The 140,569-nt window shown below is 54.5% G+C and overlaps 3 protein-coding genes across 7 annotated transcripts; 1 reads left to right on the plus strand and 2 right to left on the minus strand.

Annotated features, from left to right (window-relative positions):
• Nucleotides 1-10,043: 10,043 nt before the first annotated feature.
• Nucleotides 10,044-79,148, minus strand: GBA2 (glucosylceramidase beta 2). Its single transcript, XM_037901891.2, has 17 exons — nucleotides 78,892-79,148; nucleotides 63,318-63,409; nucleotides 61,141-61,256; nucleotides 59,288-59,506; nucleotides 54,268-54,507; nucleotides 53,485-53,587; nucleotides 31,407-31,560; nucleotides 30,117-30,242; nucleotides 29,050-29,234; nucleotides 28,560-28,664; nucleotides 27,099-27,206; nucleotides 23,899-24,050; nucleotides 23,655-23,761; nucleotides 21,242-21,384; nucleotides 20,903-21,018; nucleotides 11,571-11,762; nucleotides 10,044-11,489 (listed from the first exon to the last, which is right to left on the minus strand). The coding sequence occupies exons 1-17, from the start codon at nucleotides 79,065-79,067 to the stop codon at nucleotides 11,253-11,255; spliced, it is 2,571 nt and encodes an 856-aa protein (XP_037757819.1). The 5' UTR covers nucleotides 79,068-79,148; the 3' UTR covers nucleotides 10,044-11,252.
• A 227-nt stretch (nucleotides 79,149-79,375) lies between these two features.
• On the plus strand, nucleotides 79,376-95,313 carry RGP1 (RGP1 homolog, RAB6A GEF complex partner 1). 5 transcript variants are annotated; one of them, XR_006290917.1, is made up of 10 exons: nucleotides 79,376-80,142; nucleotides 80,981-81,119; nucleotides 89,834-89,970; nucleotides 90,420-90,503; nucleotides 91,457-91,606; nucleotides 91,699-91,845; nucleotides 92,313-92,440; nucleotides 92,733-92,910; nucleotides 93,976-94,257; nucleotides 94,307-95,313. XR_006290917.1 is itself a non-coding variant. In XM_037901892.2 (9 exons), exons 2-9 carry the CDS (start codon nucleotides 81,004-81,006, stop codon nucleotides 94,197-94,199), a joined length of 1,164 nt encoding a protein of 387 aa, XP_037757820.1. In that variant the 5' UTR covers nucleotides 79,649-80,142; nucleotides 80,981-81,003; the 3' UTR covers nucleotides 94,200-95,313. The 5 variants fall into 5 exon arrangements, 4 of the variants coding, with proteins under 4 accessions (XP_037757820.1, XP_043402631.1, XP_043402632.1 ...); XM_037901892.2 differs by having other exon boundaries at nucleotides 79,649-80,142; nucleotides 93,976-95,313; XM_043546696.1 differs by having other exon boundaries at nucleotides 80,045-80,146; nucleotides 93,976-95,313.
• Nucleotides 95,314-97,019: 1,706 nt separating this feature from the next.
• LOC102932691 (microseminoprotein, prostate associated) lies at nucleotides 97,020-99,125 on the minus strand. Its single transcript, XM_007069178.2, has 3 exons — nucleotides 99,014-99,125; nucleotides 97,907-98,015; nucleotides 97,020-97,209 (listed from the first exon to the last, which is right to left on the minus strand). The coding sequence occupies exons 1-3, from the start codon at nucleotides 99,123-99,125 to the stop codon at nucleotides 97,020-97,022; spliced, it is 411 nt and encodes a 136-aa protein (XP_007069240.2).
• Between the last annotated feature and the right edge of the window lie 41,444 nt (nucleotides 99,126-140,569).

Consider the following 140,569-nt stretch of genomic DNA (forward strand, 5'->3'; position numbering starts at 1 on the left):
CAAATGCTGTAGTTGCTTTTGGTAACTCTCAGTGGGATCAGAGGGTGATGGCTTGTAGAAAGTGGTGTTGGAGAGCTGCCGAGCAGCCTCTTGTTCATATTCCGACCTATTCATGATGACAACAGCTCCTCCTTTGTCAGCCTTTTTGATTATGATGTCAGAGTTGTTTCTGAGGCTGTGGATGGCATTGTGTTCTGCACGGCTGAGGTTGTGGGGCAAGTGATGCTGCTTTTCCACAATTTCAGCCCGTGCATGTCGGCGGAAGCACTCTATGTAGAAGTCCAGTCTGCTGTTTTGACTATCAGGAGGAGTCCACACAGAACCCTTCTTTTTGTAGTGTTGGTAGGAAGGTCTCTGTGGGTTAGTGTGCTGTTCAGTGGTGTTGGAAATATTCCTTGAGTCAGAGACGTCGATAGTAAGATTCCAGGTCACTGCAGAACTGTATCATGTTTATGGGGCCAGTGGAGCAGAAGGAGCGGCCCCGAGGTAGGACAGACTCTTCTGCCAGGCAAGAGCATAGCTGGACAGATTAACAATATTGTTGGGTGAGTTAAGGGAACCACTGTTGTGGCCCCTTGAAGCATGTAGAAGTTTAGACAGTTGAGTGTCCTTTTTCCTCTGTAGAGAAGTAAGGTGTGTGTTGTAAATGGCTCGTCTAGTTTTTGTCAAGTCGAGCCACAAGGAAGTTTGTGTGGAAGGTTGGTTTTTTATGAGAGTATCCAGTTTTGAGCGCTCATTCTTGATCTTCTCCGGTTGCTGTATAGGATGTTGATCAGGTGGTTCCAGAGTTTCTTTGAGAGCGTGTGGCACAATCTCTCACCATAGTCTGATTGCTGAGAAAGACGTTCCCTGAACTCCTCTGTGGGAAAGCTCACGGAGCTAGAATCCCGGCTGCCATGCACTGCAGTGAATATTGCTGCCTGTTATTAACCCAGCCCTCATGCACCAGCCCTCGGCAGGCAGCTAGCACCTCCCCATTTGAATCATAGAATCATAGAATATCAGGGTTGGAAGGGACCTCAGGAGGTCATCTAGTCCAACCCCCTGCCCAGAGCAGGACCAATCCCCAACTAAATAGTCCCAGCCAGGGCTTTGTCAAGCCGAGCCTTAAAAACTTCTCCACCTCCCTAGGTAACTCATTCCAGTGCTTCACCACCCTCCTAGTGAAAAAGTTTTTCCTAATATCCAACCTAAACCTCTCCCACTGCAACTTGAGACCATTACTCCTCGTTCTGTCATCTGCTACCACTGAGAATAGTCTAGAACCATCCTCTTTGGAACCCCCTTTCAGGTAGTTGAAAGCAGCTATCAAATCCCCCCTCATTCTTCTCTTCCGTAGACTAAACAATCCCAGCTCCCTCAGCCTCTCCTCAGAAGTCATGTGTTCCAGAGAAGATAACGGAGCACTTACACAAGGTCACGCCAGGAGAGGCTGGGAACCCCACTAAGGAACGGGCCCAGTTAAATACTATGTGCTAGCCAGTACAACCACTTGTCCCCACTGTTCAGAGCCAGGAGTAAGAACCCAGGAATCCTGCTCCCCAGCACTCCTGCTCTATCTTACAAATGGTTGTGTGACCCACTGGCTAAGCACATGCTGTCTCCCCTCGTCACCCGGCTAACCAGCATAGAGAAGAACAGCGAGCTGGCTCCAGTGGAGGAAGTTCATGCTTTGAATGTGAAGACCTTGGTCACCGTTTTGGGGGTGGGAAAAATACATCATCAGATGTTTGAAGGCAGGAAATTCAGATCAACAGCACAGGCCTTATCATTAGATAAATAACCTCCGGCAGTCCTGAGGGCCCTGGCGTACTCACTGGAACATTGCCGAACACTGCGTGCAGGAGGGAGTTTGCAGGCTGTGTTAATATTCAGTTTATTGCCTCATTTTGGTATTTGCATTTGATTTAAAAGAAGTGGCCCCTTTAAGAACAGGGTGGGAGCTCACGTCAGAGGAGGAGCAGAGAAAAGCATTTGGGTTCCCAGCTGGCAAGTGCCGCCTCAGTTACGGGTAGCTCGCAGCTCTTGTGCAAACTGGGGATTTTGAAATCTGTTGTTCCAGCCCCAGGTCAGGCCCTTTGGATACTGAATTTACCAGAACCAGCCGCACTGGGAAAAGGCCCCATTGGAGGGAACCGATGTCCTTTCCAGCCAGTGCTGCAAACAGTTCGGTACCATGTGCTGTGGGTGACCCAGCGGCCAGAGACCCAGGGAACTCGAGGAGCGAACTCTCCTCCACAGGAGTCTGGGCAGCTTCATCTGGCAGGATTTTCCCATCCTTTCATTGCCTGCCTGGCAGTGCCACCGAGGGCAGCCCTGCGTTGCATGGCATTGGGCAGAGGGGTCTGGGCTGGAGGTAGCTGGCTCCGGCGAGCCCTCGTTAACAGAGAGCGCGAGTCCCCTTTCCTCTAGTGGCAGATGGCCCTTCTCTGTGCCGGTGGGATTTCAGACCCCGGCGTCTCTGCCCTGTGGCCTGTAGCATTGCCCCTCCCTAGTCAAGCCAGCAGCCGTCCCCTGGGGCAGGCGAGCCAGCGCGGACGCCCCGCACGGGACACGGTTAAATTCCTGCGCGGGGAGCGACACTCTACTCGCCCATCACTATGGAGCTGCAAGCAGCATGTCCCTAGTGAGATGTGGGGGGACATTCAGCTCTGCCCCCAGGCGGCCTCTGAAATCTCCTAGGGCTGGAAACCCCATTGTCCCAGGACAGGAGCGCTTGTCCCCCTCAAGGAACCAGGGAACGAGACTGGACAGGTGCTAGAGAGCAACTGTCACCACCTCCCAGGTGTCCCTGTCACGGACTTCAGCCCCATCACGTCCTGGGAGGGGGAGCCCAGAGCTACGGGCGCCCGGGGGCCACAGACCCGGCGGCGGCAGGAGGACGAGGTGTCTCTCGCTAGGAGCCGTCTGGCTGTGCCCATGGCTGTCAGTGAGGCCAAGGCCATCGTGCTGTGGCGAAGGGAGCGGGGCTGCTTCTCCAGGACAAACGCCACAGGAACCGAGTCAAGTGACACCAAACCTTCGCCCCCTTGGCCCTGCAGTGGAAAGGGTGTTTCTTAGGCCCCTCCAGCTGCAGGCAGAGAGAGACGGGCACTGTCCAGACCCCCTCCCAGGTTGGAGCCCATTGGGCTGGGCTGTTACTGCTCAGGGCACGTGGGTCCTGGCTCCCTGCACAGATCGCCCCGGCCCGCCCGGACATTTCATCTTCCTGCACTGCCAGCCACACAGGACTCGAGTCAGCCCTGGGTTTTATTAATGGCTAGTCCCAGCCCTCCCAATTAGTGCCCCGAAGCCAGTCCTAGGGCGGGACAAGCTCCCCCTGGCAGGCCCTGAGAGGCAGCGTGGACAGATCGCTCCTTTCCAGCCGCCTTTGCCAACACTCCAGCCACCTTTCCGCATTCCCGACTGTCCTCAGGTTATCGGGGGGGCGGGGGAAACCCGTGGTGGTGGCAAGAGCCCAAAGCAAACAGCTCTTCCCCCCACCAACGCTTCTTCCATTGTCGCTGCGGAGGGGCAGCGCAAGTGCCAAGAGGAAGTGACCCCAGCTAGCAGGGATGGGACGCTGTCCCGTGGAGTAACAGCTGGCTGCAGAACTGGCCCCAAGGGTCACTCCAACAGCAAGGCGCGGAGCTGGAGGGGTGCCAGGCTCAGCACTGCCCCCCTCCTATTTAACACCATCCTGCCCATGGATGAAGTTAAACCCGGGGCGCTCTGCGAGATCGGCTCAGACCATGCTGTGGTGGCCAGGGCCATGGTGCACTCCGTACGCGCGCACAGGCCCCTTCCAATACTCAGCTACCAGCTCTCGCTTCAGGGTTGCGAAGGGGCCGTGCCTAGCGAGTGGCCCTAATGCTTCTAGCCTCTGGAGCAGCCAGAGCAGACTGACCAGGGCGGGTCAGGCTGGGAGAACCAGCGCCAGAGACCCTCAGGGCACGTTTACACTCTGAGGACAATAGTGATGTGGCCACAGCGCCCTGTCGTGTAGACACAGCCTGCGCCCTAGGAAGGGGGTTTTCTGCTCGGCAGGGCCGAGGCTGACGGAAGCACCCGTCTGTCGCCCTGGCTGCCTCTGCACCGGGGTGAGGTCGGCGTAGCTACAGCACTTAGCGATGTGGATCCTTCACACCCCTGCGCTGTAGCCCAGGCCTGAGACCCAGCGGCGGCCCTGGGCTGGCTGGGAGGACGTGGGCTGACTCAAGCTTTGGTCCAGTAGCTGAAGAAGAAAGTCCGTCTACCTGAGCTCATCTGAAGCATAAGATTAGATGAAACTAAATCTGCACATTGGCTTGTTTTAAACTCCCTTTTTCGGTAGCATTTTGTTCCAATGACTCAATGAACACGCTGGTCGCAGCTTCCTGAAGGGAAGAAACGCAGGCCCTGAAGCCCAGTCAGACCAAGAGCAGGGTGCCCAGGCCCTGGACTAGCAGTGGGAGAATCGTGCGAGCCCGCCCGGATTGCCAACCTCGAGAGATCAAAAACCATGAGTCAGACTCCGAAAAATCACAAGATTGGCCCCAACATCCTGAGATCTTAAAAAAGACAAAACCAGTCATGTTTTTTCAGTCTGTCTACTGACTTTTGAACTCCCTCCACCCCTCTGCCAACCTGCGCAGGAGAATTTCAGGTTGAAAAGTCAACCTTTAATTCACACAAACATGGCTGCCTTGCACGGGCTGCTCAGACGAAGACGCTGGCACTGCCCCCCCTCCCCTCACTCCTGCGACAGGGGAACTGCCACTCGGGCCCTGCTGCTGTCTCCGAGTTTCACACCCCCCCCCACCCGTATGGGGGCTGGAGAATAAACAACGAACAGCCCAGTGACACAAAACACCCCCCATGGAGCCAGGTTTCCCGTTACATGTCAATATTTGTGTGAGCTGCAAAGATCACGGCCACGTGACCAGCCACCTTGCTAAATGCCGGAAAACTCTCACCCGGGCAGGGCTCTCTGTAGCTTGGTGCAGTGACTATATTTATAGCCCTACAGAGTATTGTAAGTAATCAATGCTCTGCCCCTGAAAGCCTTTCAAAAACAATTCTGAATCACTCAACGTCCTTCACATAACTACGCTCAGCTACAGAAATACAGAAATTATCCAATCGTTACAAGGATTGGGCTTTTTAAAAGAAACAATTAATTGTCCAAACAGCTAAAACGATTTATTTCTTTTGATTCTCCCCCCGCGCTGCTCAGGGCCCCCGCGCTCTGCGACTGCAGGAGCCCCAGGGCAGAGGGAGGCCGGGGAGCGGAGCTGGAGACAAGCTGCTGCCGTTCCCAGGGCAGTGGTGCAGCAGCAGGTGGGGAATTTCTGCTGCTGGGTGCAGGCCCCCAGACTCAGCAGCAGCTTTTCCCCAGCTCCTCCCTTCTCTGCTTCCCGCTGCCCCAGGAGCCTCCTCGCGGCTGCTGTTGGGATGGGGCCAGTCCATCCGTGCAGGCCAGGCTCTGTGGCAGGCAGGGCTGTGTCCACAGGCCCAGCCCTGAAAACCGTTCTTGTCTCATTGCAATAGCTCTCCCGCCAGGCGCCGGGCGCCTCTCTCCTGAACTCACTGCTGCACCCGCAAGACGGGTCAGGGAAGAGGCTCTTGGCGAGCGCGGCATGGGAGCAGAGCCGCAGCTAGCCCTGGGAGTGCGACGGGGGCTAAACCAGGAGGGGCAGGATGTGTTGGGGGGGTCAGGCTGAGGGCACATCCCAGCTTCACTCGCTGGGAGGCCTTTGCACGGTCTGTACTCGTCACGCTGCATTTGAGGGGCTGGTGCACAGACGGATGACGAGGTGAATCCTCCTTCTGGTTGCAGCAGGCAGCAGGTCCAGGCCGGGATGCCACGCTGAGACCAATGCATGTTCCCCATGTTTCTAGGGTGAGGTGTGGCCTGACTGCTCAGGCTCCCGCCGGAGTTTCACAGGGTCCAATGGCACTGCTCAGGGGACACGAGTCTTGGCTCGAGGCTCTTGCAGGACTTTGCTGATGCTCGCACCGAAGGGGGTCTCTGTGTCTGTGCATCAGGCTAATTAACCTCACGGGAGAGTCTGGATTGGAGCAGGGTGGATGAACCCTGGGAGGAGAATGTCCTGGACGCCCTCAGATGGCTACTGTTAATCATAGTCATATTCCAGTAGAGTCCAAGGCCCCTGTATTTCAGCCTCACACTAGATTGTAGACTATCAGGGTGGGAAGGGACCTCAGGAGGTCATCCAGTCCAACCCCCTGCTCAAAGCAGGACCAATCCCCAATTAAATCATCCCAGCCAGGGCTTTGTCAAGCCGGGCCTTAAAAACTTCTAAGGATGGAGATTCCACCACCTCCCTAGGTAACGCATTCCCGTGCTTCACCACCCTCCTAGTGAAAAAGTTTTTCCTAATATACAACCTAGACCTCCTCCACTGCAATTTGAGACCATTACTCCTTGTTCTGTCGTCTGCCACCACTGAGAACAGTCTAGATCCATCCTCTTTGGAACCCCCTTTCAGGTAGTTGAAAGCAGCTATCAAATCCCCCCTCATTCTTCTCTTCTGCAGACTAAACAATCCCAGATCCCTCAGCCTCTCCTCATAAGTCATGTGTTCCAGTCCCCTAATCATTTTTGTTGCCTGCCACTGGACGTTTTCCAATTTTTCCACATCTTTCTTGTAGTGTGGGGCGCAAAACTGGACACGGTACTCCAGATGAGGCCTCACCAATGTCGAAAAGAGGGGAACAATCACGTCCCTCGATCTGCTGGCAATGCCCCTACGTATACATCCCCAAATGCCGTTAGCCTTCTTGGCAACAAGGGCATACTGTTGACTCATATTCAGCTTCTTGTCCACTGTCACCCCTAGGTCCCTTTCCGCAGAACTGCTGCCGAGCCATTCGGTCCCTAGTCTGTAGCGGTGTATGGGATTCTTCCGTCCTAAGTGCAGGACTCTGCGCTTGTCCTTGTTGAACCTCATCAGATTTCTTTTGGCCCAATCCTCTAATTTGTTTAGGGCCCTCTGTATCCTATCCCTACCCTCCAGCGTATCTACCACTCCTCCCAGTTTAGTGTCATCTGCAAACTTGCTGAGGGTGCAATCCACACCATCCTCCAGATCATTAATGAAGATATTGAGCAAAACCAGCCCCAGGACCGACCCCTGGGGCACTCCACTTGATACTGGCTGCCAACTAGACATGCAGCCATTGATCACTACCCACAAGGCAGATGACAAGGCTGCATCACAAGGCTGAACGACAGGCCGTGCTCCAGCAGCTCCCCGCACGGCCAGATATTCAAACTCACTTCAGGACTGGGGGCTCCATTTGGAGCCCAAGGACGAGGAGCCTTTTGTGTTCCAGCTACTTAGAGCAAGAGCTCGTTTTCTCACAATTGGGACTTGGTAATATGGCAACTTAGGAGTGGAAATACCAGGGTGCCCAGATGCCATGGTGAGGGATGCTGCATAAACCGACCTAGGGCTAGCTGCCGGCTCACGCCAAGGCCCTTAGTCTCTCAGAGGAACACTGACCGATACCCAGCTGGAAACCAGTCTGGGTCACCTGTGTGTTCGTGTTGTTAAAACAGATGTGAAGTTGATAAGAATGTTTAGTGCTTAGACTTGATGAAATGCTTGTAGGATACTGCACGTAGTGATCTCACGGACAACGTCCGTACCCCATGTTATACTGAGGGTTTGCCTGTAAAGCTCTGTAACTGTGTGACTCATCCAACAGGAAAGAAGCATTAATTAGTGTAAAGTGCTGGCTTCCTACACTGGTAGCTCTGCCCACCAAGAAGGCCGATTGAAACCAATGAGCCACTGTGAAACATCCAAGAACTAAGACTTTGCTAATTGCTCCCCCACTCCCATGAAGAGGAGACATGCAGGTGGACTCATCCCACCAGCCTGAACTCTGGGGATAATCCCTGACGAGAAAGAATTGTGTCTTTGATGTGTTTGGACTCTGGGGGGCCAGGATCACCAAGCATAAGCAAAAGATCCCCAGTGCTTGGCCTGGGCTAGCCCCACAGGACACAGAGCTTGCTCATTACAGCAGCTTCTTTCATTTTTTGGAACCTAGAGATTGTAACTCGTGTGTCTTTGTTTACCTGCTTTAACCTTGCAAATAACTCTATTTCTCTTTCTGAGTTACTAGCTCTTTAGTTCATTTAGTATAGGGTTGGCTACAAGCATCTTTGGAGTAAGATCTAGGGTGCAATTGACCTGGGGTGCCTGGTCCTTTGAGATTGGGAGTAACCTGAATATTGTTGAGTTTTGGCGTAAGGGACCATCTATCACAAAGACAGGCTCTCCTGGGTGGCAAGGCAGACCCGAGTGCTGCAGAGGGCTGTCTGTGACTCCATGCTTAGGCTGACGTAGTGCCTGAGGAGTTCACACTTGCTACTTGGTTGGTGAAGTCTATAGAAGTCACAGCCAGTTTAGGGTTTGTGCCCGTTTCTTCAGTCTGCCCTGTGGTTGGTACCCACACTCTGAGCCACTGCAGCTCCCCAAGCTGGGACAGCTCCTGTCCGGTGCCACACTAGACCCGGAGCAGCTGGTTTTCTGAAGGAGCTAACGAGGCTCAGGGAAGAGAGCGCCCACTGTCAGCAAGGCTGCCGGGCACTCAGGGCAGGAGGGAGGAGCACAGAGTAGGGAAGAGACCAGCCAGTCAGGCTGTTGTGAAGGCCAAGACTATAACAGGGTTCAAAAAAGAACGAGTTAGATTCTATGGAGGACAGGCCCATCAATGGCTGTTCGCCAGGGTGGGCAGGGACGGTGTCGCTGGGAACGGGCGACAGGGGCTGGGTCACTGGGTGATTCCCTGTTCTGTGCATTCCCTCTGGGGCACCTGGCACTGGCCGCTGTCGGGAGACAGGAGACTGGGCTCGATGGACCTTGGGTCTGACCCGGTGTGGCAGTGTTTATGTTCTTATAAAAATCCAGGCTCCCATGTGCCATCGAAAACCAGCTCCCTGGAACAAACTCATCTACCCTCCTGCCCCCAAACGTGTAAGTTACGAGTTCACAGATTCACAGACTCTAAGGCCGCAAGGGACCCCTGTGATCCAGTCTGTCCCCCTGCACAGCGCACACGACTGCCCTGAATTAATTCCCGCCTGAGCTAGCGCTGAGCTTCCAGACACACATCTCAGCTGACAGAGAACCCCCCGCATCCCTTGGCAACCGGTTCCAGGGCCGGCCACCCTCCTGGCGAACATTCAGGCCTTGTCGCCAGTCTGAATTGGTCTGGCTGCAACCTCCAGCCGCGGGACCTCGTGAGCCTCGTCGACGTGCTGAGTAGGAAGCTGCCACACCTGGCCCAGCACGGAGCCTCTGGTACTGGTGCCGCGTGCCGGCAGCACCCAGGGATTTTGGGGGTCTGTGGGTGCTCAGCCCCCTTGGAAGCCAGCTGTGAGCATATGAGGAGCACGTGCAAACCCAGCAGGGGAAGGTGGGACAATCCCAGCCGTGAGAGGGGCTGGGGCACTAGCCTGGGACAGAGCTTCGCATCAGCCTGCGGCTGCAGGGCACTGAAGGCTGGGGAGCACACGCCAAGCTGGTTTCCCCCAGGGCAACTCCAGGGCTGTGGCTGGGATGTAATACAGCCGAGTACTCTGCCGGCACAGGCCTCTCCAGCTGGGTGCTCCGGGGGGGGACGCCCGCTGCCAAGGAGCTCACCCTAGATCCCATGCCGATTCCCTGGCAGCGTGGATACCCGCAGACTGCTACAGCTCAGGCCCAAGCCCCGTGCGCTGGCTGGGGCAGCCTGCAGGGCAGGGCGGGGAACGTCTCCAGGTGGAGACTGGGAGGTCGTGGCCGTTTGAGCCACGGTGGGTGTTGCGGTGATAGACACAGACAGAATCAGCAGTCGACGCAACACAGGAACGACTGGCTCCCAGGGCGCAGACAGGCCTGGAGGCCACTGCAGCTGCTGGCCAGAGGAGCGGGAAGAGTTTCTGGGAGCACGGGTGGAACGCAGCAGCCCTGCAGGAGCCAGGGTCACTGGGCTCATGGGCTAAGCTCTACTGCTGGAGGGACGGGTCCCCGGGCGGGGCCGGAAGAGGCTACAGCCGCAGGCAGAGGGACAGGCCCACAGGCAGATGATATTTTATTATGATGATTTTAAATTAAAATTATTCAGCATTTAAAAACAGCTCCCTTGAGCCCCATGGTCCAGTGCCAGCTGTGATCGTGTGCAGTGGCCATGCAGGGGTGGGGTGCTGCAGTGCCGGGGACAGACACCGCCCGTCCAAGAAGAGTTCATTTGGGATGAGGATTGTCGGAGGCCAGGCAGCGGTCCCCAGGCCTGGGGTGGATCATGCTGGGGAACTGCTCTTGCCACAGGTTACCAATGGCCCCTGCCTGGACTAGGCACCCTGAAGGGACCCAGCCCGGCTGGGCAGCCCCTCGGGCCAGGGAAGGGCAATGGTGCCCTCCCTCACAGCAGTGCCCACGTCTTCAACTCTCCCTGCGCCTCTCCCATGGGCCGTGCTGCTGAAAGGGGGGGGGGAGCTGGGGGGGGCGGGGGGAGCATAACTGCTGCCAAGCTTCCCAGGGGCTTCTCCCTGCAGCGAGGGCTCAGCAGGTACCAGGCCCTCGCCCACGGATGGTCTGTGCCCTGCAGTGGATGCTGCTCTGCCACGCCCCACATGCAGTTGCAGCGATTACAGACGGCGACAAAATGCACCGTGTAAGGTGACAGCTCAGCCAGCAAGGGCAGGTGAAATCTGCACCCAAGCAGCCGGGGCACACGCCCTCCGCGGCAGTGCCAGCCAAGTGCCGGCACGGTGCGCACCACGCCCACGTGCTCCTCCCTCCACGCCTTCTGCCGGGCGGTTCTGGGTGGGGCCGCAGGCAGGACAGGCGCTGAGGGAGGCAGTGAGACCTGCCGGCCATAGGGATTCCCCACCTCCCGAGGGGACTTGCCCTGTGCATGGCAGAGCCCCGGAGCCACGCGGGAGAGGAAGGATCCTGGGCACAGCCCCCCCCAGACGCTCCTTCCTCCTCATTCTCTCGGGGCTGCTCTCCCCGCTCAGGCATCTGGGCCCGGGGAACTGTCTCTCTTGTGGCTAGGAGGGCCCCGGGGATGAGGGACACAGCTAGGGCATGAAGCATGGGGCCCTGCTGCTCTGAGGGGGCAGGGGCACGTCTGTGTGCACTGGGGAGAGAGAAGGCTAGGGAGAGAGGAGGGAAGATACAGCAATTAAAATCACGTTTTAAAAAGGGGCAAGCGGCCTCCACACAGTCCCTGGCCTGCAGAGGGGCCCAGCGCATGCTCCCCGGTTCCTTCCCTCACGGCTCGGGGGAGGTCTCCGGCACTGGGTGCAGCTCCGTGGCGGCAGGCGCCTGGCGGGCTCTGCTCTCCAGGGCCAGCTGCATGCTCCAGATGCTGAGGGGGCGCATGTAGGCCAGAGAGCGGAAGAGCTTCCTTTGGCAATAGGCCTCTGGCGTCTGGAAGGCCATGCCCAGCCGCTCCCACACGGTCCGGTAGCAGCCCTCCGCTGTGTGGAAGCCCTCCTGCACCAGGCCCTGCAGCAGAGGGAGGAGAGAGTCAGGCCCGTCACCTGGCACCGGCTGCTCGTGCCAAGGGGTGCCGTGCACCACACTCACCTCCTGGATCATGGTGGCTGCCAGAGCGTACACAACCCCAACCCAGGCCTCGCTGGACTGCAGGCTGGATGTGTCCAGGCTCCCATCGGGCCTCATGCCGTTCACGGCGCCCATCGTCCCATTGGCAAAGCTCATGACGTTCAGCTCAAAGATCGTCTTCAGCGCGCTGACAATATGGCTCCTGGGGAAAACCTGCGGAGAGACACGCCATCAGGCCTCTCGGCCACACAGGGCCGCACCCTGAACCCTGGGCCCGGCCTGCACCGTCCCAGGGGCTGGGCCTCGGAGACAGCATAGGCAGATAGGGCCAGTACCTCATCTGCCTTCTGCACAGCACAGGCCATTGACTAGCACCCAGATGCCCCGGGGCTGAGCCCTTGTGGAGAGGCGGCAGGCTGGATGTGACGACAGCGAGGTGGCGACCCACCACTGCCCTTGCAGGTCTGTTCCAATGGCTCGGCAACGTTCCCGAGTCAGCGGCACACAAGGGAGCGAGGTGGCCGGCCCCACGTCTGCCTGCCTCTGGGTGCCCTAGCCTGAGGGGTCAGGTTCCCATTCTGCAGCTGGCTGAACTGGAGGGGCGAGACTCACCCCTGACCGGCAGCCTTACCCACTCAGCCACCCCCTCGTTAATCCGCCTCGCTGCTCAAACTCTCTGGCTTCTTGTCCTGCCTGTCCCTCCTGGATTACAGAGCCCAGCAGTCCCCGGGATCGTGCCCCCAGGCTGACCTTGTACACCATGGCAAGTCACCGCTCCGTTTTCTCTTTGGTAAACTGACCAGACAGCGCGCGTTCAGTCTCTCACCCTCACACCATCGGGGTGGCTTTTCCCCCACCCTCTCCCGTTGTTCAAGGCCTTTTTAAAACGAGTGCCTGCGGCACCCAGGGTCGGCTGCACCAGTGCTGTGCGCAGTGGTAAAAGCAGCTCCCTGCTCCTGCCCGTGGCTGCCCCGTGTACACATCACAGGAGCCTTGTGTGCGACAGCAGGGCACGCGCAGCTCAGCGCGTCCTAGGACTGGCAGGGACCTCGGGGAGTCTCCAGTCCAGGCCCCTGCACTCACGGCAGGACGAAGTATTATCTAGACCAGGGGTCTCCAACCTTTTCACGCCCAAGGTCACTTTCTGAATTTAAGTGCAACCCAGGATTTCCCCTTCCCCAAGCCCGCCCCTTCCCCGAAGCCCCTCCCCCCACCCCCATTGCTTGCTCTCCCCCACCCCACTTTCACTGGGCTGGGGCAGAGTGTTGGAGTGCAGGAGGGGGTACAGGGTGCTGGCTCTGGCAGGGGAGTCAGGGGTGGGGCTTGGGGTGCAGGAGGAGGTTTGGGGTTCAGGCTCTGGGAGGGGAGTCAGGGCTGGGGAACAGTGTTGGGGTGCAGGAGGGGGTGGGGGTGGGCTTGGGGTGCAGGAGAGGGTTTGGGGTGCTGGCTCTGGGGAGGGTCAGGGGTGGAGCTTGGGGTGCAGGAGGGGGTTTGGGGTACTAGCTCCAGAAGGGGGCTCAGGGCTGGGGGTTGGAATGCGGCCTCCCGCCGGGCAGCACCTACCTCCGGTGGCTCCCGGTCGGCAGCACAGCGTGGCTGCTGCTAAGGCCAGCTCCCTGCCTACCCCAGCCCCACACCACTCCCAGAAGGGGCCAATGCAGCCCTGCGGGGGGCGGGCAGCATGTGGCTTCGCACGCTGCCCCTCTCTGCAAGCAAAGCCCCCGCAGCTCCCATTGGCCACAGCTCCCCATTCCCGGCCATCGGGAGCTGCAGGAGCAGTGCACGGAGGGAGACCCCTGCCGCCCCGCCCTGCCCTGGGGCTGCGCTGGCCACTTCTGGGAGTGGTGTGGGGCTGGGGCAGGCAGGGAGCCGGTCTTAGCAGCAGCCCCGCTGCGCCGCCAAAGATCGCGATCGACTGGGAGATCCTCGAGGATCGACCGGTTGGTGACCACTGATCTAGACCATCCCTGACAGGTGTTTGTCTAAACTGCTCTTCGAAATCTCCGACGATGGAGATTCCACCACCTCCCTGGGCAATTTATTCCAGGGCTTCACCACCCTGACAGTGAGGCAGTTTTTCCTAACGTCCAACCTAATCCGCCCTTGCTGCAATTTAAGCCCATTGCTTCTTGTCCTGTCCTCAGAGGTTAAGAAGAACACTTTCTCTCCCTCCTCCTTGTAACAGCCTTTTATGTGCTTGAAAACTGTTATCATGTCCCCTCTCAGTCTTCTCTTCTCCAGACTGAACAAACCCAAGTTTTTCAATCTTCCCTCATGGGTCACGTTTTCTACACATTTAATCATTTTTGTTGCTCTTCTCTGGATTCTCTCCAATTTGTCCACATCTTTCCTGAAATGTGGTGCCCAGAACTGGACACAAGACTCCAGTTGAGACCTAATCAGCACAGAGTAAAGCAGAAGAATAACTTCTCGTGTCTTGCTTACAACACTCCTGCTAAGACGTCCCAGAATGAGGTTTGCTTTTCTTGCAACAGTCTTACACTGTTGACTCATATTTAGCTTGTGGTCCACTCTGACCCCCAGATCCCTTTCCGCAGTACTCCTTCCTAGGCAGTCATTTCCCATTCTGTGTGTGTGCAACTGAGCGTTCCTTCCTAAATGGAGTACTTTGCATTTGTCCTTATTGAATTTCATCCTATTTACTTCAGACCATTTCTCCAGTTTGTCCAGATCATTTTGAATTTTAATCCTATCCTCCAAAGCACTTGCAACCCCTCCCAGCTGGGTATTGTCTGCAGACTTTATAAGTGTACTCTGTATGCCATTATCTAAATCACTGATGACGATATTGAACAGAACTGGACCCAGAACTGATCACTGCGGGACCCCACTCCTTATGTCCTTTCAGCATGACTGTGAATCACTGATAACTACTTTCTCGGAATGGTTTTCCAACCAATTTTGCACCAACCAAATTATTTTCAACCAATTATAGCAGCTCCATCTAGGTTGCATTTCCTTAGTTTGTTTATGAGAAGGTCATGCGAGACAGTATCAAAAGCTTTAGTAAAGTCAAGATATACCACGTCTACCGCTTCCCCACGTCCACAAGGCTTGTTACCCTGTCAAAGAAAGCTCTCGGGTTGGTTTGACACGATTTGTTCTTGAGAAATTCATGCTGACTGTTACTTATCACCTTATTATCTTCTAGATGTTTGCGAATTGATTACCCAGAAAGATAATGGAGCAAATAATTAAGCATAGAAGTTAAGCTGATTGGTCTGTAATTCCCTGAGTTGTCCTTATTTCCCTTTTTAGAGATGGGCACTATATTTGCCCTTTTCCAGTTTTCTGGAATCTCTCCCGTCTTCCATGACTTCTCAAAGGGAATTGCTAATGGCTCAGATATCTCCTCAGTCAGTTCCTTGAGTATTCTAGGATGCATTTCATCAGGCCCTGGTGACTTGAAGACAGACCCTGTCTACCGACAGTGGCCAATGCCAGGAGCCCCAGAGGGAGCGAACCAGCAGATCGAGGGACGTGATCGCTCCCTTCTATTCCACATTGGTGAGGCCTCATCTGGAGTACTGTGTCCAGTTTTGGACCCCACACTACAAGAAAGATGTGGAAAAACTGGAAAGCGTCCAGCGGAGGGCAACAAAAATGATTAGGGGGCTGGAACACATGACTTATGAGGAGAGGCTGAGGGAACTGGGATTGTTTAGTCTGCGGAAGAGAAGAATGAGGGGGGATTTCATAGCTGCTTTCAACTCCCTGAAAGGAGGTTCCAAAGAGGATGGATCTAGACTGTTCTCAGTGGTGGCAGATGACAGAACAAGGAGTAATGGTCTCAAGTTGCAGTGGGGGAGGTTTAGGTTGGATATTAGGAAAAACTTTTTCACTAGGAGGGTGGTGAAGCACTGGAACGGGTTCCCTAGGGAGGTGGTCAAATCTCCTTCCTTAAAAAGGAGTACATGTGGCACCTTAGAGACTAACCAATTTATTTGAGCATAAGCTTTCGTGATGCATCCGATGAAGTGAGCTGTAGCTCACGAAAGCTTATGCTCAAATAAATTGGTTAGTCTCTAAGGTGCCACAAGTCCTCCTTTTCTTTTTGCGAATACAGACTAACACGGCTGTTACTCTGAAACCTCTCCTTCCTGAGAGGTTTTTAAGGCCCGGCTTGACAAAGCCTTGACTGGGATGATTTAGTAGGGAATTGGTCCTGATTTGAGCAGGGGGTTGGACTAGATGACCTCCTGAGGTCCCTTCCAACCCTGATATTCTATGATTCTATACAAAGGGTTGGAATAAATGGTCAATTTTCGGAATGCAGAGAGGCAAATAGCAGTGTCTCCCAGAGGTCTGTTCTGGGATCAGTCCTATTCAACATATTCATAAATGATCTGGAAAAAGGGGTAAACAATGAGGTGGCAAAATTTTCAGATGATACAAAATTATTCAAGATAGTTAAGTCCCAGTGTGACGAAGTGGGACTGTTCTTAATATTTTCTCTGAATATTGTGGAGGAGCCTCAGTTTCCCCTATGTAGTTCTTAAGTATCTAGGTGGTGGGATCATTGCAGAGCCCTGGAGGGCAGGTGTGTGCAGGGGTCTGGACACAGAGAATGGCCGACACCCTGTTTCCTGGCCACTGATGGCCTGGGCCCTTCCCCCCTGCAAGGTGAGAGCTAAAGGGTTGGAGAACAAAGGAATCCGGTGCCCTCCTGACCCGGGAAAGGAACAATGCCCAGAGGAGGAGGGGCTGGGGGCAGTTTCAGTTTGGGGCTGGCTGGAGACATGCAGTGAAGTGCAGATGGGGTTGTCTGGCTCACTGCCCCCCAAAATGGACTCGGCTGAGGGGTCCTGTTCTCTGTACTTACAAGCTTTGTTTTAGACCATGTTCCTGTCGTCTAATAAACCTTCTGTTTTACTGGCTGGCTGAGAGTCCCGTCTGACTGCGGAGTTGTGGGGCAGGACCCTCTGGCTTCCCCAGGAGCCCTGCCTGAGCGGACTCGCTGTGGGAAGCGCACGGAGGGGCAGAGGATGCTGAATGCTCCAAGGTCAGACCCAGGAAGGTGGAAGCTGTGTGAGTTGTGTGTCCTGCAGACAGGCTGCTCCCAGAGAGGAGACTTCCCCAAAGTCCTGCCTGGCTTCGTGGGGAGCAGTTCCAGAGCATCGCTCGGGGACTCCGTGACACCCAGGCAGACTGCGAAGAGCTACAAAAGGATCTCTCAAAACTGGGTGACTGGGAAACAAAATGGCAGATGAAATGCACATTGGAAAATATAATCCCAACTATACATACAAAATGATGGGGTCTAAATGAGCTGTTACCACTCAGGAAAGATCTTGGAGTCATTGTGGATAGTTCTCTGCAAACATCCACTCAGTGTGCAGCGGCCATCAAAACAGCGAACAGGATGTTAGGAATCATTAAAAAAGGGATGGAGAATAAGACGGAGAATATCTTATTGCCCTTATGTAAATCCATGGTACATCCACATCTTGAATACTGCGTACAGATGTGGTGTGGACTCATCTCAAAAAAGATATACTGGCATTAGAAAAGGTTCAGAGAAGGGCAACTAAAATGATGAGGGGTTTGGAATTGGTCCTATATGAGGAGAGATTAAAGAGGCTAGGACTTTTCAGCTTGGAAAAGAGGAGACTCAGGGGGATAGGATAGAGGTCTATAAAATCATGAGTGGTGTGGAGAAAGTGAATAAGGAAAAGTTATTTACTTGTTCCCATAATATAAGAACTAGGGGCCACCAAATGAAATTAATGGGCAGCAGGTTTAAAACAAATAAAAGGAAGTTCTTCTTCACACAGCGCACAGTCAACCTGTGGAACGCCTTGCCTGAGGAGGTTGTGAAGGCTAGGACTATAACAGGGTTTAAAAGAGAACTGGATAAATTCATGGAGGCTGAGTCCATTAATGACAGGTTTCAGAGTAGCAGCCGTGTTAGTCTGTATCCGCAAAAAGAACAGGAGTAGATGTGGAACCTTAGAGACTAACAAATTTATTAGAGCATAAGCTTTCGTGGGCTATAGCCCACTTCATTGGATGCATAGAATGGAACATATAGTAAGAAGAGATATATACATACAGAGAATGAGGAAGTTGCCATACAAACTGTAAGAGGCTAATTAGTTAAGATGAGTTTTATCAGCAGGAGAAAAAAAAAACTTTGTTGTGATAATCAAGATGGTCCATTTAGACAGTTGACAAGAAGGTGTGAGGATACTTAACTTTAAGGAAATAGATTCAATATGTGTAATGATCCAGCCACTCCCAGTCTCTATTCAAACCCAGGTTCATGGTATCTAGTTTGCATATTAATTCAAGCTCAGCAGTTTCTCCTTGGAGTCTGTTTTTGAAGCTTTTCTGTTGCAAAATTGCCACCCTTAAGTCTTTTACTGAGGGGCCAGAGAGGTTGAAGTGTTCTCCTACCGGTTTTTGAATGTTCTGATTCCTGAAGTCAGATTTGTGTCCATTTATTTGTTTGTGTAGAGACTGTCCGGTTTGGCCAATGTACATGGCAGAGGGGCATTGCTGGCACAGGATGGCATACATCACATTGGTAGATGTGCAGGTGAACGAGCCCCTGATGGCATGGCTGTTGTGATTAGGTCCTATGATGGTGTCACTTGAATAAATATGTGGACAGAATTGGCATCAGGCTTTGTTGCAAGGATAGCTTCCTGGGTTAGTGTTTTTGTTGTGTGGTGTGTGATTTTCAGAGTAACAGCCGTGTTAGTCTGTATCCACAAAAAGAACAGGAGTACTGAAGCAAATACTCTCGAGCAACCACACACTACAGGATGGCAGGAGAGAGATCACAGAATCATAGAATATCGGGGTTGGAAGGGAACTCAGGAGGTCATCTACTCCAACCCCCTGCTCAAAGCAGGATCAACCCCAACTAAATCATCTCAGCCAGAGCTTTGTCAAGCCTGACCTTAAAAACTTCTAAGGAAGGAGATTCCACCACCTCCCTAGGGAACCCATTCCAGTGCTTCACCACCCTCCTAGTGAAAAAGTTTTTCCTAATATCCAACCTAAACCTCCCCCACTGCAACTTGAGACCATTACTCCTCGTTCTGTCATCTGCCACCACTGAGAACAGTCTAGATCCATCCTCTTTGGAACCCCCTTTCAGGGAGTTGAAAGCAGCTATCAAATCCCCCCTCATTCTTCTCTTCTGCAGACTAAACAATCCCAGTTCCCTCAGCCTCTCCCCATAAGTCACGTGTTCCAGTCCCCTAATAATTTTTGTTACCCTCAGCTGGACGCTTTCCAGTTTTTCCACATCCTTCTTGTAGTGTGGGGCCCAAAACTGGACACAGTACTCCAGATGAGGCCTCACCAATGTTGAATAGAGGGGAATGATCATGTTCCTCAACCTGCTGGTTCACTCCCTCTGGGGCACCTGGCATTGGCCACTGTCGGTAGACAGGATACTGGGCTAGATGGACCTTTGGTCTGACCCAGTACGGCCGTTCTTATGTTCTTCTGTCTTCAAGTCACCAGGGCCTGATGAAATGCATCCTAGAATACTCAAGGAACTGACTGAGGAGATATCTGAGCCATTAGCAATTATCTTTGAGAAGTCATAGAAGACGGGAGAGATTCCAGAAGACTGGAAAAGGGCAAATATAGTGCCCATCTCTAAAAAGGGAAATAAGGACAATCCAGGGAATTACAGACCAATCAGCTTAACTTCTATACCCAGAAAGATAAATGGAGCAAATAATTAAGCAATCAATTCGCAAACATCTAGAAGATAATAAGGTGATAAGTAACAGTCAGCATGAATTTCTCAAGAACAAATCGTGTCAAACCAACCCGAGAGCTTTCTTTGACAGGGTAACAAGCCTTGTGGATGTGGGGAAGCGGTACACGTGGTATATCTTGACTTTACTAAAGCTTTTGATACTGTCTCGCATGACCTTCTCATAAACAAACTAAGGAAATGCAACCTAGATGGAGCTGCTATAAGGTGGGTGCAAAATTGGTTGGAAAACCATTCCCAGAGTGTAGTTATCAGTGGTTCACAGTCATGCTGAAAGGACATAACGAGTGGGGTCCCGCAGTGATCAGTTCTGGGTCCAGTTCTGTTCAATATCGTCATTAGTGCTTTAGATAATGGCATACAGAGTACACTTATAAAGTCTGCAGACAATACCCAGCTGGGAGGGGTTGCAAGTGCTTTGGAGGATAGGATTAAAATTCAAAATGATCTGGACAAACTGGAGAAACGGTCTGAAGTAAATAGGATGAAATGCAATAAGGACAAATGCAAAGTATGCCACTTAGGAAGAAACACTCAGTTGCACACACACAGAATGGGAAATGACTGCCTAGGAAGGAGTATTGCGGAAAGGGATCTGGGGGTCAGAGTGGACCACAAGCTAAATATGAGTCAACAGTGTAAGACTGTTGCAAGAAAAGCAAACCTCATTCTGGGACGTCTTAGCAGGAGTGTTGTAAGCAAGACACGAGAAGTTATTCTTCTGCTTTACTCTGTGCTGATTAGGTCTCAACTGGAGTCTTGTGTCCAGTTCTGGGCACCACATTTCAGGAAAGATGTGGACAAACTGGAGAGAATCCAGAGAAGAGCAACAAAAATGATTAAATGTGTAGAAAACGTGACCCATGAGGGAAGATTGAAAAACTTGGGTTTGTTTAGTCTGGAGAAGAGAAGACTGAGAGGGGACATGATAACAGTTTTCAAGCACATAAAAGGCTGTTACAAGGAGGAGGGAGAGAAAGTGTTCTTCTTAACCTCTGAGGACAGGACAAGAAGCAATGGGCTTAAATTGCAGCAAGGGCGGTTTAGGTTGGACATTAGCAAAAACTTTCTAACAGTGAGAGTGGTTAAGCTTTGGAATAAATTGCCCAGGGAGGTGGTGGCATCTCCGTCATTGGGGATTTTTAAGAGCAGGCTGGACACACACCTGTCAGGGATGGTCTAGACAATACTTAGTCCTGCCATGAGTGCAGGGGACTGGACTAGAGATCTCTCAAAGTCCCTGTGGTTCTATGTCTCCTTGATTTGGCTTCAGGGCCTCAGGGCTTTGCACTTGTTTCTTGGCTGGTGAAATCTAAGGACAGTGCTCACAGCCAGTCTGAGGTTTTATGCCCTATTTCTGGCACTCTGCCCTGAGTAAGGTGCCCACGCTCCTAAGTCCCCCAGACAGCATGACAGTTCGACTTTGCATTTGTCCCATTGTGTTTGAATGGGCCCAGCTTCCCGCGCCATCCAGACTGCTCTGTATGGCTGCCCCGTCCTCATCACTTGCCACTCCCCTAATCCTTGTGCCATCTGTAGATTTGCCTTCCCAACCTACCACCCCCACCCTGGGTGGCGACAAACCTCCTCTCACCTGGAACTCGCCGTGGTCCAGGCCGCTGGCCCGGAGGAACCACTGCCCGGCACACTGGTCGGACATGACGGTGCTGGAGAAGGGGCCCCCGCTGCTGTCGTAGTTATAGTATTTCCCTGCAGTGGGGACGAGCGAGTCAGCGAGACAGTCACACCCCCGCCCCTGACACCGGCAGCTCCTCCTCTCACACCGCACGGCGCCCCACGGGCGGGAGTCGCTCGCTGCCCGAGGCAGACAGCCAGTGTCCCGGAGCAGGAGCCTGCACCCCGGGCTGAGGGTGGGTCAGCGCAGCACCCCTCGTGGGGCCAGCTGGAGCCCAGGCAGCCTGCCCATACGCACCGTTCCACAGCAGCCGCTCAAACGCCTCTGCGCCCTTCTGTCGGATGGCGCTGTATTTCTGCAGGACCTCGTCGTCACCCACGATCCCCGCCACCTTGCACATCACGCAGACGGCGGCCAGCCACAGGCTGCCGCAGTACGCGCTGCAAAGCAAAGGAGACGGGTTTGGGCACGAGCCGCTGCCGCCATGCCGGCCTCACAGCCCCGGCGCCACCATGACGGGCACATTCCAGGGCCCTAGACAGAGACGGGGGCTGCACTTCCCATCCACCCTGCCGTCCCCGAGCCTCACAGCCCTCGCCCCCATCCCGCACTGGGGGTGTGCTCCCTCGCCGGCCTCTGAGACTCACAGCCCTCGGCCCCACCCCTACCTGGGGGGGCGGTGCAGCCCCGAGAGTGCAGCCCCCTGACCTGTCCTTTCAGCCCCATGGGAGCTGGAGCAGCAGCAGCCCCGTGCTGCCAGGCACAGAGACCCCAGCGGGCACCCCCGCCACACCCCCGGAAACGCCGGGGCTTGCGCTCCGCACTGAGCACCGCGCCGGGCAGGTAGCCGGCTAACCCTGGTCACCCAGTGAGCAAAGGCGGGAGGGGACGCAAGCCAGGGCTGCCTCAGCTGGCAAAGCGGGGCTCTGGAGCGGCCACCGACCAGCGACACCCCCAGCCGGCATGGCCAGAAGAGAGACTCGCAGAGAGGCCGGGCTGTCAGCAGGGGGGCAGAGTCGCTGCACTCGCTGTCTTCCAGTCACCAGCCAGCTCTTGCTGGCCGTATTTTCACGGGTTCGTTGCGAAGTCAGCAGCAGCCACTCGGCACAAACGCCCCGGGCCCCGATCGGCCGCTCCGGGCAGTACCGGCCATGACTCCCCTGGCGCTGAGTGACACCACGTGCCCTGGGGTAGGCACCTGCCCGGGCACACCCAGGCTGTCCTGGGCCGTGGTTCGGGCAAAGTGCTGCCCTCGGGGCCCCGGGGAGCCTGGCACGGCGGGTGCAGATGGAGCCAGCCCCCGAAGGGAGCCGCTCGCCCTGGTGCAGCTCTCCAGGAGCCGTCACGTGCTCCAACAGTGCTGAAAACGCCGGGCGACCCCAGCCCAGCCCCGCGCTGCATCAGAACTCAGCAGCCACCAACTCCCCGGCCCTGCCCCTGCCCCCTCGCCTCTGCCACTCTCCCACTCCTGGCCCCGAGCTGCCCCCTGCCCCCACCCTGCCCCCCCTCACCTCCACCACTCTCCCACTCCTGGCCCCGAGCTGCCCCCTGCCCCCCCTCACCTCCACCACTCTCCCCCTCCTGGCCCCGAGCCGCCCCCTGCCCCCCCTCACCTCCACCACTCTCCCACTCCTGGCCCCGAGCTGCCCCCCGCCCCTGCCCCCCCTCACCTCCACCACTCTCCCCCTCCTGGCCCCGAGCCGCCCCCCGCCCCCCCTCACCTCCACCACTCTCCCCCTCCTGGCCCCGAGCCGCCCCCCGCCCCCCCCTCACCTCCACCACTCTCCCCCTCCTGGCCCCGAGCCGCCCCCCGCCCCCCCTCACCTCCACCACTCTCCCCCTCCTGGCCCCGAGCCGCCCCCTGCCCCCCCCTCACCTCCACCACTCTCCCACTCCTGGCCCCGAGCCGCCCCCTGCCCCCCCTCACCTCCACCACTCTCCCCCTCCTGGCCCCAAGCCGCCCCCTGCCCCCCCTCACCTCCACCACTCTCCCCCTCCTGGCCCCGAGCTGCCCCCTGCCCCCCCTCACCTCCACCACTCTCCCCCTCCTGGCCCCGAGCCGCCCCCCGCCCCCCCCTCACCTCCACCACTCTCCCACTCCTGGCCCCGAGCTGCCCCCCGCCCCTGCCCCTCTCCCCCTCTTGGCCCCGAGCCGCCCCCCGCCCCCCCTCACCTCCACCACTCTCCCCCTCCTGGCCCCGAGCCGCCCCCCGCCCCCCCTCACCTCCACCACTCTCCCCCTCCTGGCCCCGAGCCGCCCCCCGCCCCCCCCTCACCTCCACCACTCTCCCCCTCCTGGCCCGAGCCGCCCCCCGCCCCCCCTCACCTCCACCACTCTCCCCCTCCTGGCCCCGAGCCGCCCCCCCCCCCCCCCTCACCTCCACCACTCTCCCCCTCCTGGCCCCGAGCCGCCCCCCGCCCCCCCTCACCTCCACCACTCTCCCCCTCCGGGCCCCGAGCCGCCCCCCGCCCCCCCCTCACCTCCACCACTCTCCCCCTCCTGGCCCCGAGCCGCCCTCTGCCCCCCCTCACCTCCACCACTCTCCCCCTCCTGGCCCCGAGCTGCCCCCCCTCACCTCCACCACTCTCCCCCTCCTGGCCCCGAGCTGCCCCCCCTCACCCCCACCACTCTCCCCCTCCTGGCCCCGAGCCGCCCCCCGCCCCTGCCCCTCTCCCCCTCTTGGCCCCGAGCCGCCCCCCGCCCCCTCACCTGGCCCCAGTCGCCACCCAGGCGTCATAGGTCTGGTCAGCAAAGCCCGAGTTTTCTATCAGCCCGTCGTTGTCCGTGTCGAATTTCAGCTCCGCGTCCATCACAGCCTGTGGGAGAGAGACCGAGACCGTGGCCCCGCTGCCCCCAGGACACAGCCCTGTGCCGGGCGCTGCTCCCCTCTCCCCGGCCGCAGGGCCCCGCGCTCTCCCCCCGCCGCAGCCCCAGCGGGAAGCTCTGGCTGTACCTGGCAGACGGGCCACATGTCCCGCAGGTAGGCAGCGTCCTGGGTCAGGGAGAAGTCGCGGTAGACCTGCAGCACGAACTTCAGGTTCAGGTCCTTCCAGCCGGCCGTGTCGTGGATCAGGTAGGCGTTGACCCGCTGCCACGGCTCGTCCTCTGAGCAGGGAGAGACCGGCTCTCAGCAGCCCCGCCCGGGGGGCAGCCCCGCCCCCCCGTAACGGCACTGCGAACCCCACGCCCGCAGTGAGCCCGCCTGTAACGGCACTGCGCCCCCCCACACCCGCAGTGAGCCCGCCTGTAACGGCACTGCGAACCCCACGCCCGCAGTGAGCCCTCCCGTACCTGCACTGCGCCCCCCCCACGCCCGCAGTGAGCCCTCCCGTACCTGCACTGCGCCTCCCCCACGCCCGCAGTGAGCCCTCCCGTAACGGCACTGCGCCCCCCCACGCCCGCAGTGAGCCCGCCTGTAACGGCACTGCGCCCCCCCACACCCGCAGTGAGCCCGCCTGTAACGGCACTGCGCCCCCCCACACCCGCAGTGAGCCCGCCTGTAATGGCACTGCGCCCCCCCACACCCGCAGTGAGCCCGCCTGTAACGGCACTGCGAACCCCACGCCCGCAGTGAGCCCGCCTGTAACGGCACTGCGAACCCCATGCCCGCAGTGAGCCCGCCTGTAACGGCACTGCGCCCCCCACGCCCGCAGTGAGCCCGCCTGTAACGGCTCTGCGCCCCCCACGCTGGCAGTGAGCCCACCTGTAACGGCACTGCGCCCCCCCCCACGCCCGCAGTGAGCCCTCCCGTACCTGCACTGCACCCCCCCCACGCCCGCAGTGAGCCCTCCCGTACCTGCACTGCACCCCCCCACACACGCAGTGAGCCCTCCCGTACCTGCACTGCGCCTCCCCCACGCCCGCAGTGAGCCCTCCCGTAACTGCACTGAGCCCCCCACACACCCGCAGTGAGCCCTCCCGTAACTTCACTGCGCCCCCCCCCACACCCGCAGTGAGCCCGCCTGTAACGGCTCTGCGCCCCCCCACACACCCGCAGTGAGCCCGCCTGTAACGGCTCTGCGCCCCCCCACACACCCGCAGTGAGCCCGCCTGTAACGGCTCTGCGCCCCCCACACACCCGCAGTGAGCCCGTCTGTAACGGCTCTGCGCCCCCCACACACCCGCAGTGAGCCCGCCTGTAACGGCACTGCGCCCCCCACACACCCGCAGTGAGCCCTCCTGTAACGGCTCTGCGCCCCCCACACACCCGCAGTGAGCCCGCCTGTAACGGCACTGCGCCCCCCACACACCCGCAGTGAGCCCTCCCGTACCTGCACTGCGCCCTCCATGCCAGCAGTGAGCCCTCCTGTAACTGCACTGTGCCCCCCACACCCGCAGTGAGCCCTCCTGTAACTGCACTGAGCCCCCCACACACCCGCAGTGAGTCCGTCTGTAACGGCTCTGCGCCCCCCACACACCCGCAGTGAGCCCTCCTGTAACTGCACTGAGCCCCCCACACACCCGCAGTGAGCCCGCCTGTAACGGCTCTGCGCCCCCCACACACCCGCAGTGAGCCCGCCTGTAACGGCTCTGCGCCCCCCACACACCCGCAGTGAGCCCGCCTGTAACGGCACTACGCCCCCCCCACACCCGCAGTGAGCCCGCCTGTAACGGCACTGCGCCCCCCACACACCCGCAGTGAGCCCGCCTGTAACGGCACTACGCCCCCCACACACCCGCAGTGAGCCCGCCTGTAACGGCTCTGCGCCCCCCACACACCCGCAGTGAGCCCGCCTGTAACGGCTCTGCGCCCCCCACGCCGGCAGTGAGCCCTCCCGTACCTGCACTGCGCCCTCCATGCCAGCAGTGAGCCCTCCTGTAACTGCACTGCGCCCCCCCCCACACCCGCAGTGAGCCCTCCTGTAACTTCACTGCGCCCCCCCCACACCCGCAGTGAGCCCGCCTGTAACGGCTCTGCGCCCCCCCCACACCCCCGCAGTGAGCCCGCCTGTAACGGCTCTGCGCCCCCCCACACACCCGCAGTGAGCCCGCCTGTAACGGCTCTGCGCCCCCCCCACACCCGCAGTGAGCCCTCCTGTAACTGCACTGCGCCCCCCCCACACCCGCAGTGAGCCCTCCTGTAACTTCACTGCGCCCCCCCCACACCCGCAGTGAGCCCGCCTGTAACGGCTCTGCGCCCCCCACACACCCGCAGTGAGCCCGCCTGTAACGGCACTACGCCCCCCACACACCCGCAGTGAGCCCGCCTGTAACGGCACTGCGCCCCCCACACACCCGCAGTGAGCCCGTCTGTAACGGCTCTGCGCCCCCCCCACACCCGCAGTGAGCCCGCCTGTAACGGCTCTGCGCCCCCCACACACCCGCAGTGAGCCCGCCTGTAACGGCACTACGCCCCCCACACACCCGCAGTGAGCCCGCCTGTAACGGCTCTGCGCCCCCCACACACCCGCAGTGAGCCCTCCCGTACCTGCACTGCGCCCTCCATGCCAGCAGTGAGCCCTCCTGTAACTGCACTGCGCCCCCCACGCCGGCAGTGAGCCCTCCTGTAACTGCACTGCGCCCCCCCCACGCCGGCAGTGAGCCCTCCTGTAACTGCACTGCGCCCTCCATGCCAGCAGTGACCCCTCCTGTAACTGCACTGCGCCCCCCCCACGCCGGCAGTGAGCCCTCCTGTAACTGCACTGCGCCCCCCCCCACGCCGGCAGTGAGCCCTCCTGTAACTGCACTGCGCCCCCCCCACGCCGGCAGTGAGCCCTCCTGTAACTGCACTGCGCCCCCCCCACGCCGGCAGTGAGCCCTCCCGTACCTGCACTGCGCCCTCCATGCCAGCAGTGACCCCTCCTGTAACTGCACTGTGCCTCTTCCCTGCCACCAGTGAGCCCTCCTGGGAATGTGTCCCCATCTCTGTAACTGCACTGCACACCCACCTCCACAGCATTTCCCCCCAACCTAGCGGCAATGGGGGGGCGCTCCTGGTGGTGGCCTCCCTGCCCCACCCCCTCCCGCCCCTCCTCCCCCCGGGCACACCAAGGGACAGTTTGGCTGCATCTGAGGACACGTTCCCAATGGGGCTGTGCCCGGCTAGGGAGCTGGATGAATTCAGTGTGTGGGGCATTTATAACTGAGCTGGAGAATGGGCTGCCCGGCACAGCCCAGCCCTGGCCCCAGCCACATGCCAGGGCGAGACCTTACCAGGCTCCCCGATGTCGTGGGGCACCACGTTCCTCAGCTTCACCTGGGCCGTCTGCCCATTCATCAGGTACAGCCTGGGCTGCGTGTCCTCGTTCAGCACAGCGGCAGCTGGGGGACACAGACCCTCAGGAAGCTGGCAGGCCCCAGCCATGCCAAGGTCTCCCCGGCCAGTGGGGTGAGCACCCGTTACCCCTGCAGAGACCACTCGCCCTGGTGCCAGGTGTGGGGTGCTTGTGCCTGGAAAACCACCCGGCTGTTCCCAGTCTCGGGTCAGAATGGGTGACGGCCCCCGGCCTGGGCAGGAGCAGTGAGCTCAGACGGCCGCTGCTGAGGGCCCCGGGGCCACACTTGATCCCTGCCCTGCTCGGGTGCAGCAAAGAGGCGGAAACCACCCCCAGTGCCCAGACAGGATTCCCCGGCCGGAGCAGCACGGTCACAGACGGCTCCCTCCCTGCCTTGGGGGGGCGGGGTGTGTGCCAGTTTGCTGGTGCCCTGGGCCAGATGGGGGGTGGGGCAGGGGGCTGGTGAACCCACTGAGGGGCTGGGGTGGGGGGCTATTGAGCCCGATGAGGGGCCCGGGCGGGGCGAGGGCTGGGCACAGCCTATCAAGGGGCCTGGGTGTGGCGGGGAGCCAGGATAGGGATCGGTGAGCCCAAACAAGGGGCCCGGGCGGGGCAGTGGGCTTAGCCAGGGGCCCATGAACTGTGATGAAGCGGGACTGTTCTTAATGCTTCTTCTGAATACTGTAGGGGTGCCTCAGTTTCCCCTATGCATTTCTTAAGTCTCTAGGGGGTGGGATAAGGGGGTGTAATTGTTGCAGAGCAAAGGGCCAGGTGTATATAAATGGCTGACACTCTGTCTCCTGGCACCTGATGGCCTGGGCCCTTCCCCCCTGCAAGGTGAGAGCTAAAGGGTTGGAGAACAAAGGAATCCGGTGCCCTCCTGACCCGGGAAAGGGACAAAGCCCAGAGGAGGAGGGGCTGGAGGGAGTTTCAGTTTGGGGCTGGCTGGAGACATGCAGTGAAGTGCAGACGTGGTTGTCTGGCTCACTGCCCCCAAAATGGACCCGGCTGAAAGGTCCTGTTCTCTGCACCTTCAAGCTCTGTGTTAGACCATGTTCCTGTCGTCTAATAAACCTTCTGTTTTACTGGCTGGCTGAGAGTCACGTCTGACTGCGGAGTTGGGGGCAGGACCCTCTGGCCCCCCCAGGACCCCGCCTGGGCGGACTCGCTGTGGGAAGCGCACGGAGGGGCAGAGGAGGCTGAATGCTCCGAGGTCAGACCCAGGAAGGTGGAAGCCGGGTGAGCTGTGTGTCCTGCAGACAGGCTGCTCCCAGAGAGGAGACTTCCCCAGAGTCCTGCCTGGCTTCGTGGGGAGTAGCTCCAGAGCATTTGGCTGGGGGCCTGTGAACCCACTGAGGGGGCCGGGCTGGGCAGGGGGCCGGGCCCGCTGCGTGCTCACCGATGTCGTACTGCAGGCTGATCTCCAGCTTGGGCCACAGCATGGCGAGGGCGAAGGAGGCGTAGAAGTGAACGTCGTAGGTGTTGTACATCCGGTACTCCTGACCTGGAAGCCCAGCACAGACAGTGAGGGGGGCAGATCCTGCCGGGGGGCCGTAGGGGCACCAGAGGTCCCCACCCCTCCACACAACACGGGGAGCGGGGGAGGAGGGGGATGGGCCCTGTCCCCAGCACTGGAGCCGGGAGGAGCCCTGTGCCCAGCAGGGAATTTGCCCTTCCTGGGGGCTGTTAGCGGCGAGGCATTGCCCATGCCCTGGGCGAGGGGGTGCAGCCCCCAATGGACTCCATGGGGGGGCAGGCTGCTCCCTCCCCCCGCCCTGAGGGAAGTGGGTCAGCGAGGCCGCCCCAGAGGGTGACATGCCCCTTGCCCTGGGCTCAGTCGGGGGGGTGAGTGGGACCCTCGCCCTGCGGCTCTCAGCCCTGCACTTTACCTTCCAAGTAAGCAAACCTTCCGTACTCCCGCAGGACAGGGAAGAGCTGGGACAGCCCGGCCCCCGCGGGGCCCTGCACGTCCTCCGCGCAGGCCTCCGGGGGCAGCTCCAGCCACAGGGTCCCGCCGTCCGCCAGGAAGTAGAGCTCGTTGAAGAGAGCCGACTTGTACCAGGGGGGCAGGTGGCTGTGGGCGAGAGGGACAGATGGGAGAGCGAATACGTCGCCTCTGTGGATCCCGCTTCACGGAGCCACAGCCCGGCCTCATGGGCCAGGAGCCCTATAACCCACCCCACCTTCCTCAGACCCCGGGAAGGGCCCCCCACCTGCCCTCCTTGGGACACAGAGCTGGGGGGCAGCGTACTCAGACACACCTGCTGGGGAGGGGGCAGAAGGCCGAGGGGGACGCAGGCTCCAGCCCGCCCCAGCAGCTGCCCTGAGGGGACCACTCACAGCTGAGGAGCGACCGGCCTCTCAGGCCGGGTGGGAGCTCCGGCTCCTGGGTCCTTCCCGGTGCTCAGCGCCGGCCTGGGCTGGCTCAGCCAGCAACAGCAAGCTCCTTGGGCCCGCATGTGCGCAGCCTCCCCTTTCCCCCGGAGAGCCAGGGGAGCAAGGCGTGAAGGAGACACCCCGCACGGAGCTCTGCACCACGGCTCTGGGCTAAGGGAACCGGCGAGGAGAGGACCGGCCCCGGGGCCCAGTACCTGCCCTCACATGAGCACGGGGCTCACCCACCGGGTGGCAGGCTCTGACAGGAGACCCCCAGAGGCCCCCCTGCATGGGGGAGCACACAGCAAGACACCCACCCCATTGTACACGCAGGAGCGGCACACTCGCCCTCGCACGCTTCAGGAGCCGGGTGCAGCAGGACCAGCCACCTGGGGGGATGCAGTGAGTCTCCAACGAGCCACTCTGCGGCTGGCAGGAGGCCAAACCTGCCCCAAACCAACTCTGCAGACCCCGGTGACCGCAGCAGCCTGTCAATTCTGCCCAACCCTTTGTCTGTGGCCTGGCCAGGGGGCTCCCCCACTGGAGATGGCCCCAGCTACCAGCCAGGCAACCACTCTACCTGCTCTCCAAGATGGGCCTCTGCCAGCTCTCGATCTTCTCCTCCCACTGCTCACAGTGCGTGAGCGCGTAGTGGGAGAGGGCAGGGCACGCGTCCCCTGCGCTGCCGAAATAGCGCGTGTACCGCCTGCGGGAGAGACGTTACTGGGTGCAGGTCTGCAGGAGGCAGCCAGGTGCCGCCTGTCCGGCCCTGTCTGCGCGGGAGAGCACGGTCCCCCGCAGGGCAGGGACACCCGCCCCGGCCAGCACAGCGCTTCAGGCCAGGGACCGACAGGGCCTGTTCTCAGCACGGCCCTGGCACTGCAGGGAGGGGCAGGGGCCCTGCCGGTGCTTTCCCTTCCACCCTCCCTCAGGGTGCCCCGTGTGCCGGCAGTGCCGTACAGAAACGTGAACGGCTCTAGCACCCTGCAGAACGGGAAATCAACAACATCAGGAACCTGCAACTCCCCAGGCTGGGCGCAGGCTGTCACCCTGACACACTGCCGCTGACCCAGACACAGCCACCCCCACCTGCCGCTTCCCGGCAGGACTCCCAGCTCTCCCTGAGCGCTGGGCGCGGGTGGGAAAGGAGCAGCGGCTGCAGCTGGCTTCGCCTAGGGGGGCTAGGACGAGGTCTCCCAAGGCTGGGGCACCCAGACGGGTAGTGCGCCATTACAAGCAGCCAGGAAGCCAGAAGGGACCCGTGTCACCATCCAGTCTGAGCTCCTGCAGACACCGGCTGCAGACCCCATCCAGCAGCCCTTGCACCAGGCCCAGTGCTCGGCTGAGCCAGAGCAGGGCCCAGCCTTGATATAAAGACTCCGAGCAATGGAGAATCCTCTTGTCTTGGCCCAGCCCGAACAGGGTCTGACCGAGTCTCGGAGGTTAAACAATGGGCAATGCAGGCAAAGGTGCCCTGAGAGACCCCCTGAGCCTGCTGGGCAGACTCTGCCCAGGGCACATGCACCACTCAGGAGTCTGCCCTGGCTGGGGCGGCCCATGCAGACCCCATGCCCCAGCAGGCACGGCTCCTCCGTGATGGGACCAGCTGGGGCTAGGTAAGCTTTGTCCCTGCGGCCCAGGACCAGGCTGGGGTGCAGGGAAGTGGGATGGGCAGGGCATGTGCTGCGGGGATAAGGGGGAAGCTGGGCAGCATCCCAGGGGCACGGTGACCATGCAAGATGCACGCACTGGAGTTGGTGACGGGTCCACATTGCGTGACGGCGGGAGAAGGCTGGGCACACGGCACACACAGCTCCGTCTGGTGGGTGGCAGCTGTGCCTGGAAGCACACAGGGGATCTGGCCACTTACCTGAGATGCAGCTTCTCCTTTGAGCCAAAGTGAATGCGCGGCATGTCCCAGGCCAGGGCCACTTCCAGCGTCCTGTGCCCCCGGGCCGGCACTGTGCAGCTGGCGCAAACAGCTGCTGCAGTCACCTCCCCCTTCTCCGTGAGGCTGCCCTTACCTGTCGGGTAGGAAAAGCAGACGGTGAGAAAGCTGGGACTCTCACCCCCCGAAAAGAGCATCCCAGGACCTGCCGCCAGCCCCACATTGTCCTGCAGGCTCAGGCAAGGAGCGAGGCTGGTCCAGACTCAGCACTTAGCCCCTCTGATAAACTGGGCAAAAGCACAAAGTGCAGAGAAACAATTTCTAAACACTTTCACTGATTGCTTCGTGGAACAGAAAGTTCTAGTGCCTACAAGGAAAGGCGAACCAGAGGTGACCTTGGCAATTACAGGTCGGTAAGCCTAACCTCAGCGCCAGGCAAACTAGTTGAAACTATAGTGAAAAAACTAAATCATCAGACACACAGATGAACATGATTTGTTGGGGAAGAGTCAACACAGCTTTTGAAAAAGGAATTCATGCCTCACCAATCTATTACTAGTCTCTGAGGGTGTCAACAAGCATGTGGACAAGGAGGATCCAGTGGATATAGTGTACTTGGACTTTCAGAAAGCCTTTGACAAGGTCCCTCACCAAAGGGTCTTAAGCAAAGGAAGCTGTCATGGGATAAGAGGGAAGGTGCTCTCATGGATTGGTAACTGGTTAAAAGATAGGAAACAAAGGGGAGGAATAAATGGTCAGTTTTCAGAACGGAGAGAGCTAAATAGTGGTGTCCCTCGGGGGTCTGTATTGGGACCAGGCCTATTCAACATACTCATAAATGATCTGGAAAAAGGGGTAAACAGTGAGGTGGCAAAATTTGCAGATGATACAAAATTGCTCAAAATAGTTAAGTCCCAGGCAGACTGCGAAGAGCTACAAAAGGGTCTCTTAAAACTGGGTGACTGGGCAACAAAATGGCAGATGAAATTTAATGTTGATAAATGCAAAATAATGCACATTGGAAAACATAATCCCAACTCTACATATAAAATGATGGGGTCTAAATTAGCTGTTACCAGTCAAGAAAGATCTTGGAGTCATTGTGGATAGTTCTCTGAAAACATCCACTCAACGTGCAGTGGCAGTCGAAAAAGCTAACCGAATATTGGGAATCATTAGGGGAAAAAAAGGAGAGAAAATATCATATTGCCTATATATAAATCAATGGCACACCCACACCCTGAACCCTGCGTGCAGTTCTGGTCGCCCCATCTCAGAAAAGATCTATTGGAATTGAAAAAGGTTCAGAAAAGGGCAACAAAAATGATGAGGGGTGGGGAACAGCTGCTGTATGAGGAGAGATTAATAAGACCGGGACTGTTCACCTTGGAAAAGAGACGGCTAAGGGGGGATATGCTAGAGGTCTATAAAATCATGACTGGTGTGGGGAAAGTGAACAGGGAAGTGTTATATAACAGGGTAAACAACATAAGAACCAGGGATCACCCAATGAAATGAACAGGCAGCAGGTTTAAAACAAACAGAAGGCAGTATTTCTTCCCACAATGTACAATCTGTGGAACCCCTTGCCAGAGGATGTTGTGAAGGCCAAGACTATAACAGGGTTCAAAAAAGAACTAGATAAGTTCATGGAGGATAGATCCATCAATGGCTATGAGCCAGGATGGGCAGGGATGGTGTCCCTCGCCTCTGTCTGCCAGATGCTGGGAATGGGTGACAGGGGATGGGTCACTTGATGATTCCCTGTTCTGTTCATTCCCTCTGGGGCACCTGGCATTGGCCACTGTCGGTAGACAGGAGACTGGGCTAGATGGACCTTTGATCTGACCCTTTATGGACGTTCTTATGTTATGTTCTTTGTACCAGCCACTGTTGGCAGACCGGATACGGGGCTAGATGGATCACTGGTCTGACCCAGTGTGGCCATTCTTGACTTTGTCTTAAGTAGCACACAGGAGCCAATTCAAGAAGTGAGAGGAGCTGAGCCACTAAGCAACAGTGACCACAATCTAATTAGGCTCGGTGTGCTGGGGAGAGGGAAGCACCACAGTGACAGTCACACAGCGTTAGCGAAATGCTCCTTTCTAGAAGGGCCCTACCATTAAAAGCAGAGGAAGTACAGTCCTTCGTGGTGCCGCGGATGCTACAAAAACCCAGCAGCAAAGGCTCCACAGACAGGCGCCCTGCTGACCGAACGGGGACCCGGCACGGAGCACATGGCCACAGCTAATGGCAGGGCTGAGAGGCTATTTGAGCCAAGAGAAACCCTTCAAAATTGGAACTCTGCCCCAGTGTGGCAATAAACGGGAGCAGGAGTTACAGCAGGGCCGTGCCAGAGGTCAACGCAGATTTGAAGACGCAGTCACTAACGGTGATAAGATGGAGGTTACTGACTCGTAACTGGCGTTCTCCACATCGTCTGCACGCTCCCGCTGCTCGGCCTGCACAGGCCAGACGCTGGAACCTTCCCGGAGCACCACCACAGTGCTCCTGCACCCCCGCGCCTCCTCCCCACGGGCAAGATTACAGAATGGACGTGGTCGCTCCCTGCCCCTCAGCTCCGTCCCCGGCCTCTGCAGTACTGAGACCCCAGAGGAGGAGGGAGGGGGGCACCTTCTCATTTCCCCTGGGCACTTGCCAGCTGATTTCAGCTGCTGCTTCCATTGGTACCCAGTCGATGGGGCAGAATCTAGGTACACCTCTACCTTGATATAACGCGGCCCAACGTAACACGAATTCGGATAGAACGCGGTAAAGCAGCGCTCCGGGGGGGCGGGGCTGTGCGCTCCAGTGGATCAAAGCCAGTTCGCTATAACGCGGTCTCACCTACCACGCAGTAAGATTTTTTGGCTCCCGAGGACAGCGTTATATTGGGGTAGAGGTGGATATTTCCAGAGTTCATTAAAATCAGTGACACTTCCATCATACCAGATCTTGGGGGTGCATTGCAAGCGACCCTCAATGCCGGCAAGGGGGCACCCACAGCTGTCCCTCTGGAGGGTGTTTTCTGTCCGGGCCCCCCGCAGCACAGACCTCAGAATACTTATGGAATACAAATTCTTCTGAACGTGCAGTCCTTGGTTGGGCTGTAATTCTAGGACCCCCCCATTCTGCGGTGGCCCCATTCTGAGCCCGGCATGGGGGTGACCTACGTTTCTGATATCAAGGAACCAGCAATTTCAGATAAATAACCACCTTCGGGACAGGTTTCTGGTCAAATGCTGGTACTGCAGTCTGGATATTCTAAAACCTGCCTCTGGGCAGGAGAGCTCTGCTCGCTCGAGGAGGGTCGGGCCTATGAAAGGAATGCTCTGAACAGGTGATGGAAGAGACTTGTTCACAAAAAGAACAGGAGTAGCTGTGGCACCTTAGAGACTAACAAATTTATTAGAGCATAAGCTTTCGTGGGCTACAGCCCACTTCATCGGATGCACAGGTATAGGGTGGTGTTTATGTGACCATCGCTTATTAGCACAGTAGTGTCCAGGAAACCTACTGACCGCTATTCCTACCTACATGCCTCCAGCTTCCATCCAGGACACACCACACGACCCATCGTCTGCAGCCAAGCTCTGCGATACAACCGCATTTGCTCCAACCCCTCAGACAGAGACAAACACCTACAGGATCTCTATCAAGCATTCTTACAACTACAATACCCACCTGCGGAAGTGAAGAAACAGATTGACAGAGCGAGAAGAGTACCCAGAAGTCACCTACTACAGGACAGGCCTAACAAAGAAAATAACAGAACGCCACTAGCCGTCACCTTCAGCCCCCAACTAAAACCCCTCCAACGCATTATCAAGGATCTACAACCTATCCTGAAAAATGACCCCTCACTCTCACAGATCTTGGGAGACAGACCAGTCCTCGCTTATAGACAGCCCCCAACCTGAAGCAAATACTCACCAGCAACCACACACCACACAACAGAGCCACTAACCCAGGAACCTATCCTTGCAACAAAGCCTGATGTCAACTCTGTCCACATATTTATTCAAGTGACGCCATCATAGGACCTAATCACATTAGCCATGCCATCAGGGGCTCGTTCACCTGCACATCTACCAATGTGATATATGCCATCATGCGCCAGCAATGCCCCTCTGCCATGTACATTGGCCAAACTGGACAGTCTCTACGCAAAAGAATAAATGGACACAAATCTGACATCAGGAGTCATAACATTCAAAAACCGGTAGGAGAACACTTCAACCTCTCTGTCCCCTCAGTAACAGATTTAAGGGTAGCAATTTTGCAACAGAAAAGCTTCAAAAACAGACTCCAAGGAGAAACTGCTGAGCTTGAATTAATATGCAAACTAGATACCATTAACTTGGGTTTGAATAGAGACTGGGAGTGGCTCAGTCATTACACATATTGAATCTATATCCCCATGTTAAGTATCCTCGCACCTTCTTGTCAACTGTCTAAATGGGCCAGCTTGATTATCACTACAAAAGTTTTTTTCTCCTGCTGATAATAGCTCATCTTAACTAATTAGCCTCTCACAGTTTGCATGGCAACTTCCAACTTATCCGTATGTATGTATCTATCTATCTTACTATATGTTCCATTCTAGGCATCCAATGAAGTGAGCTGTAGCTCACGAAAGCTTATGCTCAAATAAATTGGTTAGTCTCTAAGGTACCACAAGTCCTCCTGTTCTTTTTGCAGATACAGACTAACATGGCTGCTACTCTGAAACTTGTTCACAGTTATTAACAGACTTACATTGTGAAACAGGCCTATAGCAGACATCCCTTACAAAACTTCCTTGGCTGGTGTCTTCAGAAGCCAATTGCTCAAAAGCAGGTAAACAAAAACTCCCTGATGTCTTAGAAAAGCCACTACCACGGACAAGCATCTTGTTAAGACTCTAGGCACCACTGAAAGCCCAAAGGGTAGAACCTGGTATTGGAAGTGACCTTGTCCAATGGCAAACTGCAGGTATTTGCAACGTTTTGGTCTCCTCACACGATGAAAACACATGTCTTTTAGATCAAGGGCTGCAAACCAACCTTGACTTGAAAGTGAGGGGATGAGAGATGCCAGGATTACCATCAGAAATGGAACTTTCTGATGCATGCATTAAGCTTCCTTAGGTCCAATATCTGATGGAGTTCTCCACCCTTCTTCAGTATAGGGAAACATCTTGAATAAAACCCGATTCTCGTACTATCTGCGAACCTCCTCTATTGCCCCTACACTTCAAGAAGGGACTGAATTTCCACTCTTATCATACGTTTCAGAGTGGTAGCCATGTTAGTCTGTATCAGCAAAAAGAACAAGGAGTACTTGTGACACCTTAGAGACTAACAAATTTATCTGGGCATAAGCTTTCGTGGACTAAAACCCACCTCATCAGATGCATGGAGCGGAAAATACAGTAGGAAGATATATATATATATACACACACACACACAGAGAACATGAAAAGATGGGGGTTGCCTTACCAACTCTAAGGAGACAAATCAATTAAAGTGAGCTATTATCAGCAGGAGGGAAAATCACTTTTATAGTGGTAATCAGGATGGCCCATTTCATACAGTTGACAAGAAGATGAGAGTAACAGTAGGGGGGGAAATAGTTTTTAGTTTGCGTAATGACCCATTCACTCACAGAATCATAAAATATCAGGGTTGGAAGGGACCTCAGGAGGGCATCTAGTCCAACCCCCTGCTCAAAGCAGGACCAATCCCCAACTAAATCATCCCAGCCAGGGCTTTGTCAAGCCTGACCTTAAAAATATCTAAGGAAGGAAATTCCACCACCTCCCTAGGTAACGCATTCCAGTGCTTCACCACCCTCCTAGTAAAAAAGTTTTTCCTAATATCCAACCTAAACCTCCCCCACTGCAACTTGAGACCATTACTCCTTGTTCTGTCATCTGCTACCACTGAGAACAGTCTAGATCCATTCTCTTTGGAACCCCCTTTCAGATAGTTGAAAGCAGCTATCAAATCCCCCCTCATTCTTCCCTTCTGCAGACTAAACAATCCCAGTTCCCTCAGTCTCTCCTCATAAGTCATGTGTTCCAGTCCCCTAATCATTTTTGTTGCCCTCCGCTGGATGCTTTCCAATTTTTCCACATCCTTCTTGTAGTGTGGGGCCCAAAACAGGACACAGTACTCCAGATGAGGCCTCACCAATGTCGAATAGAGGGGAACGATCACGTCCTTCGATCTGCTGGCAATGCCCCTATTTATACATCCCAAAATGCCATTGGCCTTCCTGGCAACAAGGGCACGCTGTTGACTCATATCCAGCTTCTCGTCCACTGTAACCCCTAGGTCCTTTTCTGCAGAGCTGCTGCCGAGCCATTCGGTCCCTATTCTGTAGCAGTGCATGGGATTCTTCCATCCTAAGTGCAGGACTCTGCACTTGCCCTTGTTGAACCTCATCAGATTTCTTTTGGCCCAGTCCTCTAATTTGTCTAGGGCCCTCTGTATCCTATCCCCACCCTCCAGCATATCTACCTCTCCTCCCAGTTTAGTGTCATCTGCAAACTTGCTGAGGGTGCAATCCACACCATCCTCCAGATCATTAATGAAGATATTGAACAAAACCGGCCCCAGGACCGACCCTTGGAGCACTCCACTTGATACCAGCTGCCAACTAGACATGGAGCCATTGATCACTACCCGTCGAGCCCGACAATCTAGCCAACTTTCTATCCACCTTATAGTCCATTCATCCAGCCCATACTTCTTTAACTTGCTGGCAAGAATACTGTGGGAGACTGTGTCAAAAGCTTTGCTAAATTCAAGGAACAACACGTCCACTACTTTCCCCTCATCCACAGAACGAGTTATCTCATCATAGAAGGCAATTAGATTAGTCAGGCATGACCTTCCCTTGGTGAATCCATGCTGACTGTTCCGGATCACTTTCCTCTCGTCTAAGTGCTTCAGAATTGATTCCTTGAGGACCTGCTCCATGATTTTTCCAGGGACTGAGGTGAGGCTGACTGGCCTGTAGTTCCCAGGATCCTCCTTCTTCCCTTTTTGAAAGATGGGCACTACTTTAGCCTTTTTCCAATCTTCCGGGACTTCCCCGGATCGCCATGAGTTTTCAAAGACAATGGCCAATGGCTCTGCAATCACATCTGCCAACTCCTTTAGCACTCTCGGATGCAGTGCATCCGGCCCCATGGACTTGTGCTCGTCCAGCTTTTCTAAATAGTCCCGAACCACTTCTTTCTCCACAGAGGGCTGGTCACCTGCTTCCCATGCTGTGCTGCCCAGTGCAGTAGTCTGGGAGCTGACCTTGTTCGTGAAGACACAGGCAAAAAAAGCATTGAGTACATTAGCTTTTTCCACATCCTCTGCCACTAGGTTGCCTCCCTCATTCAGTAAGGGGCCCACACTTTCCTTGACTTTCTTCTTGTTGCTAATATACCTGAAGAAACCCTTCTTGTTACTCTTAGCATCTCTTGCTAGCTGCAACTCCAGGTGTGATTTGGCCTTCCTGATTTCACTCCTGAATCCCCGAGCAATATTTTTATACTCATATCTGGTCATTTGTCCAATCTTCCACTTCTTGTAAGCTTCTTTTTTGTGTTTAAGATCAGCAAGGATTTCACTGTTAAGCCATTCTGGCTGCCTGCCATATTTACTATTCTTTCTACACATCGGGATGGTTTGTCCCTGTAATCTCAATAAGGATTCTTTAAAATACAGCCAGCTCTCCTGGACTCCTTTCCCCCTCATGTTATTCTCCCAGGGGATCCTGCCCATCAGTTCCCTGAGGGAGTCAAAGTCTGCTTTTCTGAAGTCCAGGGTATTCTGCTGCTCTCCTTTCTTTCCTGTATCAGGATCCTGAACTCGACCATCGCATGGTCACTGCCTCCCAGGTTCCCATCCACTTTTGCTTCCCCTAATTCTTCCTGGTTTGTGAGCAGCAGGTCAAGAAGAGCTCTGCCCCTAGCTGGTTCCTCCAGCACTTGCCATCAGGAAATTGTCCCCAACACTTTCCAAAAACTTCCTGGATTGTCTGTGCACCACTGTATTGCTCTCCCAGCAGATATCAGGGTGATTGAAGTCTCCCATGAGAACCAAGGCCTGCGATCTAGTAACTTCCATGAGTTGCCGGAAGAAAGCCTCGTCCACCTCATCCCCCTTGTCCGGTGGTCTATAGCAGACTCCCACCACGACATCACCCGTGTTACTCACACTTCTAAACTTAATCCAGAGACTCTCAGGTTTTTCTGCAGGTTCATACCGGAGCTCTGAGCAGTCATACTGCTCCCTTACATACAGTGCAACTCCCCCACCTTTTCTGCTCTGCCTGTCCTTCCTGAACAGTTTATATCCACCCATGACAGTACTCCAGTCATGGGAGTTAACCCACCAAGTCTCTGTTACTCCAATCACATCATAATTCCTTGACTGTGCCAGGACTTCCAGTTCTCCCTGCTTGTTTCCCAGGCTTTTTGCATTTGTGTATAGGCACTTGAGATAACTCGCTGATCGTCCCTCTTTCTCAGTATGAGGCAGGAGCCCTCCTCTCTCGCGCACTCCTGATCGTGCTTCCTCCCAGTATCCCACTTCCCCACTTACCTCAGGGCTTTGGTCTCCCTCCCCCGGTGAACCTAGTTTAAAGCCCTCCTCACTAGGTTAGCCAGCCTGCTTGCGAAGATGCTCTTCCCTCTCTTTGTCTTTATTCAGGCCTAATTTGATGGTGTCCAGTTTGCAAATTAATTCCAGTTCTGCAGTTTCTCATTGGAGTCTGTTTTTGAAGTTTTTTGGTTGAAGAATTGCGATTTTTAGGTCTGCAATTGAGTGTCCAGGGAGGTTGAAGTGTTTCCCAACTGGTTTTTGAATGTTATAATTCTTGACGTCTGATTTGTGTCTATTTAGTCTTTTGCATAGAGACTGTACGGTTTGGCCAATGTACATGGCAGACGGGCATATATCACATTGGTAGATGTGCAGGTGAACGAGCCTCTGATAGTGTGGCTGATGTGATTTGGCCCTGTGATGGTGTCCCCTGAATAGATATGTGGACAGAGTTGGCAACGGGCTTTGTTGGAAGGATAGTTCCTGGGTTAGTGGTTCTGTTGTGTGGTATGTGGTTGCCGGTGAGTATTTGCTTCAGGTTGGGGAGCTGTCTGTAAGCAAGGACTGGCCTGTCTCCCAAGATTTGTGAGAGTGTTGGGTCATCCTTCAGGATAGGTTGTAGATCCTTGATGATGCGTTGGAGAGGTTTTAGTTGGGGGTTGAAGGTGACGGCTAGTGGCGTTCTGTTATTTTCTTTGTTGGGCCTGTCCTGTAGTAGGTGACTTCTGGGTACTCTTCTGGCTCTGTCCATCTGTTTCTTCACTTCGGCAGGTGGGTATTGTAGTTGATAGAGATCCTGCAGGTGTTTGTCTCTGTCTGAGGGATTGGAGCAAATGTGGTTGTATCTTAGAGCTTGGCTGTAAACAATGGATCATGTGATGTGGTCTGGATGGAAGCTGGAGGCACGTAGATAAGTATGGCTGTCAGTAGGTTTCCGGTATAGGGTGGTGTTTATGTGACCATCGCTTATTAGAACTATAGTGTCCAGGAAGTGGATCTCTTGTGTGGACTGGTTCAGGCTGAGGTTGATGGTGGGATGGAAATTGTTGAAATCCTGGTGCAATTCCTCAAGGGCTTCTTTTCCGTGGGTTCAGATGATGAAGATGTCATCAATATAGCGCAAGTAGAGTAGGGGCATTAGGGGATGAGAGCTGAGGAAGCGTTGTTCTAAGTCAGCCATAAAAATGTTGGCATACTGTGGGGCCATGCGGGTACCCATAGCAGTGCTGCTGACTTGAAGATATAAATCGTCCCCAAATGTGAAATAGTAGCTTTCATCTATCTATATATCTTCCTACTGTATTTTCCACTTCATTCATCTGATGAAGTGGGTTTTAGCCCACGAAAGCTTATGCCCACATAAATTTGTTAATCTCTAAGGTTCCGCAAGCACTCCTCGTTCTTTATTCTTATCATAGTCTCACGGGAGGAGTCCTTGAGGAGAGAAAGGTGGGGAGGGATGATGCTGGATAGAGGGAGGGCTCTGAATTGAATAGTAAAACCTTTTTCTGTAATTTCTAAAGCCCACTATTGTCCGACCCATGCATGGAGGACGTGAGAAAGCTCACATTCAAAAAGGGGAAGTACAGTTGTATCATTGACTGGTTGGCAGATCTCAATCCTCACTTCTCAGATTTCTTAGAGAAGAGGAAATTGCAGAATGACTCGATGCCATGAATAGTTTAAAGACTTTCTCTGTTGCTGCTGAGAAGTTGTAGGGTTTGTTGTTGTTGGTATCCTTGTCATCTTTGGGTGTAGTTTGTGATGTATCTAAAAGTTGGTTCCTGAAAGACTAAAACAGACCTAATGATTTTGCTGTTGATCTTGTATCCTTTATCTTTCCTAAAACGTCATTAGTTTTGTCACTAAAAAGTCCATCTCCTTCACCTGGGGGATTTTCTATCTTAGGTATTGTCTCTGTCTGCGAAGAGCAACTGAAGATGCAACTGATCTTGCCACTGAGTCACAAACATCGAGTGAAGCTCTTAGCCCATGCTCTGCTACACACTGCCCTCCTGTATTAACACATTCACCTGTCTCTGTCAATCCTCCGGCAAAGACCTGGCCAAGACTTTTTTCCCCAAAAAGGAAATGGTAACGAGACACGACTGCTTGGTAGTTTGCCAGTTTCATATGAAGCGAGGCTGAATAACTTCCTTCCCAATGCATCCATTCTTCTACCACCCTCATCAGAAGTCACCGAGTGCGAAGGGCTCTCTCTTGTTCTGCATGTTGCTGCTGCCATTACTATCCGCTTTGAGGAGGGTGAGCAGGAACTCCTTACAAACCCTCACAGGGAAACCAACATCATTGACCAGCTTTCTTTGCGAGTGACTGACATGAGGCTGGGTCAGCCCACACAGCATTTGCTGGTTGCCACTAACCATCCAGAATAGAAAGACTTTTACCATTGAACTTGAACTTAGACTGATGGGACGCTTCGCCGAGAGAAACAGAGGGAAGCTGTAAGTCCGCACCATTCGATCTACAAGGGCTTGAAATTGCAATGGCTCTTCAGATGGAGGAGCAGCTGCAGTGTAGATGTACACAGTGCCAAAGGGAGCGTGCAGCATAGACATACCCCATGTGATGGATCTAACTATTGGTTCCTGAAAGACTAAAACAGACCTAATGATTCAATATCTTCATTAATGATCTGGAGGATGGCGTGGATTGCATCCTCAGCAAGTTTGCAGATGACACTAAACTGGGAGGAGAGGTAGATATGCTGGAGGGCAGGGATAGGATACAGAGGGACCTAGACAAATTAGAGGATTGGGCCAAAAGAAATCTGATGAGGTTCAACAAGGACAAGTGCAGAGTCCTGCACTTAGGACGGAAGAATCCCATGCACCGCTACAGACTAGGGACCGAATGGCTCGGCAGCAGTTCTGCAGAAAAGGACCTAGGGGTTACGGTGGACAAGAAGCTGGATAGGAGTCAACAGTGTGCCCTTGTTGCCAAGAAGGCTAACAAACAGTATAATATATATATATATATATATATATATATATATATATATATATATGTATATATATATATATATATATATATATATATATATATATATATATATATATAGTATATTAGGCTGTATTAGTAGGAGCATTGCCAGCAGATCGAGGGATGTGATCATTCCCCTCTATTCAGCATTGATGAGGCCACACCTGGAGTATTGCGTCCAGTTTTGGTCATTCCCCCCACCCACAAGAAGGATGCGGAAAAATTGGAAAGAGTCCAGCGGAGGGCAGCAAAAATTATTAGAGGACTGGAACACATGACTTATGAGGAGAGGCTGAGGGAACTGGGATTGTTTAGTCTGTGGAAGAGAAGAATGAGGGGGGATTTGATAGCTGCTTTCAACCACCTGAAAGGGGGTTCCAAAGAGGATGGCTCTAGACTGTTCTCAGTGGTAGCTGATGACAGGACAAGGAGTAACGGTCTCAAGTTGCCTTGGGGGAGGTTTAGGTTGAATATTAGGAATAACTTTTTCACTAGGAGGGTGGTGAAACACTGGAAGGCGTTACTACCTAGGGAGGTGGTGGAATCCCCTTCCTTAGAGGTTTTTAAGGTCAGGCTGACAAAGTCCTAGCTGGGATGATTTAGTTGGGGATTGGTCCTGCTTTGAGCAGGGGGTTGGACTAGATGACCTCCTGAGGTCTCTTCCAACCCTGATATTCTGAGCCTATATGTGAATAGTGTCCCTTGTTCTGCTGCAAGCCCTAAATAATATGAAATGCTTATCTACAATCAAAACCACATGAAGGACTGTAGCAAAGAGCCGTGGCCACCCCCTGATATTGACAGTGAGGGACAGCCAGGCACGCCTACACAGACATGTAGATTTGGAAGATAAGGGACTTTGTTGGTTTTCATTGTAAATAATTGTGGCACTCTAGAAGAAATAGGAATTGTATGACAAAGACGAAGGAATACTGAAAGATAAAATTGGGGAATAACTTTGAAAGGAGGACATTCTAACTAACAATGTGGGCTAATATGGAAATACAGTCCTTGAACTGAACCTAACATACAAAGCCTTGATAAGAAAAGCACTGAAGAAACGTGTTATACACCCATGCCATCTACTGGATACCCATGGAAGCAGCAGAGCAACAGCTGAAATCAGTTGGCAAGTGCCCAGGAGAAATGAGAAGGTGCCCCTCTAACAAACCCTGGAATCAGGGTATAGAAAACTGAGGTCACCATGTGGGACCCCCAGAGCTCAGAGAACCTGGAGACAGCCTCTCCCCTCATCCAGGGTCACAGGACCAAGAGGTGAATGAACCTGCAAAGCAGCTGCAAAATGGACACTCAGATCAACCATGTGGAGAGGTTCCAGGGTTAATGGTGTGACATTCTATACCCCAACTGTTTATCTTTACCAGTGAGTTTGCCTGAGGTGTCTGGTGAACCTGCTCGGGTTGGCAAAGGCCGGTGTATGTCCACTTTCCATTGATGACGTGGTGAACCAATTAATAAACGTGCACAGCTCGTCTTGAGCAGTGCAAGACGGTCTATTCCTGGGGTACAGTGCTGGGAGCTGGGGGGATTTGGCTGGTGCCTCCCTGTGTGATTCGCGAGTGGCTCTGGGAGCCTTCATGCGATCTCGCTGGGTGTGGGGCTCCACATGCGGCTGTGCTGAGTGATCACAGCGCCGGGAGGGGATGCTGCTGGTCACTAGCAAGGCATTGTGAGAGACAGCCCAGGCTGGAGAGAGTTCAGGGGGAACAGGGGTCCCACGGTCCCAGGCTGCAACCCAGGGATCCTGTCACAAATGGGAGAAGAAGGGGTCAGATTTCATTCCAAAGCTTGTATTTCCCCTGCTGTTCTTTAATATCAATGGCTGTGGGTTCTCTTGGTGAGTCTATGCTCTGTAGTGAGACCTCACATCACTGTAGTTTAGATGTCACCTAATGCTGAGGCATGCCCTCCTGTGCAAGTCCAAGCAAACTGAGTTCTGAACTATAGCTTTAAGCAATTGCTTGATACTGTAAACTGGTCCCAGCGGGAGCAATTCATTCCAACAGCAGAGGCCACACGCTTAGAAGTGTCTTAATCACAATGGCATCCTTACTCCTTGGACTAACACTGGAAGGGGATAGATGCATTCGGTGCCAAAAGCCCGATGATGGATAATCACCAGTAAATGTCCAAGCCATCTCGGTGACTTGCTTTGTTCTTTGATGTAGCTACTGAGCTCAACCCTTGTCTGTGACAGTTGCTTGCAAGACAGGATTGGTGCATTCACAGAGCCAGAAGTGTTCACCAGATCTCTAGTCTGACCTCCAACATATCCCAGGCCACTGGCCCCACCCAGCACCGCACACTAAACCCAACAACGGAAAGGAGACCAAAGTCTTGCAGCCCTCAGGAGACCGGGCTGTGACATGCCATGAGCAGAGGCCAGGAGGCGCCGAGAGGCACCATGCCTGAGGCCCCCACGAGACAGGGAACTGACGAAGTGAGATACTCCCAGATGATCCTGGCAAGTGACCTGTACCTACACACTGCAAAGGAAATAGAAACCCCCCACGGTCCCTGTGGTGACCAGCTAGACCATGAGCATGTGAGCAAGAACCAGCCAGCCAAGCCCCTGAGAGAGAGCGAGCGCTCGGTGCCACCTCAGAGCCCTGGCCTACCCACCTAGTGTCCCATCTCCAGCCATGACCATCCCTGATGCTTCAGAGGAAGAAGGGGGAAAATGCACAAAACCAAAAAAAAATCCACCTACGTACATGGGGTGGGGAATTCCTTCCTGACCCCTGCAGGCGACATACAGAAGCTCTATGTGACGTTACTGACATGAACTGTGACCATATTGATCATTGTTGCAACCAAGGTCCTATAGTTGCACCAAACCTTGTATGAAGGAGGTCACGTGAGGTGTTTGTGACAAGGTTATGATCTGCGGGTTATGATTATGCTATCTGGATGCACGTATCATTTTTGTATTTAAAGTTATGAGTATTGGCTCTATACCTGTTTCCAATGTTGGCTCCTGGGGTAACGCCCATGAAGTAATCAGCCAGATCTGCCATGTAAGATATCTGCAAAAATGTTACAATTTGCTAGATATGATAATCTTGTTTGTATCACCTTTGTGTTATGAGTTATAGATATGTATGTATGTCTGTATTTCAAACTTGTGCTATGCTTCTGGGTGACACCCCCAGACGGTTTGGTGTCAGCACCGCCTAGCCTGCTTGATGGCCCATTAAGAACCATCAGCTATACAACTGACCCACTGAGAGAAGGCAGACACGCCTTGTGACTCAGCAAGGTATGCAGGGGCCTGCCTATGGCGAGGACTCTAAGGGCTTAGCTACACTTGCAAGTTAGAGCACATTAAATCAGCCCTGGGCACCCTAACTCTTGAGGTGTCCACACTGACAAGGCACTCAGAGCGCCTGGACTCGGCAGCTGGAGCGCTCCTGGTAATTCACCTCCACGAGAAGCATAACGCTTGCTGCGCCCCGGCTGAAACGCCCAGGTGTCAGTGTGGACGATGTGTTCCATTACTGCGCTGTGACTGGCCTCCGGAAACGTCCCATAATCCCCTGAAGTCAAGTGGCGACTCTGGTCATTGTTTTGAACTCGGCTGCAGGCACGTGGATATCCCCTTTCAAAGCTCTGTTTCTGACAGCCGGCTGCTTATCTGCTCTGGGACACAAAGCAAACCATTACTGTGGAATGCTGCTGCCGCCGAGACGGGTGGGTGTGTGTGTGTGTGTGTAGGGGTCTGATGCTCTCTGAACTTACAAGAAGTATGCTGACACACTCTGCCCCCCAAAGCACAGTCTCTCCCCCCACATACACACTCCATGTCACACTCCACCCCCCCCACTTGAAAAGCACACTGCAGCCGCTTGCATGCTGGGATAGCTACCACAATGCACTGCTCTCTGTGGCGTTGCAAGAGCTGCTAATGTTGCCATGCCAGCGCGCTTGCAGCTGACAGTGTAAACACACGGCAGCGCTGTGACGGTGCGCTCCATATAATGTTATGAAAACATGCTAATGAGTGTGAATATGATGTAACTGGAATATGCTTCATGCAAAAGATCTCTTGTAAGGTATCATTACAAAGCTTCTAATCTACGGAGCGTGGTCATCCTATTTGTATAAATGTATCATTTTTATATCTGAAGTTATGAGCAGTGGCTCTTTGCTTGTATTTAAAGTGTTTGCTGTAGAAAGAACCTAAGGCAAATTTGATCAACATAGCGTGAGGGGGGTTATTCAAGTAAATGGACCTTGATAGACGCCAGTCCACATCTGACCCTTCCTGGGAACGTTCCTGTAGAGAACTGAGTCATGCATGGACATGTGACTTGCCCACGTGACTCCCAAACTCCATCTTGTAGAGGGGATTCTACACCCGGGGGAGGGGTTTCCACCCACAAGAAAGAAACTATATAAAGTCCTGGGAGACCCTTCCATTTTGTCTTCAGGTGGCACAAAAGATAGCCTCTCCAGCCCCAAAGAGATGCCTGAAAGAAACTGAAACAAAGAACAGTAACTAGAGGGGTGTGAGTGATTGCTGGACCCAGACTAGGAGGAAGTCCAGTCTGTAAAAGAAGCTTATTGGAACATCTCTGAGAGTGAGATTTCATCTGTTATCACTTTCTTACTGTATTAGGCTTAGACTTGTGTGTTTTATTTTACTTTGCTTGGTCATTCACTTTGTTCTGTCTGTTATCACTTGGAACCACTTAAATCCTACTTTTTGTATTTAATAAAATCACTTTTTACTTATTAATTAACCCAGAGTAAGTATTAATACCTGGGGGGCCAAACAGCTGTGCATCTCTCTCTATCAGTGTTATAGAGGGCGAACAGTTTATGAGTTTACCCTGTTTAAGCCTTATACAGGGTAAAATGGATTTATTTGGGGTTTGGATCCCATTGGGAACTGGGCATCTGAGTGTTGGAGACAGGAGCACTTCTTAAGCTGTTTTCAGTTAAGCCTGCAAATTTTGGGGGACGTGGTTCAGACGTGGATCTGTGTTTGTAGCAGGCGAGTGTGTCTGACACAACCAGGCAAGGGTTCCGGAGTCCCAGGCTGTCAGGGAAAACGGGCTCAGAGGTAGTCCCAGCACATCAGGTGGCAGTTCCCAAGGGGGTTTCTGTGACCCAACCCATCACAGTGGCGTAGTTGAGCAGGATCTGTGCACAGCTGATTGCTTTAAGTTACTAGTAGTGATTTTAAGTGAGTTTTGGGTGGTGGCTGGAGATCAGACAAAGGGGTTACCAGTTTGTTATTTTCTGTTTGCTTATTTCGGGTAAGGAAAGTAGCGACAGAAAAGGAAGCAAAATAAGTAAGAGTGAAATTCAGAAGCAGCTAGAACTGCACAAGTTGCAAACTGCCCAGGAAGGCTGAACACTGGGCGCTGGGAAAGTCTCTTAACTAAGAAGCCCCTGAGCTGAGTGGATCTCAGTTTCAGCGAACTGCAGAGAGGTGTGGCCCAACCTCTAGCTCTGTGCTGAAGCTGACTGGAGTGTCTAACCCAGCAAGACAGGAGTGGAGGGGTGCCTGTTCTGGCAGGAAGGGGTTCTCTGTGGTATCCCAACTCACTGAGTGACAGTCTCAAGGGAAGACAAATAGAAATTGATGCACAATGTGCCCGGGAAAAGTCCGCCCACCAGCAAACCCTGGACTTAAAAGACAAAGAAATTGAGACCCAGAAGCATGGAATGGCTGTAATGGAGTGGAAGAGATGCACAGAAACATGTATCCTGGAGGTAGAAGTTGGGGTCCTGGTGACCGCTGTGGTGGGGACAGACCCCAAGGACTCTGTTGCTGGAAGCAAGCCCAAGCTGAGTGAAAGGGGGGGGATTCTGCTGGCCAGTGAAGGGTCTGTCATAGTTGGCAGCTATGAGCCCACAGCCGGACCAGGGTCACCTTCCCTTTTGGGGGACACAAGAGTGTCGGCCCCAAGGGGAGCCCAAAGAGGAATTTTAGGTATACTGCCTCCGCCATGGTCTGTGTCCCAGTCTCCGGCAGTAAGTCAGGAGGAGGGTGTGACGGTGCACTCCATCTGATGTTATGAAAACATGCTAATGAGTGTGAATGATGTAACTGGAATATGCTTCTTGCAAAAGATCTCTTGTAAGGTATCATTACAAAGCTTCTAATCTACTGAGTGTGGTCATCCCATTTGTATAAATGTATCATTCTTGTGTCTGAAACTAGAAATTTGAAATATAACTCTGAGGGCCTAGTTGTGCAAAGGGTGGGCCATTCACGGTGGCTTGGAATCTCGATGGCTCCCATCAACCAGGACAATTGACTGTGGATGGCTCTGTTTGCAGGCAGGCCTTCCTGTGAGTCAGGCCAGGAAGAATGGAGGCTTGGGGTCTCACAGGACATGTGACCGTGTCACCAGGTACTGGAATCCATCTTAAATCTGGGGCTTTTCCATTTAGAAGGGGGGGGGGGGACCCAAAGAGACAAAAGATTCCCGCCTTGTGCCAAAGAGAACAAAGGGGGCTGTAGTTATGAGAAATCCCCTAGCTACCACCTGAGCTGGAACAAGGACTGTACTGGGGGAAAGGATTGGGACCAGACTAGGAAGGCGTCCAGTCTGTGAAAAAAAGCCTATTGAAACATCTCTGAGGGTGAGATTTATCTGTATTCTATTTTCTTACTGTATCAGGCTTAGACTTGCGTGTTTTATTTTAGTTTGCTTCGTAATTCACTTTGTTCTGTCTGTTATTACTTGGAACCACTTAAATCCTACTTTTTATATTTAATAAAATCACGTTTTGCTTATTAATTAACCCAGAGTAAGTATTAATACCTGGGGGGGCAAACAGCTGCGCATACCTCTCTATCAGTGTTATAGAGGGCGAACAATTTATGAATTTACCCTGTATACGCCTTATACAGGGTAAAAACGGATTTATTTGGGGTTTGGATCCCATTGGAAACTGGGACACTTCTTAAGCTGTTTTCAGTTAAGCCTGCAGCTTTTGGGGGACGTGGTTCAGACCTGGGTCTGTGTTTGTAGCAGGCTGGCGTGTCTGGCTCAAACCAGGCAAGGGTTCCGGAGTCCCAAGCTGCCAGGGATAACGGGCTCAGAGGTAGTCCCAGCACATCAGGTGGCAGTCCCCAAGGGGGTTTCTTTGACCCAACCTGTCACAAGCGCTTTCCCTGCTGCTGTCTCCGAGGGCTGGTTTAACTCCCGGCGCTCTACATCTGGAAGTGTAGCCACGCCCTTAGGCTTCCAAGCCATGAGCTGGGCAGCTTGTGTTTGAAACAAAGGAAGCACAGGCCGCATGGCAAGAGACTATAAAAGGCAGCTGCATCTTCTTCATTTGGTCTTCAATCCTGCTTGTGACGTCTGGAGGAACCTTGCTACAGACTGAAGCTCTGAATGACCCATCCAAGCTGGGATGTTTGTACTCCAGAGACTTGACTGGTTTAAATCAGCAGAAATCCCATCAAGCCTGAAACAAGCCTGAACTAAGAACTTTGCAATTTTTGTATTTATTTGATTCCATTTAATCAATTCTAGCTCTCATCTATATTTCTTTCTTTTTATGAATAAACCTTTAGATTTTAGATTCTAAAGGATTGGCAACAGTGTGATTTGTGGGTAAGATCTGATTTGTATATTGACTTGGGTCTAGGGCTTGGTCCTTTGGGATCGAGGGAACCTTTTTTCTTTTACTGGGGTATTGGTTTTCATAACCATTCATCCCCATAAGGAGCAGGGCTGGTGGTGATACTGGGAAACTGGAGTGTCTGAGGGAATTGCTGTATGATTTCTGGTTAGCCAGTGGGGCGAGACCGAAGTTCTCTCTGTTTGGCTGGTTTGGTGCCTTAGTAGTAAAGGACTCCCAGCCTTGGGCTGTGACTGCCCGGCTCTGAGCAATTTGTCCTGAATTGATACTCTCAGAAGTGTCCCGCCAAAGGCCGCTTTGTTACACCCTGAAGCATGAACTTTAGAGACATAAAACATAAATCGGAAAGGACTCCCAGGGCTGTCAAACTCTGCCCTGTTATCCCAATGCTTTACCTCATTTTTCAGTTAAGATAATAAGGAACATGGGCATGATGGCTGATGGAAAGGAGTGTATAGAAATAGAAATTACCACATCTGAACTGGAAGAAAAAATCAAAGAACTTAATGTGCTGTAATCAGGGGGGCCAGATAATTTTCATCCCAGAATACTGAAAGAGGTGGCTTATGAGGGTGCTTATTCAGTAGCAAGGATTTTTAATAAATCTGTCTATTTGGCATTAGCACTGTATGCCTGGAGAATAGCTAACACTGTACCTATAATTAAAGAGAAAAAAGTGATCTGGGTAATTGTAGAGGTCTGACCTCAGCACTATGCAAGACTTTGGAACAACTTGTGAAAGAATAATTGTATTAAATTCCTGGCGGTAAACAGAAAAGGGGATGTTGTGCAACATGGGTTACCAAAGGTAGATCATGCCAGATTAACCTGATTTCCTTCTTTGAGGAAATTCAGTGTATCTGTAGAATGTTGGTTGCGTCTTCCCTTGACTGGTGAACTGTTGATCACATACTGATGTGATTCTGGGTGAACTGTTGATTGGTTGAGAATAACCAAGTGTCCTGATTTAACACTTCAGAGGGGTAGCCGTGTTAGTCTGGATCTGTAAAAGCGGCAAAGAGTCCTGTGGCACCTTATAGACTAACAGATGTATTGGAGCATGAGCTTTCCTGGGTGAATACCCACTTTGTTGGATGCATGGAGTGGAAATTTCCAGAGGCAGGTATAAATATGCAAGCAAGAATCAGGCTAGGGATAAGGAGGTTAGTTCAATCAGGGAGGATGAGGCCCTCTTCTAGCAGTTGAGGTGTGAACACCAAGGGAGGAGAAACTGCTTTTGTCGTTGGCAAGCCAGTCACCGTCTGGGTTTAATCCTGAACCGATGGGGTCATATTTGCAAATGAACTGAAGCTCAGCAGTTTCTCTTTGAAGTCTGGTCCTGAAGTTTTTTGCTGCAGGATGGCTGCCTTTACATCTGCTATTGTGCGTCCAGGGAGATTGAAGTGTTCTCCTACAGGTTTTTGTATCTTGCCATTCCTAATATCTAATTTGTGTCCATTTATCCTTTTACGTAGGGACTGTCCAGTTTGGCCAATGTACACAGCAGAGGGGCATTGCTGGCACATGATGGCGTAGATTACATTGGTGGATGTGCAGGTGAATAAACTGGTGATGGTGTGGCTGATCTGTGGACAGTCCCTACGTAAAAGGATAAATGGACACAAATCAGATATTAGGAACGGCAAGATACAAAAACCTGTACGAGAACACTTCAGCCTCGCTGGACGCACAATAGCAGATGTAAAGGTCGCCATCCTGCAGCAAAAAAACGTCAGGACCAGACTGCAATGGGAAACTGCTGAGCTTCAGTGCATTTGCAAATTTGACCCCATCAGCTCAGGAGTAAACGCAGACAGTGACTGGCTCGCCAAGGACAAAAGCAGTTTCTCCTCCCTCGGTGTTCACACCTCAACTGCTAGAAGAGGGCCTCATCCTCCCTGATTGCACTAACCTCGTTATCCCTAGCCTGATTCTTGCTTGCATATTTATACCTGCCTCTGGAAATCTCCACTCCATGCATGCGACAAAGTGGGTATTCGCCCACGAAAGCTTATGCTCCAATACGTCTGTTAGTCTATAAGGTGCCATAGGACTCTCTGCTGCTTTTACTGATTTAACACTATTCAAGCTAAAAGTTGACCTGAAAAGAACCTAGCACTAAATTAGTAAACTAGCGCTCCCTGGACTCAATTCAAAGGGATTAGCCTATTAGATTCTATTTGAAGATTGCTGGAACACTTAAGACAATTGGCAAATCTAGTTTATTTGATGTCACCTTTAAAATCTGACCCACATCTCAACAAATTCATAAAATTGACCCTTTCATGTTTACAGTGATTTAAACAGCTAGCAAGGAGGTGCCTTCAGAGGCACAAGGAACCAGCTGGAGAATATTCTAATGCCTTTTTGGAACGTCGGCTCCCCGTATCTCAGAACACAAGAACAAGAGGACAGTCAATGAAATTCAAAGTCGGAAAATTCACATCCGATTAAAGGAAATGCATGTCCACACAGTGCACAATTAGCCTGTGGAACTCACTACCACAGGAAGTTGCTGAGGCCAAGAACTTAGCAGGAGACAAAGAGAGAAGATGGACATTTCTAGGGCTGACAAGACTACCCAGCGCGATCATAGCAGGGATATTAAACCTCCGGCTTCAGGGTTTAAACCACTCTCTCACTATCAGAGAGCAGGATGAGCTCTTTGTAGGAGGCCGATTATCCCACAGCAGCTACTGCGGGTCTCCCACCTTCCTCTGAAGCAGGGACAGTACTGAACTAGGTGGGCCTTGGGTCAGACCCAGGCTGGCAGCTCCCTGCCTCGCTGACGGCAGAGCTGTGCACCCCTCTGCTCAGAGAGTTACCTGGGCCGTGCATCACCTCACCTGCCGGAGAGCCCAACCTGCCGTCCTGAAGGAGGTCTTGCCACACCGCCTGCCCTGTGCCAGCAGGGTTGAACGCTGTGAAGTGGGTCACTCTTGTGCCAGCCTAGCGGAGGAAGAGAAGGACGCGCTACGTCTCGGGGAGCCGTTCGCTTCTAGCAGCATGGCTAACACTGCTGGCTGACTGCGCCCAGGCCCCTGGCAGTGTTCAGGACTGGATCTCAGGGAGAGTCACTTCTTTTCTGGTAAGCCACTGGCCCCAACTCTGTACCCCCATCAATCCCAGCTCCCCACGCACCCCAGGGACCTGGAGGTCCAGGTCTTACCCATCCCCCAGCCTACAGAGGGGATGACAGGGAGTAAGAGCCCTTTAGAGCCTATGACCCACTTTCCTGCCCTCCCTGGAACTGGGGCCAGCACTAGGGCCCTGAGCCCAGGGCCTCCCAATGGCCACAGCCCCCTCCTCCCCCCGGTGCAAACACACAGCATCCATGCTTCACTGGCTCCTCCGTGGCTGCAGAGCAGAGTTCAGTGCCCAGCTCCGAAGCTCCAGGGCTGAAGCCTGCAGCAGCTGCCTCTCCCCCATGCCCACAGACATCGCTGTAGCTGGAGAGCCCGGTGCTGGCAGCCCTGCCCCTGGGATCAGGCAGGGACAGACTGAGGGGCACAAGAACCTCCCCAGAACCCAAATCCTGCAGGCGCTGAGCCTCTGCCACCAGGGACAGATGCGGGTGCCCCCCACCCCCAGCACTGAGACACAGCAGCCTGCCCAGCCTGCCCCTCTACCTGCTCCCTGGCGGAGATGGCGAGGGTGTAGGGGTTCACGGGGCTGCAGTGATGCAGCAGGACTCCTGAGACCCGTGCGTCGTCCTTCTCCAGGCTGAAGGGCTCGTTCCAGTGGCCCCCTCTCTTGTCCTCCTTGGTGCCCATGCCATTCTGCAGGGTCAGCATGATGGAGACGTCCACGGCCTCATCGCTGCCGTTCTCCAGCTCCCAGACGAACACTCCCACGGGCAGGCTGGTGTCCTGGGGAAACAGGCGCCAGGCGCATGCAGCTCAGAGCCTGCCAGGGAAACGGCCCGGAGCATCCCCCCCACCACAAGCAGCTGGCTGGGCCGGGGCGCTGCAGGGGCACTCCTGCTCTGGGGAGCAATGGGGCCGCTGCAGCAAGGCCTGGGGACTCCTTTGCTATAGCGAGCGGCGGAGGGCTCAGGCCAAGGCTGAGGGCCCAGAGCACAGGGCACCAGTGCCAGAGGACAGCTCTGCACCAAGCTGCACCAGGGAAGCATGCCCACAGTGCTGGAAACGAAGGGGTAAAGGCCCCGAGGGCAACTGGTGCACCTGGAGCCATCCAACCAAACCAGCACAGGATCTGCCCCAAAAGGTGACTATAGCTGGACCACTTGGTTACAGTGACCATAATATAATTAAATTTAATATCCCTGTGTCAGGAAAAACACCACAGCGGCCCAACACTGAAGCATTTAATTTCAGAAAGGGGTACTACACAAAAATGAGGTTAGTTAAACAGAAATTAAAAGGACCAGTGCCAAAAGTGAAATCCCTGCAAGCTGTGTGAAAACTTTTTAAAGACACCATAATAGGGCTCAACTTAAATGTACACCCCAAATTAAAAAACATAGTAAGAGAACCAAAAAAGAGTCACCGTGACTAAACAGCAAAGTACAAGAAGCAGTGAGAGGCAAAAAGGCATCCTTTAAAAAGTGGAAGTTAAATCCTAGTGAGGAAAATAGAAAGGAGCATAAACTCTGGCAAATGAAGTGTAAAAATACAATTAGTCAGGCCAAAAAAAGAATTTGAGGAACACTTAGCCAAAGACTCAAAAAGTAACAATTTTTTTTTTAAAGTACATCAGAAGCAGGAAGCCTGCTAAACAACCAGTGGGGCCACTGGACGATCGAGGTGCTAAACGAGCACTCAAGGATGATAAGGCCGTTGCAGAGAAACTAAATGAATTCTTTGCATCAGTCTTCACGGCTGAGGATGTGAGGGAGATTCCCAAACCTGAACCATACTTTTTGGGTGACAGATCTGAGGAACCGTCCCAGATTGAGGTATCATTAGAGGTGGTTTCGGAACAAATTGATAAATTAAACAGCAATAAGTCACCAGACCAGATGGTATCACCCAAGAGTTCTGAAGGAACTCAGATGTGAAATTGTAGAACTACTAACTGTAGTCTCAAAAAGAACAGGAGTACTTGTGGCACCTTAGAGACTAACAAATTTATTTGAACATAAGCTTTCGTGAGCTACAGCTCACTTCATCGGATGCAACTGTAGTCTGTAACCTATCATTTAATTCAGCTTCTGGACCAAATGACTGGAGGATAGCTAATGTGATGCCAATTTTTAAAAAGGGCTCCAGAGGTGATCCCGGCAATTACAGGCCTGTAAGCCTGGCTTCAGTACCGGGAAAATTGGTTGAAACTATAATAAAGAACGGTTTCAGAGTAACAGCCATGTTAGTCTGTATCCGCAAAAAGAAAAGGAGTACTTGTGGCACCTTAGAGACTAACCAATTTATTTGAGCATAAGCTTTCGTGAGCTACAGCTCACTTCATCGGATGCAACATGAACACTGTTCAAAACAGTGAACAGAATGCTGGGAATAATTAAGAAAGGGATAGATAATAAGACAGAAAATATCATGTTGCCTCTATATAAATCCATGGCACACCCACATCTTGAATACTGCGCGCAGTTCTGGTCGCCCCATCTCAAAAAAGATATATTGGAATTGGAAAAGTTTCAGAAAAGGGCAACAAAAATGATTGGGGTATGGAATGGCTTCCATATGAGGAGAGATTAATAAGACTGGGACTTTTCAGCTTGGAAAAGGGGAGAGATGATTGAGGTCTATAAAATCATGACTGGTGTAGAGAAAGTAGATAAGGAAGTGCTGCTTATTCCTTCTCATAACACAAGAACTATGGGCCACGAAATGAAATTAATAGGCAGCAGGTTGAAAACAAACAAAAGGAAGTATTTTTTCACACAGTGCACAGTCAACCTGTGTAACTCCATGCCAGAGGATGTTTTGAAGGCCAAGATTATAACAGGGTTCAAAAAAGAACTAGATAAATGCATGGAGGATAGGTCCATCAATGGCTATTAGCCAGGATGGGCAGGGATGGTGTCCCTAGCCTCTGTTTGCCAGAGGCTGGGAATGAGCGACGGGGATGGATCACTTGGTGATTCCCTGTTCCGTGCATTCCCTCTGGGGCACCTGGCATTGGCCACTGTCGGAAGACAGGATACTGGGCTAGATGGACCTTTGATCTGACCCGGTAGGGCCATTCTTATGCTCTCCGGGGCAACCTCAGGCCCAGGCACGGGGCTGACCCGAGGCTCGGACAGCGAGGACAGGCCGGGAGCTAGGCAGCACTCAGCCGAATTACACACAGAGCTGCGCCGCTGGCTACCTGCACTTGTCGGGGAATTGGGGGATCGTGCGCCTTCTGTGGCAGCTTCCCCGGCCTGGGGAGCACCTGGACCTGAGTGATTCCAGCTAATCAACAGCATCGCTGCACGAGTCTCCCGTGGCGAGGGTGAGCCGGGCTGGGGCCCAGCTGACAGACTGGCCATGGGGAGGGGAGGGCAGCGAGAAGCTGTTGGGAGCATCCCCTGGGGCAGGACAGCCAAACACCCCCATGGGCTCCAACAACAGTGGCTCCAGGCCCCCTCTGCAGAGGCAGCGCCAGAGACTGCCCTGGAGCCCCCGCAGCCCCCAGGACCTCTGTGCTCCGGACACAGGCAGCTGGGCAGCGAGGCTGGGCCATAGCCCAGTGGGAAGGGGGCCGTACGTAGGTCTGGGACAGGCACCAGGAACAGGTAAGAAAGGGGCAGAAACTGCAAAAAGGGGACAAGTGGGTGAGAACTGCCGGCGAGAAAACCTTGGGGTGCAAGACGGCACAGGGGCCCTGCCCCGACACACCCCAGACTGCCTCTGGTGGGAGGGCAGCACTCGATAGAAATGAGGAAGGAAGAAAGCCCCGCAGCCCTCCCCTCTGGCCTGTCGGCATTGCTGCCTGGCTGGGGAAGCCCCAGAACTAACCGGCTCTGGCAGGTCACCAGCCGACCAACCAGCTGAACTGCTGACTCCCCTTCTCGCTCGCCCGGCTAGGCAGACCCAATTCCCAGGGGCAGGGCTGAGCCCTTCCCCACGAGTCTGTCGCACCCACGGCCTCGTGGTGCTGCTGATAGACACGCAGGCGCATAGAGGCTGCTGGACTGGGCCCGGCTCATCTACTCCAGTGTTCTGGACCCAGCAGCAGACGGTCTGTGTAACGCGGCACCCCGGGTGGGCGCAGGAGTCGCGGCAGCCTGAGCTAGGAGACCCAGTTCCATCAGCCACAGGCCGCTGCAGACTCAGCCCTCCATCCGGTGCAGCATCACGCCGTGTCAGGCTGTGATAATCTGCCTGGAGGAAGCCTCCCCCTAGAGGCTGGGCTAAATCCTGGAGCAGGGGCATTTACAGCATTTAATTTTGTAACACTGGACATTCTTGTTACCGATATGAGCGTCCAATCCCTGTTGAGCTCTTGGCCCCAGCACCATCCACTGGCAGTGAGTTCCACAGGATAATTGTACAACATGTGGGAAAGCATTTCCTTTTATCCATTGTGAATGTGTCCTTGTTCCTATGCTATGAGACAGGGAGAGCAGATGCTTCTGCTGCACCTTCCCCTCCCGATGAAGTGAGCTGTAGCTCACGAAAGCTTATGCTCAAATAAATTGGTTAGTCTCTAAGGTGCCACAAGTACTCCTTTTCTTTTTGCGAATACAGACTAACACGGCTGTTACTCTGAAACCTTCCCCTCCCTGTCATTCTTCTGTGATTTTATCGCATCCACCCTGATTCAGCTACACTCAAAGGCAATGGCCTCAGCCTTACAGTCTCTCTTTGCTGGAGACCATTCTTTGCTCTCGCTGCCCATCTCTCACCCTCCCCCAATTCTGTTTATAAAGTAATGACTGCCCCTGCACACAGCCGGGTACCTGCGGCAGGGCAGACCAGCCCACTGCCCCCGCCGGCTTTGGGACGACATAGCCCAGCCGGCCGGAGACTGTCAGTGCAGCTTTCCCTTGGCAGGTTTCCAGCTGCCACCTCTCACCCAGAGTCCTCAGGAACTTCCCAGCCCTCTCTGCCTTATCCTCTATCTGGGACTGATAACCAGGGCCAAAGACCAAGCAGGCTTTTAGCTGCCTCTTTGTGGCCCTACTGCCAGGCCCCAGGGGCGAGGTGAGGCAATGGAGTGATAAGCAAAGGCAGATAAGGAAAAACCTGCTGGTGACAGGATGAGAGGGATCTGGGCCGGGGCAGGATGGAGGCCTCTCCCACGCCATCGTCCAAAGCACTAGTCCTGCTGCCCAGGCCGTGACTGAGACCATCCCGCAGGCGCCAGGCCTGGTGCCCAGGCCGTGACTGAGGCCATCCCGCAGGCGCCAGGCCTGGTGCCCAGGCCGTGACTGAGGCCATCCCCCAGGTGCCCAGGCCGTGACTGAGGCCATCCCCCAGGCGCCAGGCCTGGTGCGCAGGCCGTGACCGAGACCATCCCCCAGGTGCCCAGGCCGTGACTGAGACCATCCCCCAGGCGCCAGGCCTACTGCTTTATCTGCCAGCCAGGAACTCCAGGCTCCATTCCCAACCCCTCGTGTCGCTCTGCGCTGATCCCTCCAGTGGAGGCCAGGGAGAAGCAGACCCCCTGTGAGGAGGACAGTGACTACGAGGGGTGAGACCCCGACGGAGGCAGGGATGAAGGCTGGAGAAGGGGGAGCCTCACCTGGTAGTCGTTTGGGATGATGGGGCTGATCTGCCGGCAGGTGAGCACCACGTCCTGCCCAGGAAGCTGGTAGACGGTCCAGGCCCGAGGGTACAGGGCGTGGTAGAAGGCGTAGTGGCCGCAGTAGCCCCAGTTCCAGTCCTGCAGCACGCTGGGTCTCTCCACAGATAGGACCTGCTGGTAAACGGTCTGTCCCTTCCGGCGCAAGCAGACGGTGAACTGGGAGAGGAGAGCACAGAGTACTGAGATGGGAAGGCTGGGCAGCCCCCCCAGAGCTGGGCAGCCCCCCGGAGCTGGGCAGCCCCCCGGAGCTGGGCACGCTTCAACTCCGGCAGCAGAACCCTCCCCAGCACTGGCTGCCCAGGGCAGCTCAAAGAGCTGGATCGGACCTATAGGCCCTAAATGGCCCGCGTCCTGCCCACCCCGCAGCCTGTGCGTCTCCCTGTGCAGCCACTCACCAGCCCTGGGCTGGCTCGGAGGGGCGGGTGGCCGGGCATTCCCAGCCAGGGTGCTGGGCTTTGGACTCTCTTCAAATGCAGCAGTGACTGTTGTCATCCGCTGGGCAGAGGGGACAGGAACGAAGGCCCCGAGGGCGCTCACAGGGAGGCTGCCCCAGAGATCTGGGCAGGGAACAGCCAACTCGGCCTCGGGGGGACCCTGCGCCGGAGGGGGCAAAGTCACACTGCAGGGGGCAGAGGAGCCACCAGAACCGCGAGGGAGGAGCTCACTGACAACGGAAGCGCTGGGAACCTGCCGCCAGCCGCTACGTGGCTGCTCAGCCTGCTGGGGCCTGGGCTGCACGGAGCGCAAATCAGATCGACCAGCTCTGCAGACAGCCTCCCGCCTGGCCGGCTCCCGGCACGGCTGTGTCCTGCCGGCACCGGGGGCGCGGAGCTGCTGCAGCCGCCCTCACTCCCTCGAGCCCGCTGCTGTGCAGGTGCGGCTCTGAAACCGTGGTCCTGTGCCAGGGCCAGCACCGCAGGCCGTGCGCCGCGGCTCACTGCGGGTTTTACAGGATACGTCAGCTCTGCTGCGAAGCCGAACACTGGGCTCCTGACGAGGCGTGCGCCGCAGAGCCCTTGGCCCCTTTCCCCGGGCATCGGGGCCTTCACCCCAGCATCTCGGCTCAGCCCCAACTCGGCCGAGCCCACCCTGCCTGTCCAGCCAACCCTGCAGGCCCAGGGGCCAGGGCAGAGGCTCCCGGGCCAGACCCAGATCCTGCTGTGACTGCCCTGCCAGCCCATGGGGTCGGATTAGGGCAGGAGGGAAAGGAACTGGCAGTACCAGGTGGGGCTGCAGCACGTCCCCCAGGGCTCCATCCTGGGCAGGCACCATGCTCACTAGCCCTGAAGCCCTCGTGCAGTCTGGGCCGCTCAGGACCCCAGACGGCTCAGGCTGGGCCTGTGGCTCCCAGCCCCTCCCACTGCTGTGCTGATCTGTCACTCGCTCACTGCTGATGTCACCCTGACAGAATAATTGGCAAAGGCGGTCCCTGAGCGGCCGTGCGAGGAGCTAACGACCCGGGGCTGGGCAGCAGTGACCCTGCCGGCACGGCTGCTGGGAGCCGCTCCATGGCCCACGCTGCCAGAACCACGAGTTTTTCTTGGCCTTCTGTACCCCATTGCACAGCGCTGTTTAGCAGCTGCCACGTTCCACCCGAGAGGTGGCTGCATGGCAGTGGGGAGTGGGGTGGAGCCATGCCCATAGGTCCCCTCCGTACCCCGGGCGCAGAGGGGGAACGGTGCTTCAGGCTGCACCGCCTAGCGTGGATAACGTGCCCAGCCCGCGGAGGAAAGGGCATGCCAGGGGACCAGGCGGCAGGACCCCACAGCCTGCAATGCAAACACACCCACCTGGTCAGCTACAACTGTCTTGTAGTGGTACACTCCGGGATTCAACTGCCATCGACAGAACTCTCCCCTCCAGCCTCGTGTGATGGTACCTCCCCCAAATCCACCCAGCGGGCACCCTGTGGGAGAGACCAAGCAGCAGATTCACCCCTCCCTGCAGGAACCTGGCCTGAGAGAGGGGCTAGCGGGACATGGGGGCCCTTGCACTGAGCAGGGGAAGCGGAGCTCCACTCAGTCCAGTACAACCCAGCACCCGCCCGCCCCTGGGTAACCTCCCGCAGCACCCACCTGCCCCACAGCACCCGCCCCCTGGAGTTACCCCCGCAGCACCTGCCCCCTGGGGTAACCACCACAGCACCCAACCACCCCACAGCACCTGCCCCGAGGGTACCTCCCGCAGCACCCACCTGCCCCACAGCACCCGCCCCCTGGAGTTACCCCCGCAGCACCCGCCCCTGGGGTAACCACCACAGCACCCGCCCCTGGGGTAACCACCACAGCACCCAACCACCCCACAGCACCTGCCCCGAGGGTACCTCCCGCAGCACCCACCTGCCCCACAGCACCCACCCCCTGGAGTTACCCCCGCAGCACCTGGCCCCTGGGGTAACTACCACAGCACCCAACCACCCCACAGCACCTGCCCCGAGGGTACCTCCCGCAGCACCCACCTGCCCCACAGCACCCGCCCACCGGTGAACCCCCGCAGCACCTGCCCCCTGGGGTAACTACCACAGCACCCAACCACCCCACAGCACCTGCCCCGAGGGTACCTCCCGCAGCACCCACCTGCCCCACAGCACCCGCCCCCTGGAGTTACCCCCGCAGCACCTGCCCCTGGGGTAACCACCACAGCACCCAACCACCCCACAGCACCTGCCCCGAGGGTACCTCCCGCAGCACCCACCTGCCGACAGCACCCGCCCCCTGGAGTTACCCCCGCAGCACCTGGCCCCTGGGGTAACCACCACAGCACCCAACCACCCCACAGCACCTGCCCCCTGGGTAACCTCCCGCAGCACCCACCTGCCCCACAGCACCCACCCCCTGGAGTTACCCCCATAGCACCTGCCCCAGCACCCACCCCCCAGGGTACCCACCCCCCAGGGTAACCACCACAGCACCCAACCACCCCACAGCACCTGCCCCGAGGGTACCTCCCACAGCACCCACCTGCCCCACAGCACCCGCCCTCTGGAGTTACCCCCGCAGCACCTGCCCCCTGGGGTAACCACCACAGCACCCAACCACCCCACAGCACCTGCCCCGAGGGTACCTCCCGCAGCACCCACCTGCCCCACAGCACCCACCCCCTGGAGTTACCCCCATAGCACCTGCCCCAGCACCCACCCCCCAGGGTAACCACCCCCCAGGGTAACCACCACAGCACCCAACCACCCCACAGCACCTGCCCCGAGGGTACCTCCCGCAGCACCCACCTGCCCCACAGCACCCGCCCCCTGGAGTTACCCCCGCAGCACCTGCCCCCTGGGGTAACCACCACAGCACCCAACCACCCCACAGCACCTGCCCCGAAGGTACCTCCCGCAGCACCCACCTGCCCCACAGCACCCGCCCCCTGGAGTTACCCCCGCAGCACCTGGCCCCTGGGGTAACCACCACAGCACCCAACCACCCCACAGCACCTGCCCCGAGGGTACCTCCCGCAGCACCCACCTGCCCCACAGCACCTGCCCCAGCACCCACCCCCCAGGGTACCTCTTGCAGCAGCCACTGCCTGCCCCGCAACACCTGCCCCCTCTGGTAACCCTCACAGCACCCACCCGCCCCACAGCACCTGCCCCCTGGGGTAATCCCCGCAGCACTGCCCCAGCACCCACCCCAGTACCCCCAGCACCCACCCCTGGGGATAACCCCTGCAGCACCTGCCCCCTCCGGTAACCCCCGCAGCACCCACCTATACTCAGGGTTACCCACAGAACTCACCTGCCCCGCCATGTGCTCCAGCTGGTGGCCGCCTTGGGGTGTCTCCTGCTCTGCCCGCACCAGCATCCTCCCATCCACAACCGCCTGCCCTAAGCCCTCAGCCCTGGGGTAACCATGGCATCTTCCCACCTGCCCCCCCAAACCTTGGGCTCAGGGAGACTCCATCCAGCTTTGGTGCCCCAGAGTGACCCTGCTCCCCCACACAGTCCCCTCCAGGGCGGCTGGCAGCTCACCGTAGATCTGGCGCAGGGGGAGCGGGTTGAACATGTCGATGACGGGACACTTCTTCTCCACGTGTGTCTTCCTGTACCACCACCGCAAATACCTGCCAAGGGGAAGGGAGACCTGAGGAGGGCCACAGTGGGTCATGGTCCCAGCCCACCCAAGGGGAAGGGAACGCAAGGGGCCCTGGGCAAACTCGCCCGTGCCCACCTGGGGAACGAGTCGGCTGGGGTCCCAAGGGGCCTGACCGTCAGCCGACGGCAGGACAGCACGTGGCAGAAACACGCCGTCTGAGCGAGTGAGACACACCCCACGCCCCAGGGCAGAGCAAAGCACCATCCTCCTACCGTCCCCCGCAAGACCAGAGCCGAGCCTGGAGCGCGGGGTGCGAGGAAGGAGGCAAAGAAATGCAGGGCGGGCGACAGAGCGGGAGGCCCTTGGCGTCATGGGGCGAGCGCCGAGCGCCGGAGAGATCCAGAGCCCACAGGAGGGACAAGGAGTCGCCACCCGAGAACACACAGAAGAAGCGACCAGGGCCCAAGGAGACCCGTGAGGGGCCCAGGGGCCAAGGGAGGACATAGGAAGCAGCCGACAGGTCAAGAGAATGATGGAGCCTCGGGATGTTTCCAGCCTGGGCCGACTGACCAGCGCCTGGCGCCTTCGTTGTCGTTGCCTCAGCGATTCCAAAGCCAGAAGGGACGACTGTGATTGTCCAGTCTGACCCCCCCGCACGGCGCGGGCCCTGGGACCGGCCCGGCCCGACCCCCCGCACGGCGCGGGCCCTGGGACCGGCCCGGCCCGACCCCCCGCACGGCGCGGGCCCTGGGACCGGCCCGGCCCGACTCCCCGCACGGCGCGGGCCCTGGGACGGGCCCGGCCCGACCCCCCGCACGGCGCGGGCCCTGGGACCGGCCCGGCCCGACCCCCCGCACGGCGCGGGCCCTGGGACCGGCTGACCCCCCGCACGGCGCGGGCCCTGGGACCGGCTGACCCCCCGCACGGCGCGGGCCCTGGGACCGGACCGGCCCAACCCCCCGCACGGCGCGGGCCCTGGGACCGGCGCGGGCCCTGGGACCGGCCCGGCCCGACCCCCCACACGGCGCAGGCCCTGGGACCGGCGCGGGCCCTGGGACCGGCCCGGCCCGACCCCCCGCACGGCGCGGGCCCTCGGACTGGCCCGGCCCGACCCCCCGCACGGCGCGGGCCCTCAGACCGGCCCGACCCCCCGCACGGCGCGAGCCAGAGAACTTCCCCATAATAATTCCTAGAACGGATCTGTTAGAAAAACATCCCAACTTGATTTAAAAGTTGACAGTGATGGAGACTCCACAACCACACTTGGTAAGCTGTTCCAATGATTAATTACCCTCACTGTCAAAAAGGTACACCTTATTTCCTGTCTGAAGTTGTCTAGCTTCAGCTTTCAGCCACTGGATCATGTTGTATCTGTCCCTGCTAGACAGATGAGCACTCCGTTATCAATATTTGTTCCCCACACGTGCAGTGTAGTTTTCTCTCTCACCAACAGAAGTTGGTCCAATAAAATATATTACCTCCCCCACATTGTCTTTCTGTCCCCCATCTAGGTACATACAGACTGGAATCATGTCACCCTTAACCTTCTCTTTGTTAAGCTAAATATATTGAGCTCTTTGAGTCTGTCACTACAAGGCAGGGTTTCTAATCCTCTAATTATTCTCGTGGCTCTTCTCTGAACCTTCTGCAATTTATCAACATCCTTTTTGAACGGTGGGAACCAGAGTTGGACACAGGAGTCCGCCGGTGGCTGCACCAGTGCCATATTTAGCATAGAATCATAGAACTGGAAGGGACCTCGAGAGGTCTCTAGTCCAGTCCCCTGCACTCAGGGCAGGACTAAGTATTATCTAGACCATCCCTGACAGGTGTGTGTCCAACCTGCTCTTAAAAATCCCCAATGATGAAGATGCCACCACCTCCCTGGGCAATTTGTTCCAGTGCTTAACCACCCTGACAGTTAGGAAGTTTTTCCTAATGTCCAACCTAAACTGCCCTTGTTGCAATTTAAGCCCATTGCTTCTTGTACTGTCCTCAGAGGTTAAGAAGAACAATTTCTCTCCCTCCTCTTTGTAACCACCTTTTATGTACTTGAAAACTGTTATGTCCCCTCTCAGTCTTCTCTTTTCCAGACTAAACAAATCCAAGTTTTTCAATCTTCCCTCATGGGTCATGTTTTCTAGACCTTTAATCATTTTTGTTGCTCTTCTCTGGACTTTCTCCAATTTGTCCACATCTTTCCTGAAATGTGGTGCCCAGAACTGGACACAAGACTCCAGTTGAGGCCTAATCAGCCCGGAGTAGAGTGGAAGAATTACTTCTCGTGTCTTGCTTACAACACTCCTGCTAATACAGCCCAGAATGAGGTTTGCTTTTTTTGCCATAGTGTTCCACTGTTGACTCATATTTAGCTTGTGATCCACTCTGACCCCCAGATCCCTTTCCGCAGTGCTCCTTCCTCGGCCGTCATTTCCCATTCTGTGTGTGTGCAACTGATTGTTCCTTCCTAAGTGGCATACTTTGCATTTGTCCTTATTGCATTTCATCCTATTTACTTCAGACCATTTCTCCAGTTTGTCCAGATCATTTTGAATTTTAATCCTATCCTCCAAAGCACTTACAACCCCTCCCAGCAGGGTATCGTCTGCAAACTTTATAAGTGTACTCTGTATGCCATTATCTAAAGCACTGATGACGATATTGAACAGAACCGGACCCAGAACTGATCCCTGCGGAACCTTCCAGCATGACTGTGAACCACTGGTAACTACTTTCTCGGAATGGTTTTCCAACCAATTTTGCACCCACCTTATAGCAGCTCCATCTAGGTTGCATTTCCTTAGTTTGTTTATGAGAAGGTCATGGGAGACAGTATCAAAAGCTTTAGTAAAGTCAAGATATACCACGTCTACCGCTTCCCCCCATCCACAAGACTTGTTACCCTGACAAAGAAAGCTCTCGGGTTGGTTTGACAGGCATGATAAGACCCAACAGCATACATGGCATTGTACATCCAGATCATTACTGGCCCCTGTCCAGGGAGCTGGCAGACCAGTGCTGAGCCAGACACTGCAGATCTGGCACAGACTGCTGGCACTGGGCTTGCTACGTGCACACATGCTGATGTGAACCTTGCCCTCCCGTCCCCCCCATGCCCTTCAGTTACCATCTTCACCAACGGTGTTTTGTCTAGAGGGAGAGTCCACTGGGGCAGACCCCAGTGTAAGCACAGTTCATAGACTATACAGAAGATAAGGGTTGGAAGAGACCTCAGGAGGTCATCTAGTCCAACCCCCTGCTCAAAGCAGGACCAACCCCAACTAAATCATCCCAGCCAAGGGTTTGTCAAACTGGGCCTTAAAAACCGCTAAGGAAGAAGATCCACCACCTCCCTAGGTAACGCATTCCAGTGTTTCACCACCCTCCTAGTGAAAAAGATTTTCCTAATATCCAACCTAGACCTCCCGCACTGCAACTTGAGACCATTGCTCCTTGTTCTGTCATCTGCTACCACTGAGAACAGCCGAGCTCCATACTCTTTGGAACCGCCCTTCAGGTAGTTGAAGGCTGCTCTCAAATCCCTCCTCACTCTTCTCTTCTGCAGACTAAACAATCCCAGTTCCCTCAGCCTCTCCTCATAAGTCATGTGCCCCAGCCCCCGATCATTTTCGTTGCCCTCAGATGGACTCTCTCCAATTTGTCCACATCCCTTCTGCAGTGGGGTGCCCAAAACTAGATGCAATACTCCAAGTGTGGCCTCACCAGTGCCAAATAGAGGGGAATAATCACTTCCCTCGATCTGCTGGCAATGCCCCTACTAATGCAGCCCAATATGCCATTGGCCTTCTTGGCAACAAGGGCACACTGCTGACTTATATCCAGCTTCTCATCCACTGTAATCCCCAGGTCCTTTTCTGCAGAACTGCCGCTTAGCCATTCGGTCCCTAGTCTGTAGTGGTGCATGGGATTCTTCCGCCCTAAGTGCAGGACTCTGCACTTGTCCTTGATGAACCTCATCAGATTTCTTTTGGCCTAATCCTCCAAATTTGTCTAGGGCCCTCTGTATCCCATCCCTACCCTCCAGCATATCTACCTCTCCCCCAGTTTAGTGTCATCTGCAAACTTGCTGAGAGTGCAATCCACACCATCCTCCAGATCATTAATGAAGATGTTGAACAAAACCGGCCCCAGGACAGACCCTTGGGGCACTCTGCTTGATACCAGCTGCCAACTAGACCTTGAGCCGTTGATCACTCCCTGTTGAGCCCGACAATCTAGCCAGCTTTCTGTCCACCTTATAGTCCATTCATCCAATCCATACTTTTTTAACTTGCTAGCAAGAATACCGTGGGAGACCGTGTCAAAAGCTTTGCTAAAGTCAAGATATGTCACGTCCACTGCTTTCCCCATATCCACAGAGCCGGTTATCTCGTCATACAAGGCTATCAGGTTGGTCAGGATGACGATTGCAGCATGGTTTGAACAGATGCAGCCCATCCCAGTTTCAAATCATACCTCATGGGACTTGTAAAGTGTCCTTTAGGTGCTACATAACTAAAGCAAACGTGGCTCTGTACAGCATGGGGCTGTGCCAACCCTAACCTCTCCCTACCCGAAGGCTCTTCAGCTCACAGGCAGATGTGAACACAACAAGTCCAAGATGGAGCACAGCCAGAGCGGGGCCTGGCCACGACAAGTGGAATGCTCCAGGGAACGGCACGTGACAGCATTTTCTATCTGAGACTGGACCAAAATGCTGTTTAAAAGGAGTTACTGAAAATACAAGCCCGGTTTCCTTAAAGGCAGACGATGAGCCGGCTTCAGGTTGACCCCTCCGGCCTGGGAAGGGTGGCTGGTAGACCAGAACAAGCCTGGGCAGGCCTCCTGGTGGGGGAGGGAAATAGTAATTTAGGGTGAGACACCAGATGCTGGGTGAGTGTGGAGAGAGACTGAATCCTGGGTATGCTTGCTCCAGTGTGCCGCTTACGTTTCAAGAGGGGATGCAGGAAAGGCAAAGCAGCAAATACAATATAGACTGAACCCGGAACACATGCCGTGGCCATCAGTGGTAGGGACACAGACATTCACCTCCCGCTCAGAGGGCACCCCGTGCAGAAGGCCCTGTATAGGCTGTATGGCATGACTTGAACAAGATTGTACATGGCCACGTCACGTAGCCCTGACTTCAGAGAGACACTGGTCCTGGGTCTGTAACACACGGCAACCGCCCACAAGGCTCCAGGGCACTGGCCTTGGAAGCAGGGTAGGGGGATGCAGAACTGACCTTAAGGGCTTTCCCTGGGGGGTAGCACTTTCTGAGCACTGGACAGATATTAAGAAATGAACCCTCCCCATCCCGGAGACAGGCCAGGGCATCTTTCCATTGGTTGAACAGGTCTAGACATGATAGAAAGGGGATGGGTCTTGTGCAAGGTCACACAGCGCACAGCGTCAGAGCCAGGATTGGCCCTCAGCCCCCTGGCTCTGAGCACTGGGCTCGCCCCTGCTTCGCACACTCAGACACCGCAGTGGTGAGCACGGTTACAGCCTCGACAGAACAGAACAGGGGATCTCAGCCCGGCAAACGGGTACAAGGCAGCCACAGGACTCAGAAACGCCTACACTGGAGCAGACAAAAGATCCCCTAGCTCAGCAGCCTGCCCCCAGGAGAGGCCAGGAGGGACCATTGTGATTATCCAGTCTGACCCCCTGCACAGCACAGGACAGAGAACTGCCCCAAAATAATTCCTAGAGCACATCTGTTAGAAAAACATCCCATCTGGAATTAACAATAGTCAGTGATGGAGAATCCATCGCAGCTCTTGGTAAACTGTTCCAACAGTTACTTCCCCTCACTGTTAAAAATGTGTCTTATTTCCAGTCTGAATTTCCTGCCCTGAATCATGCTCTACCTCTATCTGCTAGATTGATGAGCTCTCTATTATCAATATTTGTTCCCCACGAGGTACTTATTGACTGGAATCAAGTCACCCCTTAACCTTCTCTCTGTTAAGCTAAACAGGTTGAACTCCTGGAGTCCATCACTATAAGGACAGGTTTTCTCATCCGTTACTCATTCTCATGACTCTTCTCTGAACCTCTCCAATTTATCAACGTCCTTCTTGAATGATGGACACCAGAGCTGGACGTGGTATTCCAGCAGTGGTCTCACCAGTGCTGTACACAGAGGTAAAATCACCTCCCTGCTCCTACTGACTACCCCCCATTTATGCATCCAAGGATAGCATTAGCCTCTTGGCCACAGTGTCTTCCTGGGAGCTCAAGTTCAGATGATTATTCAACACAACCCCCAAATCTCTAACATTTTATCACCATTGAAAAGCAGGGTGGATTTGATTTAAATCAAAGTTATTTAAATCATTATTTAAATCACTAGTCAGGAAGACTCGATTTAATCATGGATTTCTACATGAAAGTGCATTCTTGTTGGTTGTTATAACCTGGATACACGTTCCTCACCACACAGCAAGAGAGAGACGTAGGCTTCAGTTTTAGAAGGTACACACTATACATTTTTAAAGTGATTTATTCTGAAAACTTTTCAGATTAGTTTTACAGCTATATCAGAAAATGAATGATTGTTTGGTTATTTCATTTACCAAAGGTATCTGAAGCAGATATTTATGAAGTCATTGGGAGGTGAACTATCTCCAATTCAACAGGTTAATCATTAATATTTGGAGATTTTCTTGCCATGCTGTATTAGGAGGAGAACATCACCAGACAGACATTTAAATTGTTGTAATTAACTAAAACAACAATGTGATGTATTCTGGATTTTTTTTTCTTCAACAACAAACATATAATATTTTAACAAAACAAGCATATGAATTTTTGAATTTAGTTAAACATTCAAGTTTTTTTAAATCAGGTTTGTTTTTGTTAAAATTGTTTTTAACTTAAATAGTTAAATGAAATATTTTTAAAAAAAAAAACAAAAATCAATCGACTATGTCAGCCAGGTCAACATGAGAAACTTAAAATATTGGTTTCTGCAGTCGTCTTCACCTTCATTTTCCTGTTTGTTCATAATCTGGAAAAGAAAAACAAGCTTTTCTGCTTCTTCAGGTCCCAAACGATTTCTCAATTTGGAATGGTTTCAGAGTAGCAGCCGTGTTAGTCTGTATTTGCAAAAAGAAAAGGAGGACTTGTGGCACCTTAGAGACTAACCAATTTATCTGAGCATAAGCTTTCGTGAGCTACAGCTCACTTCATCGGATGCACTGGTTAGTCTCTAAGGTGCCACAAGTAGCCTTTTCAATTTGGAATGAATTAGTCCAAAGGAAGAAAATATTCTTTCTACACTGGAAGAAGCAGCTACTGCTGTTAAAAGTGAGATTATCACTTCAACAGTCTCTGAATCCAAGTGCTTAAGTGACTTCCACCAGTTCACTGCTGTGACATTCTTTAAAACATCATCAGCAAAAATCTATTTCTTGAATGGTTCACCCTGAGTTCTGAAGTTTATTATAGTTGGCATGATGGAGGGCTGATTGCTGGATGTCCATGTCCTAGCCAACTCCTCTTCTTCAGCAGTTAAACTTTGACCCAGGCACCAAGTATTGAGAATATTTGCAAGAAAATGAGCTGGAGATAGTGCTTGTCCCATTTGTTTTTTTAATGCTGGTAATTTAACTCTGTCATTGCAGATTTGTCTTTTGAAGATCTCACTCGGTTCCTTCCAAATTTCAACAGCGTCAGCAATAAAACAGCCGTTTCCCTGCGTTTTGTGCAAAGCTACGGAAACAGGCTTCAGGGTGCTCAGCACGTGTTCGACGTTTCTCTGAAGCCCAATATTGAGAACTTTGGCTGTGACAGGGCCATCTATTTTTTCACGATTTTGTTCACAAACTGTCATCCGATTAGGCCAGTTCTCGATACAGTGCTCAGAACAGTCCACTGCTGAGTTCCATCGCACGTCTTGTGGGAGCGTTAGCTTGGTTCCTCCCACTTTTTTCAGAGCAGCATCTGCAAAGTGATTGTTATGGGATTATTTTGCAATTTCAACAACATCAGCCTTTATTTCTGGAGCACTGAAGTCTTTGGCTAGGAGGTGCGTCAAATGAGCACTGCAACCGTATGTTATTAGCTTGGGACGCTCTTCACTCTCTTCTAAATAATTTCTTCTCATCTTGGATACATTTGCAGCATTGTCTGTGATCAAGCTGTGTACTAGACATCTGAATTTTTTTCACAGTTTGTTATAGCTTTTACTGCTACTTCTTGTAAGTATTCTGCTGTGTGCGCATTTCCTGACGTATCAATTGTTTCTGTAAGGAAGACACTCCCTTCTTCTGTGGTCACACAAGCACATACAACAGGATCGTTGTAGACATCGCTCCACCCATCAAGACTCAGGTTAACAATTTTACCCTCTGGACGTTTTGCACACTGCTCAATTTCTCTTTCATACATGTTATCCAGCTATTTGCCTGCGACATCTGCTCTGTTGGGTGGATTGTATCCTGGTCTTAATGACTGAACCATGTTAATGAAGTGTGGGTTCTCAATCATATGGAAAGGAAAGTTTGTTGGATAAACTAACTGGGCAATTTTTTCATCAACTACCTCTTTTTGTAATCTGCTGGTTCTTAGCACAAACTTATCTATGGCTGTTTCTGGATGATGGTGATTTTTTTTCCTTTTTGCTGCGGGTGATAGACTGTGGCTATGTGACATATACGATGTGACTGAAACACTCTCATTGGCAGATAACTCTGAAACTATAGAAAATGATAGTGATCTCGAAGGTGGATAGTCTTCAGAATCCGGTATGTTGAGGATGGATTCTCCTAAACAAAATAAGTCAATGCAGTTATTTAATTATTATTACCATACTGCTCATTTCGTATTACTCATTGCATTCGCTGACACTCAGCAGTGCTTTAAAGGTGAAATTGTAAAAGGAAGTTCTGCCAATTTCAGATATTTATTTGTTATCACAGCTGCATCTGAAATGACAGGACCATAGAGTAACAACTATATGTTTTGCTCAAACATGAGAATTCGAGAATAGTCCAGAAGGAAGACGGGCAGTCCTTAAGAAAGAAGTATGAAATAAAAAAGTTTACCAACCTGAAGATCCTGCATGTTCAGATCTTTTCATCATCTTCAACGCAGCTTCCTCCTGAGAAGGAACATTTCTCATGTTGTTGTTTCGTTCGGGAAACCAGGCCTTGCATTTCTTTGTTGCACTGTTTGCATTTTGCACGCATGCCTGTCTTACCCACAGGTAGAGGAACTTCATTAAAATATTCCCAAACTGGGTCTCTTTTATGGCTTTCTGCCATTATAGGTTTTCCCTTCTAGTGAGAGAATGGTATGGTAGATCTCAAATCAATGAAGAAAGCTTATGCTCAAATAAATTGGTTAGTCTCTAAGGTGCCAAAAGTACTCCTTTTCTTTTTGCAAATCAATGAAGGGTACACTCAGAAAGACCTCAAGAGTTCTGGAATATGCTGCTCAAACAGTTTCACTTTTGTTTCTACTGCCTGTCCCTCCCTTCTCACCAGACTTCTTCTCCTGGTCTAGATCTATTTCGCCCCCAACAATCTTCTATTCACTGAACTTTCAGGAACTTTGCACTTTTAGAGAGGGGTACGGGATTGACTCTGTGTACACAAATTTGCAGAGGGACAAGACGGTTGAGGTCTGTTATTTCTCACCTCTAAATATTATTTATTTAAAAACATTTTTGCTGTCAACAAGCATGTTATCTCTGGAAACACAAATCCACAGTTTGAGGACTGCAAAACTAAGCATCTCTGATGGTATCTTCTAGACTGAGCACTGAGTCCCACTGGGTAGATAGAAAGATTAACCTAAATAATCTATACAGAAGCCCCTGGAGCCCCATAAGATTGGGTCCCTAATCCATGAACTATTGGAACTCCTTTACAAAAATTTTCTTAACCATTACATGAACATATTGTCTCATACTATAGAATTAGAATTTATAATCCCTAGTCCATGGTGAGAGATCTTTGAGCTATAATGTATCTTAATTACAACTAACTTTAGACAGGTTTTTTCCTCAAAAAGCCTCTTATCAAAAAAATCTGATTTAAGTCAAAAAAATAATTTCCCCTGCTGTCAATCAGACCTTCTTGTCACCTGTTTGAAATGGGCCACCCTCATACCACAACAAACGTGATTTTTCCTCCCTTGGTAACCTACTGTTAATTGAATTGTCTCATTAGACTGACCCCCCTGGTAAAGCAACTCCCATCTTTTCATGTGCTGTGTATTTATACCTGGTACTGTATTTTCCACTCCATGCATCTGGTGAAGTGGGTTCTAGCCCACGAAAGCTTATGCCCAAATAAATGTGTTAGTCTCTAAGGTGCCACAAGGACTCCTCGTTGTTTTTGCTGATACAGACTAACACAGCTACTGCTCTGAAACCTGTCCCTCCAGGTGTCCTTCCCCAGGATCCCAGCACTTCTTGTGAGCCTAAGACTTGTCAGTCTGTTGCGGGAAGCAGGGGTTGAGGAGCCAGGGGCCAGAAGCAAGGTTTGGGGGAGAGTTGAGTGGGGTTATATGGATAAGGGGCCCCTCCTGGGGAGACAGAGACCCCCCCCCTCCACCCCACTAGCATTGAATGGCAGCTATACCATCACTGGATAGGGCGCGACCAAGGATAATCAGTGTTTAGTACGCTGGCCCTATGTCATACGCTCCCAGCGTAAGGCATGACAGGCCTAAGTGCCCTGAACCACAGCACAATGTAACCCAGGTGAGGCCAGCACAGCCCTGTCCCCCTGCAGTGGCTACACCAGGCTGGGAGGTTTAGGAGCCGCTCAGCCAGAAGTCCGGCACTCGTCCCCCCGCAGGTGATCCCACCTGGCACGACAAAAGCCGGACAGAGCATCACACGCACGGTGTCAGCTGCAGGGGGACCAGAAATTCAAGCCCTCAGTGGGAGTGACCTGGCGCTCTGGTCTACACAGGTGAGCCCGGAGCCCTGGGGGGACCGACTCCTACGCCCTCGTGGCCAGCGATCCCGCGCTGCTAGGAGGATTACAACTGCGCTAGCCCCGCGCGTGATACGTTGGATCACTCTACGCCCCTGGTCACTGTATCAAGATGAGGCCAAGGCTCTCACCAGGGCTTGCCCCTTGGTAACACTGTGTCCATAAGGCCTCGAGTAGCAGGAGTTACCCAGACCCTGTTGCTGAGGAAGGCGCCTACAGCTAGGACACACGTCTAGCACGCGTTGATTTGAAGGGCAGAACGGACTGAGACGAGCATCCTGCCGGCACCCCACAGCCACGATTTCATGCAGCGAGTGAGTCCTGCACCCAGCCCAGCCCTGGGGCTGAGCTACAGCGTGTCTTTGAGAAAGGCTCCAGCTCGGCCCACCCCCGGCCAGGCTACAATGCAGACCTAGATCGGTGTAACCACGTCACGCAGGGGTGCAAACCCCCCCCCCCCCCCCGAGCAGCTCCATTATACCGATCTAACCCCCAGCATCCACAACGCTATGGTGACGAGAGAGCTTCTCCCATCGATGTAGCTACCAATGCTCGTGGAGGTGTATTCGCTACACCAACAGGAGACGCTCTCCCGCTGTCTCCACTACAGCGCTACGCGGCGAAACAAGCCGAAGTTGTTCCACTAGCCGGTTACCCTCCCTGTTAAACATTTTTGCCTTATTACTGTGAATTCATCTACCTTCAGCTTCCAGCCATGGGATCTCATTCTGCCTTTGCCTGTCAGATTAAAGAGCCCTCTGCTATCATAGAATCATAGAAGAGACCTCAGGAGGTATCTAGTCCAATCCCCTGCTGAAAGCAGGACCAACACCGACTAAATCACCCCAGCCAGGGCTTTGTCAAGTTGGGCCTTAAAAACCTCTAAGGAAGGAGATTCCGCCACCTCCCTAGGGAACCCATTCCAGTGCTTCACCAGCCTCCTAGTGAAATAGTGTTTCCTAATATCCAACCTAGACCTCCCCCACTGCAACTTGAGACCATTACTCCTCGTTCTGTCATCTGCTACCACTGAGAACAGCCAAGCTCCATCCTCTTTGGAACCCCCTTTCAGGTAGTTGAAGGCTGCTATCAAATCCCCCCTCACTCTTCTCTTCTGCAGACTAAATAACCCCAGTTCCCCCCGCCTCCCCTCATAAGTCATGTGCCCCAGCCCCCTAATCATTTTAGTTGCCCTTCACTGGACTCTCTCCAATTTGTCCACATCCCTTCTGTAGTGGGGGGCTCAAAACTGGAGGCAATACTCCAGATTTGGCCTCACCAGTGCCGAACAGAGGGAATAAACACTTCCCTCAATATGCTTTCAATCCTCCTACTAATGCAGCCCAATATGCCGTTAGCCTTCTTGGCAACGAGGGCACACTGCTGACTCATACCCAGCCTCTCATCCACTGTAACCCCTAGGTCCTTCTCTGCAGAACTGCTGCCTAGCCATTCGGTCCCTAGTCTGTAGCGGTGCATGGGATTTTTCCGTCCTAAGTGCAGGACTCTGCACTTGTCCTTGTTGAACCTCATCAGATTTCTTTTGGCCCAATCCTCCAATTTGTCCAGGTCACTCTGGACCCTATCCCACCCTCCAACGTATCTACCTCTCCTCCCAGCTTAGTGTCATCGCAAACTTGCTGAGGGTAAAATTAATACTCAAAGTCCTTCTCCCACGTAAGTATTCACAGACCGTGATCACCTCCCCTCTTAACTTCCCCTTTATTAAACTAAACAGGTGGAGCTTTCTTAGTGTCTCAAAGTCAGGCAGGTTTTCCAAACCTCAAACCATTCACATATAGCACTTTTCTGAACCCCTTCCATTTCCTCAACATCCTCTTTGAAGTGTGGAAACCAGACCAGTACTCTCACCACTGCTATGTACAGGTGTAATAGCATCTCTCTACTCCCACTCTCCTGTTTATACAGCCAAGGATCTTGTTTGTTCTTAGTCATTCCACCACCCTCCCAGCTCAGGCTCAGGTAGTTATCCCCCAGGAGTAACCGCTTTCCAAAACAGCCCCCCAAGCGTGACCTACAATCTTGGTTGCTAGATTTATGGCCATGCATTTTGTTGTATTAAAACACATGCTGTTCAAATGAGCCCATCTAACCATGCAAATCCTGATCAGTCTGTACAACTGAACTGCCACCAATTTGTGGGTCATCGGCAAACTTTACTGTGATAGACTGCCAATACCCTGTAATGCCAATACCCTGTAATGTAAAAAACCTGTTCAAATTAACAAAACTTTATTGAATTAAATTAAACCTGACAGAATTAGGGTTAATCCCTTTGGAGGTCATTGCATTAAAAACGCTACTGCAGCCATGCTGTTGGGACACTGTACATTCCTGCTCTAGTAGAAGGGGGGAGGCTAGTGCACTTCCTCAGTTATCAGCCATTGAAGCCACAGCCCCCCCCCTTCCCCCTCCCACCCCAGGGATATGCAAATACTCCTTCAAACTGGCTTCTCCAGAGACCAACGGACAAATAAGAGTTTTGGATAAATAGCTGAGTTTAAACTGCCTCCGGGCCTTCTTCCTAATCCAGCAAACAGGCCGGAACCACAGGACCCCTGGGCCATGGAGGGTCCTGATCCTTAGGGTAGGACTGGAAGGACTGGGCCTACAACGGCCCCATGAGACTGGGTGCTGCTTCTGAGCTGAAGCTGTGATGCCCCTAGTAGGTGGTAGCCGCAAGGAATCCTCGGGGGGGGGTCAAAGGACTGCTCACGCCAGAATCCATGAACTCTGGTAAACTCATTAGCACCTGTGTAGGCTCTGTCATGGTTTTTATTACGTTTTCTCTGTAATGCTTTTCACCTTAACAATAAAGCAAGTGCGGTCTCACAACTTATCTCTGCAACGACCACTCTGTTGCCAGTCTCTGAGGAGAAAGCAAGCAGACTCTCTTTGCTGGGAGATGCACAGTGAAGGCAGGGACCTAGGCAGCCTGGGAATACCGCAGTCAGAAGAGAGGTGTGGGTCTCCACCCAGAAAGGCTGAGCCCGGAGGGGAAATACAGGTGCAGTGGCCCAAGGAACACAGAAGCCCAGCTCTGCTGCAGACCAACGTTGTGACCGTGCCTCAGTTCCCCAGCGGTGCAACGGGGACAACAGCAGGGCCCCATCTCACAGGGCGGAGGCGAGGAAAAGGCAAATGATTAGGCTCAGAGGTGACAATGACAAGGGCCACACAGGAAAGCAAGCGAGAGAGACACACACACGCGCGCGCGGGTGCCTGGGAAGTAGCAATGGGGACCCTGATCGGTTACAGTATCGCTGTCAACGTTCCAACAGCCACTTTTAACCCTTGAGCGACTAGTGCTATAGAAACGGTGCAGCTTAACAGACATCGTCCAACCCATTCACAGCACAGAGCTGCACACATTTCGGATCTCAGGCTGTTCTGGTCATGAAGAAAGCATCTAACGAGTGTCAGACCCTAGACAAATTTTAATCACATGGCACTTTATAAGATCAGTCATCCCTAACCTTACATTAGATTGTATCAGCACAAACTGCCAAAGAAAAACCAAGCCATTCACAAACGACAGTAAACACTTGACACTGATACTCCAGGACAGTGGTCCTCAACCAGGGTACGTGTACTGCTGGGGGTACTCAGAGGTCTTCTAGAGGATACATCAACTCATCTAAACATTTGTCTAGTTTTACAACAGGCTAGATAAAAAACAATAGCGAAGTCAGGACAAACTAAAATTTCATACAGACACTGAGTTGTTTGTACCGCTCTATAGACCATACACTGAAATGTGAATACAATATTTATATTCCAATCAATTTATAATTACATGGTAAAAATTAAAACATACGCAATTTATCAGTAATAGTGTGCTTTGATACTTCTGTATTTTTATGTCTGATTTTGTAAGCAAGTCGTTTTTAAATGAGGTGAAACCTGGGGGTACACAAAACAAATCAGACTCCTGAAAGGGGCACAGTCGTCTGGAAAGATTGCAAACCACTGCTCTAGGAGCTTTCCAGAGACCTTTTTTCACCCCTGTAAAATGGAAATACTGGTGCAACCTTAAGTAAAGTGGCGCTGCGACCCCACGGAGAACACAGCATATCCTGCAGGTGTGTTTTCCTCCTTCTCTGTGCTAATGATCAAGACAAGGAAAAAACAACCCCAAGAAGAGCTTTCTACAGCCGAGGAAAGGAGAAGTGCAGAAGACCGTGAAGTTCACCGCGGATCCTGCCGTGCCAATCTACCCATCAGACTGGGAAATGCATCCAGAGGACAGGACACCAGGGTGATAATGAGGAGGGATGCACGTGGGGGGGAACCGGCCAATCTGGCAGGACTGACAGGCCTGTCTGCTCGGGGGTTGCGGGGAGAAGAGCTGAGGGAGCCATGCCAGGCTCTCAGACAAGCAGGGCAAGGCAAAGCGCCCAAGGATACTGACCAGGCAGGTGGCCTGTGGGTGGCTCATTCAATTCCCTGAGGAAGAGAAAGGGGCCAGTGATCGCGGAGCGCTGTGCAGGGGCATTGAGGTGCACAATGGCCACGGAAGGGCAGAGCCACCTACCGCATGCCCAGGCCCAGATGTTTCACCACGTCGGAGGCGGAGACGTTCGAGGCCTGGTAGGGTTTCCTCTTCTCCTCGAACTCATGGGCCAGGCAGATCCGCCAGCCGGACGGCGGCACCTGGTGCCCACGGGCAGTGCCCTCAAACCGCTCCATCAGCTTGGCACCGTCCGCCATTGCCCTCGTGTCTGCCCTGGCAGCTTCCTCCTCCCGCGCCCAGCTCAGGGTGCAGCCCCCCTCCCCGTGCCCTGCCCCGCGCCCAGCTCAGGGTGCAGCCCCCCCCCGCCCCGCGCCCCGCTCAGGGTGCAGCCCCCCCCCCGCCCCGCGCCCCGCTCAGGGTGCAGCCCCCCTCCCCGCGCCCAGCTCAGGGTGAGCTGCTCGGTGCGGTCAGCTCCCGGGCAGGTGCAGCCGGCTCGGCCGCCCTGGGGCAGAGCTCAGCGCGGCGACCCCCGCCCCCGGCCCCGGTCCGCCCGCCTGCAACCCCCCCCAGTACCTGTCCGTCTGTCTGCAAACACCCCCTGCCCCCTCGGTACCTGTCCGTCCGTCCGTCCGCCTGCCTGCAACCCCTCCCCCTGGTACCTGTCTGTCCGTCTGCACCCCTCCCCCCCGTACCTGTCCGTCTGTCTGTCTGTCCGCCCGCAACCCCTCCCCCCAGTACCTGTCCGTCTGTCTGTCTGCAAACACCCCCTGCTCCCTCGGTACCTGTCCGTCCGTCCGCCTGCACCCCTCCCCCTGGTACCTGTCTGTCCGTCCGTCGGTCTGCCTGCCTGCAAACCCCCCCGCCCAACGGCTGTCCGTCTGTCCGCCCGCCCGCCGCTGCCCTGCCGGCCTCACCCCGCGCGAGCTCTGCGGGCCCCGGAAGGCGGGACTCGGGAGGAAACCGGCCCGAAGCCCAACCGGCTCGGCCGGCGGGGGGAGCGGGGACCGGAACGCGAACCCGGCCGAGCGGCGCCCGAACCTTCCCGAGCGGGGCCGAATGGCGGGGCCCGAACCTCTCCGAGCGGAGCCGAAGATTCCCGAACCTCTCCGAGCGGACCCGACAATTCCCGAACGGAGCCGAGCGGAGCCCGAACCTCTCCGAGCGGACCCGACGATTCCCGAACGGAGCCGAGCGGAGCCCGAACCTCTCCGAGCGGAGCCGACGATTCCCGAACGGAGCCGAGCGGAGCCCGAACCTCTCCGAGCGGAGCCGACGATTCCCGAGCGGGCCGGGGTCGCTGTCTGCGCTGCCGAGGGTCCCTGTGTCCCGCCGGTGAGTGCGCGGGGCCCGCGCGGGGGTCCCGGGTCCGCGGGGCGGGGCTCGGGCGAGGCCCCGCGGCAGGAAGCCCGGGCTGCCGTCTTGGCCGAAGGCCCCCCGGACGCCTGGGTCCCAGCCCGGCTGCCCGCGGAGGTTCGGGTCTCGGCGGGTCTCAGGGTCCCCCCGGGGCGCGGTGGGGGGGGTGTCTCTGACGCGGGGGTTCGGGTCCCCCCCCGGCAGACGTGCGGGTTCACCCGGGTCTGGGGCTGCCCTGGGGCGCGGTGGGGGGGGCTCTAGGCGCGGTGGGGGGGGTGTCTCTGACGCGGGGATTCGGGTCCCCCCCCCCCCCAGCAGACGTGTGGGTTCACCCGGGTTTGGGGCTGCCCCGGGGCGCGGTCGGGGCGCGGGGGTTCGGGTCCCCCCCGGCAGACGTGCGGGTTCACCCGGGTCTGGGGCTGCCCCGGAGCAGGGGGGGAGTCGGGGCGCGGTGGGGGGGGTGTCTCTGACGCGGGGGTTCGGGTCCCCCCCCGGCAGACGTGCGGGTTCACCCAGGTCTGGGGCTGCCCTGGGGCTCGGTTTGGGGGGGGGGGTCGGGGCGCGGGGGTTCGGGTCCCCCCCGGCAGACGTGTGGGTTCACCCGGGTTTGGGGCTGCCCCCGGGGTGCGGTGGGGGGGTCCTGGTTGCGGTGGGGGGGGTGTCTCTGACGCGGGGTTCGGGTCCCCCCCCGGCGGACGTGTGGGTTCACCCGGGTCTGGGGCTGCCCCGGAGCGCGGTGGGGGGGGGGGGTCGGGGCGTGGGGGTCGGGTCCCCCCCGGCAGACGTGCGGGTTCACCCGCGTCTGGGGCGGTTGCAGGTGCAGGCGGCGTGGCCGGAGCCATGATCGAGGTTCTGGCCCAGCTGAGCCGCGGGCCCGTGTTCCTGGCCGGGGAGATGCTGGAGTGTGCGATCGTCTTCACCAACCCGCTCTCGGCCACCTCCACCTCCGCCAGCAGGTACCAGCCCCCCGCGGCCCCCCGCCAGCCCCAGGGGGATGGGGTCCCAGCCTGGGCGGCCCCCCGGAGCAGAGCGGAGGCCACGGCGGGGTCCTGGGAGGAGAAGGGGGCGGGGGGGGGGATGCTATGGCCTTGTCACTTCACAGCCTTCCCCACCCCAGGGGGCCCCTCTGCTCAGGCACCCCCGAACCGGGACTTGCCTGTCCCCTGCTTAGTCAGTAACCAGGCCTGCAGGGTCAGCTCCGTTTGGCCAAGGGGAATAAACTAGGCAAAGGATCTGTCTCTGGGGGTGAGGCCTCCCCACCCCCAGTTTGGAGTGATTGAAATGACACACAAGGTTACAGGGGAAGAACGGAGCTAAACTGGCTTTTAAACCTGAAGGACTGGTTCCACCGGGACGGCCGGGTCACTGAGAGGAGAACAGTTACTTACCCGAGCACCCAGGGGCTCCGCTTGGCATCAGGACATCTTTGCGCTGAGCAGTGCACAGACATACAGCCGGGGTCCTGCCCCCAGAGACCTCGCACACCACCATGAGGAGCCGTGGATGAAGGGCCAGGGAGGGGGTGACACTTGGACACACACAATTTGCAAGTACATAACTGCCCCACAGCCGTGTTAATTTTTCTGAGCAAATTCATCCCAAATTTGTCAAGGTACAATGATCCGCGCAGAGCTCCACCTGAAGACGCGGCCACGAGTGTTGAGAGAAAAGCTTTCGGCAGCTGAAAAAACTGTCAGAAGCACCTGTTCTGAAATACTCTGAGATTGACAAGGGGCTGAGGTCTTGGGTGATGCAAGCTCGTGGTTTTGGGGCTGACCTCCTGCAAGATGATTCCCCCAAAGCAAGGGTGAAAGCATAACTCAGCAGAACTATGCTCAAATTGGAAAAAAAAACCCAAAACACTGGCAGCTGTTTGTGTGCAGCGGCATTCAGAGAAGCAGATGGAATGGTGAGAGTCATTCGGAAAGGGAGAGAGAATAAGACTGAAAATATCATGTTGCCTCTGTATAAATCCATGGTGCGCCCGTACCTTGAACACTGCGTGCGGGTGTGGTCTCCCCATCTCAAAAAAGATGTATCTGAATTGGAACAAGTACAGAAAAGGGCAACAAAAATGATGAGGGGTACGGAACAGCTTCCATATGAGGAAAGGTTAATGAGACTGGGACTTTTCAGCTTGGAAAAGACCCGACTAAGGGGCGATATGACAGAGATCTATAAAATTGTGACGGGTGTGGAGAAAGCAAACAAGGACGTGTTATTTACTCCTTCTCACAACACACGAACTAGGAGTCACCCACTCAAATGAACAGACAGCAGGTTAAAAACAAACAGAAGGAAGTATTCACACAACGCACAGCCAACCTGTGGAACTCCTTGCCAGAGGATGGTATGAAGTCCAAGACTATAACAGGGTTCAAAAAAGAACTAAACAAGTTCATGCACGATAGGTCCACCAATGGCTATGAGCCAGGATGGGCAGGGATGGTGTCCCTAGCCTGTGTTTGCCAGACGCTGGGAATGGGCGACAGGGGATGGATCCCTTGATGATTACCTGTTCTGTGCATTCCCTCTGGAGCACCTGGCACTGGCCACTGTCGGAAGACAGGAGACTGGGCTAGATGGACCTTTGGTCTGACCCAGTTAGGGTGACCAGATGTCTGGATTTTACAGGGACAGTCCCGGTTTTGGGTCTTTTTCTTATATAGGCTCCTATTACCCCCCCACCCCCGTCCCGATTTTTCACACTTGCTGTCTGGTCACCTAGACCCAGTATGGCCATTTTTATGTTCTTATGGTCCAAGGCTGGCGCTAATCTCTCTGAATGAAGCAGGAAAAAGATTGCCACTTAATGGCGAACTGCCACTCCAGTTTTCTCTAAATTGGGCTGGTACTGTACAACCTGTAATGGAGGGTAAATCATAGTTTGCTCACCATGGGATGCCAGGTGAATTAATAAGAGAGAATGGCTCATATCACAGATCCACAGGATCGGTGCTATACCCCCAGCTTTGGAACGGTCTTTCAGAGGAGCCCCCTCAGTGTGCCAGACCCCCTAAGGGTCTCATTCTTCCTCCAGGGTAAGCCATTCCATAGGCGCCAACTTTCCCCGGCGCCGCTGGGTGCTCACGCACCCCTGGCCCCGCCCTGACTCCACCCTTTCCCCGCCCTGCCCCCATTCCAACCCCTTCCCCAAAGTCCCTGCACCAACTCCGCCCCCTCCCTGCCCCTATTGGACCCTTTCCCCAAATCCCTGCCCAGGCCCCGCCTCTTCCCGAGCACGCCGTGTTCCCCCTCCTCCCCACTCCTTCCCAGCGCTTGCCGCGCGAAACAGCTGTTTCACGGCGCAAGTTCTGGGAGCTAGGGGGGAAAAGCGGGTGCGCGGTGCACTCAGGGGAGGAGGAGGAGCGGAGGCGGAGGTGAGCTGAGGCGAGGCGGGGAGCTGCCGGTGGGTGCAGAGCACCCACCAAATTTTACCCGTGGGTGCTTCAGCCCCGGAGCATCCACGGAGTCGGCGCCTATGAGCCATTCGGCTTCGCTGCCTCCTCAGACTGGACCTCTAGGCCTGCAGCCCCCTGCTTTGCCCGTGAGCTCCACTCACTGAATCCCACTGAGACAGATGGAAACTTGTCCACTCCTCAGGGATGAATGTACCTCGCCCATCACCTGCAGTGACACTCCCACAGCACTGCCGGAGCATCCTCCAGTCTGGCCAGCCCAGAGCCCAGCCAAGCTGTAGGGAACCCATTTCCTTTGATCTCCTGTGTCAGACTCCAGGTGAGAGTCCCAGCTCCTCCCAGCTGCCAGCTCTGATCCCCCATCTCACACCTCCCCAGTCCTTTGTTCTCCAGCTGGGGAATGCTGCTCAGCCTCCCTGCTGAGAGGTGGGAAATCCCGATCCCTCTGGGTCTTCGGTCTCTAGGTGTCGATGTCCCAGCGACTGGATTTGCCTTTGTCTTTTCAAATGCTCCATTGATGTGGGGCCTGGGCCCAGACAGCTTGGTGATACCCACAGCTGTGTCTCCCAGCCTGCTCTAAGAGCAAACAGTCCCTCCCAACCCACAGGGTAACAATGCAGAACAACGAAGCTGAGGCACAAATAGGACTCATAAAAATGTTACAGAACATTCCCACTTAGTCACAGCTCACGATTCACAAATGGCTCATTGTGGCTGTTCTGCTTGATAGAGCAATTCAAGTACACCATGCCAAGACCCTGCTATGCACAGTCAGCTGGGTCAGCAGGAAAGCTAGTGCAGATGGCAAGGACCTTGATTAAGAGGTAAAAAGCTCTGTTGATTCAAGGGAGCCATACCTAGCAGACTATTACAGCATTCGCAGTGCTTGTTAGCATCACCAGCACACCAGTTAGAGACTTGTGGACAGAAGGATAGAAACCTTAATTCCCGAATCTCCTAAGCATCTTGAGCCAAGGATTGCCAACCTCAAGTTCAGCAGAGCCTCAGCGTTACGACCCCTCGGGGATGGAGGTTGTTCGTAACTCTGAAATGTTTGTAACTCGGGACAAAACCTTCTGGTTCTTTCAAAAGTTTACAACTGAACATTGACTTAATACAACTTTGAAACTTGACTGTGCAGAAGGAGAATGCTGCTTTTAACCATCTGAATATAAAGGAAACAAACACAGAAACAGTTTCCTTAGCTTGTCAAATCTTTTTTTGAACTTTCCCTTTATTTTTTAGTAGTTTATATTTAACAGTACTGGGCTGGATTTGCTTCTTTCTTTCTTTTTCTCCTCTGCTGCTGTCTGATTATGTACTTCCAGTTCCAAGTGAGGTGTGTGGTTGACTGGCGAGTTCTTAACTCTGGGGTTTGTAACACTGAGGTTCTGCTGTACTTACAAAGCGCAATGGGCCAAGCAACTAAAACAGAAGAAACACTATGATATAAAATGTCAAAGCAAGGCAGTTACCCCCATTGCAAGTGGGAGAGAATGTCAGACACTCAGGAGATAATGGCTAGCATCCTGCTGAGGCAACAGCTGTACCATCCATGCCAAAGCTGAGTGTCAGAGCTTAGACTCTCCCCCAGGGTCAGTTGTGCAAAAGCAAGGGAGGGTATCTAACCCTAAGCAAAGACAGCTCTAGGGCTTTGTTTCTTGAGGATCTCTAGGCCTCCGTTTGCTAGATGCTGGGAATGGGCAACAGGGGATGGGTCACTTGGTGATCACCTGTTCTGTTCATTCCGTCTGGGGCACCTGGCACTGGCCACTGTCGGCAGGCAGGATACTGGGCTGGATGGACCCTTGGTCTGACCCAGTCTGGCCATGCTTGTGTAAGGCTACTCAAGGCACTGAGCATAGTGGTTGTGCTAATGCCCCCGCCAGCCAGAAAAGCGGGCCCAGGTGGCGGATCCACCTCAGCAGCCTGTCAGGTCACTGCGGAAGGGAGTGTTTTGAGAACAAGAAATGACCATGTGCTCCAAACTCCTCAGAGGTTCGGGGGGTCGTTACTGCCAGGGGGTCAGTACCTCGACCTCGGTCCCAGAGGCGTGCATTTGGGGGCTGTGTTAGTCGGCTGAACTCGTTTGCAGATGTCGCTTTCATTGGTGTTACGTTTGGTTCCCGTTTAATTTAAAAAGAAAAGATGTAACAGCGTCTCCTGGGGTCTGTAGCGGCTGCTCCCTGTCACGTGACCCAGGTGTCACCCTTTGTTACCGCACTCTTGCTGCATCACTGGGGTGAGGAATAAAGGTCCGTCCTTTCCTGCACTCTGTGTTTCACCCCTTCGCTCCAGCGCGGTCCCCAGAGGCTCGCCTGGGGAGTCTCCCTGTCCTGAGCCCTAGTGCAAGAGACACCCGCGATGCTGCTGCAGACGTGCCGTCTGGGGAGGCTCTTGGGAGTGCTAGTGACACGCACTGGAGGGGGCGGCCTGGGCTCAGAGCACACAGCAGCACAAGAGAAAAGGCCCCCTTTTCCCCATCAGTCCCAGAGTGCAGAGAAGGGATTACTGAAAAGGGTGGATGCAGCTTTCAGAGGTATCCCTGATGGAGATACACACCTGTCTCCCGAATCCAGCATCTTGGGGTTTCCTGGTATTGGTCCAGGTAGGAAACCGGCTGGAGGAGTTCACCTCCCGGCGGACACAGCCTCCTGGCCTTGATGTGTACATAATGGAGGTGCGTCTAGCCTGACCCTCCTGGAGTCAGTCCCGGGAGAGCTGGGTTCAGCAGGCTGGAGCATTTGTCTCCAACTTCAGTTTAATCTGCGCAGAGAGGGGTCCATTTGTAGAGCTCCTCCATCGTCCTAAGCCACCCCTCAGAACGCAATATTGTATGTGTCCCTTTTGATTTGTATCCATCACCAGCCTCTTAAGAATGACTAGAACCGTGGTTCACCCGGCAGTGAGCACTGCCCCCCTGACCAGTCTGACACAGACTTCCTGTCTGACCCTGGGCAAGTCACTTCGTCTCTCTTGGCCTCAGTTCCCCTTCGTCAAATGGGGATAATAATGCTTCCTCTCTGCCTCGTCTGTTTACACTGTGAGCTCTTAGAATTATCATAGTATCATAGAAGATTAGGGTTGGAAGAGACCTCAGGAAGTATCTAGTCCAACCCCCTGCTCAAAGCAGGACCAATCCCCAACTAAACCATCCCAGCCAGGGCTTTGTCAAGCCGAGTCTTAAAAACCTCTAAGGAAGGAGATTCCACCACCTCCCTAGGGAACCCATTCCAGTGCTTCATCGCCCTCCTAGTGAAATAGTGTTTCCTAATATCCAACCTAGACCTCCCGCACTGCAACTTGAGACCATTACTCCTTGTTCTGTCATCTGCTACCACTGAGAACAGCCGAGCTCCATACTCTTTGGAACCGCCCTTCAGATAGTTGAAGGCTGCTCTCAAATCCCCCCTCACTCTTCTCTTCTGCAGACTAAACAATCCCAGTTCCCTCAGCCTCTCCTCATAAGTCATGTGTTCCAGCCCCCGATCATTTTCGTTGCCCTCAGCTGGACGCTCTCCAATTTGTCCACATCCCTTCTGCAGTGGGGTGCCCAAAACTAGATGCAATACTCCAAGTGTAGCCTCACCAGTGCCAAATAGAGGGGAATAATCACTTCCCTCGATCTGCTGGCAATGCCCCAATATGCTGTTAGCCTTCTTGGCAACAAGGGCACCCTGCTGACTCATATCCAGCTTCTCGTCCACAGTAATCCCCAGGTCCTTTTCTGCAGAACTGCTGCCGAGCCAGTCGGCTCCCAGCTCTTCAGGGCAATGGCTGACTAACTTTGTCTCTGGGCAGCACCCAGCACACCGGGGCTCTGATCCTGTCTGGAGTCCCAGGCACTGCTGAGCACTGCTAATAAACAGAGAGCTTTGCACATCTCTCAGCCTCTGCAGAAGGCTGACCCTGGAGCCAGGCTTGCAGTGAGAGCTGGCGGGCAGAATCTACAGCCTGCTTTGAGCATGGGAGGGAGCAAGTCCCCAGGTCACGGTATCCCCACTGAGATTCCTACATTCCAAGGCCAGAAAGAACAATTGTGATCAGTCAGTCTGACCCCTCCCCCCACCCCATCTAATGCAGGCCCCGGGACCGGCCCGAGCCCCTGCCCGGCGCGGGCCCCGGGACCGGCCCGAGCCCCTGCCCGGCGCGGGCCCCAGGACCGGCCCGAGCCCCTGCCCGGCGCGGGCCCTCGGACCGGCCCGATCCCTTGCACGGTGCAGGCTGTAGATCTTGCCAACGGAATTCCCAGAGCAGATCTTTTAGAAAAACATCCCATCTTGATTTAAACATTGTCAGTGATGAAGACTCCACCGTGGCCTTTGGTAAGTTCAAAGTATTCAAGATAGTTAAGTCCAAAGCTGACTGTAAAGAGTTAGAGGGGAATCTCACGAAACTGGGTGACTGGGCAACAAAATGGCAGATGACATTCAGCTTTGATAAGTCCAAAGTAACGCACATTGGAAAACATAATCCCAACTATACGTGTATGATGATGGGGTCTAAATTAGCTGTTACCTCTCAAGAAAGAGATCTTGGAGTCACCGTGGATAGTCTCTGAAAACTTCAGCTGTACATGCAGCAGCAGCCAAAAGGGCTAACAGTATTAGGAACTATTCAGAAAGGGATACAAAATAAGACAAAATATCACAATGTTGTAGTATGCCATCCTGTGGCAGCAATGCCCCTCTGCCATGTACATTGGCCAAACCGGACAGTCTCTACGCAAAAGAATAAATGGACACAAATCTGACATCCGGAATTATAACATCCAAAAACCAGTAGGAGAACACTTCAATCTCCCTGGTCACTCGATAACAGACCTAAAAGTGGCAATTCTTCAACAAAAAAAACTTTAACTTTAAAAACAGACTCCAACGTGAAACTGCAGAACTGGAATTAATCTGAAAACTGGACACTATCAAATTAGGCCTGAATAAAGACTGGGAGTGGTTGGGTCATTACAAAACTTAATTTCCCCCATACTAATTTCCCCCTACTGTTACTCACACCTTCTTGTCAACTGTTTGAAATGGGCCACCCTCATTACCACTACAAAAGTGATTTTTCCTCCCTTGGTATCCTACTGTTAATTGAATTGTCTCATTAGACTGACCTCCTACTTGGTATGGCAATTCACATCTTTTCATGTATTTATACTTGCTCCTGTATTTTCCACTCCATGCATCTGATGAAGTGGGTTCTAGCCCACGAAAGCTTATGCCCAAATAAATGTGTTGGTCTCTAAGGTGCCACAAGGATTCCTCGTTGTTTTTGCTCATATAATGAGACTATATCATCTTTTTTACCCCAAATAAAGAACAGAAATATGTATTGAACACGTCTGCCTTTTCTGTGGTATAATTGATAACTACCATTTCCATCGAGTAATGGACCAATACCATTGTGAGGAAGCTTTTTGTTCCTAATAATTGTCCTTAACTCTGCCAGCCATAGATTTCTCCCTGTGTCCCTTTGCTTCCCTTGTCAATTTTCTACAATTCCTACTTTCTGATTTATATTCATTACTATCAACTTTCCCTTTCTTCCATTTGTAATATATTACTATTTAATTTTTTATAGCTGTCCTTAACTTCCTCTCTAAACCAGGTCAGTTTTTTAACCAGCGTGGTGGTCTTCCTCAGTTGTGGGAAGCTTTTTGGGCCTCTAGTAAGGTGTTCTTAAATGATCCCAAATTACCACTCAAATTTTTCTGATTCAGTTATTCGCAATAGCTGATTTAGCTTCTAATTGTTTTCAGCTTTGTGAAATTGGCCCTGTTAAAAGACCAAGTGTATATATTATGGGTCTGGACTTTATTCTGCTTGCACATTATAAATGTGATCAAGTCATGATGACTTGTACCTAAGCTACCATTAACTTTTAGTTCTGTGATCAGTTGCTCTTTGTCTGTTAGGACAAAGTCTAATAAGGAATTTCCCCGGTAGTAGCACCTGGACTAAGGGGGCTGCAGTTTGGGGGTCTGCTGGACAGAGCTGTGGCAGAATCCTATGGCATGGGGAGGGGCATCTCCCTAACCATCCAGGTTTTATACGTTAGTTGCTGTCCTGAGCCTGGGCTCAGCACCCGCAGCTGGAGAAGTGCAGCGAGTGGGGTTCCGGGGCATGTGATGTCACGGGGAGCAGAGTGATTCCCCTTGTGTCCTGCCCTCTGGGGGTGTTGCCTGACTTGGTGTCTGCTGGGCTGTGTCCCCCCGTGTCTCACTGCTTGTCTCTCTCCTCTGCACCCAGTGAGATGCTGGCGTGGGCCAGCGCCCAGATTCACTGCCAGTTTCATGCCAGCGAGAACCGGGTGGCGCTGCCTCCCTCGGATGACAGCAAGCACGATGTGCAGGCTGAGAACGAGACAGTGTTTGTCCCCAACAGAGGTGAGTGCTGGCCTGGCCTCTGTTATGCCGGGCCTCAGGGTGTGTGTCGGGGGAAGGGTGCCCATGTGAGGGGATGCAGCAGGGACTTGGAGTAAGAGACTGAGAAGAGATAAAATAGTGACTGGTACTGAGAGAGCTTGGGGGGCTGCTCCGTAGCATGCTGAGATGCAGGGCAAAGAATCCCTATTTCCCACCTTCGGCCCCAAACAGTGAGATTCAGAAAAGCAGTGACCCCAGCTAGGATTAAACTCTTGGAGCTGTCAGGACTGCGGCTCCAGGGCACATCAGATGCTCTAGCAGTCGCCTCTCTCAGGTGACAGGCAGTTGGGCAAGGATGCCTCCTGCACTGAGCGCTGTCTGGGAGGGATGTAGCAGGGGTGGGGGGACACTAGGCTGGTTGCGCCTGGTGCTCTGGTCCTGTGCAGCAATTATTTTTCTTTACCTTTCAGGAGAGCGGGGTCAGTGCATCCTGTCCACACCCCCAAAGATTCTCTTTTGTGACTTGCGCCTGGATCCCGGAGAGTCGAAATCCTGTAAGGACTGTATTTTCTTCCCTCGGGGGAGAGGGGGCTTGTTTCATGGTGCATTTATCTCCCTGGCTACGTGTATCTCCCTGGCTAGGTGTAACTCATTTTGTTCCTCAGCCTTCCTGATTTTGTCCCTGTAAGCTTGTGCTGTTCTTTTGTACGCCTCCTTAGCAATTCATCCAGGCTTCCACTTCCTGTAGGATTCCTTTTTGATTTTCAGGTCATTAAAGAACTGCCGATGGAGCCATATTGGCCTCTTACTATTTTCCTACGTTTCCTTCGCATTGGTCTAGTTTGCAGTTGTGCATTTACTATTGTCTCCTTGAGAAACTGCCCGTTGTCCTGAACTCCTTAGTCCCTTAGATTTTCTTCCCTTGGACCTTACCTACCAGTTCTCGGAGTCTGTTAAGGTCAGCTTTTGTGAAATTTATTGTCCTTATTCTGCTGCTCTCACTCCTTCCTTTCCTTGGAATCATGAAATCTGTAATGTCCTGATCCCTTTCTCCCAGTTGCCTTCCACCTTCAGATTCACAGCCAGTTCCTCCCTGCTGGTCAGAATGAAGTCTAAAATAGCTGTCCCCCGGTTACTCCCTCCACTTTCTGAAACAAAAAGTTGCCCCCAGTGCATTCCAAGAGCTTACTGGGAATGTTGGGCGTGGTACTTTTCCCACAGATGTCTGGGTAGTTAAAGTCCCACATTACCACCAGTTCACCTGACCCCACTACGCCTCGGGTCCCCGTCTGTGAAACGGGGGTGGTAGTACATCTCTGTGTCCCAGGTGGGGGCACTGTAAGGATAATTCCCTCAAGCTCGTGAGGCTCAGGCCTTCTTGAGGGGAGACTGTAGGGAAGTGTTGTGTGGAGTATAGGCCGAGCTGGCAGTGGCACCCACAGATAAGGTTGCTCGGCTCTTTCCGTTGTAAGACCCATGGACAGTGAGCCCTGCCCCCTCGTTTCAGACTCGTACTGCGAGACGCTGCCTGTGGACGGGCCGCCCTCCTTCCGGGGGCAGTCAGTGAAGTATGTGTACAAGCTGACCGTCGGCTGCCAGCGGGTGAGCTCTCCCATCAAGCTGCTGCGGGTGCCCTTCCGGGTGCTGGTGCTGCACGGTAAGGCCTGCTGTGCCACTCTCCCGGCAGGGCAGGGCGGGGCACGCCCAGCCCACTGCCAGGCTGTGACCCTTTCTGCGCTCTCTCCCCAGGGCTCAAAGAGTATCAGTTGCCCCAGGACGAAGTGGTCGCCCCCTCAAACCCCTTCCTGGAGGAGGAGGAGAGGGTGAAGAAAGACTCCCGGCTGGCGGACCTGGCCACGGAGCTGCTGATGGCAGCCACCTCCCGGCGCAGCCTGCGTAGGTTGTTCCCCACCTGATCTTACCGTCCCTCCCTGCCCCTTCCAGCTCGCGCCTGGTCTGTGCGGTCTCCGCCCTGTCCCCAGCGGGCATGCGCACTGCTGCCTATTCGTCTCCCATTCCCAGCTCCCTGGATTCCTCAGCAGCGGCTCCGCAGATCTTTCTTACCAGCCAATCCAGCAGCCTCGCTGCGTGTCCGGAGCCCTGGCGTTCTGACAGCTGCCCCTCGCTGCCCTGCCTGCGTAAGGCCCTAACAGATCAAAGCATCTCTGTCCATAGCCAGCCAGGGCCCTCTTGTGACCAGCATGCGCAGTGCGTGTGCTGAGGGGTCCCCGATGCTCCCCGAGAGCTGTCCTCGGCGGGAGTCCTGTCTTTCAGGGGCACAGCCACGCTCTTGGGCTGGGGCTTTGTTCCAGGCGGGGAGTAGCAGCAGCCCTGGCTCATCTGCCCGTCTCCTTTCTCCACAGACGTGTATAACATCAGCAACACCCGGGGGAAGGTGGGCAAGTTCGGGATCTTTAAGACTGTCTATAAGATTGGAGAAGACATCCTCGGGACGTTTAACTTCTCGGAAGGGGACATCCCCTGTCTGCAGGTGAGTGCAGCTCCTGCTTCCCGGCCATGCAGCCAGGCAGCCCGTCCCATTGTCTGGCCAGGGGTGCAGGTGGGCGAGGAGCAGTGGTGCAGACACTGGGCTGCTTTGGGCGCTTCTGGGCAGTCCAGAGTCCTGCCTTGGGCTCCCCGGTGGGTTTGGTTTGTGGGGGGGGCTGCGAGCTATTCAGAGCGAGGCCCCTCAGAGCCTTCGCCGAGCTCCCGGCTGGGATCGCGCAGCGGTGTCTGAAAGCCAGGGCGCTTTGCCCTCCCCCATGTGTGTGCCTGCTCCCCAGTACTCGGTGAGCCTGCAGACAGAGGAGAGTATCCAGGAGGAGTTCCAACGGCGGCGTGGGCAGCCCGTCTCCTACAGCACACACGCCCGCCACCAGGAATCCTGTCTGCACACAGCCAGGAGCAGCTTCAGCCTTCCCGTCCCGCTGAGCTCCACGCCCGGCTTCACCACCAATATCGGTGAGTGCCCGGAAGGGAGCTGCTCGCGCTCACGGCTGGGGTAGGCTGGGGGGGGTTGGCATCGCCCCACTGCCATCCCTAGAGGCTCCCACCCCTGCCTGCTCAGACGCCTGCTCAAACTCCTGCCCTGCCCTGTGCTGGCATACCCCCGTCAGAGACAGGCGCCAGAGAGAAGGCAGCTGTGCCGGTGCTGGGGGGGTCGCTGCCTGTCACGGGGTCCCCAGGCGATGCTCTGGAACTGCTCCCCATGAAGCCAGGCAGGACTCTGGGGAAGTCTCCTCTCTGGGAGCAGCCTGTCTGCAGGACACACAGCTCACCTGGCTCCAACTTCCTGGGTCTGACCTCGGAGCATTCAGCCTCCTCTGCCCCTCCGTACGCTTCCCACAGCGAGTCCGCTCAGGCGGGGTCCTGGGGAAGCCAGAGGGTCCTGCCCTCCAACTCCGCAGTCAGACGGGACTCTCAGCCAGCCAGTAAAACAGAAGGTTTATTAGACGACAGGAGCATGGTCTAACACAGAGCTTGTAGGTGCAGAGAACAGGACCCCTCAGCCGGGTCCATTTTGGGGGGCAGTGAGCCAGACAACCACGTCTGCCCTTCACTCCATGTCCCAGCCAGCCCCAAACTGAAACTCCCTCCAGCCCCTCCTCTTCTGGGCTTTGTCCCTTTCCCGGGCCAGGAGGTCACCGGATTCCTTTGTTCTCCAACCCTTTAGCTCTCACCTTGCAGGGGGGAAGGGCCCAGGCCATCAGTGGCCAGGAAACAGGTTGTCGGCCCTTCTCTGTGTCCAGACCCCTGCACACCCCTGCCCTCTAGGGCTCTGCAGTGATCATACACCCTTACCCCACCCCCTAGATACTTAAGAACTGCCTAGGGGAAACTGAGGCACCCCCCACACTATTCAGAGGAAACATTAAGAACAGTCCCACTTCGTCACACTGCCCTCTTAGAAAGGGGGACCCCTTCGCCAAGCTGGGCAGAGCTAATGTGGCTGCTGAGCGGGGACCCCCTGCCGCGCTGTCCAGGTGCCGTTGCGCTCACAGCCTCTGACCCTCCTTTCACCCACAGTGTCTCTGAAGTGGAGGCTGCACTTTGAGTTCGTGACCTCCCGGGACTCAGGGGAGGCCCACACGGTCCCTGAGAACCCATCGGAAACCATCACCTGGACTGGGGTGGAGCAAATCGAAGTGGATACCTTCAGCTGGGACCTGCCCATCAAAGTCCTGCCGACCAATCCCGTCCTGGCCTCCTATGTGTCCCAGTTCTCCAGCACAAACTCCATCACTATCTGAGCTGGGGCAGGACCTAGGTGGGAGCCTGGGGCGCCATTCACGTCACCTGCTAGGGATGGCAGCTGCCGGGCGGTGGGGCACAGGCCCACTCGGAGGCCCTGTGCCAGCTGGGCGGCCCTGCCTGTTTGAGAGACAACACTCTGTGCCCAGCACTAGCTGGCCTCTCCTTCCTGAGCTGCGTCTCTGGGTCGGGAGCCAGGCTCCTGGTCCCCTGGGCGTGCACAGGAACCCCAGTGCTCTCTGTAAGGGGGCTGATTAGCAGTGCGCGGCCTGGCTGCTTTCTCCCCAGTGCGGGGCCTTGTGCCCAGCCCAGGGTCGCCCTTCCAATGACTACCCGCGCCAGTCTCCTAGGAAGCCCACGTCCATTCCCGCTGGGATCTCCCCCCCGCCTCGCCACGGGAAGGACCCCATTTCCAGCTGACACATGTCCAGTGCCCTTGCTGGGAGCGACAGCCCTCCAGCCTGTGACTGCCCTGGGGCGTGTCCATCCCACATGTGAACTGCAGCCCCCTCTGGTAGAGTCAGCCCCCGGCCTGGGGCAACCCCAGCAGAGGGGAGGCAGGTGCCCTGCACGCCCAAGCTGAGCTCCTGGATGCGGCTGGCTTCCCCAGGGAGAGGCCAGGGTCCCATGGGGGCAGGGGCAGGCGCTGCTGCTCCAGGGCCTTAGACCAAGGGGCAGGCAGGCTGCCATCCCCACCTGAGCTGGGAGCAAGGAGATCCTGGCCCGGAGGCTGGGTTCTTGGCCCTGCTCTCCCTAGGGCGGATGAGTGGTGCCTCTTCTCTCCCTGCTTCTGGGCTGGGCCAGGCAACAAAGTCAATGTAACTCCATCGCTCGGGGAGTGAAATCCCCCCTGCCCGCCGAGCGACGCGTCACACCCCCCTGCCCCCGGGTGCGGGCAGCACTGGGTCCCATCGACCGGCACCCGGGGAGAGCCCCGCCCATCAGGGCAGGCAGCAGCTTCGCTGAAGCCCTGAGGCACCCAGCGCTGTGTCCAAGTGCTGGGATTGACCGGGGCCAGGCAGCAGAGGGGCCAGGCCCGACCCCTCCAGGCTCCTGAGTTCTCTCCCCGCTGTCTGCTCTGTGTGTGCAAATGAATAAACACCTGAGTGCCCAGCCCACAGCCTTCGCAGGTCCTTACAGCAGCCCTGGCTCTGCTCTGCGCCGGACGGGGTGGGGGAGGTCCCGTAACAGCCCTAGCTCTGCCCTTTGCGGGGCATGGATCTCTGTAACTGCCCCAGCCCTGGGGTGGGGGGAGGTTCCTGTAACTGCCCTAGCCCTGCCCTGGGGGGATGGATTCCTGTAACTGCCCCAGCCCTTGGGGAGGTGTGGGGGGGATCCCTGTAACTGCCCCAGCCCTGCCCTGTGCTGGGGGGGACGGATCCCTGTAACTGCCCCTGCCTGGTGGCGGGGTGCTTCCTTGCTGTCCGACAGGCCATTCCTGCCACGTCCCATCCTGGCTCTGAGCAAACGCCCCGGTGCTGCTGTGTGTGGCCCGGCCTGCCCCTTGTGGGAGGTGCAGCGTGTGCTCCGTGCAGGGGGTGTGATATGGGGGCCTTTCCCGCTACTGGGAGCTGTCCCTTCCCCCAGACAGTCACTGACCAGAGACCTCGTGGGATTTAATTCAGACTTTTATTGCAAGAACAGAAACATCTGCACAAGGTTCTGCACAGCGTAGATGCGGCGCTGGCCGGGCCAGGCTGCCGGGGCAGCCAGCTCACAGCCGGCGCTCAGGTCACTTCAGCTCACTGAGCCTCGGCAGGGCTCCTGGGCTCACACACTTCCCGTCTGCCCGCTCTCGCCCAAGGGGGCCAGACTCCTCTCCTAGGAATGGCCTGGGGCACCCCGTGCCCCCAGCACACGGCTGCCTCCGGGCCGAGCTCTCCTGCACCAGGGCGGGGGGGCGGCACGTGGTGCAGGCGGGCGTCTTCCTCCCCAGGGAGCTGTGCGTGCAGGGGCTGCAGTGGTTCCAGAGGAGGCTTTTGCCCCCACACCTCAACGGCAGGACAGAGCCTCACCCATTTCAAAAGGCAAAGGGGCCGGCAGGGGAGGTGCGGTGACTTTGCAAGCAGGGTGTGTGCGTGCAAAGGACCCGGGCCTCCGCAGCACTCGCTGGCCCTGTGTCACTGCCCTGCACTGGGGCTGCTGGCCTGCGGCAGGGGGAGGCCCAGGGTGCAGTTCCTACGTGATGCAGGGAGAGACGGAGGCTGCCACAGTGCTGTGCGAATTCGAATCTTTCTGCGGGGAGATATTAGAAAAGCAGCTCTCCACCACCTCAGCAGCCAGAAATCGGCCTGCCTGCTCCCTGCAGGGCTGTGTGCCTGGAGGGAGCCCGGCTCCGCTGCCCAGCCCAGCCCCCAGGAAGGCATCGTGGACTCCTCCTTGCTCTGCTTGGTGCCCACAGAGCATTGAGGGTATTGCACTGGCTGAGCTCACAGATCCAGGGCCCTCAGACAAGCATCCCCTGCTTCCCAGGCCTTCCTCAGAGGTGTTTTGGCTGGGGTTTGAAAAAGGGAGCAAGGGGCTCGTCCAGCGCCCCCCCCCCGTCTCTGCCGGGACCTCCCTTCGTGTGTGTGGAGCATGCGCTGGGGCGCGGGGGGGAGCCCTGGTTTGGTTCAGGAAGCTGAAGGCAAAGCCGGGGCAAGGCAGTGCTAGGTTCTAAATATTAACTTAGTGATTCCAGGAGTGGGCGGCGAGTGTTTCCCTGGCAGGCGGCTGCAGCGGCGTCTCACGGGACGTGGGGCAGGGACGGAGCATGCAAGAGACGTGTCAGGGCGGTGGCGGTTCACGCTGGGCCGGGTGGAGGCGGCACGTCCCCGCCTCTACCGGCTCAGCCGCGTCTCTAGCACCTTGTTGATCGTTGGCTCCGGGGTGCCGGCCGAGCCCCACTCGTGCTCCAGGCTGTTCACGCAAGGCAGGCTGGGGTTCGCTTTCTGCACCACCGAAATCTGGCAGGTCTGCGAGTCGTAGTGGGCCATGCACCAGTCTGGAAAATCGATGGGGTGCTGGGTGCTGGACAGGAGAGAAGGGAGAGGGGTGCTTTGTCTGCAGCCATCCTGCAGGAAGCGGGGAAGCTGCCTGGAAAGCCCAGACCCTACGGGGCATCGGGAGGGATCACAGGCCGGGCCAAGTGGCTCCTTAGTGCATTCCACTGACTCACCTGTAAGGTAAACGGGAAACGCTTCCCTCCCCCAGGCCTGGCCACGGCCTAGCCCAGCTCCTGCGCCTCCCGGCTACCCCACAGGACAGCCTCCCTCCGGATCTGCTGTGCCAGTGATACTTCTCCCAGACCCCTCCCCAGCCCCCTCCATGAACTGCCCCAGCCCTGAGCACATTCAGCCCCACGATGCCCCGGTCTTACCTCCCCCGGCCTCCTCTGACTCTGCCTCCCAGCGCAAGTGGGGAGCAGCTGTCTGCTTTGGGGTGCAGCTACGGCAGCACAAGGGAGATGCCATTTCCTTTCCCTGCAGGCCCCAGCCCCACACAGGTCCCAACACGGCCCTGCAGCCCCTTGCGCAGGCGGGGTGCAGGGTGCCGACGCTCCGGCTTGCACCGCAGTGTGGCCTGTTTGCTTGTCGCGTGCGCAGGCTGGCGCTTGCTCCGCATGCATGGCCCCCGCCGCCAGGGGCAGATCCCTGACCAGGGCTTCCGGGGCAACCCCAATAGCCGTAACCACAGCAGCCACCCTCCCCGGCACGTCCCCACTTACATCTCGCAGCAGCCCACGCCGACGGGATGGAGGCAGGTGCAGAGCAGGCAGGTGGTGCTGAGCCAGGACTCCCCCAGGCTGAACTGCTTCCCCTCATAGTGACAGGCAGCTGCAAGGAAGCCGGCCCCAATGAGCGCACATGACCCTGCCCACCCAGAGCATGACCCAGGGCCCCCCAGCTGCTCTGCAGCGTGAGAACAGGCTGGGGACCCCCAGGCCTGCTGCCTCCTCTCTGCCATGAGAAAGGAAGGGCTGGGAGCGTGACCCCAGGGCCCCATTGCCTGCCCCCGATGTGAGAAAGGGGGTGGGGGAGCGACCCCAGCCTGCTCCGCAATATGGGAAAGGAGCTGGGAGCGTGACCCCAGGGCCCCCCACCTGCCCCCGATGTGAGAAAGGGGGTGGGGGAGCGACCCCAGGTCCCCCAGCCTGCTCCGCAATATGGGAAAGGAGCTGGGAGCGTGACCCCAGGGCCCCCCACCTGCCCCCGATGTGAGAAAGGGGCTGGGGGAGCGACCCCAGGGCCACTCCACCAGCCCTGTGCCGCTGAAGATAACCAGTAACTCCCGCCCCACACTCATGCCTGGGCTCCGGCACCAGGCCGAGAAGCCCCGGCAGCTGTGGCCGGGGCCAGAGAGCAGACACATTTCCACCTGCTTGCGTTCTTGGCAAGTCTCTGTACCACGTCCTCCTGCGCTGTGAGACGCCGTGAGGCCTGGGCCTGGTGCAGACACGCGTCACTCCTGCCCACCAGCGGCTCTGCCCTCGGCACGGCCCCAGCACTCCTGCTCGCCTGCAGGGACTGTGACCTCCGCTTTCCCTTCGCTACCTCGGCCGCGTGCCTTGCCCACGGCCCGGCTCTTGGCAGCAGCTAGGCCGTGGCCCAGCAGGCTGGCTCTCAGCCAGAGCTCGGGGAGCTATGCTGTGGGCTACGGGCTGCTTTTCAGTCATCACTGGCCCGTAATCACACTCCCAAGGCTCAGCCCAATTTGTTTATTGCTTTGCAGCCCGGGAGCCCGGAGCTCCCACTGCCCTGGCAACCCCAAGGAAAAGCTGAGGGCCTCTCCCAGCACCTGCACATCCCAGCTGTAATCTCCGCGGCTGCCTTACCTTGCGCCTGGAAATAACATTTCGCCTGGGATCCCTGGAGCTGGAGGAGGAAAGAGACCAGCAGGCAGATCCTGCCCCAGGCACAGGCAAGCTTCTGCCCCTTCCTGGCCATGGTGGCAGTTGTGCTTGGACCCTTCTTAATCCTGATGAAGTTCCCCTGCTCCTCTCTCTCCGTCTCTGTGCTTTGCTCCTTTTCTCTCCCTCTCCTGTCTTAACGTCTCCTCTCGGTCCCACCAGGAGACATTTATAAAGTTCAGCTTTATGACCCTGGCCACCAGCTGTGCCCCACTGGAAAAGTTGTAAAACTCATTTCCTGATGTGAAAGGCATGAAAACAAGAGGTAGGATCAAGATTTTTAACAAGCTGTGAAAAGCTGATTCATGCCCTCCAGAACCGGCTCCAGTTGGAAATCCTGGCGGGTGCAAGGATTGGCAGAGAGGTCATGGAGCAGGGACCCTCTCTGGGTCTCCATGTGCAGGGTCACTCAGAGACAAACGACCAGGGCTGGCAGTGACGGGGGTCCAGGGAAAGAGGCCTTTGTGGAAGCTTCCCCGGTTCTGTTGAGCTGTCTCTCATCCCCGAAAACCTCCACCAGTGAGATTTCAGGGGGTGTTTTGTCTCTGTGGTGACCAGAACCTTCAGCTCCTGCAAAGCACTAACTGGCACCTTGGGCTTTGTCTCCTGATATTAACCAAGACAGTCAAGCGTCCATCGTGTGCAAAGCAAGGAAACTCGCGCCCAGTCAAAAGATGGAGTTGCACACAAACCTGGCTACCATTCCCTGCAGGAAGCCCGGGCCCAAAACTACCAAGCAACAAAGCAAACACAGCCGTCACCAGACAACACACCGACAACCCCCACAAGACCCAGTGTGACTACAGCTACCAACAACAACCGAGGCCATGAGTACAGTCACACCATGACTTCGGCCATCCACAGAGACAATGGGCTGAATTAATACCTGGTGCAAACCCAATGGATTTCTCTGGAGTTCCATCAGGGATGAGCCCCCATGAGTCGGAGTTCAGAGCTTATCTGAGCCTTCTCCCATCACCAACCATGGCCACAGCCTCCCTGCCAGGATGCCCTCGTCTCCCTGATGAGCAGAGTGCCTCAGAGCTGCTGCAGAGCAGAGAGCTCGCCTGCCCCTGCGGGTCCACACGCACGTGTCAGGGAGTTCACCCCTCTGGCACCCTTTGAGCAGCGGAGCACATTTGCACTCCTGGTTTTGTGGGTGCCCATCCCCGCACTGGTTGTCTCAAAGGGGCTGCAGGTGTGGGGGTGTGGCTGTCTGCTCTGCCCCTGCAATGCGCAGTGGGAGGGAGTGTTCAGTCCCCTCCTGTCACTCCCCCACTGGTGAGACACCGCTGTGGCCAGGCCAGAGGCGGGTTCTGCCAAGTGACAGGAGCTGCAGTGCAGTTAACTTCAGTGTCCTTGGGGGAGGAAAGGCACCAGCGACTGACCGGGACCCTGAACTTCAGACGGGGAATCTCCATCAAATGGGGGGATTTATCGGATGAGGAAATGAAAACCCTCAAACTCCGCATGGAGGTTGCGGTAATAAATGTGCGAGATGCGCGACGGCGTGGACGCGTGAGCCGCCTGGTTAATGGCAGGTCCCGGGTTACTGGCGCCAAGCAGTAACCGCTCAGAGCCTGGAAACAGCCCGAGAGAGGCCAGGAGGCAGGAGCCAGGTGTACAGCAGGGAACAAGCAGGAAGGAATTGGGAGGCTAAGGTGATTTAGTAGAAAAAAGAACCAGAGACATTAGAACAAGAGATTCTTGGAGCAGAGGAGAAGCAGGAAGCCTGTGAGCGAACCAGCTGACCTGCCAGATCAGCAGGGCGTACAGGGAGCAATCATGGAAAATAAGGATATTGCTGAGAGGCGACACGGTTTCTTTTCGTGTCTGTTGGGGAGATTCCTGTTCTGGACCTGCTCCTTTCTGGTAAGAAGGATGCGGGGTTTCCAGAGACCGAGGTGTCGGAAGTGGGGATACCGGAAGAAACTGATAAATCAAAGAGCAACAAGTCCCCCAGCCCAGATGGCACAGCCCTGAGTTCTGCAGGAAATTACACATGAAGCGGCTGATCTGCTAACACAAGTTTGCAACTGCGCCTTAGAATCAGCTACTGTGCCAGAGGGCTAGAGGGTGGTAGCCAGACTGGGTCGGACTCAAGGTCCTCTCTCTCTCCCAGTGGCCTTTGCCAGCTGCTGCAAAGGGAGGTGCAAGAACCGCTCAGTAGGAGATGTGGGATATTTGTCCCTGCACTAGAGCTTATCCTAATTCCCAATAGTTAGGGGTTGTTTTAAACCCTGAAGTACGAGGTTTAATGTTCCGTATGGAATTCTTGTTAGAAATAACAATTATTATTCTGGATATTCTTCTCATCCACATAAAATATCCAGTCTCTTAGAATTGTGCTGGTTTTGGTCTCAATGGTTTCCTGTACCAGTGAGTTCCACAGTTTAACCGTGCATTATGTGAAAAAGTATTTCCTTTTGTCAGTTTTGAATTTGCCTCCTTTCAGTTTCATTGAATGTCTCCTTGTTCTTGTGTTATGAGACCCGCAGCTTCTATTCTCTTGCCCTCCCTTCTCTAGAGCAGACAAGGTGTGGGAGGGGATATCTTATATTGGACCAACTTCTGTTGGGGAGAGAGACAAGCATTTGAGCTCACCCCGAGCTCTTCCTCAGATCTGTGTAGCTCCTAAGTGTGCCTCTCTCACCAACAGCCGCTGGCCCAATACAAGGAATTAGCACCCCACTGTGTCTCTCCGATCGCCTGGGACCCACATGGCTACAACAGCACTGCGCACAACAAAGGAAGCTCTCTGGAGCGATCATTGTCTTACATTCTTTTATCATGGATCCTCCTATTCATCTTGTCTCTAAGGTAACAGTCCCACTCTTTTCCATTTCTCTTTACAGGAGAGTTTTTCCAAGCCCTTGAGCATTTTCCTTGTCCATCTCTGAACCCCGCTAGCTCTGTGCTGGCCTGTGGGAGGTGGGCTGGCTGCACGTTGCGCTCAGATGGGGCTACACCATTGACTCATCATTGCAAGGTCATGTTTTTCTTATTATCCTTCATCCCTTTCCTTATGCCTCCTGACGACGTGCTGGCTTTTGTAGAGTTTTCATTGCACTCTCTGCGATGACACCCACTTCCCTGGCTTGGGTTGACAGTGTATTTTGAAGGCTTGTTTAGTGTCCTCTTGTGGGGACCTTAGTCAAAGGCCTTTTCTCCTGGATCCAGTACTTTATTGACACAGAAGTCTAAGAGATTAGTGACAAAGTATTTTCCTTTGCCAAATCCATGCTGCTCGGACCCTATCATGTCATGGTCTTCCAGTTGTTTTGTTAATCTATTTTAATGAGCATTTTGACCAGTTTACCCAGTTCAGAGGCAAGGCTTACTAGTCTGTAATTCCTTGGGTCACCCTTTGTAACAGGGTTGCCTGCCCCTTTAAAGGCTAGGGGGGCTGGAGCCAGCCAGCAATGTTCAGTTCTCAGACCCAGCTGGGAAGGAGTCAGGTGATCTCCATAATGGGCAGAGAGACTCGTTGGAGAGGTGCTGCAGGAGGGAGATTTGCTCCTGTGGCTGCCCCAGAGCAGAGCGAGGCACACAGTGAAAGGTCAGTGAGGTGTCAGGCCTTGCTGGGCTGGAAGCCCTGCCCATGGGGAGAATGCAGGCTGGCAATCAGCCCTGGGAACTGAGGGGAAACTGAGGCAGCAGAAGAGAAAATGAAAGCAGCTACACAAAGTAATGGCAGATGTGAAACATAAGAACAGCCATACTGGGTCAGACCAATGGTCCATCTAGCCCAGTGTCCTGTCTGCTGATAGTGGTCACTGCCAGATGAACAGAACAGGGGCAATCATCATGTGATCCATCCCCTGTCATCCACTCCCAGCTTCTGGCAGTCAGAGGCTTAGGTGTTGCATCCATGACCATCTTGACTAATAGCCATTGATGGAGCTATCCTCAACGGACTTAGCTAATTGGTTTTTTTTTAATCCATTTATAGTTTTGGCCTTCACAAAATTCTCTGGCAACGAGTTCCAGAAGTTGACTCTGCGTTGTGTGAAGAAATACTTCCTTCTGTTTGTTTTAAACCTGCTGCCTGTTAAATTCATTTGGTGACCCCAGTTCTTGTGTTATGAGAAGGAGTAAATAACGCTTCCCTGTTCACTTTCTCCACCCCAGTCATAATTTTATAGACCTCGATCATATCCCCCCTTAGTCGTCCCTTTTCCATGCTGAAAAGTCCCAGTCTTTTTAATCTCTCCTCATATGGAAGCCGTTCCCCACCCCTCATCATTTTGTTGCTCTTCTCTGCACCTTTTCGAATTCCAATAGATCTTTCTTGAGATGGGGCGACCACATCTGCACGCAGTATTCCAGGTGTGGGCGTACATTGGATTTATCTAGTGGCATTATGATATTTACTGTCTTATTATCTATCCCTTTCCTAATGGTTCAAAACATTCTGTTTGCTGTTTTGACTGTCGCTGCACATTGAGTGGATGTTTTCAGAGAACTCTCCACAATGACTCCAAGATCTTCCTTGAGTGGGAACAGCTAATTTGGATCCCATGTGTTTGTACATATAGGTGGGATTATGATTTCCGATGTGCATTACTTTACATTTATCAACACTGAATTTCATCTGCCATTGTGTTGCCCAGTCACCCAGGTTTGAGAGATCCTTTTGTAGCTCTTCGCAGTTTGCTTTGGACTTAACTATCTTGAGTAATTTTTATTGTCTGCAAATTTTGCCACCTCACTGTTTACCCCTTTCCCAGATCCTTTATGAATATGTTGAATAGGACTGGGCCCAGTACAGATCCCTGGGGGACACCACTGTTTCCCTGGGGGACACTTCTCTGCTTTCTGAAAACTGACCATTTATTCCTTCCCTTTGTTCCGTGTCTTTTAACCAGTTACCAACCCAGGAGAGAATCTTCCCTCTTATCCCATGGCAGCTTCCTTTGCGTAAGAGCCTTTGGTGCGGGACCTTGTCACAGGCTGTCTGAAAGTCCAAGTACACTCTGTCCACTGGCCCCCCTTGCCCACAAGCTTGTTGACCCCCCGCTCAGTGCATGCTAATAGAGTGGGGAGGCCTGATTTCCCTTTACAAACGCCATGTTGACTCTTCCCCAGCAAATCCCATTCACCTCGTAGCAGACGGGGCAGAGGTGCTAGAACTCGGGGTGCTGGGGAGCTGCTGCACCCCACGGCTTGAAGTGGTTTCCGTTATATAATGGCTCTAGCACCCCGGGCTGGGGCTGACTGGTGACCTTCCCGTTTGATTTTTATAGGATGAAGGGACAGGATGCAGCTGCCTGCCAGCTGGTGGCACAGCAGGATCACACCCAAGGTCCTCCTGCAGCATCAGCAACGGGAGCGGCTCCTGAGGAACCTCGAGCAGCGAGCCTGAGAGAGTTGTGCTGGGCCTCGGTTGGCCGCCCTCCATCCCGGGGATCAAATGCAGGAACCGCAGCCAATGGGAGCTGCGGGACAGCGCCTGTGGCCAGTGGCAGCATGCAGAGCCCTGTAGCTGCCCCTTCACCGAGGAACTGGAGGGACGTGCCGGCCGCTTCTGGGAGCCGTCTGAGGTAAGCGCCACCTGGAGCCCACGCCCCAACCCCCTCCCGCACCCCAACCTCCTGCCCCAGCCCAGAGCCCCCTCCAGTACCCAAACTCCCTCCCGGAGCCTGCAACCCACACCCCTTCCTGCACCCCAACCCCCAGCCCCAGGCCTGAGCCCCCTCCCATATCCAAACTCCCTCCCGGAGCCCGCATCCCTCACTCCCTCCCGCACCCCAACCCCCAGCCCCAGCCCTGAGCCCCCTCCCATATCCAAACTCCCTCCCGGAGCCCGCATCCCTCACTCCCTCCCGTACCCCAACCCCCTGGCCCAGCCCGGAGCCCCCTCCCATATCCAAACTCCCTCCCGGAGCCCGCATCCCTCACTCCCTCCCGCACCCCAACCCCCTGGCCCAGCCCGGAGCCCCCTCCCATATCCAAACTCCCTCCCGGAGCCCGCATCCCTCACTCCCTCCCGCACCCCAACGCCCTGGCCCAGCCCGGAGCCCCCTGCCACACTCTTAACCCCTCTGCCCCAGCCCGGAGCCCCCTCCTGAACCCCACCCCACCCCAGAGCCCTGACCCCCTCCCGCACCCCAGCTCCCTGCCCCAGCCTGGTGAAAACGAGTGAGTGCGCGAGGGTGGGGAAGAGTGAGCGACGGATGGAGGGGGGGTGGAGTGAGAGAAGGGGCAGGGCAGGGGCAGGACCTCGGGGAAGGAGTGGGGCAGGGGAGTTTGGTTTTCTTGCTATTAGAAAGTTGGCTACCCTAAAGCCAGCAGCTTGTACCCCAACGGCCATGTTTAAGTGTAGGAACAGCTTTCCCCACCGTCCAGCCTTTTGGGACAGGAGCTGGTTTCAGAGAGCGGCATATTGTCATCAGCTCACCTGCTTCACACGCAGGCTCCTCAGAACCCCCAGGCCCGGGGACTCTGCTTGTTAACTGATCTGTCTGGTCCAGCCCCTCTGCTTCTGACCCCTCAGCCTCAGACGGGTCCTCGGCTTTACTACCAGGAGAAGCCGGGCTGTGGTAGGAACCTCCCCAGCATCCTCTGGGCTCCCTGACTTCGAGAAAGGGGCAAGGCAGGAGGCTGGGGATTTCAGAGCAACGAGCTTTAATCGGCCCCTGGCAGACTGGCCGAAGCAATAGATGGTTGTGACACGAATGGGACAAACTAGCCCAGCTTCTGCGAAGGAAAATCCTGCCTCAGGAGTCTCCAGGACTCCTCTGAGCATGTCAGGGCACAGTGGATAAAGGAGAACCCGCCACTATAGTGTCCTTGGGCTTCCAAGCACCGACGGGGAAGCTGAGTAGTGCTGGGGTGAGATGCAAAGTGCTGTGCTGGCTAAGTCAGAACGCTAAGACGAGGCGTGAATCACCGGTTTGAACACAGTGAAAGACTGACAGTGGGGCATCCCCAGGTTCTGTGCCAGGCCTCGCCTGGTGGAATAAATTAATGCCCTGGAACATGGGCTCACAGGGATGGGGCAGAATTCCCAGGTGACAACCTTATTTTGGTTAATAAAAGCAGAAAGGACTATGAGGAACTTCAGAGGGACCTAAACAAGCCAGGCAAACGGGCAGCAGGGTGGCCGGGGAATTCCATGTGTCAATGCTCAGAAACGTACGATAAAGAGAGTCACTCCTGCTCCTACAGCTCTCACGGTGCTGGTTTAACTCTCGACGCAGGACGAATTCCAGGGTATCACTTTGGGCACCTCAGTGAAATCTCTGCTCCGTGAGCAGCAGATGGCCGGGCCAAAGACACAAACCAAATGGAGATGGGCTGTGTGACGGAGTGGGATTCTTCTTGATGTTTCCTCTGAGTATTGTGGGGGTGCCTCAGTTTCCCCTGTGCAGTTCTTAAGTATCTAGGTGGTGGGGTAAGGGTGTATGATCACTGCAGAGCCCTAGAGGGCAAGTGTGTGCAGGAGTCTGGACACAGAGAATGGCCGACACCCTGTTTCCTGGCAACTGATGGCCTGGGCCTTCCCCCCTGCAAGGTGAGAGCTAAAGGGTTGGAGAACAAAGGAATCAGGTGACCTCCTGGCCCGGGAAAGGGGAAAGCCCAGAGGAGGAGGGGCTTGAGGGAGTTTTCAGTTTGGGGCTGGCTGGGACATGGAGTGAAGGGCAGATGGGGTTGTCTGGCTCACTGCCCCCCAAAATGGACCCGGCTGAGGGGTCCTGTTCTCTGCACTGACAAGCTCTGTGTTAGACCATGTTCCTGTCGTCTAATAAACGTCTTTTTACTGGCTGGCTGAGAGTCCCGTCTGACTGCGGAGTTGGGGTGCAGGACCCTCTGGCTTCCCCAGGAGCCCTGCCTGAGTGGACTCGCTGTGGGAAGCGCACGGAGGGGCAGAGGAGGCTGAATGCTCCGAGGTCAGACCCAGGAAGGTGGAGCCGGGTGAGCTGTGTGTCCTGCAGACAGGCTGCTCCCAGAAAGGAGACTTCCCCAGAGTCCTGCCTGGCTTCATGGGGAGCAGTTCCAGAGCATCGCCTGGGGACACCGTGACAACTGGTGGTAGCGGTGGGATCTACTGCACCCCGCGGATGGCGCTTCCTGCAGTAAGTGACTGGGGAGCAGTAAAACGAAGGGGGATTGATGGGGACCAGGCGTGCTGAAGATTCAGAGAGAGACGGTTTCAGGGGGCGGTTAACCCTGGGAGCGTGTGACCAGAGAGAAGGACTTTTGCAGTAACAGGGTCCCCCTGGGGATTGCAGCGAGCGGTCCCAGGGGCGGAGGAGTCTGCAGCTCGACCCTGGCAAAGAGGTGGTGACCTCGAGAAGGGCTGGCACACTAGGGGTTCTCCCTGGAAACCGTGGGGAGCTGAGAGCACACAGGCCTGTGAGTCCACAACAACTTGGGAAGAGCGGAGTGACGGCCTGTCACTGTCTCCTAAAGAAGGACATTGTAACCCTGTGCAGAAAGAGAGGGTTGAGCATTGGAAAGTTCACCAAAGCACAGTTCATCGTGCAGCTGGAGGAGGATGACCGCTCTAAGGAACAGATTCCTGACCCCAAATGGGGCTATAGCAGGATCTGGGAGCAGCTGGAGTGGTAGCCAGGCATCGCCAAGACTCCTGTCCCCGACCAGACGAGGGTCTTCACAATCGTGTTCCCCTTCCAGGGGATTGGAGACGGACGGGATTGGAGCTGAGTCCGAGAGAGCAAGAGGACTGTGAGAGACAGCGAGAGCCCGAGAAAGAGCTGCAGAAGCAGCAGCAGCATGAACTGGCGATGGTGGAGCAGAGAGGCCTAGGGGACCTCCCCGGGGTGAGTGGGGATAGACCCCGGGGGGCCAGTTCCACAGGGAACCTCGAGACTAAATAGCTGCCCCTGGTTAAGGATTGGGGGATGTGGATGCCCACCTCACTGCCTTTGAGCAGGCTGGCGATTTGAACCAGGGGGACCCTGCGGAAAAGCCCCGGTGTCTAGCTCCCTTGCTGGGTCCCAAGGCCACAGACTCCGTCAGCCAGATGGGTGGGGAGGTGGACAGGCTCCCACTCCTGACCCCAACCTATATGTCTGTGTGGAGTTTCCTGGGGCCAGGCCCCTCGGACCCCCAGGGGGAGCGGAAGGTGATGGTCAATGGGGAGACATTCCTGGGGTGGTGAGGTCCTGGGACAGAGAAAACTGGTGTCAGGCCCTGGGTGGTGCAGCCTCAGAGGCTGAGGAGCTGTGTGAGCTGGGTAAGGGTCCCAGGGACGAAGCCCCTCGCCCTGCCTATGGCCCAGATCCCTGTGCAGACCCAGGAGCGGTCGGGCTGGCTGGTCGTTGGGGTTCTCCAGGACACCAGCTGCGAGACCCTGTTGTGGGGTGACTGTGTCTCTTTGGGACAGGATCCAGGCCCTGCTCCTGTAACGGCCGAGGGTTTGAATTTGAATCCAGGGAACCAATCGGCGGAGAGGGAAATGGTCAGTGAAAATGCAGATGACCTGGCTGGCAGGGGGAGGAGCGGCTAGGCTCAGGATACCTGCCTGCCTGTAACCAGACCCCTCGGGCTGGGTGGGACAGAGAGATGCTCCCCGCCCCCCTTGCACACCGGAGAGGGGGTTCACGCTGGCTCTGATGCAGTGAGGAAAGCAGCGAGCTCGCTGCCTAGCCCCACTGGGACAGCAAGGGCAGCGCTGAGCACAGGGGGAGCTGAGGCCTCAGCTGAGTAGGGGGAGACACAGGCAGGGCAGGGGATCTGTGGGGAGTGGCAAGGTGCTTGGTAAGGAAAGTTTGGATGAGCCTAGGCAGCCTTGTGAGCTGATGGCTTTGTCCAGTCAGCAGGGTGGGAAGGCGAGGAGAGTGGAAGATGAGTGTCCCTGGACCTTACCTGTTAGCTGGGTGGAGAATTGGGACAGGGAAGGAAACGTGCCTGTGTCTGTCAGGGGTATTGACTTGCCTATGGAGGGAGCTACCCTGGTCTCCAAGCAGTTGTCTGTGACCAGCCTTGTGTGCTGGGACAAGGGGAATGAGATCCCAAGCTGTGTGTCTGGGAAAGGAGAAAGTGTGTCCGGCTCTTCTTTGTCTGTGGAGCAGACAGACGGGGCCTTTCAGCCTGTGACGGTTGAGGGTATGCAGTTGTCTCAGAGCTGGTTCTGGATTCAGCTAAAGCCCAGGAAGGGAATGGTCCTAAGTTTGTGTCTGCTTGGGAGAATGGCCCTGTAACTAGGTCGCATCCAGTCAGTGTCTCTGCAAAATCCCAGAGACCAGACAATTCTGGTGCTTGTATTTTGCCTGTTGCTAGTGTGTGGCTGGGAAAGGGTAGAGCAACTCTGTCTAATCAGGGTGAGATCCTAGCCAGGGCACAAGGAGAGCATGAAGGTGATGTGACTGTGTTACCTACGGAGGGTGTGGAAACCTGTAGCAAGAAGGAAAAGATTCCTGAACTTGTGTCTTTTCTCTAAGAAGTCTGTCAGTTTGCCTGAAAGGGGATTGTGTAGGAATCCGCCTGATGGGCCAGAGGTAATTCTGTGTTTGGCCAGCTTGTTGGGGAGAAGACCCAGTCCCAGTTTGACCCCCTGGGGTTTTGGGGTGGCCAAAGGGCACAGGCCGCATAAACTTTCCCACATGCGGCCTGCGAGTGCTATCGATCACCCCTGACCTAAGGGAGGGCGTGAAACTAGAAGGGCCTGGTGTAACTCCGAGCAAGGAATGGGAGAGATGCTGGGCCATCCATGGGAACGTTGGTGGCTTCGAACTTCCCCAAGTCACCGGCTAAAGTGACCCCGCTCAGTTCGATCTCGAAGGGGGGAGAGATGTGATGGAGTGGGACTATTCTTGATGTTTCCTCTGAGTATTGTGGGGGTGCCTCAGTTTCCCCTATGCAGTTCTTAAGTATCTAGGTGGGGGGATAAGGGTGTATGATCACTGCAGAGCCCTAGAGGGCAGGTGTGTGCAGGGGTCTGGACACAGAGAATGGCCGACACCCTGTTTCCTGGCAACTGATGGCCTGGGCCCTTCCCCCCTGCAAGGTGAGAGCTAAAGGGTTGGAGAATAAAGGAATCAGGTGCCCTCCTGGCCGGGAAAGGGACAAAGCCCAGAGGAGGAGGGGCTGGAGGGAGTTTCAGTTTGGGGCTGGCCGGGACATGGAGTGAAGGGCAGACGTGGTTGTCTGGCTCACTGCCCCCCAAAATGGACCCAGCTGAGGGGTCCGGTTCTCTGCACCTACAAGCTCTGTGTTAGACCATGTTCCTGTCGTCTAATAAACCTCTGTTTTACTGGCTGGCTGAGAGTCCTGTCTGACTGCGGAGTTGGGGGGCAGGACCCTCTGGCTTCCCCAGGACCCCACCTGGGTGGACTCGCTGTGGGAAGCGCACGGAGGGGCAGAGGAGGCTGGAGGCTCCGGGGTCAGACCCAGGAAGGTGGAAGCTGGGTGAGCTGTGTGTCCTGCAGACAGGCCGCTCACAGAGAGGAGACTTCCCCAGAGTCCTGCCTGGCTTCATGGGGAGCAGTTCCAGAGCATCGCCCAGGGACCCCGTGACAGGCTGGGATGGAGAATTATATGGAAAATATCCAAATGACTCTTAATCATTGGAACACCACCTGGTATACTGCTCTGCTCACCCCGTCTCAGAAAGGACACCACAGAAAGAGAGAGGTCAGAGACAGGCAGCGAGAAAGATTAGAAGCTAAAGAGACTCCCTAGGTTGGGGTAGGGTGCAAAGACAGGAGCTGTTTATCTTAAAGAGACAACATATAAGAGAGATGTGAGTCACAGATCAAGGCCAGAAGGGACAACTGTGATCATCTAGTCTGATCCCCTGCACAGCGCGGGCCCTAGGACCGGCCTGGCCCCCTGCACAGCACAGGCCATAAGGCATCCTTGGCTTAATTCCTGCTTGATGACCAGATCTTTTAGACTAACGTCCAGTTCTGATTTAAACGTTGGCAGGGACAGAGAATCCACTACGGCGCTTGGGAAATTGTTCCAATGCTTAATGGCCCTCACTTAAAAATTTGTCCTTTATTTCCAGTCTGAATTGATCTAGTTTCATCTACCCACTAGATCATGTGATACCTTTGTCTGATAGATTGAAGACCCTTCTATTCACAACTTCCTGTTCCTCACATAGGTACCTACAGACTGTGATCAAGTCACCCCTTTACCGTCTCTTTAAGCTGAACAGATGGAGCTCCTGGAGTCTCTCACTGTCCGGTGTGTTTTCCAATTCTTTAATCATTCTCCTGGCTCGTGTCTGAACCCTCTGCAATTTTCAGTCCTTCTGGAAGTGTGGACAAGTTGTAAATTATCTGGGTCCTCAGACTTGGAAATGTTTAGCTGCTGTGTGACACTCTCCCAGCTACTGATGGACTAGAATGTGTTTCCTTGTCACTGTCAGAGATGAGCAGTGGATCCGGCTTCTTTCCTAACACAGAAGTAGCCAGGGAACTCATCTGCCATTTCTGCTGCACGACTGACCGTTGTATCAGCCAGACCAGTGCCAGGATTTAACTTGTTCCTCAATGGGCACCTCTCAGAGCTGTCGGGGTTGGAGCACGCCCAAGACACCAGCTACCAGAGCGATCAGGTCCCAGAGCAAGGTGACAAACACCTGCCAGCAGGATTCATTGTTGGGGCAGCAAGGACCCCCAGGTACCCAACAGCCTCCTTGCCGTAAAAGGGGCTCGGATTAATCCCTTCCCAGCTTCCTCGTGCTGCAGCGGGAGGGAGACAGTCTGGGGGATCAAGAGGCCCCCAGGCAGTGCGTAGCTCTGGTAGGATGCTGCCATTTCCAGAGTGTCAACACAAAGCAGCTAAAGGAGGCACAAGGATCCTGCCGCAGGTCACTGGCCTGCCCTCCCTGGATGCTGTGGCCAGGGCCTCGCTGCGGTTTTCTGTACTGATAATTGCCCAGGGACGCTGTGCCACCAGGACCTCTGCAGTCAGTGTGGAAGGGCTCCTGGCAGGTGGGTGCAGCACTGCTGAGGCCTCTGAAACAAAGCTCTTAGCCCCTTGCAGAGCGGGCCCTGCCTGATCTCCTCTGGGAGGTGTGAGGCTCCATCCGGCTCCCACTCAGTCTCATCAGCCGGACTCCCCCACGCCCCCTGAGCGGCAGTCCCAAGCACTGTGGGGGTTTGCTCTGCAGGGCACAGGGCATGTCTGACTTGCCCCACATTTGCCATGGGTGCCAGACACGACTGATGAGCAGCCGGGGCTCATGGATGGTGCACGTTGGGCTCGGATGCCGCTCGCTTTGAGACGGACTGGCAGCCTGGTCTGGGGCACAACTGCCTCCTTTCTCAGGGACTCCTGAAAGCCTGGGTCCTTGCTAGAAATACTTCAGGGGCCTATTTCACCGGGGTTCTCTGCTGGTGCCGCTCACTGTGGTATCCGAGCACCTGCCACGTGGGGTTGGTTAGGGAATAAAGAGACCGAGCCCTGGGGCTTTGCCTGGCCCTGATGGACTCTGGAAGCTGAACAAGAAATGCTGGCCTTCCCTCCGGACCGGGGCGCTGTGCCCTAGACAGCCGGACTCTGAAAAGGACGCAGGGTCATCTCCCACACGGTGCTGCAGCCCAAAGGGCTAATGCAGCGCCTGGACGTATAAACAGCGGAGTAGCAAGGAGGAGTGGGGGGGAGGTGATTTTGCCCCTATATATGGCCTCGGTTGGACCAATCCTGGGTCCGGCGTCCAGGGCTGGGGGACACATTTTAAAAAGAATGTTGAAAAATTTGAGAGGGTACAAAGAAGAGCCACAAAACTGATTCCAGGTCTGGGGGAATGGCTAATAGTGAGAGTGTGAAAGAGCTCGATCTGGTCCGTGTATCGAAAAGAGGATTTCACATGACCTTGGCAGGGACAGGCAGAACGAGAACCAACAACTGAAACCTGGAGCCAGACAAATTCAAATCAGAAATTAGGCAGAAATTTGTACTGGTGAAGGCGATGAACGTTGGCGTTGGGATATTTTTACAAGGCTGCTGGTGTCTCTGAGAGGCTAGGATGGGGAAGCTGAGTTAGAGATGGGCCCTGGGCCGGATCGGGGGAGATATGGGCATGTGGGTGCAGTGGGGGGTTTCCCTTTATCCAAAGCGATGCAACGTGGCACGCAGGGCCCGTCTGTTGTCAGCGGGTGTGGCCCGGGGGGCGTGCAGGCGACGCTGCCAGGGAAGGAGGCCGGGCGGTGTCCGGGCAGGATGAGACACTGCAGAGACATGCCGCAGCAACAGCTGGCACCAAACCCACAGGAAGTGTTGGGCAATGGAAGCAGATGGACGACAGGCTGCCCTTGGAGGGACCCAGGAGTGGCTGTAAAACCAGAATCCAGAGCCTAGAGCCGGGGGTGCAGCTGCAGAGCAGGAAGCAACAGGCTGCTGCTGGCCCTGGCAGAGCAAACACCATAAACCCGAGGAAGTGGCAGTTGCTGTTTTAGGCTCCGAGGAGGCCTTGGCTCCGTTCCCCTTATTTTCTCTCGAAACAGCAAAAAAATCAAACTTATCGCTGGGCTGAGCTCGGCCGCCCCAGCGTCCCCCTGCTCCCAGGGACAACGTCCTGAGGGGGAAGCTGCGGCACCGGCTCCGAGGCCCCACGCAGTCTGTGCAGCTCCTGTCTCTTCCCTAATGGTCTCTGGAAGTCTCCGGCAAGTGCCCCCTTGCCCAGACCACGGCTCCGTGCCGCTGGTTCCCAGCTCCTGGCCCTGGCCCAGCACCTCCCCTTGCTGACATTCTGGAGGGCGCCATCTCTCCTCTCCTCCCTCGGGCCCCTCAGCCCCCAGAGCCTCCTGCCCATTCTCCAGTCTGCTCCGATACCCCGCCCAGTCCAGGGATCCCCCCAGTGGGACTGCCTCTCTCCCAGGGCCAGGGGCTGTCTGTGTTCACAGCATGGCACTCCCTTGCCACCTGTCTGCATTGCCAGGACCCGGCCCAGTGCTGGGCACGGCCTCGCTGTGTCAAGGGGTGTTTCCCCTCCTGCCCTGCCCCTTCTGTTCCTGTGCGTTCGCTGATCCCCGGGTCACCAGGCCCTTTCTGATATCAAGACACCCGAAACTGAACACAAACACCTGGGCCAGGTGGCCCCGCGGGGCTGAGAGACTGGAACCACCCTGCTCTGCCCCTCACATCCCATTGCCTTTCCCTACTACCACGTGACAAGGCAAACTCCTGTCCAATGAGCTGCTCCCTCCCCCTCATGCCCCTGAGCCATTCCTGCTCCCCGACTTCACGCTACTCACCAGCTGCTGTTTCTTGCCCGTGTCTCTGATCTCTTGGGGTCGTGTTGACTTCTCTGTGGCCCTGGGGCTCATGGTGCCCCAGTTCATCCTCCAGTCCCGCACAGACGGCCTCCACCCCTTCATCTAGCCACCTTCTTCCCTGCATTCCTATCACTGAAGATAGAAGTTCATACATCCGGGAAGGAGGAAGGCAGGGCGCTCCTAGGCCTGGGGACTGTATCTGGGGAAGCAGTGCCTCTGAAAGGATCGAGGGGCCATAGTGCACAACATGGCTCCCAGAGGGATCCTGCGCCCAAAGGGTAACGCCGTCCTTGGGTGCAGAAACGGGAGCAGGGAGTAGGAGCAGGGAGCTGATTTTGCCTTTTACACAGCCCTTTACACAGCCCTTCTGCTGCTGCTAGTCATTTTCCACTCTCCCAACCCCAGCCCCCTACAGACAAGCTGAAGGAAATGGCTTCTCCCAGCTCCAGCCAACCTCCTTAGCGTACCTATTGACTGGTCAGAATACAGTCATTAAGGTTACCTACCCTCCGTTGTCCCTAGTGTGTTGTGTATGTGCTACCGGCCCTGCCAGCCCATGGTGGTGGAAAGGCATTTTCATAAGAACAACTGCACACCGTCAGCCAGAATTGTACTGACAGATTCCCCAGCTCGTCACAGGCCCACTTGGGGGACCCAGCCTGCCTCACCAATACCCCAGGAGAGTGGCTGCTGGAACGGCTCTGTTCTACATGCTGTGGGACCATTTGAGGATGGGGTATCTCAGGATAACTGGGGCCCAGCCCTTTTAAACAGCTGTAGCTGCTGGCATCTGCCACCTCGACTTGAAACTTGGAAACGCCCCAGAAAGCCAGCACTGGAGATGTGGACAATACTCCCTTTTGATCCCCTGAGTCTGCCTGTGCATCATCCCAGGCCCAGGCTCTGCCTGAGCAGATCAGAGCCAAGGGGCAGGCAAATTGACTTCAGCAAGTCCCCAGGGCAGGAACCGTCATGTGTCTGGTACTCTTCTGCATGGTGATGTTTCGGCTCTGGCTCTGGCTTTCTCCAGGGAGCCTCTGGAGGAACCCCACAAATTGCTAAGGAGGAGTACGAAATATCAGTCAAATGAGTTACACCTGGCAAGGGGCATTGCGATGGGGTGTGCAGACCCCTCAGTGGCCAGCAGGGGGATAAAGAGCAGTTCTGGGCTCAGGAGGCCCAGCCCCTCTGCCCGTGCTGAGCATGCTCCAGCTGGAGGTGGGGTTTAAAAGGGAGCCAGACACCTCAGGTGGGAGCAGACCGGGCAGGGAGAAGGACTCGCTCTGAGAGCTCTGGAGGAGAACGTAGCTGGATCCAGACTGGGAGAATGAATGTCGCTGAGTGGCAGTCCTTGCGGGCCAAATCCAGGAGATTTTTTTTTGCCAGCATGACATAATGTCATTTTCTTAAAATATCCTATTACAATCCCTGGATTGCTTTCAGTAGTCACCGGGAGATCAGTGCCGATCGCGGGAGACTCCAGGCCAACCCTGGAGGGTTGGCAACTCTAAGTGGGAGGGCCCGGGTTCCCCACCCCTCCTTCTGTAACCACTAGGCAAGATGGCTGCCGGGGTCTCCACCCATGAGGTGCTGGACTGTGAACCTGTTCACAGGTGTAAACAGCAATAAGAAGAGGTTCATTAAATACAGGTGGCGCAAGAGAAAGACCCAGAGAAGTGTAGGTGCCCTACTTAGCGGGGCAGGAGAGCGAATAGCTGAGGACATCAGAAAGCTCAGCTGTGTAACGCCGGTTTTCTCTCAGTCTTCACTAAAAATCTTAATGGTGGCCAGATACTGAACTCAGTTAATATTAACAAGAGGGAAGGAATGCAAGCCGACATAGGGAAGGGACAGGTTAAAGAATATTTAGATAAAATATTCAAGTCAGCAGGGCCTGATGAAATTCATCCTAGGGTACTTCCGGAACTAGCCGAAGCAAGCTTGGAACTGTTAGCAACTCTCTGTGAGAGCTCCTGGAAGACAAGTAAGGTTTCAGAGGCCTGCAGTAGGGCAAACCTAGTGCCTCTCTTTAAAAAGGGGAGCAAAGAGGACCTGAGAAATTTCAGACCAGTCAGCCGAACTTTGATCCTAGGAAGGATACAAATTATTAAATGATTATTTTGTCAGCACCAGAGGAAGGTAGGATTATAAGGAATAGCCAGCATGGATTTGTTAAGAACAAATCATGCCAAACCAACCTAATTTCCTTCTTTGACGGGTTTAGTGGTCTAGTGGATAGAGGGGAAGCAGTAGAAGTGATATATCTTTGTAAGCTTTTGACAAAGTCCCTCATGATATTCTCATAAGCAGATGAGAGAAATATGGTCTAGATGAAATTACTATAACGTGGGTGCACAACAGGTTGAAAGAGTGTACTCAGAGAGTACTTATCAATAATCCACCGTCCAACTGGGATGGCATATCTAGTGGGGTCCCACAGGAATTAATCCTGGCTTTAGTACTAATCAATATTTTCATTAATGACTTGGCTAATGGAGAGGAGAGTATGCATATAAAGTTTGCAGATAACATCAAGTTGGGAGGTTTGCAAGCACATTGGAGGACAAGATTAGAATTCAAAATGACTGTGACAATTTGGAGAATTGGTCTGAATTCAAGATGGAATTCAATAAAGACAAATGCAAAGTACTTCACTTAGGAGGGTAAAATCAAATGCACAACTACAAAACAGGGAATAACTGGCTAGGTGGGAGCACTGCTGAAAAGGATCTGGGGGTTCTTGTCAATGAGAAATGGAATGAGTCAATAATGGGAGGCAGTTGAAAAAGGCTAATATCATTCCGGGGTATATAGGACATGGGAAGTAATTGTCCTGCTCTGCTCGGCACTGGGGAGGCCTCCGCTGAAGTACTGCATCCATTTCTGGGCGCTGCACTTTAGGAAAGATGTGGACAAATTGGAGCGTTCAGAAGAAAGCAATAAAAGGTTTAGAAAACCTGACCTATGAAGAAAGGTTAAAACCTGGGCATGTTTAGGCTTGAGGAAAGGAGACTGAGGGGGACCTGATAAGTCTCCAAATACGTTAAGGGCTGTTATAAAGAGGATGGTGATCAACTGTTCTCCATGGCCACTGAAGGTGGGACAAGAAGCAATGGACTTAATCTGCAGCCGGAGAGATGTAGCTTAGATATTAGGAACAGCTCTATAGCAGGCTCCCAAGGGAGGCTGTGGAATCCCCGTCACTGAAGGTTTTTAAGAACAGGTTGGAAAAACCCCTGTCAGGGATGATCTAGGGTTACTTGGCCCTGCCTCAGCGCATGGAGCTGGGCTTGGCGGCCTCTCAAGGTCCCTTCCTGCCCCACATTTCTCTGGTTCTGTGCTGGTCATGGGACCTTCAGCACGACAGCTGGATTTGGCCTGGCAAATGCTTTTCCCTGTTTAATTTTAGTCCTGCAGCCTCCACGGCTGCCAGAGCTTGTATTTTTTATCACGTGTCACCCAGCCGCACATGTCCTGCCCCAGCCCAGGCCCAACTGTGCTTGTGTCTCTGGGAGGTTTCTGGGGATGCAGAGCAGAAGGCATTGGGGACAGAAGCTCCATCTGAAGGGGGTTGCAGAAGGGGTCAGCTCAGCCCTGTCTGGGGCACTGGGACTGGCCAGAATCCACTGGGTTTTTCTGCTGGTGGGAATGTGCTGTCCCAGGTGACAGGGTTATATCCCCCTGGGAGGCAGAGGAAGACAGACCTTCCCCTTCTCACTGCTTCACAGAGTCATGTTAGGTCTGGGCATATATGGACAGGCCCATACTTCCCCTGACAGGCCCCCTAGGGGCACCCCACCACTGGTCGGCAATGGGCTCTCTTAGGTGACTCTACACTGCCAGCCCCTTGCACCTGAAATGTCCTCCCTCTGCCCAATCCAGGGAGCCAGGTCCTTCCCCAGATCCCTTCTCAAGGCTCATTTCTGCCATAATGCCTACAAGAGCCTGCCTGAAGTCATCGGCCTGGCTCAGATACGACACGATTTGTTGTAGTGATGGGGCAGTGTCACCAGAGTTAAGGTTGCATCACAACCTTTCTAAATCCTCTAAAATCAATGTGCTCGCTCTGATTCCTTTGAGATTTGGTTTGCCTCAGGAGGCTGCAGGACAGGATCAGTGACCCAAACTTGGGGTCATTTGATCCAGGGGTTGTGGACATATAAGCCCTGAAAAAAGAGCAATTTTTCAAAATGGTTCTAGGTGTGTGTTGTTTTTTTTTTTTTTTTTAAGAGCTAGAGATCAAACTAAATCGTTGTGGTGCGGGTCAGTTGGTTTCAGCTGGTCAGTTTTTACCAAGGTCGTGCTTGGCTTCCACACAGGCTTTGGGGGACCCAAGCTGGGAATGGTATTTAAGAACATGTTCCTTCTTGGCTTGCATAGATGTGCAGCCTGGAAGGCTTACAGGCTGCATGTGCCAAAAACGGGGGCGGAATGAGATGGGTTCTGTGAAGCTGCTTCGTGCTTGCCTGGGTAGTTCGCAGGAGTGTAGCAATGCCGCTGCCCAGGTGAAACCAGGCCACTGATCTTTCTAGTCTGAACCTTTGTACACCTGTGCAAGAAAGATTTAATAACCGAGGTTGCTTGCTACCCGTTCTCCGTCACAACACAACCTGGTTTTATTTTGTGGGGGGGTTTCCTGGGAACACAGCAGAATAGTCAGCAGGCAATCTAACCGAAATGTTTGTTGTATCAGGTGGAGAGGAGCCAGATGACTCTGCAGTGAGGGGGCAGGGACACTGACCGCAAGAGGAGTTGTGTCTGCAAAGAGGGTGGGAAATGAGGACGGGTGGCAAGCAAGATTTGGATTGGTGGTTTGGAAAATCTGTATTTTACTCAATGAGGCCTGTGGGGGGCATGGGGCAAGTGGCTACTTCCTGACCTTGGAGCATCGATTCATGCGGCATTTCTAAAAACACGTAGCAGAGAGGTTTGGAACTGACCACACAGGTCCCGTGACCACAGAGGGAGAAGAAGTCCGAGTACGGCCAGCATAGCCAGCGTGTGGATTCTGGGTGATTCCTGGATCACAAGGTTGCAGAAGTGTGCGGGAGAGCAGGGGATTGCTGACTGGAGGTGGATTTGGATGTTGTCATGTACACCGTGTACACAGCAGGTCATGAGGCTGCTACTAGCAGGTCAGGCTCCGGTACCAGATACGGCCCGGCTACGGAGAGATATGGCCCGGCTACAGAGAGATCTGGCCCAGCTACGGAGAGATCTGGCCCGGCTACAGAGAGATCTGGCCCAGCTACGGAGAGATCTGGCCCGGCTACGGAGAGATCTGGCCCGGCTACGGAGAGATATGGCCCGGCTATGGAGAGATCTGGCCTGGCTACGGAGAGAGACACCGGATGTGTAGTATCCCGTCCTTTCAGGTACAGCCAGGTAGGGCTGAGGTTAATTTAAATGAGGTTAATTTAACTCAGCACCACCTAGTGGCTGAACAGCATAATACAGTTTGGCATCCCATCCCATCCCATCTCCCCTCTTAAATTCTACACTCCTGGCATTTACCAGAGTTACACAATCGCGCCGTCTGTGAAGCTGGGGACAGATCAGTCTGTGAAGTGTCTCGCAGTCATTCTAGTTTTCTAATTACAGGCCGCGAACACATAACAACTTGGTCGTCTGGCTGTCCATTAGTTACAGCAACGGCTGTGCGTGGTTTGGAATAGTTGAGTCTCCTTCCTGTTCTGCATCCACCATCGATAGAGTTTGCTCTGTTTGTTATTTCTGGGGAACAAACTGTAGTTCTCGATGGTTTCAGGTGAACTCTCACCATCAGTCTTGCTCACATATCGTCTGGGGGGTGCTGAATTCTTTTTCTTTACAACACCGAGCGTTGTCCATCCTTTCTCTTTATCCAGTTTGATAGGAACTTGGTCACCAGGTTCTAGACCCAGCAGTTCTCTGATAGACGTCTTTTGTGTAAATGTGTTATAAGCTCATTTTGCCTTTTAATCCAATTTGGCTGCTCTCTGCATGTTTGGCCACTTTAGAGGCAGGCTCTTTTCCAGTGTTGGAACAGTAGTTCCGAGTTGTATTCCCATCAGGAGTTGGGCTGGACTATATCCAATAGCTCCTGCTAGTATTCATCTGTAGCTCAGAAGAGCAAGAAATGGATCTTCCTGCTGTAGGTTTTTCTTGGCTTTCTGGAGAGGCTGAGAGGGTAATGTGGGCTGCTAGTAATACGATCAAAATGGAATTTCATTCAGAAAGACTTAAATTCTGTTGCAGTGAATTGTGGTCCATTGTCCGTCACTAGTTGTACTGAAGTATCAAAATAAACTAAAGTGCACTTCAGTTCCTCAGTAACGCTGCAACATGTTATGTCTTTCAAGTACCTTATTTCTATATACCTGGAAAAACAGTCCACTGCGACCAGGTAATGATGTCCTCTGAATTCGCACAAATCTGCAGTTAGTCTCTTCCAGAGTCTGACTGGTAGAGGTGTTGTTGTTCAAAGTTTGTTGTGTTGTGTTGGTCTGTTAATTCTACAATGGTAACAGGTGGATACTTTATTGTATGTATCCCCTTGACGATGCCTGACCACCGCACTGACTGGTTGGCCTGTTCACGGCATTTAATGAATCCTTGATGTGATTCATGGATGAGGATTAGGATTTCTTGTCTCATTTTGTTTGGGATTATGATGCAATTGCCTTTAATCATGAGTCCATTTGGCTAGCTTAATTATCCATGTACCACAAAGTAGTCCCTTGTCAGTTCCTTTGTGTCCTTTAGACACTTGGGCCAGCCGCCCCTAATGTAACTTAGAACTTCTTGAAGTTGCGTGTCTGTCAAGGTTTCTTTTTGTAACTGGAGTAGTCTCCTTCCTGGTACTGGTCTGTATGTGTCCACAGCATCCATGTATGCCTTTATGTCCTCTTCGAGCTCATTAGTAGTAGAGTGCGATGCTGGGCTCTGTGCAGAGTGTCTGCTGCAACCAGATTTTCCCCAGGAACATACTTAGCAGTTGGGTTAAATCACATTAACCTTAGCAATAGATGCTGGCATCTCAGCAGTGCTTGGTCCAGGTCTTTTCCATAGACAATGTTTACAAGCAATTTGTAGTCTGGTATCAATGTAAATGAATCCTGTGTACACAGATAGCTGTAATAGTTCTCACATGCCCATACGCTTGCCAGGCTCCTTGCCAATCTGTGCATACCATTTTTCTGCTTCTGTGAAGCCTGAGAGCAAAATGCAGCTGGTTTCCAGACAGAGCCATGTTGTCGGAACAAGAAACCACCTAGGCCAGGGCTGCTTGCATCTGCACTGCCCAGGATGGGTTTGTTCACATCATAGTACTTGAGAACTGGAGCTGTGGAGGTCATTTCTTTTTCCTTTTTAAAGACAATTTCTTGATTTGGCCCCCAGAGCCAAGGTGTGTTGAACTTTAGCAGTTCATTCCCTGGTTTTGTCAGTGTAGAAAGGTCTTAGAATCATAGAATATCAGGGTTGGAAGGGACCTCAGGAGGTCATCTAGTCCAACCCCCTGCTCAAAGCAGGACCGATCCTCAATTAAATCATCCCAGCCAGGGCTTTGTCAAGCCTGACCTTAAAAACTTCTAAGGAAGGAGATTCCACCACCTCCCTAGGTAATGCAGTCCAGTGCTTCACCACCCTCGTAGTGAAAAAGTTTTTCCTAATATCCAACCTAAATCTCCCCCACTGCAACTTGAGACCATTACTCCTCGTTCTGTCATCTGCTACCACTGAGAACAGTCTAGAGCCATCCTCTTTGGAACCCCCTTTCAGGTAGTTGAAAGCAGCTATCAAATCCCCCCTCATTCTTCTCTTCCGCAGACTAAACATCCCCAGTTCCCTCAGCCTCTTCTCATAAGTCATGTGTTCCAGTCCCCTAATCATTTTTGTTGCCCTCCGCTGGACTCTTTCCAATTTTTCCACATCCTTTTTGTAGTGTGGGGCCCAAAACTGGACACAGTACTCCAGATGAGGCCTCACTCATGTCGAATAGAGGGGAACGATCATGTCCCTCGATCTGCTCGCTATGCCCCTACTTATACATCCCAAAATGCCATTGGCCATCTTGGCAACAAGGGCACACTGTTGACTCCTATCCAGCTTCTCGTCCACTGTAACCCCTAGGTCCTTTTCCGCAGAACTGCTGCCTAGCCATTCGGTCCCTAGTCTGTAGCAGTGCATTGGGTTCTTCCGTCCTAAGTGCAGGACTCTGCACTTGTCCTTGTTGAACCTCATCAGATTTCTTTTGGCCCAGTCCTCTAATTTGTCTAGGGCCCTCTGTATCCTATCCCTACCCTCCAGCGTATCTACCACTCCTCCCAGTTTAGTGTCATCTGCAAACTTGCTGAGGGTGCAATCCACACCGTCCTCCAGATCATTTATGAAGATATTGAACAAAACCGGCCCCAGGACCGACCCTTGGAGCACTCCACTTGATACCAGCTGCCAACTAGACATGGAGCCATTGATCACTACCCATTGAGCCCGACAATCTAGCCAACTTTCTATCCGCCTTATAGTCCATTTGTCCAGCCCATACTTCTTTAACTTCCTGGCAAGAATACTGTGGGAGACAGTGTCAAAAGCTTTGCTAAAGTCAAGGAACAACACATCCACTGCTTTCTCTTATCCACAGAACCAGTTATCTCGTCATAGAAGGCAATTAGATTAGTCAGGCATGACTTGCCCTTGGTGAATCCATGCTGACTGTTCCTGGTCACTTTCCTCTCCTCTAAGTGCTTCAAATTGATTCCTTGAGGACCTGCTCCATGATTTTTCCAGGGACTGAGGTGAGGCTGATTGGCCTGTAGTTCCCAGGATTCTCCTTCTTCCCTTTTTTAAAGATGGGCACTACATTAGCCTTTTTCCAGTCATCCGGGACTTCCCCCGATCGCCATGAGTTTTCAAAGATAATGGCCAATGGCTCTGCAGTCACATCCGCCAACTCCTTTAGCACTCTCGGATGCAGTGCATCCGGCCCCATGGACTTGTGCTCGTCCAGCTTTTCTAAATAGTCTCAAACCACTTCTTTCTCCACCGAGGGCTGGTCACCTCCTCCCCATGCTGTGCTGCCCAGTGCAGCAGTCTGGGAGCTGACCTTGTTCGTGAAGACAGAGGCAAAAAAAGCATTGAGTACATTAGCTTTTTCCACATCCTCTGTCTTGTAGGTACCAGCCAAGGTAATATGGTTCAGCATTCTCTCTTAGAGGTGATTTGTACTGGGTCTCCTTTCAAAAGTCCAACATCACCAAATAGTCCATCGAGTTTCTCCACCTTTCTCACTAGGCCCATCACGGCTGCTGCGCTGCGGCTGAGAAGGTTGTTGGTCTTTGATCCTTTGACCACATGCACAGTGAATGCGCAGCCTTTGTCTCTGGAAGTTATTTCTGTGGTGAACTGGCCCCTGCAGCTCAGAACACCTGTAGGGCTAGTCAGAGCTGGGCCAGGTGATGCCAGCTCTGGGAGGGGTTCAAAGTAATTGTAAGTCCCTTCTGAGAGCACTGTGACATCAGCTCCTGAGTCAATTTTAATGTCAATAGTCTTGCCATGAATATTCAGTTTCACACTCCAGGCAGGTTCTGTGTCATCACTTGTGACACATCCCAGAAACAATGGCTCTTGATTGTCTGTAATATTAATCAATTCCCTGATGGCTTTGGTGGTGGAAACAGCTACAAAATGTCCTGTTTTGTGCATTTATTATACCTTGTGCTTTTGGACAAACATCATCTCTTGGGCTATGCAGTTTTCCTCATCTCGTGCAATTAGGCTAAAAGGCTTTGGTGCTTGACTGGCATTTGTTCCTCTTAGCTTAGGAGTTCTCTCCTTGCCTCAGGGGTTTTATGATATTGACTTTTAGCCATCATTTTTGTTTACAGCTTCAAAGCCAGTTTCAGGTGTTTCAAGTTGCTCCTGTCTTTTGTCCTGGTGTTTGACTAGCTCAGACTGCTTTGCTACCTGTACGGCTTTGTCTCTGAGATTTTCATGTCTTGCAGTCCCAAAATCAGTTTTTGGCCAATGTACACAGAGCTCATATAAAACTGTTAACATTTCCCTCTGGCCCTTGAATTCTTTTGTGAAAACACACTCTTTCATAGACCATATTTCTCTGAGGTATAAAGTATGCATCAAGCATAGCCAGAACCCTTTCCTAGTCATCTTTGTGACTGTCTTCAATAAAGTCAAAGGATTTAAAGATGTGCCCTGCCTACTTCCCATAGCAAAAATTAAAGAGGATACTTGTATATCTTCAGTTTCCTTGTGGAGTTTTGTTGCAGTGTGAAGTCTTGCAAAATACTGATTCCAGTCTATCCATTCATTCTGTAGTTCTATCAAACTGGAAGTTCTCTGAGGCACTGAAGAGTGGCAGGTGGATAAGACTGATCCTGCAACCTTGTTCCTTCTGCTTGCGACCTTTGTTGCTGCTTTCCTTATGTTTCTCTTCTCCTCTGGCACTAGTTTACTGCTGACACCAGGTCCTGTACCTGCAGGGCTGCTACGAGCAGGTCAGGCTCCTCTACTAGCTATGGATGGGCTACAGAGCCTCCTTATCATAGAGATACACTCTTGAGATGTTCCCATCAGACCCTTTAATGTCCTGCCTGGGGTGGCTGAGGTACGTTGCACACAACACCTCCTCCTGGCTGGACGGCACAATGCAGCTGAGTTTTCCATTACGGGTGGAGAATGGTGGCTGGCATTGGCATCATGCGGTGCCTACTCTGCAGTGTCTGACCTGTGACGTAAGAGGTTGTGATCTACTGGCCATTGCGGTGATTCCCGGGAATGGACATGATCCCGGCGTGTTCCTGCTGTGCACCTCAGACACCGTAGGGGAGCAGATTCGGAGGGCAGTGCAGATTTGTGGCTAGGAGCTGTGATAGTTGTCTCGGATTTGGCTATAGTTAATTGCTATAGCAACACTATGAAAGCTATTGGCAAGTGTTGGAAGAACGTTAATGGGGCTGTCATAAAGATAAAGGGAAGGGTAAACACCTTTAAAATCCCTCCTGGCCAGAGGAAAAACCCTTTCACCTGTAAAGAGTTAAGAAGCTAGGATAACCTCGCTGGCACCTGACCAAAATGACCAGTGAGGAGACAAGATGCTTTCAAAAGCTGGGGGGAGGGAGAAACAAAGCCTCTCTCTCTCTCAGTCTGGGTGATGCTTTTGCCGGGGACAGAACAGGAATGGAGTCTTAGAACTTAATAAGTAATCTAGCTAGAGATGGGTTAGATTCTGATTTCTTTAAATGGCTGAGAAAATAAGCTGTGCTGAATGGAATGGATATTCCTGGTTTTGTGTCTTTTTGTAACTTAAGGTTTTGCCTAGAGGGAGTCTCTGTGTTTTGAATCTGATTACCCTGTAAGGTATTTACCATCCTGATTTTACAGAGGTGATTCTTTTTACTTCTATTAAAATTCTTCTTTTAAGAACCTGATTGCTTTTTCATTGTTCTTAAGATCCAATGGTTTGGGTCTGTGATCATCTATGCAAATTGGTGAGGATTTTTATCAAACCTTCCCCAGGAAAGGGGGTGTAGGGTTTGGGGAGGCTTTGGGGGGGAAAGATGTTTCCAAACAGGCTCTTTCCCAGTTATATATCTGTTAGACGTTTGGTGGTGGCAGCAATAAAGTCCAAGGGCAAAAGGTAAAATAGTTTGTACCTTGGGGAAGTTTTAACCTAAGCTGGAAAAAGTAAGCTTAGGAGGTTTTCATGCAGGTCTCCACATCTGTACCCTAGAGTTCAGAGTGGGGAAGGAACCTTGACAGGGGATATGGAAGGTTCCTGGATGACCAGAGAAAGTAAACTGTTCTGGCATCGAAACATTACCTGTGTGACTCTTTGCTGTTTCTGAGAGAAGGGGTAAAGCTATTGAGCGGGGGTCAGAGCTTTCATGGATAAAAAACCCACTTCTTCAGCATGTGACAAAGTGAGATTGTTCTTAATGTTTCCTCTGAATAGTGTGGAGATGCCTCAGTTTCCCCTAGGCAGTTCTTAAGTATCTAGGGGGTGGGATGAGGGTGTATGATCACTGCAGAGCCCTAGAGGGCAGGTGTGTGCAGGGGTCTGGACACAGAGAATGGCCGACACCCTGTTTCTTGGCAACTGATGGCCTGGGCCCTTCCCCCCTGCCAGGTGAGAGCTAAAGGGTTGGAGAACAAAGGAATCCGGTGACCTCCTGGCCTGGGAAAGGGGAAAGCCCAGAGGAGGAGGGGCTGGAGGGAGTTTCAGTTTGATGCTGGCTGGGGACATGGAGTGAAGTGCAGACGCTGTTGTCTGGCTCACTGCCCCCCAAAATGGACCCAGCTGAGGGGTCCCGTTCTCCGCACCTCTAAGCTCTGTTTTAGACCATGTTCCTGTCGTCTAATAAACCTCTGTTTTACTGGCTGGCTGAGAGTCACATCTGACTGCGAAGTTGGGGGGCAGGACCCTCTGGCTCCCCCAGGAGCCCGCCTTGGCAGACTCGCTGTGGGAAGCGCACGGAGGGGCAGAGGATGCTGAATGCTCCGAGGTCAGACCTAGGAAGGTGGAAGCCGTGTGAGCTGTGTGTCCTGCAGACAGGCTGCTCACAGAAAGGAGACTTCCCCAGAGTCCTGCCTGGCTTCATGGGGAGCAGTTCCAGAGCATCGCCCAGGGACTCAGTGACAACTGGTGTCAGCGGTGGGATGTATTGCACCCCATGAATGGCGCTTCCTGCAGTAAGGGACTGGGGAGCAGTAAAACGAAGGGGGATTGACGAGGACCAGGCGTGCTGAAGTCTCAGAGGAGTGGTTTCGGGGGGCGGTTAACCCCTGGGAGTGTGACCAGTGAGAAGGACTGTGCAGTAACAGGGTCCCCCGGGGGATTGCAGCGAGCAGTCCAAGGGGCAGAGGAGTCTACAGCTCGACCCTGGCAAAGAGGTGGTGACCTCGAGAAGGGCTGGCACACTAGGGGTTCTCCCTGGAAACCGTGGGGAGCTGAGAGCACACAGGTCTGTGAGTCCACAACTTGGGAAGAGCGGAGTGATGGCCTGTCACCGTCTCCTTAAGAAGGACATTGTAACCCTCTGAAGAAAGAAAGGGTTGAGCATTGGAAAGTTCACCAAAGCACAGTTCATCGTGCAGCTGGAGGAGGATGACCGCTCTAAGGGACAGATTCCTGACCCCAAATGGGGCTATAGCAGGATCTGGGAGCAGCTGGAGTAGTAGCCAGGCATCGCCAAGACTCCTGTCCCTGACCAGACGGGGGTCTTCACGATCGGGTTCCCCATCGGGGGATCGGAGACGGACGGGATTGGAGCTGGGTCCGAGAGAGCAAGAGGACTGTGAGAGACAGCGAGAGCCCGAGAAAGAGCTGCAGAAGCAGCAGCAGCATGAACTGGCGGTGGGGGAGTGGAGAGACCTAGGGGACCTCCCAGGGGTGAGTGGGGATAGACCCCGAGGGGCCAGTTCCGCAGGGAACCTCGAGACTAAATTGCTGCCCCCGGTTAAGGAGTGGGGGGATGTGGATGCCCACCTCACTGCCTTTGAGCAGGCTGGAGATTTGAATCAGGGGGACCCTGCGGAAAAGCCCCGGTGTCTAGCTCCCTTGCTGGGTCCCAAGGCCACAGACTCCGCCAGCCAGATGGGTGGGGATGTGGACAGGCTCCCACTCCTGACCCCAACCTATATGTCTGTGTGGAGTTTCCTGGAGCCAGGCCCCTCGGACCTCCAGTGGGAGCGGAAGGTGATGGTCAATGGGGAGACATTCCTGGGGTGGCGAGATCCTGGGACAGAGAGAACTGTTGTCAGGCTCTGGGTGGTGCAGCCTCAGATGCTGAGGTGCTGGGTGAGGGTACCAGGGACGAAGCCCCTCGCCCTGCCTATGGCCCAGATCCCTGTGCAGACACAGGAGGGGTGGGGCTGGCTCGTCGCTGGGGTTCTCCAGGATATCAGCTGTGAGACCCTGTTGTGGGGTGACTGTGTCTCTTTGGGACAGGATCCAGGCCCTGCTCCTGTAACGGCCGAGGGTTTGAATTTGAATCCAGGGAACCAATCGGCGGAGAGGGAAATGGTCAGTGAAAATGCAGATGACCTGGCTGGCAGGGGGTAGGAGCGGCTAGGCTCAGGCTACCTGCCTGCTTGTAACCAGACCCCTGGGGCTGGGTGGGACAGAGACGTTCCCCGCCCCCCCTTGCACACCGGAGAGGGGGCTCAGGCTGGCTCTGATGCAGAGAGGAAAGCAGCGAGCTCGCTGCCTGGCCCACTGGGACAGCAAGGGCAGCGCTGAGCAAGGGGGGAGATAAGACCCCAGCTGAGTGGGGGGAGACACAGGCAGAGCAGGGGATCTGTTGGGAGTGGCAAGGTGCTTGGTAAGGAAAGTTTGGATGAGCCTAGGCAGGCTAGTGAGCTGATGGCTGTGTCTCGTCAGCAGGGTGGGAAGGCGAGGAGAGTGGAAGATGAGTGTCCCTGGACCTTACCTGTTAGCTGGGTGGAGAATTGGGACAGGGAAGGAAACGTGCCTGTGTCTGTCAGGGGTATTGACTTGCCTATGGAGGGAGCTACCCTGGTCTCCAAGCAGTTGTCTGTGACCGGCCTTGTGTGCTGGGACAAGGGGAAAGAGATCCCAAGCTGTGTGTCTGGGAAAGGAGAAAGTGTGTCCGGCTCTTCTTTGTCTGTGGAGCAGACAGACGGGGCCTTTCAGCCTGTGACGGTTGAGGGTATGCAGTTGTCTCAGAGCTGGTTCTGGATTCAGCTAAAGCCCAGGAAGGGAAGGGTCCTAAGTTTGTGTCTGCTCGGGAGAATGGCCCTGTAACTAGGTCGCATCCAGTCAGTGTCTCTGCAAAATCCCAGAGACCAGACAATTCTGGTGCTTGTATTTTGCTTGTTCATAGAGTCATAGAATCATAGAATATCAGGGTTGGAAGGGACCCCAGAAGGTCATCTAGTCCAACCCCCTGCTCGAAGCAGGACCAAGTCCCATTTAAATCATCCCAGCTGTTGCTAGTGTGTTGTTGGAAAGGGTGGAGCAACTCTGTCTAATCAGGGTGAGATCCTAGCCAGGGCACAAGGAGAGCATGAAGGTGATGTGATTGTGTTACCTACTGAGGGTGTGGAAACCGGTAGCAAGAAGGAAAAGATTCTTGGACTTGTGTGTGGCAAAGGGAAGGAGAATGCTTCTGACCTTTTATCTAGGAAGTCTGTGAGTTTGCCTGAAAGGGGATTGTGTAGGAAGCCGCCGGATGGGCCAGAGGTAATTCTGGATGTAAGGGAGACCCAGAAAGAGTCTGTTGTTGCTCAGGAAAGTGTTCCTCTAGAGCAAGCCCTAGGTGAAGAGGGTAAGGGCAGAATTTCTGTGAGGGGTGAATTGTTGCATAGAAAAGCCCCTAGGGAAAGGAATCCTCATGGAGTCTTTGCAAGCAGTTTACTGCAACTGAAGGGTGTGAAAGTGATTTAATCAAGAAAGTTTCAGTTCCTAACAGCCAGAAATTTTCTGCTGTGAATGGATCCACTGACTTTCCTGTTGAAAGATCCAGTGTGGGTAGCTTTGAGAAGGTCTCAGATGGAGTGAAAGCTGTTAAAGTTAAACAGTCCTATAACCCAGTGGCTGTGTTTGGCCAACTTGCTGGGGAGAAGACCCAATCCCAGTTTGACCCCCTGGGGTTTTGGGGGTGGCCAAAGGACACGGGCCACATAAACCTTCCCACATGTGGCCTGCAAGTGCTATCGACCACCCCCGACCTAAGGGAGGGCGTGAAACCGGAAGGGCCTGGTGTAACTCCTACCAAGGAATGGGAGAGATGCTGGGGCATCCATGGGAACGTTGGTGGCTTCAAACTTCCCCAGGTCACTGGCTAAAGTGAGCTCGCTCAGTTCGATCTTGAAGGGGGGAGAGATGTGACGAAGTGGGACTGTTCTTAATGTTTCTTCTGAATAGTGTGGGGGTGCCTCAGTTTCCCCTAGGCAGTTTTTAAGTATCTAGGTGGTGGGATTAGGGCTCTGCAATGATCATACACCCTTGAGGGCAGGTGTGTGCAGGGGTCTGGACACAGAGAATGGCCGACACCCTGTTTCCTGGCAACTGATGGCCTGGGCCCTTCCCCCCTGCAAGGTGAGAGCTAAAGGGTTGGAGAACAAAGGGATCCGGTGACCTCCTGGCCCGGGAAAGGAACAAAGCCCAGAGGAGAAGGGGCTGGGGGGAGTTTTCAGTTTGGGGCTGGCTGGAGACATGGAGTGAAGTGCAGACATGGTTGTCGGGCTCACTGCCCCCCAAAATGGACCCAGCTGAGGGGTCCTGTTCTCTGCACCTACAAGCTCTGTTTTCGATCATGTTCCTGTCATCTAATAAACCTTCTGTTTTCCCGGCTGGCTGAGAGTCACGTCTGACTGCGGAGTTGGGGGGCAGGATCCTCTGGCTTCCCCAGGACCCTGCCTGGGCGGACTCGCTGTGGGAAGCACATGGAGGGGCAGAGGAGGCTGAATGCTCCGAGGTCAGACCCAGGAAGGTGGAGCCGGGGGAGCTGTGTGTCCTGCAGACAGGCTGCTCCCAGAGAGGAGACTTCCCCAGAGTCCTGACTGGCTTCGTGGGGAGCAGTTCCAGAGCATCGCCCGGGGACTCCGTGACACAGCATCTGTGGGTTTTTTTACCCATGAAAGCTAATGCCCAAATAAATCTGTTAGTCTTTAAGGTGCCACCGGACTCTTCGTTGTTTTTGTGGCTACAGACTAACACGGCTACCCTTCTGATATTCTGGAATAGAAACCCTGTCTGTGATTTCTCTTGCCAACCCTGCCACAATCTTCACCCACCAACCATTGTGAAACACGACCGGGAACGCCATTCCACTGTAACATGGCTGTCCTTCGCTCCAGGCACTGGATGTGAATTGGGGTGTGGCTATGCGTAAAACGGCAAGGAGGGAGTGAAAACTTCCCTGCTTGTGGGGAGGGGAGAGGAGAGCGTGGGTAGAATAGTGGGGGGCGGGAATACAGTGACTGGGTCGAAGCATGGCTGGATGGGTCGGCCGAAGCAGGGCCGGTGGAGCCCAGCTGGTTGGGGGATGGCTGGCCCAGTGTGCAAACGGTGAAACATTGATACGCACAACTGCCCAAATGACTGCTAATCCCTAACATCTCTCTTCCTCTTAAAACATCTCTCTTCCAGTTAAAAACTAGGAAATTCCATGGCAAACAAACGACATTAACCCACTATTACAGTTGCTTGGTGGTAGGTCGTCCCCGTGCTGAACACTGAGCAGAGCAAAACTCAAATTTCTGGACCCCAGGAGGTGCAGCGTTAAGGTTGCTCAGACCCTCTTTCTGCAGTGCCCCCATATGCCCCTTTAACACACCTGCTCTCCAACCCACTCCTCTCACAGGCCCTTGGCACTCTAAAATTCAAGAGGTGCCAGATCCTGGCGTTGTGACACAAAGACCCCTTGGCAAAGGCTCCCCTGTTCTTTGCAACCAGCTCTCACCTCAGACCTGACAAACTCACCACACCAAACCCGTCTTACAGGATATTTGCACATAAAGAAGAACACATGAGCTATCAACAGAAAGCTCAGAGCTTGTCAAGATTCATAATCACTGCCAGCCTCCAGGTAATATTTAAGGAATAATTTATTTATATTAAAAGTCACCTTTCTGGGCTTGGAGTAGAAACCAGTCGCTGCTAGGCGCTTGGTGGGGGCCATTGTCCAGGACAGCCCTCCAGGTTAGATCTGAAAGAGCCATGCCATTTCAGGGTGTTTCCTTTCATCCCTGTAGCCTCTTGTTGGCAAGACAGGTGAGATTAATGGCACCTATGAGTGTGGACGGGCTCCCTTTGACTACAGACAGGAGAAGGCCATCCATGGGGGGCAGAGAGTGCTGGCTCTGTGCCAGGCGCTGGCCTGAATCCAGGGATGAAGGGGACCCAGGATGGGGATTGGAATGGGGTGGGATCCAGGTGGCGCTTACCTCAAACAGCTCCCGGAAGCAGCGGCATGTCCCGCCTCTGGCCCCTACGTGGAGGTGTGGCCTGGCTGCTCCGCACACTGCCCCAGTTCCAAGCGCCGCCCCCACAGCTCCCATTGGCCAGGAACTGCAGCCAATGGGAGCTGTAGGAGTGGTGGCTGTGGATACTGCAGCGCGCAGAGCCACCTGGCAGCACTTCCGCATAGGAGCTGGAGAAGAGACATGCCGCTGCTTCCGGGAGCTGCTTGAGGTAAGCGCCACGCAGATCCTGCACCCCTAACCCCCTCCTGGACCTCCAGCCCCAGCTCTGATCCCTTTCCTGCCCTCTGAACCCCTCAATCCCAGCCTGTAGCACCCTCTTGCACCCCAAACCCTTCATCTGCAGCCCCACCCCAGAGCCTGCATTCCTAGATGGAGCCCTCACCCTAACCCCCTGCCCCAGCCCTGATCTCCCTCCTGCCCTCTGAGCCCCTCGATCCCAGCCCGCAGCCCCCTCCTGCAACCCAAATCCCTCATCCCTGGCCCCACCCCAGAGTCAGAACCCCCAGCCAGAGCCCTCACCCCTCCATACCCCAATCCTCTGCCCCAACCCAGAGACCCCTCCCGCACTCCAAACACCTCAGCTTCAGCCCAGAGCCCGCTCCTGAAACCCAGAGCCCTCACCCCCCCACACCCCAACTCCCTGCCCCAGCCCAGTTCCCCCCTCCTTCACCCTGAACCCCTCATTTCTTTCCCCACCCTGGAACCTGCACCCCCAGCTCAGAGCCCATATCTCCTCCCACACCACAACCCCCTGCCTCAGCCCAGAGCCCCCTCCCATACTCCAAACTCCTCGGCTCCACCCCCCAGCCCAGAGCCCCCTCCTGCAGCCCAAACCCCTCATCCCTGGACCCACCCCGGAGCCTGCACCCCCAGCCGGATCCCTCACCCCCTTCCGCACCCCAGTCCCCTGTGCCAACCCGGTGAAAATGAGCGAGTGAGTGAGGGTGGGGAGAGTGAGTGACACAGTGAAGGGGGATGGCGTGAATGGGGTGGGGCCTCGGAGAAGGGGCGGGGCAGGGGTGTTCTGTTTTGTGCAAGTAGAAAGTTGGCCACCCTTCCACCCCTGCTCCCCCCGAAGCCCCACCCATGCCCCAGCCCCACTCGCCCCCCCGCCTGCCACTCGCGTCTCTTCGCCCCTCCCCCTGCCGGCCGCTCACTGCTCGTGGGTGCCTCTTCACCCCTCCTTGCTGGAACCGTGGCAGAAAGCAGCTTCCCAAGAGGCCTGGCCATGCTCCGATGCCTCCACTGTGCAAAGACTAGAAGTTCGACGTGGGGATGGAACGCCAGGATCATCTCCCTTCCGGAGTCACGGATCCGTGCCACGGTCCCCAGCCTGTCGGTACCTCCTCGCTTCTCTACAACATCAGTCTATGGTCAGTGGGCGAGAGCGCTTGGTGGCTGATTCCCTTACCCCTGGTGGCATGTTGCCTGGGCTGGCTACTCGATGGGCATGTTGCCCATGGTTTCCTCTTTGTCACTAGAGATATGTCTACGCTGCAAGATAACACCCACGACAGCGAGCGGCAGAGCCCCGGTCAACTGACTCAGGCCCCTGGGGCTCGCACTACGGGACTCAGTGTAGCTATTCCCACTCGGGCTGGAGCCTGGGCTCTGAGACCCTCCCCCCTCACCGGGTTTCACGGCCCCGGCGCCGGCGCCAGCCCCAGCGGGAATGTCTACACTGCTACTTTGAGTGGACCCAGAGTCTGAGACTCACTGCGGCAGGATTTTTTCTTTAGTGTAGATGTCTTCTAAGTATTTTACTGGGATCCCTTATTAACCTCTTGTGCAAATGCACTCCTGGCTGCACACACATCTCTGTAACAGAGCCCCCTGGCAGCTGAGCTGTGCACCATTCATGGACAGGACCCCCCCCCATTAAATAATGGCTGTTCTTTCCCTTGGCCGCACTGTTGCTCCCTGGCACCATTAGCTGCGTCCGCTCTTTGCTCTCTTCTATTAGCCACTGCGTGTGGCTGCTTCCCTTGGACTGTCCCAGGACAGGCTGATCTCTCACCTCAGGTCTTTGACCCTTGGGAAGCCCTTCCAGCTGCTTCTAGCTCTGTTTAGCCATGGTACTTATCTGCCCCAGATTGCCATGGTGTCCGGGAACTTATGGTCTAGCATATGTGTCCTCCCACCCCTTGGAGGCCAGGCAGGACTCTTATCCCCATGGTCCTGTGTGACAAAGCAGGACTGTTCTTAATGTTTCCTCTGAATAGTGTGGGGGTGCCTCAGTTTCCCCTCTGCAGTTCTTAAGTCTCTCGGGGGTGGGATAAGAGTGTGTGATCGTTGCAGAGCCCTAGAGGGCAGGTGTGTGCAGGGGTCTGGACACAGAGAATGGCCGACACCCTGTTTCCTGGCCACTGATGGCCTGGTCCTTCCCCCCTGCAAGATGAGAGCTAAAGGGTTGGAGAACAAAGGGATCCGGTGACCTCCTGGCCCGGGAAAGGGACAAAGCCCAGAGGAGGAGGGGCTGGAGGGAGTTTCAGTTTGGGGCTGGCTGGGGACATGGAGTGAAGGGCAGACGGGGTTGTCTGGCTCACTGCCCCCAGAATGGACCCAGCTGAGGGGTCCTGTTCTCTGCACCGACAAGCTCTGTGTTAGACCATGTCCCTGTCGTCTAATAAACCTTCTGTTTTACTGGCTGGCTGAGAGTCCCGTCTGACTGCGGAGTTGGGGGGCAGGACCCTCTGGCTTCCCCAGGACCCAGCCTGGGCGGACTCGCTGGGGGAAGCGCACGGAGGGGCAGAGGAGGCTGAATGCTCCGAGGTCAGACCCAGGAAGGTGGAAGCCGGGTGAGCTGTGTGTCCTGCAGACAGGCTGCTCCCCGAGAGGAGACTTCCCCAGAGTCCTGCCTGGCTTCATGGGGAGCAGTTCCAGAGCATCGCCCGGGGACTCAGGGACTCTGTCACCTTTCAGCTCCTCCCTGGGGTTTCCTGAGGGCCCTGCCCTCCCCTGCAGGCTCCCCAGGCCCCTGTCTCTTCGCAGCCCCTCGCTGGGGTTTCCTGAGGGCCCTACCCCCCACACACCCTGTGTCACCCCACAGCCCCTTGCTGGGGTTTCCTGAGGGCCCTAACCCTCCTCCCCCCACCCCATGTCACCCCACAGCCCCTTGCTGGGGTTTTCTGAGGGCTCTAACCCTCCCCCCCACCCCGTGTTACCCCATAGCCCCTCGCTGGGGTTTCCTGTGGGCCCTAACCCTCCTCCCCCTACCCCATGTCACCCCACAGCCCCTTGCTGGGGTTTTCTGAGGGCCCTAACCCTCCCCTCCACCCCGTGTCACCCCACAGCCCCTCGCTGGGGTTTCCATGCCCTGGCTCTCGTGCGCACCCCTGGCCATGTCCCTGACGGGAGCATGGCACTGGCTTGGACAGCACTTTTCCCTCATGGTGCAGGAATGAGCTGTGATCTCCCAGGGTTATTTCTGACTCACAAGACAGGAAACATTGAGGGGTTTAAGCTGAAATGAATAATGTGCTCATTTCCGTGTTGAGACTACAAAGCACCTGCTGAAGGAAATTTATAGAGTGCCAGCCCCTCACACTCACTGCAGAGCTGGCTGCCCGGATGTTTTTATTTTCCCGGTATGGCCCACAAGCGCCAAGTCCTGTTTTCCTAAACACCCTGGGTCCCTCCTGTCACGTTCCACCGAGTGCAAACAACACTGAGCGCAGCAGCACGGCCCGTGCAGCCAGCATCCGGAGGAGCGAGGGGGCCAGCACGTTCTGACCTGCCCGCTCCAGGCGGGAGATTCCCAGGCCTGGGGATACGGCAGGGGGATGCAGTCAGCACTGTGGGAAGGGCTCAGACTGGCTTCAGCCCTGTCTCAGCGCTGGAGGTGCTGGGAGCCGTGACCCAGCCGGGAGCAAAGGAGCTGCAGCCACCTCTCAGGGCCAGGGCTTGGCTGATCTCGCAGCCCTCTCTCAGCGCTGGAGGCTTCTGGGATATCGTGGAGGTGATGCAGGGTGTTGGGGGCTTGTAGGGCTTCAGTGCATGGGGCAGAGTGGGGGCTACAGACACTGTAATTGTGCTTACACTCTCACCAGCCCCGACCCGAGAGCAGCCAGCCCGTGCACCAAGTGAGAGTAATGGGCGGGTGAGACAACCCCCTGGGGATGGGGGGAGGCTGCAGTGACACTCCCCCCCCAGGGACAGGGCAAGGATCACAGCGAAAGGACCTCCTGGAGGGGGGTGGGACTCACAGCAGCACACCCAAATACAAGGCCATACGTCTAGGGACGAGGCGTGCGGGCCCTGCCTGCAGAATGGGGGCCTGACCTGGGAAGCAGCGGCTCTGAAAGGGATCTAGGGCCTGCGGTGCGCAAGCAACCCAACGGGAGCCCCCCGCATGACGCAGTGGCACAAGGTCTAATGCCGTCCGTGAGGGGTGAAACGGGGGAGGCGCAGGAGGGGATTTTACCTCTGGGCAGTGTCAGCAGTCCCTCAGGGCTGAGGATGATCTCTTCCGCAGGTTTTATTTTGTATGGGGCCTTCGGTGACAGGAGTCTAATCCCTGAGCCACAAACTTGGTGGCAGATGTTGCAGGAGATGTTGGAAGGCAGGGTTGGGCCAAGCCTGCTGCATGCCACTCATCTATCCTTTCTTTTCTGGTGTTTTTCTGAGACCAGGGCAAGGCAATTTTCCTCACAAGTGACCGTTCCTTCTCTGGCAACTCTTCGCCAGTGAGCCCCGTCCTGGGCTGCTGTCTCCCGGGCCATGGTGTCGATGCCACATCTCTGTACACAGCCCTGGTGAAACCAATGCTGGATCCTGCATCTGGTTCTGGTGTGCACACTTTGCAAAGGGTCTTGAAAAACTGGAGTGTTGTCATAGGGTCGCCACCTCAGAGCAGGCCCTTCCGGCCTGGGCTGGCCCTGCAGATGTCCCACCCCCCGATTCTCCTTCCCAGGGCTCCTCAAGAATACTTCTCCGGCACAGACTGGACTATGCAGCAGGCTCATTTATGGAGATGGACACCTCCGCCGCCTTCCTTCCTCCTGCTCCTCATCAGCCCAGTCATCCCCTTCAGACTGGCGAGCTCGGGGCCCACCCTGGAGCCCACTGCTAGAGTTCAAACAGAGCAATATTGTGAGCAGCACCCGCTGCCTGGGGCATGGTAAACATCTCATGTCCCTGCTGGGTCTGTCCGCCCTGTCTCAGCTCCCTGCCCTGTGTACAGGACCGTGGCCACAGGGCGCTCCCCTGGGCCTTCCCTGGGAGTCTCCTTCTCCCACTACCCAGCCTCCTGGCTTCTGGCCAGTCTCCTGTTCCCGATCTCCTAGCCCCATGTCTGCTCTCCCTGCCCCCTTCCCAGCTGACCCTCAGGCCTGAGTCACCCACGCTCCCCCTCTGTAGGCTCCAGGCACCTTTTCTAATGGGGGTCACCTGACAGGTGAACTGGCCTCCTCCCTCTCCAAAGGCCTATGGAGTGGCCTGTGCCATCCTGTGACAAGAGGGCGCAGCAAAGATTCAAGGGTTGGCAAAGATCTCTGCCAGTGAGCGATGTGAGGCGCTCCATCTGCGCCGCGTACTACACAGAGGACTGAGAGGTGACTTAGAATCATAGAATCATAGAATATCAGGGTTGGAAGGGACCCCAGAAGGTCATCTAGTCCAACCCCCTGCTCAAAGCAGGACCAAGTCCCAGTTAAATCATCCCAGCCAGGGCTTTGTCAAGCCTGACCTTAAAAACCTGTAAGGAAGGAGATTCTACCACCTCCCTAGGTAACGCATTCCAGTGTTTCACCACCCTCTTAGTGAAAAAGTTTTTCCTAATATCCAATCTAAACCTCCCCCATTGCAACTTGAGACCATTACTCCTCGTTCTGTCATCTGCTACCATTGAGAACAGTCTAGAGCCATCCTCTTTGGAACCCCCTTTCAGGTAGTTGAAAGCAGCTATCAAATCCCCCCTCATTCTTCTCTTCTGCAGACTAAACAATCCCAGCTCCCTCAGCCTCTCCTCATAAGTCATGTGCTCTAGACCCCTAATCATTTTTGTTGCCCTTCGCTGGACTCTTTCCAATTTATCCACATCCTTCTTGTAGTGTGGGGCCCAAAACTGGACACAGTACTCCAGATGAGGCCTCACCAGTGTCGAATAGAGGGGAACGATCACGTCCCTCGATCTGCTCGCTATGCCCCTACTTATACATCCCAAAATGCCATTGGCCTTCTTGGCAACAAGGGCACACTGCTGACTCATATCCAGCTTCTCGTCCACTGTCACCCCTAGGTCCTTTTCCGCAGAACTGCTGCCTAGCCATTCGGTCCCTAGTCTGTAGCGGTGCATTGGGTTCTTCCGTCCTAAGTGCAGGACCCTGCACTTATCCTTATTGAACCTCATCAGATTTCTTTTGGCCCAATCCTCCAATTTGTCTAGGTCCTTCTGTATCCTATCCCTCCCCTCCAGCGTATCTACCACTCCTCCCAGTTTAGTATCATCCGCAAATTTGCTGAGAGTGCAATCCACACCATCCTCCAGATCATTTATGAAGATATTGAACAAAACCGGCCCCAGGACCGACCCCTGGGGCACTCCACTTGACACCGGCTGCCAACTAGACATGGAGCCATTGATCACTACCCGTTGAGCCCGACAATCTAGCCAGCTTTCTACCCACCTTATAGTGCATTCATCCAGCCCATACTTCCTTAACTTGCTGACAAGAATGCTGTGGGAGACCGTGTCAAAAGCTTTGCTAAAGTCAAGAAACAATACATCCACTGCTTTCCCTTCATCCACAGAACCAGTAATCTCATCATAAAAGGCGATTAGATTAGTCAGGCATGACCTTCCCTTGGTGAATCCATGCTGACTGTTCCTGATCACTTTCCTCTCCTCTAAGTGCTTCAGGATTGATTCTTTGAGGACCTGCTCCATGATTTTTCCAGGGACTGAGGTGAGGCTGACTGGCCTGTAGTTCCCAGGATCCTCCTTCTTCCCTTTTTTAAAGATGGGCACTACATTAGCCTTTTTCCAGTCATCCGGGACTTCCCCCGTTCGCCACGAGTTTTCAAAGATAATGGCCAAGGGCTCTGCAATCACAGCCGCCAATTCCTTCAGCACTCTCGGATGCAATTCGTCCGGCCCCATGGACTTGTGCACGTCCAGCTTTTCTAAATAGTCCCTAACCACCTCTATCTCTACAGAGGGCTGGCCATCTCTTCCCCATTTTGTGATGCCCAGCGCAGCAGTCTGGGAGCTGACCTTGTTAGTGAAAACAGAGGCAAAAAAAGCATTGAGTACATTAGCTTTTTCCACATCCTCTGTCACTAGGTTGCCTCCCTCATTCAGTAAGGGGCCCACACTTTCCTTGGCTTTCTTCTTGTTGCCAACATACCTGAAGAAACCCTTCTTGTTACTCTTGACATCTCTTGCTAGCTGCAGCTCCAGGTGCGATTTGGCCCTCCTGATATCTTTCCTACATGCCCGAGCAATATTTTTATACTCTTCCCTGGTCATATGTCCAACCTTCCACTTCTTGTAAGCTTCTTTTTTATGTTTAAGATCCGCTAGGATTTCACCATTAAGCCAAGCCGGTCGCCTGCCATATTTACTATTCTTTCGACTCATCGGGATGGTTTGTCCCTGTAACCTCAACAGGGATTCCTTGAAATACAGCCAGCTCTCCTGGACTCCCTTCCCCTTCATGTTAGTCCCCCAGGGGATCCTGGCCATCTGTTCCCTGAGGGAGTCGAAGTCTGCTTTCCTGAAGTCCAGGGTCCGTATCCTGCTGCTTACCTTCCTTCCCTGCGTCAGGATCCTGAACTCAACCAACTCATGGTCACTGCCTCCCAGATTCCCATCCACTTTTGCTTCCCCCACTAATTCTACCTTGATGATAGTGCCCGCATACCTTCCCATGGAGAAAATCCCCGGACCGAAGGGCTCTGGCATCTAGCAGGGAAAGGCAGGACAAGAACCGATGGCTGGAAGCAGAAGCGAATTCGGGTTAGAAAAAAGGCACAAATTTGTATCTGTGATTAACCCTGAGAACAAACTCCCCAGGGCAGTGGCGGATTTGCCATCTCTTGGTGTCTTCAGATCCAGACTGGAGGCCTTTCTGGATGATGTTTTAGCCCAGCGAGTCACTGGGCTCAATGCAGGGGTACCTGGGTGAGATTCTCTGGCCTGTGATGTACAGGAGGTCAGACTAGATCTAATGGACCCTTCTGGCCTTAAGGTCTCTGAATCTATGACCCTGTGGGGATGGGGTGAGGGTCACACTGACACGAGCCCGGGGACCCAGCTTTGACGTGTGGACATCTTGGTGCTTTCATGTCCTGGCTCAGGAGGCTCCAGATGTGACAGTAAGCAGAGGGGTGGGGACCA

The sequence above is a fragment of the Chelonia mydas genome, chromosome 5, assembly GCF_015237465.2.
Source record: "Chelonia mydas isolate rCheMyd1 chromosome 5, rCheMyd1.pri.v2, whole genome shotgun sequence".
Classification (NCBI taxonomy): domain Eukaryota; kingdom Metazoa; phylum Chordata; order Testudines; family Cheloniidae; genus Chelonia; species Chelonia mydas.

Excerpts from the sequence above, each read along its gene's own strand:
- RGP1 (XM_037901892.2), top strand. The coding sequence starts at position 81,004 with ATGATCGAGGTTCTGGCCCAGCTGAGCCGCGGGCCCGTGTTCCTGGCC. Across the intron at positions 89,971-90,419 it reads AGTGTTTGTCCCCAACAGAG|GAGAGCGGGGTCAGTGCATC; the intron begins GTGAGTGCTGGC and ends TTTACCTTTCAG. Across the intron at positions 92,441-92,732 it reads GGGACATCCCCTGTCTGCAG|TACTCGGTGAGCCTGCAGAC; the intron begins GTGAGTGCAGCT and ends CCTGCTCCCCAG.
- GBA2 (XM_037901891.2), bottom strand. The coding sequence starts at position 79,067 with ATGGCGGACGGTGCCAAGCTGATGGAGCGGTTTGAGGGCACTGCCCGT. Across the intron at positions 54,508-59,287 it reads TCATCCCAAACGACTACCAG|GACACCAGCCTGCCCGTGGG; the intron begins GTGAGGCTCCCC and ends CTGTTTCCCCAG. Across the intron at positions 11,490-11,570 it reads CAGCCACCATGATCCAGGAG|GGCCTGGTGCAGGAGGGCTT; the intron begins GTGAGTGTGGTG and ends CCTCTGCTGCAG.
- LOC102932691 (XM_007069178.2), bottom strand. The coding sequence starts at position 99,125 with ATGGCCAGGAAGGGGCAGAAGCTTGCCTGTGCCTGGGGCAGGATCTGC. Across the intron at positions 98,016-99,013 it reads ATGTTATTTCCAGGCGCAAG|CTGCCTGTCACTATGAGGGG; the intron begins GTAAGGCAGCCG and ends GCTTCCTTGCAG. Across the intron at positions 97,210-97,906 it reads GGCGTGGGCTGCTGCGAGAT|CACCCAGCACCCCATCGATT; the intron begins GTAAGTGGGGAC and ends TCTCCTGTCCAG.